A 144179-nucleotide genomic window follows, 5' to 3' on the forward strand; every position below is an offset into this window, starting at 1 on the left:
GCCTGCAGCTTATCAAGAATGCAGTGCCCCAAAAGCCAACTTCTTTGATAATAACAGAGCTTCTTACTTCAAAAATATCATACAGACGGTTTTCCCTACATAACTGCAAAATTTTTGCAAGAAAAAGAATTATTAGGAAAAATAAAAAGAAGAAGGGATAAAGACAGAGCTTATGGTGTCATGGTCTGTGGATGTGGCAGGAACTTGGTAAAGGCATCACCGTATGTCTATTCACACCACAGGATGCATTCACACCAACTCTGCCCCTTCCCCAGCAAACTGACATAAAGGAAATTAAACATGCCGAAGCTACACCACTACAAACATTTCGCTATTGGCTCCCACTTTCTACTGGGAGAAATGGACTTGAACATTTCAATATGCTATAGAGTGTTGCCTTCTGTATGATGCTTTGAACCTGTTGAAAGCAGAAAGAAAACCTATACACAAGGATTTCATACAATACTGCATCAACAAGGCTTTTAACCGATAGGTATAACACACCTTGGGATTCCTTTGCCTTACATCATTAAGCTGTCTAGGTAAACTGATATTCTGTTAGTTGTAGGAGTGGGCTGGCTAAACTTTACAGATTCTCTTCTGGATCCAACTACAGATGAATCCTGGCCCGTGGTGCACTCCCTTACAAGTAGGTTTTACTGTGAGTCCAGCTCTCCGCTTTAATGAGTCCTGTATTTCCTGGAGAGCCCTTGCTCCAATACCCCAACTCCCACCCACCCATCAGTCTCCTATATTTTCATACCCATTTGTACATCCTGGATCTAGCTTCCCCCATTCTCAGAAGAGTCATACAAAGGGTGTCATCACCGCGGAGGAGTGGCGTAGTCCTTGGATGGCTGCATAGGGCCCCTGCTGAAAGTAGTGATGGTACCGGGGCATGTGGAATGAAGGGAATGTGGGACCACTGCCCTGCATGGAGCTGGCAATGGCAGATGGGGTCAGCGGCATTCCCAGGCGGCTATATGGTGGCAGAGAACCCTGTATAGGGTGAGGAATGGGTGTCGCTATGGACGCTGTGCTGGTGCCAAGAGCAGTCAGGGTCTGTGGATGCTGAAATCCAGGGAAACTAGAAGACGATGACACCCAGGAACTGAGAGACAAATTGTCAGATGTTGTAAAGGCTGATCCTGGAAGAAAAGCATTAATTAGACTCAAGTAGCTACTTAATTATACTGATAAAAACTAAAGATCAGTTGATGTTCTTTGGTTGTTGTTTTGAGATAGGGTCCATACTACATAGCCCTGTTGGTCCTGGAACTCACTATATAGACCAGGCTGGCCTCAAATTCACTGAAATCTTACCTGCCTTTGCCTCCCAAGGGCTGGCATTTATGTCATGTGCCACTATGCCCAGCTGAAGATCAGTTTATTTAAAAAGAAAATTGCTAGCTCTCCACACCCAAGAGTAGTTGGGTGACACAACCGAGACTCCATTTTTGTTTTTAAAAAGAAGAGGTGGGAGAGTTGACTCAGAAGTTGAGAACACTGTCTTCCAGGGGACAGGTTCAATCCCAGCACCCACACAGCAGCTCACAACTTCTGTAACTCCAGTCCCATGGGAATCTGATGTCTTCCTCTGACCTCTGCAGGCACTGGGCATGTGCATGATACACATACAGGCAAAGCACTCATATAAAATAAAATAAATATAAAAAAGGAAGAGGAGAACTCAAAATTGGGTGGTTAAAGAGGTGAGGGTGGGTCTGGGAAGAGTTTGGAGAGGAGTGGTAAATATGATCAAAGTACACTATATGAAATTCTCAAAGAATTAATAAAATTATTAACATTTTAAAAACAGGGAAAATGCTAGATTGGCAATTCAAAAAGACAAGCTGACATGAGACTTATTAGAGGGCAGATCCAACTTTCTAGATAAGAGGACTCCATTGGCATCCTACACGGAAGAAGAATGAGCTAAACAGAAAAACACTCAACTGATTGCATGGCCTGAATATTCCACAGTGGCCAAGCAGTGATTCTTTGTCAGAGAGTATGTCCTCATTTCCTTACAGAGCTCCAAATAACTGTAGCACCTCTCTAAAGGAAGCTGGATACGTCTCAGCAAAGCCACCTTTTCCCAAAACCATCATGAGAACCTGAAGAATAAATTCTTCTACACCAGGAAAGCTGAATTTTCCAAATGAGTGATGGTTCATAGCTACCTTTCCCTGGGTTATAAGAAATGTCCTGTGTTTTCACTAATTGTGTTGCTTGGCATTTTAAAAACAGATGCACAAAAAAGATCGAGATGTTTTCCCCATGCAACCATCTTAGGTCCATGGTGGGGCATCACCGGCCTCTCTCTTCTGTCTTTCCCCTCGTTCACACTTCCTCTGTGCTCAGTCTTCTCTCTGAGCTTTCTGCTCAAGGAAACTGTTTGGTTCTTTTTTTGGTGTCACATCTGCAGTGTGCATTCAACATCCTCACGTGCCAATCCCCACCCCTTTTTTGAGATACAGTCGCTCACTTAGTAGTCCAGGCTGGAAGCCAGTAAGCCCAGGGATTTGCCTGTCTTTGTTTCCCTAACACAGGTAATTATAAGTGACCAAGCCATCTCTCCAGTCCTTTGTTTAGGTCTTGCTTCAACTATTAGGACCAGTCATGGCCCGTTGTCATGATAATCCTCTTTTAAAAGTGTTCACTTTGAACTTTGGTCCTAATGAAATATCCCTAACTTTCAAATAATAAAGCTGAGATTCAGAAACAGTAAGAAACTGTCCAGAAGTGTGATTGGGGGGCTCTTTGCCAGTAAGTCACAGACAAGCCCACCCCTACCCAGATTCAAAGGCTCTATTTTCTGTTACCAGAAAACTCACCATGGGTGGAGAGCCTACTCAAGCAAAATAATGAGGCATACGAGGATCAGCATTCGAGGCTGCTTTTCTGAAAAGGCTTGGAGGCACTTACTGACATATGTTCCAGAGGACCAGACATCCCATCATCAGCCCGCCTTCAACCCCTCTCAAGCGCTCTGGCCTCTAGCAGCTCCGCATCTCCACTTGGTGGATGGCCTTACCTCGATCTGGAGTTGTTTGGCTCTCCTCCCCCAGTACATCCTCTTCTCCATAGGTGCGGATAGGTGAGCGGGCATAGGAATGCTTCTGGATCAGGCTCTCCACACTCTCCCTGTGGAGCAGAGGGACAGACACATCACAGTTCACTTCAGAGAGGGGTTTAGGCGTAATTCACTAGTCTATTTTTTTTCCAGCCAAAGGGAAAGACAGCATTCAAAGCTTGTACATTTACCCATTGCATAGAGTCTTCTGGGACATGAGTTCAGATGCCTAAGTGCAAATAAATACAACTAGACAGAAATAGAAGGACACAGATCAATGAAAAATGGCCATAGGAGAATGGAATTTAATGAAGCAAAAACTAATGGATGAATTTACTATAGGATGGCAATGAATCTTCTTATTAACTTCAGCAGATAACGATTCAAAGGAGATATGAATTGATTGAAATGTACTGGCTCAGAATATGATAAAATACTGAGAAAAGTTCATAATATCAGTCATAAAATGACTAAATATTCACTAACGATGCAAATGCTCAGAGCACATGGCAACATCAAGAGTTTAGATACTGAACCTTGTAGATCTTTGTATGTTAAAACTGAAGATTACAGAAAAGCTGTGAAGAGAACATGAGCAGCCATTAAGAAATTGAGACCCTCAGAAACACTGCTACACTGTCTTTGAAGAGGGTCTCCCAAGAGTGCAAATAACTCTTTTGAAAAAAATTAGCTGTGACCTAAAGGCAACACCAAATTAACCGCCAAAGGGCCAAAAATGGGTATCTTTTTTTAATTGTGTGGAATGAGAAAGGAGAATCTGAACACCCAACTGCATACTGAAGAAATAAGAAAATGAATCAAATGTCACAATAACTATTCATTGTAACATTTGACATTTCACATAGATATATCCACACTTGTGAAAAATACTAACTAATTAACAGTGTGTTTGGAGTACTAAAAGTTTACACAATCATGACACTGTGAGGAGTCTTATTCCCAATAGATAATGAGGAATGCTCACTTCTGCTTTCCAATGTTATCTTGATCTCTGTTTGTGGATTGTCACAACAAAGCCACAATGTCCTAATTGCTGTTATTAAAATGAGTTTTCACCAGTACCCCTAACTTTATTTTTCTTTTTCAAAATTGTATTGGTTATTCTAGTTCCTTTACTTCCATATAAATTTAGTATTTGTTGATTTATTTTTAAGCTAACTAAATTTTAATCAGGATTGTGTCTGAGATGTACATCTACTTATAGAGAATTGACTATGTAATAGTGAGTCTTTTTCAGTCCGTGAACAGTATGTCTTTCCATTTAGTTATCACTAATGCAAAACAGATATAAATATGCAGGCCTGACACATCTGAGCCACATTTATCTCAAAACGTTTCATGTTCTAGTAAATGCTCTTTAATTTCAATTTCCAATTTTTCATTTATAGTAAATATAAATGCAAATTTCTTTTGCTCGTTGATCTTGTATTTAGTAGTTTTGCTAACACATATTTGTCCCAGCAGCTTTTTTAAAGATTTGCATTTTGTGTACAATCATGATAGTTATGATCATGATTTACATTCTTTGCTTCTGTTCATAATGAATTTTATTTTAATTTTCCTCGGTTTGCTACAACATCCATGATTACCTGCACAGCTCAGAATAGTAATTGTCAGCTCCACTTAGTGAGTTTTCACACCATGTGCACAACATGAGCCCCCAAGGCTTGGTGGGTGTCTGTCACTGGACTTGGTGTAATGAAATTCACAAAACTGGTCCCTTCTCATCCCATGTTGCTGAGAGGATTTTTATAAATAAGGAATAGATTTTGTATTTTGATTTTGTTTTTGTTCTCTTCTGTGTCTACTAAGATTCAAATGAGTTTTGTTTTTCAGTGGGTTAATCTGGTCAGTTATGTTAGGTGAACTTCTAGTGTTTAACTTTGTATTTCTGAGGAAAATTCTGGTTGATCATATTAATGTCCTTTTGTTGAACTCAGTCTCCCAGAATTATTTTAAGAATTTTCTCATGTATATTCACAAAGGACTACTGGACTCTAATTTTCTATTTTGTAATATCTTTCTTTAGTCTTAGTCTTAAGGTAACAATGTTCTGTAGCTTCATCTTCAAAGTATCCTTGGTTTCTTTTCCTGTTGCTATGGTAAAATACCCTACCAAAGAAACGGAAGGGGAAAGGATTTATTCCAGTTCACAGTTCACAGTCCACCATGACAGGAAAATAAAGACAGAATGATCCTGGGGTAGCAGGTCACACTGTGGTCACTGTGGAAAAGAAAGAGATGCATGCTGCTCCACTCACACAATCCAGGATCCTAGCCAGGGAATGGTGTCACCTCACCCACAGTAGATGGGTTTGCAGCTAGGGCAATCAAGATAGTCATGCATGCTCAGAGGCCTGTCTCCCAAGTGACTCTAGGTCCTGTCAAACTGTTTAGTTAAAGCTAACCATCACGCCGGGAGGTGGTGGCACACGCCTTTAATCCCAGCACTTGGGAGGCAGAGGCAGACAGATCTTTGCGAGTTCAAGGCCAGCCTGGTCTACAAAGTGAGATCCAGGAAAGGTGCAAAGCTACACAAAGGAACCCTGTCTCAAAAAACCAAAACTAACTAAATAAATTAATTAATAAAATAAAACTAACCATCACATATCCCTTCCGTTCAGTTTTCTAGAAGAGCTTGGCAAATTCTGCTATGGTACATTCTCTAAATACTCTGTATAAGTCACCAGAGGCATCTTAGTTTTTATGAAAATGTTAATTATAAACTCACAGCTATCAAATTATATTTCTTCTTAAATGACATTTGATGGTTTTTTTTTTTTTTTTTTTTTTTTTTTTGTCTTCAAAAAACTTATATGCCTCAGTGACTCACAGTTCTTCTGTCCAAGCCAGGTATGGTGGCCCATGCCTCTATCCTAGCACTGAAGGAGAAGGATCACAAGTTTGAGTCCAATTCTTCATAATTAGTTTCAGGTCAACTTAGTGAGAACATGTTCTGAAAACAAAATCTGAATGTGGCAGGTCACCTACATTGTGTTCAGAGACAACTCCCTTACAGCTATGGCTAACAAACGGTTCTGATGGACTTCATTCCTGGGAGCAGAACACAGAGCCTCACTGGTGAGTTACCACCCAGCCTCTGGTGAACATTGTGAACGCTTATTCATCTGCCCTAGTTAAGTTCTTGTTTCTGTGATTAAAGCACCACCAAAACACAGAGAGAGAGAGAGAGAGAGAGAGAGAGAGAGGGAGAGAGAGAGAGAGATGCCTCATTCAAGTTATTGGAATTGTAAGTATGCTGATTATTGTACTATATGATAATATTCCTTTATTACTCTTCATCTTAGCTTCTTATATTTTTGCTGTAATAAAATAATCTGACAAAAGCAACTTACAGGGGAAAGATCTTCCCATCTCAATTGATATAATCCAGATAATCCCCCACATGCGTACCATAGATCAGTGGTTCTTGACCTTCCCTTTAATACAGTTCCTCACATTGTGGTGACCCCAACCATAAAATTATTTTCATTGCCACTTCATAACTGTAATTTTTACTGTTATGAATTGTGATGTAAATATCTGTGTTTTCTGATGGTCTTAGGTGATCCCTATGAAAGGATCACTCAACCCCCAAAGGCTAGCAACCCACAAGTTGAGAATCACTATCATAGACCAACCTGTTCTGGACAATACTTTGTGTAGGTCTTATAGATTAGAGATTATGCAGACTCACCAGTGGTGTTATTCCCTTAATAATGCTTAATAATGGGGATTGTGTTTTCTTTCTGGTCAGTTTGACTGGAGGAACATCAATTTTATTAATCTCTGCATTAATGTTCCACTGTTTTTCTCCCCCTCTTTTCTTTTTTGTTCTCCACAAATAAGACTTTTTATTTGTCACTATCAAAAAAATCTGGATTTCAAACAGATTCTTGGACTGGTGGTTCACATCCATCAGCTCATTCATTTTCAGCACCTGTTTCACCACCAGTCATTTTTCCAGAACTACCACCTTCACCATGGAGTTCCATGAGTCTTCCCAATTCAAACTTGGGTTTCTTCAGCATTTTTACTTTTTAATGAAGACATCATGAAGAGGATAAATAGACTGGCAAACCTTTTCTATGTCTTTCCCAATGTTGTCTGGAATCAGTTTATTAACCACATCCTTCAAGTCATTTGTCTGCACTTCTTGGGTCATGATTTTTTCATCATCTTCTTCCAGATCTGTCGGATCTGCTGGTGCTGTGCAGAGGAGGTCTGGTGGACCTGGTTGTTGCAGCGGGGGAGGGGGGGTGTTTTTGTTTTTGTTTTTGTTTTTGTTTTTTTAGTGAAACTAACACAGAACAGACAGAGCAAATAATCATCAGTTGTCTTGGCATCAACATGAGCTTCAATCATGGTCTGCCCCTTTTTGACCATGGAACACATTTTGTCCCAGGTAAGATCCATGCCATGGAAGTTAGTCAGACAGCTTTTGCCCTGAACTGCCTCAGTAATTAGCTTGAATTTTCTTAATGCAACTTTGTCATTCTGTAGATAAACAAGGCTCGCTTCAAACACACGACCCTTGAGGCCATCAGATGCAATTTTGGTTCCTTGAGTCCTTGTGACTAGTGTTTTTCCAATGTTCCTAACATTGAACACAGCTGAAGCTTTCTCATCATAAGAATCTTTCTTTGAAAAATGGATCAACCACTTTCTTCTTGGCTCCCTTCTTGCTGCTGTTCATTCATGGGGCACTTGTTCACGCCAGCAACCATGGTGCTGCTGAGAGCTCTAACGTCTTTCCTACTTTGAAACTGATTTGTTTTCTTTTCCTAGTTTCTTTGATTGAAGATGTGGGTCATTGGTCTTAGACATCCCTCCATTTCTAATGAAGATTATACTACTCAGTAGTGTTTTAACAGCATCCCACGTTTCCCTTTTCCGCCAGTCCAAAATATTTTCTAACTCTCTTGATGTTTTCCTCATGTATACCTGTTATATAGTTACAGTCTTTAAGGACTTGTCAAGGTATCTTCATGTTAATGATTTCTCATACTATTCCTTTATTGTCAGAGGCAGATTTCACAAGACTCACATATCTTTTACTTTATTTGACCTCATTTTACAGTACAGATCTCAGTTACCATGGTAACTGTTCTGTCACTTATATGGAAGATGTATTCCACTACTGTAGAAGGGGGTGCTTTCTAAATGTAAACTGGGTCAGGCTGGTTAATAGAGTTGTTCAGTTACTCTGACCCCTCATTTTTTGCCTACTTACTCAGTCAACTCTTGGGAGAGGGGCATTGAAACTTCCAAGTCTGGTTGTTTGTTCATCTGTTTCCCTTGTAGTCCTGCTGGAGCCAGAGTTCTGATATTGGATGTATAAACAGGTATAATAGAGCATGCTTCTGAGAATGAGCTGACATTTCATCCCAGTCAAACCTACGCTGATGTTAATACAGCTACTCTAATTTTCTTCTTTTTCCTTATTCATTTTTTTCTTTTTGAGACAAGGTTTCGTGTAATTAACCAAGGATGTCCTAGAACTCCCAAACCACCTTCCTCTACTTCCTTCCTGCTGGAACTTGAGGCTTGAGCCATCTTGCCCAGCTAGCTTGGTCTTCTTTCAGTGTTAACCTGTTACACTTGTTTTCTATTATTTTACTTTCAACTCATCTCTTTATGACTTAACATATTTTTTGTGGGCATCACTCCAAAGTGAGAGCCTCTGCCTTTTGATGAGGGTGCTTAGCATGCATGCAGGAGATGCTTGTGGCTGGCCGATGGTGGCTTCTTTGGTCTGCTGCTTTGCTGTTTTTGTTTGGTTGGGTTTGTTTGCTTATTGTCTGTTGTCTGCTGCTCTTTTGCTCCTGTTTATTCTCAGCTGTTCTTTACCCTTTTCCTCTTTCCCTTAGTTACAGCTTCATAGTCCCTCTGATCTCCTTCGCTTGTTTAGCAGTTAAAGCTTCCTTCTGTTATTTTACTGACTGTTTACACATATGGTAAATATTTAATTTGTCACAATCTTTCTTGAAGTGAAGAGCAGAAGAATCTTACTAGTCCCCAGCACCTAAAAAACTTGCAGTTATGTATTTAATTTACCCCTTCTAGGTTTATCTCTGTCTTTTAAAAACTGTATGTTTTATAATTCCATTCTATACTTTATGTCATTTAAAGATTTAAATGATATGTAAACTTTTTGCCCATCTATGTCCTTTGATTTTCTGCCAGTCTCCGTTTCTTCCTGGAGATCCAGAATGGGACCTAGCACAATCACTTCAGCCTGAAAGACTTCCTTCCAAGCTTTATTTTCCTTTTGCTTTTAAGAAGTCCTTTTGGTGGCTGTTACAACTCTAGCTGACAGACATTTCCCCTCAGTTCTTCTAAGACAGTGCCTTACTCACAAGAAGTCACTCCTCGTCACCGTCCTTAGCTCTGTTCCTCTGATGTAATGTCTCTAATCCCCTCAGTGCTTCCACTGTTTCCTTTTGTCATTGATTTCCAGCCATTTGATTATGATGTAACTTTCACCCTTTCCTCATGCTGCTTGAGCTCAGCTTTGTTGGACCTTTTGGATTGTGTGTTTAATTGTTGTTAAATTTGGGAAAACTGCATTTATTTCCCCATCTTCCTGTGACCTTCCATGGTGTCTGGTTACACATATATGGTGCCTCTTGCAGGTCTTTTTGTTTTCCAAGTTGTCTGTTTGCTCTCTTCACTTGGGATAGTTTCTGTCACTCTATCCTCAGTTTCACACATCTTGTCGTTGGCAGTGTCTAATCTACCCTTAGTCCCACTCAGTCTGTATTTGACTTTGTAAATAGTCACTCTGACTCTCAGAATTTGATTAGATCTTTTCATCTTCTGCATGTCTAACTTTCTTCATATATGAAATATAGTCATGACAACGATCTGATTATCTTTGTTGATTATAATATCTACATGACTTTTGCATTATTTTCAGCTAATTTGTCCTAATGGTCAGGCATATTTTTTCATCTATTTACACACCAGGTCCCTTTCCTTCTGCACTGGTGTTTAGACTTGGCCTAGACACCAGGCATTGTGAACTGATCTTGCCAGGTATTGCATATCCTCATATTCCCATACATACTCTGAAACTTTGCTGTGGGATTTGGTTATATTAGTTGGAAATACTTTGCAATTTTTCTTCCAAGGCTGTATCAGGTAGGACTGTACCTAACGAAGGGCTGTTTTTCCCTCCACTCACGAAACAATCCTTCAGGAACTTTGCCTATTGTCCTATCAAGCAGAACTCCTCTCCGTGTGAATACTACTATTGCTCATCCCTTCTGCTTCCTCCCCATTTTGGAAATCCCTTCACATATTCATGCTTAGCAACTTTCCAAATGCCCGAGAAAAGACTCTTTCTAGATCTCTGAGTTTCTTTTCCTTAAACCTTCATGTCTCCCTCTCCCATTCCCTCAGATATCCTCTGAAGTCTCCTATCATAGGACTCTTCCGCTCTGATTTCTCAAGGAGTCCTCCCTTTTTCTCTCCCCGTGCCATGGTCTGAACACTCTAAAGAGCAATGCACTGGGCATCATTCCCTCTCTTTATTGCTTTATCTTCCATAACTATGCTGCCTTTTGTTGTTGCAGGCCCAGCATCATTTAAAAAATGTGTTCTGTGCTTTGTCTGTTTCCGGCCCTTGCTGCACACCTCTTCAGGGAGCAGTGTTCCTCAGGATGCCCTCCTAAGGATCTCAAAGCCCAGCAGGACTCTGAGATCAACTCAAGCACAGCTTCCCAGCTGCAGCACTGGCCTCAGCAACTGACAGAACTTCCCAGGGTAATTCCAACAAGAAGGCAAGATTAGGAATGCATGGGAAGGAGCTTTTCACCAAGCACTCTTCTCTAAGTGTTGAACTCTTGATGTATGTATTATTTACTCAAAAATAATTATAGGGAGGCAGAGGCAGCCGGAGCTCTGTGAGTTCGAGGCCAGCCTGGTCTACAGAGTGAGTTCCAGGAAAGGCGAAAAGCTACACAGAGAAACCCTGTCTCGAAAAACCAAAACAAACAAAAAAACAAAAAAAAAAAGAGCTTTTGCTGGGGGTGCTGGCCCACGCCTTTAATCCCAGCACTCAGGAGGCAGAGCCGGGTGGATCTCTGTGAATTTAAGGCCAGCGTGGTCTACAAAGCGAGTTCCAGGAAAGGCACAAAACTACACAGAGAAACCCTGTCTCGAAAAACCAATAATAATAATAATAATAATAACATCATGTGACTCAGCTTACCAATGGCAGCACAGAAAAGAACTGATGTCCAACACTAGCATTTCTGGGAGTTATTATAATGAATTAATCAAAATAATAATCATCATATCAGCTTTTATATCAACATAAAAGACATAGGAGGCTGCATGTTACATTGGAAATGCCATAAACTTAAATACCATTCATTTGGCTGGATGAATGAATCCATGAGGTGATGGCCTACCCACAACACTTTCTGTCCTTGCTTTACTACTTCCCTAACCTGTCTTTGTTTGTAAATTGGAGAACTAAATATTTGCCTCACAGGCTCAGTCATGTGTTCAAGCAAATAAACATACAAATGAGAGCACACACACACATATATGTGCATATATGCAGAATGTGGAGTTATTAGTAAATAAAATACAAAAAATATCTGCCTCTTGAAGGAGGATGATGAAAAGAGAGAAAGGAGGGAGTGGAGGGAAAGAGAGGAGAAGAGAGAAATGTGGTATATATATATTCATGATAGTATAGTATGCTGTCATGAGGGGAAATGACATCTGGTCTGTTTTCAGCAAATGGATGGAACTAGAGGACATGATGTTAAGTGACATCTCAGCTATGGAAACACAAGTGCTGTGAGCTCTTTCATGTGTGGTGGTAAACAGAAGAAGAAGGTTCTGAGGGAAGCTGGTAACGATTAGAGGTTGGGAAGTAGAAGCACAGGATGGTAAATAATAGAGAACTGGATTTAATCTCTCTCTTTCTGTGTGTGTGTGTGTGTGTGTGTGTGTGTGTGTGTGTGTGTGTGTGTTGTGTGTGTGTGTGTGTGTGTGTGATGCATGTATTTAAACACAACACTGAAGCCAGCTTAATATAGATAATTAGTACATGTTAATAGAAAATAATAAACAGTATGGTTTTAATCATTACAGACAGTACACTCTGGTAATGTTGAAGCTAGCAGCCTCCAGAGCTAATAACACTTATTAAGGCCTCAACACAATGTAATATCAGAATGGAACTCTTCTTAGGGTAAGATAGGTCACTAAGAAGAAAGTCCGAACAACCCCATCATGAAATGGCAATCAAAAAATACAACAAAATTGTCTTTTAAGTTTGTGTCATGAGTCATAATGTTCATATTTAAAATAAAAATTTAAAAGAATTGGGTCATTATTTGTACATAAGGGAAAGAACTTTCTTAAATAGCATAGACAAACACCTCCTTTTTAAATAATCATAAAGAAATACAGCATTATTTCTAAAGTATATTCTTTTTACCATGACTTTCATGTGTAAGCATTTAAATTCCAAAAATGTGTGCAGTGTTTGCCTTCTCAAAAGTGCCTTTATAGACCATCATTCAAGCATCTTTACATTCAACAAAAGAAAACTCATTTTCCAAATGACATGATGAATCACTGCCTTGTGAAACATTTTGCTTTTCTATAAAAAGTACATTACATTCATTGTGTCCTTGCTAGATTGCTGCTACCATTACTTATGCTATTCCCTGGGAGTGGGGAAAAAAGGGATTTTATCAGAGTGGTTTACTTGTGTCAGGCCTGGAAGTGAACTGAAAGCAATAGCAGTTCTTATAGAAAGGATGGTCTAATTGCATTACTGCCTTTTAAGTGATTGAACACAGCGGTGCATATCAGAGCCATCTCCTCAGAGATGCCGCAAAGGGTAGACAGCCCATGCTGTTTACTTCACAGCAACTCCCTGTTTGCAGCAGAAAGAAAGGGGCAAAGACTCCGTTTAGCCTGAGAAGCCATCAGAAGGGTTTCTAAGACACTGTCCCATGAAGAGTGTAGAGTTCAGCTAGTGGATGAATGATTCATATAGTATATACTTTGTGATGCTCAGTTCTGCTGCATCATAGTGTAAGAGACTGGCCTTGGAGTTCCCTGAGTACCGCTGTGGATGACCAGTGTTTCTAGGATCTAAGGGTAACCCTGTCTGAGCAGAGGATGACATCACTGCTATAGGTGGTTATTGGTAAAAGTTAAAACTTCGCTTTTTGAAAAAAAGAAAAGGAGAAGTGCTGTGGGATGTTCAAGTATGTCAAATATGTTGCTCTGATTGGTTAAAATAAATAAAGTGCTGATTGGCCAGTAGCCAGGCAGGAAGGATAGGGTAGGCGGGACAAGGAGGAGGTGAGTTGTGGGAAGTGGAAGGCTGGGTGGAGAGATACTGACAGCCGCCACCATGACAAGGAAGATGTAAGGTACTGGCAAGCCACAAGCCATGTGGCAAAGTATAGATTAATAGAAGAGTAAGAGCTAGACAATGGTAGGCCTGAGCTAACGGCCAAGCAATTTAAATAATATAAGTGTCTGTGTGTTTATTTTACAAGTGGGTTGTTGGACTAACAGGGCTTGGCGGGGGCTGGAGAGAAGTTCTCCAGCTACAGGTGGTCCTCAGTGGATTGCTTCTGACTGCTCTGTAACTGCCAGTTCTGGGACAGTTGTTAGAGACCCAGCAGACAGAAGACAGTAAAACAGAATGGATGGGGGCAGTGTTTCTGTCCTACCCGCACAGTGTTCATAAGACGGAAACCATTCCAAAGATTTCTTCAGAGTCTCAGCAGGCAAAGCCTGCACACTCTGCTGGAAGTGGAAACGGTTTCCTTTCTTCATTCTTGGAACTAAAATGTTTATGTTTCAATGCTCAAAACACCAAACCTTCCCCTCTGCTCACATTCTTCTTTGTGTACTGCCCTCTAAACACCTTTATTTTTAGATTTATTTATTTATTATGTGCACAGCATGTATGACTACAGGCCAGAAGAGGGCACCAGATCACAAAACAAATGGCTGTGAGCCACCATGTGGTTACTGGGAATTGAACTCAGGACCTCTGGAAGAATAGTCAGTGCTCTTAACCTCTGAGCCATCTCTCTAGCCCTCTAAACACCCTTTTTGTCAGTACCTGTCAACTTAAGGATCATTTGCGTGACCCTGCTGTCCTCAATTAGCTTACTGGAAAACAAGACAGAGGACGGTGGTGCCACCTTCTGGAGGCTTCAGTGTACAATGTTTCTAAGTCACTTGAACACTCCTCAAAACAGACTGTCAGCTCTGCCCTAGGGCTTCAGAGGTCTGGGGTGTGATCTAAGCATGTGGGATATTTCCGTGTGGTAAGATGTCAATGGCTGGAGGCCCCACATGGGGAACAACTCCCCTGGGCAGCCTACAGGAGTATGTTTGCCCCAGTGTGTTTGCTTAACCTGGGGCACAACTTGGCAACTTGTCCCTGTAGGGTTGATGACACATTATTTCACTATTCTACAGCTACATCTTAACACCACTAAAATGAAGACTTCAATGTGATCTCATTCTTAATGTCATTATTAGATTATGCAGATTAATACAATCTTCATTGGTACCTGACACAAGGGTGTTCAATAAATATGTATAGATTGAAAAACTAAGTTGGATTCCAAGACTGTGTTCTAATAAGCAAACTTATTTTAGATGAAACTGACACTCAGGTCCCTACAACTTTTCATGCCTTGCTTTTCCTATAATTCATAAGTCAGAAAGAAAACTAAGTAAAAATCAAATGTCATTTCAATTTCATTCTTTCTCTTTTAAAGTTAGGCCTGCCTCCTCTCCAAGAACAAACAACAACAAATCAAAAAACTTGTGTTTAGAAAGAAAATGTCAAACACATTAAAATCAATCTAATGTATAGGAAACAAAACATTAAAATTGTTCTTTTCCATTAATTTGTCCCTTATTTCATGTCTCATTATGTTTTTTATAAATAGCTTCTTGTAACAATATTTTACTAAAGATTATGCAGATATGTTGTAAATTATAATACATCAATATCTGTATATCCCATAAAGTATTTATAAATGAAAACTTTGGGATAATACAATTTGAGATATATTATAAACCATTAATTTTAATTTAAGAACTGAAATATATTATGTAATCCATTTTGGAAAAACAAATAACTCCAAATTCATTTTTTAAAAAGCTTTTAGACTTGATTTTTTTTTAATTTATTTGACTAAATCCTATTTGGTTTTATTTTTCTTAGTAATATTTATTTCTAGTTTTGTATTATCACTAACAACTGAAATAAGTAAAGAAACCACTGAAAAACACATAAGATGTGTTGTTTCAAAAAAAAAAAAAAAGAGAGAGAGAGATGTTGTTTCATTTCCTAAAACCTCTGGCTCTGACTAGAAATCTCTTAGGCAAAGTTCAAAGAACTCAATCTATAAATAAATCCTGGTAAACTGTGAGGTATCCTTTATTGCAGGCATTGCAGACATTTCACCATTTGTTTTGCAAAATATATTTGTAAATACAACCGAAATACAGAAGGAAGATTAAGGGACTTGGCAAACAAAGTTACAAGCCACAGAAATGTTATTTGCCAGGCTCGGGTTGCTTTTGCTTTCTCCCAGCCACTGTAGGTTCCCTCCGTTAAAACATGAAGTGGACCATAGTGCCTTGGCTCAAATTGGTTCCACTGGCTTTCTTTCAAGAGCTAAGGAAAGTAAGATAATTAATTCTACTTGATTGAATTAGTAAGCTCACAGCACGCATGGCCTCTTCAGGAGCCCTGAGTCCTCTCTTTCTCAGAGCTAGACAGCACTGGGGAGAAAGCACATGCATGCAACTGAGAAGGATGAAGCCAGAGATGAGCTCAGGGCACACAACGGTGCTACAGAAAGTCTCAACTGCAGGGAGAATGACTATAGGTCTAACACAAAATGACTGTGGTGTCTAAAGCATCAGGGCAGATGGGGATTGTTTTCAAGGACATGCCTCTAGTGCAGGACAGCCAGAGAGGCTTCTGAGTGCAGCATCCATTCAGTTCTCCCACTGAGCTCCCTTCAAATGGCTCACATGCCAGAGAATAGGATAAGCTCCATGAAGGGAAAGGATCTTCCTAATACTCACATTGTATATTCCCCATAACTGTCCTCCCACCTCTAAAGTTTTCAGCCACACTTTCAGCAACGCCAAGAAGAGAACTGGGAAATACACTAGAACTTAGTGTGGGGAGAGTCTTGGGCTGTCTTCAAAGGACGACTCATCCTAAGGAACCTAGTGTATGAAGGAGTGGCAAGAGGTTTAGACTGATGCTACCCCTCCCCATGATGCATCATCTAAGGGTAAAAGACACAGAGATGCAACAGGTGCAGAGTCCTGGTCTGAAAAATCCTGCCCACAGATCAGGGAGAAATGGCAGCAAAGGAAAAGGGGGATTTTCTAATTATTTAATGGTGTAGGAGTGTTTTTACATCTGCTTCCTTCCATACCAATTGGTATTTCTTCCATATCAAGTCTTCAAAGGCCTTTCAGGTTCCCCTACATGTCCTCCTCCATGGTGCTCTGCTAGACCAGAGTACTTGAGGCTGGGTTCTTCCCAAAGAAAAGATGTTAGTCTGTCTTGTGGTTTTAAAGTTAAATATCCAAGAAAGATCATGCTCACTTTTCTAGAGCCAAGATCAGATCCATCTGGTGAAAGCCTCGTGCTGTGTGTTAACTTGGCAGACAACATCAAGTGACAGTCTCGAGTGTCAGTGGCAAGGGTACACCCAAAGGTAAGAGAGGCCACAAGGCGGGAGAGAAAGCAAGAGGACACGCCAGGGAAGACAGGTTTGGTTTGGACCACTCACTCTTGAGGTAGGTAACCAAATCTTTCCTGAACAAGAACTCATACCCGAACGGGGAGAAAAGCACCAGTCCTTCTTGATGGCCTAGTACTCCATGACCTCTCAAAGACACCACTTCCCAACACAGCCACATTGGAGATAAAGTCACACAGCAAACCATATATAACCATAGCAAAGCTTTTTTCCAGTTATTCATAATAACTGAGGCACAAGACTGGAAAACAGGCAACAATAACACAGTTTTTCAAAATGTTTAAGAGGTCTTGCTGGTGCACACCTCTACATTATCACTTTCTCATTGTCATCCTCATCCCACCCTCATCACCTCCATCCCACCCTCGTCATCCTCATCCCGTCCTCGTCATCCTCATCCTGTCCTCGTCATCTTCTGGCCAAAGCCACAAGTGCTGAAACAAACCTAATACCATCTTCTCTGCAATGTGAAAACAAAAGAAGGGCGCCAAGAGATATCTGCAGCCATCACCACCTGGACATCAGAACATAGCAAGCCTTTTAACTTAACCCAGAAGACAGGGAAGTCGAGGCTGGAGTGATAGCACATGTCTGTATTGCCAGCATGCAGAAGATGGAGTTGAAGAATACTGTAATGTGATCCTGTCTCAAAAAGGGGGTGAAGAGAAAGGAGAAAAGGTCACCCGCAGGAAATACGATTTCTCGGTGGGCAGTCATTTTGCTCTCACCTCAGCCCCTTAAGACTATACCAGATAGCTAGTATGTTTTTCTGTGGGTCCTACGGTCTCCGCGCATGTACTCAACTCTGTGGCTGTAGCAGAGAAGAAGCTGCATTCAATGTGTACGCTAAAAACATGACTGTGTTCCAACAAAAATTACTGCACCTCACTGGGCTTGTGTCCAAACTTCGTATTCAGAAGTTTTATTCAATGTACGGAAGATTTTAAATGATTTTCTGAGGCTCTCAGTGTGGCTTTAAAAGAAACATGGTAATATAGGCTTATGTATTCAATTTCCTGCCCCACTTACATGACTAGAGGAACCCAGAAAATGAAGTAGAGTGCCAAGTATACACTTGTATACTTCAGTCACAAGTAAGAAAGGAAATGGAGAGGCACACCCATGTGCCACCCACAAGTGTGTAAAGAGGAATGCTACCTGAGAACTACAAGCCAGTTCATCTAAACCCCAGCTTGGACTAGTTGGTGGGAAGCAGGTTCCACACTCCTGAAGAGAGTAAGAGAAGACAGCAAGGAACTCTCAGGTCACAGTGCACTTGGTACCCTGAAGGGTGCCATCCCTGCCCCGGATCTTGACTATCTCTAGGGGAGGGTGCATGCTCACTTAGCTGGGAGTGATTGGAGCTTAGCCCAAATGAGCTCTGCTGCCAAGGCAGATGGGGGAGCTACATAAATGCAAAGGCTGCTCCCACCTATGGGATCCAGCTAACTACACCACACAGAATTAAAGTTCCCACATTACTGAGATGACAATGAACTAATTACCCTTCTTCAGCCTCAGTTTGAAGAGCTAACCACATGTCACATGATTTTACTCAGAATCCATCCTGATTTCTAATAGTAAGCAAACATTTTATCCTATAGATGTGTTTGAAAGGAGAACATTATAAAATATTGAACAATCAAGAGAAGGAAAGTTACTAATAAAATATAGCAAGATTACTTTTGAAATAGGTTTGCTACAAACAATAGAAAGACACAGTTTAAAATCTCTAGTTTGTACTTTGGAATTTTGACATTTAATAAAATTAGGTGAATAAAACAGGAGTCAGGATCTATAAAATGAGAACATTTTGAACTTGTTAAAATATTTGGAAATAATAAAATAGTAATTGTCAAATTTTATAGACACTCAGTAGAAACTGTCAACAGAATACTAGGTGCACCAGAAAGCAGAATCAACAAACTAGCAGACTGATAAATTCACCCAAGAGTCAGAACAAAGAGTTGAGGAGACAGAGGAATAGGGAGAAGACTCAGGGATGCTGTGGATGCCCAGCAGGAGTGTTAGAAGGTCTGACTGGAGCCATTAATGGGCAGGGATGAACAGCAGCAACAGTGGGGAGAAGTGAGAAAGCAAGGATAAACTTTTCCTGAGCTTAATTAAGATTTCTTATCAACACAAAACATTAATCTTATGATGGGTGATATCACTCTGTATGCTGTGAATATGTGTTGCTTTGATTGATTGATAAATAAAATGCTGATTGGCCAGTAACCAGGCAGGAAGTAGAGATGGGATAAGCAGACAAGGAGAATTCTAGGAAGAGGAAGGCTGAGTGACTAGACACCAGCCTGCCATCCAGGGAGCAGCATGTAATGGCCCATAAGTAAAGTCACAGAACATGTGGTGACATATAGATGAACAGAAATGGGCTGAGTTTAAGTGCAAAAGCTAGTCAGTGGTAGGCCCAAGCTAATGGCCAAGCAGTTTTAATTAATAAAAGCCTCTGCATGTTTACTTGTGTCTGAGTGACTGCAGACTGGGCAGGACACAGGAATACTTCTAGATACATATGGTGCCCAATGTGGGGAAAGAATTTCTATCCAAAACCTGAGATAGTTTTTAAAAGGGGGGGGGGGTTCTAAAATGGAGCCAAGAGCAGCTTTCTAGTTGTGTCTCTCAGGAAAGCTGTAGTGCAGAGATGCCACAGCCTGCAGGCTTGAGCTACAGTATGGCAGATTCACAGTACTGTGTGAGCTTGAGTGCAGCATGGCATATTTCTGCGACTACACAGTGGCATCTCCAAGCTGCACAGTGTACTGTGTCATGACAGATTTAGTTTTTGCTAGTACAGAAAACAAAAGAGACTTCTGGGCTACACACTGCTAGATGGAAACATACATCCACTGCTTCCCATAGTTGGTGGTGGTGCATGCCTTTAATCCCAGCACTCAGGAGGCAGAGCCAGGCAGGTCTCTGTGAGTTCAAGGCCATCCTGGTCTACAGAGTGAGATCCAGGGCAGACACCAAAACTACATGGAGAAACCCTATCTTAAAAACAAACAAACAAACAAACAAAAAAAAAATTTAGACTCACAAATACAGGATAAACAAATTTCTTTCTTTAATTTTACAAAATACAAATAGACTAGATATTGTAACTGTAATCCTTGCTTGATGACTGCTTTGTTATATGTAATTTTACTATGTTAAAGTTAGAACCTTCCTTTGGTTTAGAAAGGAAATGAGAAGTGATGGGAGAATGTCTTTCTGTATGCTGTGAAAATATGTTACTATGACTGGTTGACAAATAAAGCCGTTTGGCCTATGGCAAGGCAGCTTAGAGGCAGGCAGAAAATGCAAACATATAGAGAGGAAGGAGAAAGACAGAGCTGAGGACATGCCAGCAAGCCGCTCAGGAAGCAACATGTAATGGGAGGCAGGTAAAGCCATGGAACACGTGGCGATATATAGATTAATAGTTATGAGCTAATTTAAGATACACAGCTAGCTAGCTAAAAGCTTGAGCCATGGCCTCACAGTTATAATTAATGTAAGCCTATGTGTGTTTACTTGGGGGACACAAGTGGGAGAGATTTGTCCTGACCACTGGCAGGGACATAGGAAATCTTCCAGTTACAATCTTATTTAAATGCTAACAAAAAGTCTACAATGGACATATATATGGTAGTGTTTGAATTTTGAAGTTAAAGAAATAACTTCAGAAACATATTCTTTAGAAAGAAACAGGTAAGCTCTCTCTATTTAAAAAAAAAAAAAAAAAGTAAGTTTGGCATTAGCTTTTATCCCATTATCTATAAGCTAGATGACATGCTGTTGTGTAGCAATTTCCTCTGAGATAAAACATTTCATCCTGGAAGGAAGCTCATTAAGACACAAGATGCTCTAAATCATCCTGTCCTACAGGGAAGCTCCATAAAACCCAGGTAGTAAACAACTCAAACGCTTCAGGAAGTCCCTGAAGCTAACCAGATTCACCAAGATCCTCCCTCCCCATATAAGACTGTAAGGACTGCTGGGAGAGGCTCTCAGATAAACCAAGCAGATAAAAGGAGGCAGAGATTCAGCCCATGCTGAGGTGGGAATTTTATGATGCAGCTATCATTGAATAATTTCTGTTCCTATAAGTAACCCCTCATTCACTCCTGTAAGTAACCCCAATAAAATTGACTGGTTCAGCAAATTGGACTTTGCTTATATCCATATTTTATCATCAGTTCTCATCTGAGATGATCAGTCATTAGTTCATGTCTCCCCATGAACCGTCTCACACAGCACACATTTAAAGGGAAAATTGAAAGAGTTCTGAGGAAAAGACCATGGCCTTCATCAAGGTCAGGTTCATAATAACAACAGACATACTAGAACTCCTATTATGTCTTGGATTTTTAAATGGCCCCAAAGGCTGATGTAATAAAGGTTTGACCCCCCTAACTACTGTTGTTATTGGAAGTTTAATAGTTTATAAGGATCCTGTTCTCATAAATGGATAGTCCATTCAGGAGTTTCTAGCTGAATGGGTTACTATGGTGAGGCCTCACTGAAGGAAGTAGGTTACTAGGGCACTGCTTTTGAAAATTATACCTTGCCTTCCTCCTTCATGGAAACCAAGGGGCCATGGGGTGAAGAGCCTCCTCTGCCACAGATTCCCACAGCTATGACATCCTACTTCATCTGCGATCCAAAGTGACATAGCCTGACAACCATGGTCTGAAATTGTGAACTAAAAATTAATACCCATCCACGTAAGTGTTCTTGGATCATTGTCACAGAAACATGAATTAATAATACAATTCATGAAGAAGAGGATGTACATAGCCTTCCAGAACCATTCCCTGTATGTTTGCTAGCAACTGAGAGTCAAATGAATCCAATTCCAGTAGCCGGAAAGAGTGTGGAAGAAATAAGTATGAGAAGAGTTAAGACTGAAAAGATTGTGGTTAACGTGTTATAAAAGAAAGGAAGGCAAAAAATAAAAAGGCATAGGGATAAAAGTTTCTCACCTGGCATCTCATCTAACAGCCCTCACCTCACAGCCCTACCTGACATCTCCCCTAACATCTCTGCCCTTGAACATCCTGTGGCTGGGTTCAACAACTCTCATGTGACCACCTTCATGATGCCTCCAACTCTGCCTTCACTCTCATCAAGGTTCTCTTGAGTCCTGATACGATATTACCCCCTCCTTATCCACTCTCTCACTCCAGTATCATTGTGTGAAGTGTAATGTGTGATCTGAACGTCTGTGATATTGTTCATCGAGTTTAGAACAGAATAAAGAATTGGCACTTGTCCAATAAGTGAACTCAAGACTCTTTGGTGAGTTAAAGCCTAAGAAATGATGGAGCTTGTGAATTTCTTGGTGATAAGTCCTGACTATGGAAAGACAAACAGTCCATCAACATTGCTGGCATAGCTTGCTCAGGCAACCTTGGTTTCTGACAAACTAAATGGGCTTTATGATTAGCTGTCACAAGTCATGTGAATAATGACAGTATCAATCTCACTCAGCTTTACTTGTCACACCTATAAAATAGAGATAAGCTTCCTAGTAAGTGACTGTTTTGAAGAGTAATAGAAATTCAAATTGCCAGTATGTAACTTACTGCTTAGCACAAATGGAGTTATCCTGTTACAGTACGACCAAACTAACAAAGTAAAACAGTAACAAAAGTAACATAGCAACACAGAGTGAGGCAAACAGCTGTCTTACACAGGACACAGACTCAGCTCAGAGAAACACCATACATATTAGCTGTCACTGACTTACAGAGGTCTAACAAAGAGAAAGCAAAGACTCACACATTTTCCAGACATACTGAATATTTTTTAAGGACACTTCATCAACAGGACAACTTGACAGCAATACTTGAGTGTTAATAATACCAGGCTCTAAGTTCTGAAGACATTAGGAACACAATACAAAGGCTTACATCATTCAGACACGAGGGCACTAAGTACAATATTGGTAGAAAGAAGGGTGGAGGGTGTTAGCCTGGGCATGCTGGAGGGAAGACAAGAGACCAGAGTGTCTAGAGAAAATGGGCAAGAGAGGGACAGTGCACTCACTGGGAGACTGGGTAGAATTCTCTGGACCTTCAATGAGTAACTAGAGAACTGTGCACAGGGGTGAAGCAACCTAGCTTCCTGTCACTGATAAAGTCCTTCCAATTGCTCTATTGAAAACAGACAGAAGGACAGAAAGGGTTGAAGCAAACATATCAAATAGAATATTAATGTAATAATCTAGGAAAAGGAGGATCATGGCTCCATCTGTGTGATGGTAAGCAGAATGGAAGGTGGTTGGAGTTCTGCGGTGTATTCTGAATGATTAATTGATAAGAGTTATCAACTGTTTGAAGACAGAAAAATAGGAGTCAGGGTGACACCACCCCCCGAGTTGTTTGGCCAGAGCATGGGGAAGATTCAGTCATGGCTGAATCAGGAGCAGTAAGGGAGGGGAGAACAGTGTGCAGGCCGGTGGTAGTACATTCAGTTTTAAGTGTGTGAAATCTGAGGTGCTTTCAGCAGAAAAGGAAATGGGAAAGCAATAGCCAGTTAAATGTGTAAATCTGGAGGGAACCAACCAAGCCCTATAGAGTTGGCCTTGATCTGGGACAGACCTCCCGGGAAGCATGTGCCGTCTCAGAAGGAAAGATGGAATATCTAAAGTCTGTATCACATCGCTGCTACAGAGGAGACAATGAGGACGGAGCAGGAGGGAGGTAGAGAAAGAAGAGTCAACAGGTCTAATGAGAAACCAGAAGAGAGAGAGGTTGTGGAAGCCTGGGAAGGACATGGACAGATGTGCTGGATTTGCTGATAGGCAAGCAGGTTGAGGACTGGAAGTTGGGCAGGCAGTCGGTGGGTCACAGGCAACCAGGCAAAGGTCAACTGTGGGGTAGTAGGAGTGAACCTCCACAAGACAGGGCAGAAGAAATGGAAGGAAAGAATTGAAGAAAGTATATGCAATTCTAAGAAGTCATAAAAAGGAACAACAACAACAACAACAAAAAACTAGGCTATGAAATCAGGAGATGGTTATTTTTGTCTTAAAGAAATGTCAGGATGTTTGTATGTTAAAGAAAGAAAGAAGAGTGTGTTCCTACCATGACTTCTCCTAAAAATCAAAGGGCATCAGAAGGAAAGATTAAAAGAGGGTATGCACATGGCAAGAAGCAACTGAAGTCAAGCAAAGGCCCTAAATGAGACTAACTCCATCTGTGGTCAGCTATAACTTGTGGAACAAACTAAGAATTTTGATAAAGAAGTGATCCTCTCAAAAAATACTGCATCTGGTATTTGTGCCAGCCTGATAAACTATTCAGGTAAATGGTTATTTCTTTTCTACTTAAACTAAATCCAAAAGAAAAAAGAAAGGAGACATTATATTTCCAATGAGCAAATTGAATCTGATAGTGATAATGAAGAAAATCTGGAAGGGCCAGAGAAAGAGGAACAATGTCTTACCCCTTACAAATATTAACAAAAACTCTTAAATAAAATATAAATAAATAAGTCTGACAATATATTTCCAAAGAAACATAAAATCCAAATTGGAATTATTCCAGAATAAGGTGATGGTTCAACAGGTGATATGAGAATAATAAACCATATTATTATGTAAAAGTGGAAAAATAATTTTAATTCAACTCAACAGATTCTAAAAAGAATGCTGAATATAAACTCAATCAGTGTTGGCTGAACAGGATCTTATCACTGAGGCATTGGTGCTCACTGGGTTTGGGTAATAAAGAACACCCATCTGAAACACAGCCAACAGAAATTACACACAGTAAGACAAGAAGCACTATGAATGAAGGGAGGAAAGAAAAGAATACCAGGGATTTTATTTGTCAACAATATACTTTAGTCATTGTCATAAAGAAAGAGACTGATTTAAATGCATAGCTATCAAAGATAAAATTATTACTTCTTACAGACTATGCAGCAATCTAATTGGAAAACCAACAAACATTCAAATTCATTAAACTAACTTTTGTGTTCACTACAGTGTAAAAATACAAAAGATAGGAGGAATTTGATCATTTTTCATAAACAAGACCAGTCAGATTTCTAATTTAAAATTCTACTTGCCACAGCAAACCATATCTCATGAAAACCCTTTAGTATAGTACTTTCTAGTGGAATAAAATGCTATCCACATATGTAATTCCATAATAGTCTAGTGGCCACACAAATAAGCAATAAAATATATTTTATTTAATCCAATAACCCAAATTATTTTAATAGCTAATGAATATTGTGAATTACTAGCAAGATCTTTTCATTTTGTTTACTAAGGCTTTAAAGTGAAGTTCAGATGGATTGGGGGAGGGGTTCTTTTACTTTTGTTTCTAAATTCAGGATTGGGATAGCCTCCCTTCAACTTTTCACTAGCTACCCTGAACCAGTAGCTGTTACACTGAATGTTGCAGCTTCATAGAGCCAGGTATGTTTCTAAGAAAATGAATATGGGATTTGAAAACCTGAAAATGCCAAAATGTCTTCTAGTCTAAGAGGACATTTTGTTAAAAAGGTAAACATGAGTAGTCCTGAAAGGAACTTCTTATACTATAAACACATCAATTCTCTCTTGAAAACTTGTATATAAGTTCAACAGAAATAAAATCAAAATCCCTATGGCATTTTGGGGGGAAGACTAGCCAAATGATTCTGAAGATTGGATGCGGATGCATCAAAGAGCATCAAGAAAGTTTGACAAGAAGAAGAAAACATAGATTTGACATCTCAGACACTCAGTATTTACATATGTTATCAATTTATGCAAAGTACAAAAGCAACAACTTGAAAGACTGAAAGACCTAGTGTAGATAAGAATTAGGAAAACTGCTATCTTATACCTGTTAGAATGACTAAGATAAAAAATACTGATGACAGCTTATGTTGGAGAGGATATGGAGTAAGGGGAACACTCCTCCACTGTTGTTGGGAGTACAAACTTGTACAGCCACTTTGGAAATCAATATGCCAGTTTCTCAGAAAATTGGGAATCTACCTCAAGACCTAGCTATACCAATCTTGGGCATATAACCAAAAGATGCTCAATCATACCATAAGGACACATGCTCAACTTTGTCTGGACACTTGCTCAACTATGTCCATAGCAGTACTGTTTGTAATAACCAGAGACTGGAAACAACCTAGATGCCCCCCAACTGAAGAACTGATTAGGAAAATATGGTACATTTATACAATGGAGTATTATTACTCAGCTGTTAAAAAAAATGTGGGCAAATGGATGGAACTAGAAAAAAACATCCTGAGTGAGGTAACCTGGACCCAGAAAGACAAACATAATAAATGCTCACTCCTAAGTGGATATTAGGAGTAAAGTATAGGATAACCAAACTACTATCCACAGCCCCAGAGAAACTACAAGGAGGACCTAAATAGGGATACATGGATTTCCCTGGGAAGGGGAAATAGAAGAGAGCTCCTGGGTAAACTGGGGATGGGGAGGATGGGGGGTGGTGATGGGAACTTGAGGGAGTTGGTTGTGTGGGCTGGGTGCAGGAGGTGGGTTGGGGGCAGGATGGAAGGGGAGAGTAACGAAAGAGACAAAAGAGACATCTTGATGGGGGGCACATTTGGGGTTAGAGAGAAACCTGGTGCCAGGGAAGCTCCCAAGAATCCACAAAGACGACCCAGGTAAGACCCCTAACAATAGTAGAGAAGGTGCCTGAACTGGCCATCTACTGTAATTAGATTGGTGACTACCCTAATAGTCATCAGAGAGCTTTCATCCAGCGACTGATGGAAGAAGATGCAGAGATCCACAGCCAAGTACTGGGTCAAGCTCCCTGGGAGTCCTGCTGTAGAAAGGGAAGAGGGCAAGTACAAGGCAGGGGGGTCAAGGTCATGATGGGAAAATCAACAGAGACAACTGACCTGAGTTCATGGGTGCTTACGGACTCTGGACCTGAATTAGGGAGCCTGCCGAGAACCGACCTTGGCCCTCTGCATGTGTGTGACAGTTGTGTAGCTTAGTCTGTTTGTAAGGCTCCCAGCAGTGAGTTCAGCACCTGTCTCTGGCACTTAGCTTCCTTTCAAGAACCTGTTTCCCATGCTGAATTACCTCAGCCAGCCTTTATGATGTGTGTATGTGTGGGGGGAGGTTCCTACCTCAACTTACTATTCCATGCTTTGTTCAAGTCCATGGGAGGTCTGGCCCTTTCTGAAAGAAGACTGAGGAGGAGGAGATGGGGAGGGGAGTAGATGGGAGGGGGAGGAACCATGGTTGGTATGTAAATAAATGAAAAAGTGTTAATTAAATTTTAAAAAAGAATTATGTAAACAATCAAGGGAGACTCATAATTTAGTAAAAAATTGATGTATAGGTTGTATATGGTATAGAAAAAAATATAAAGTAATATGTCTTTTTTATATCATATCAAAACAAATATCTGAATGAGTCAAGAATTCAAATAGTTCTGAGGAACCGGGAGGCAGATTCCCCCCCAATATTATTTTTGTGGGGGAAGGGCTGTGAATAGTACCATACTCTGTAGAATCTATTTTACTGACTGACCTGTTTAAGCACATGTTACCCAAATAAAAGATGTTTCTATCAAAAAAATTTTTAAATAGTAAAGTATAAGAAAATGTGATGATTCATGCTGTCAACCTGGAGAATTGAGAATCTCATGGGAAAATGGTCTCTGATATGCATGTGGGGGACAAATGAGTTGATTGTATTAATTGAGGTGGGAATATCCACATCCCGTGGATGGCTCCATTCCCTGGCTGGGACCTTGGGCTGCATACATAGAGAAAGGAATTGAGCAGAAGCAAGCGTCCGTCAGTCTCTGCTTCCTGGAATTGGATATGATGTGACCAGCTGCCTCAATGTCCTGCTGCCTTGATTCCTACCTAAGACTGTGCCTTGAACAGTGGGCCAGAACAAACCCTTTCTTCCTTAAAGGGTATTTGTGACACATAAATGGTTTTCATGGATTGCTAAGAGATAGACAATGCAAAAAAAAAAAAAAAAAAATTGAGTTCAAGAAATAAATAGGCCAATTCCTAAAAGAAAATTTGTATTTACCCCATCATATTAGCAAAAATGAAATGATGACCACCATTTTTGAAATGGCCCAAATATATGGGCTTCAGTCAATCTTTCTTCTTTTTTCTTAATGTCAGATGATCTTTCTTGAAAAAACTTGACTGTGTTAGACATATTTGAGAACATGTACCTGGCCACTTACAAGAGATAATTAAGTCAGCAGATTCACACAGACAGAAACTAACATGGGGGCTACCAGGAGTTTGGGCCAAAAGGAGAAAGAAGAGGGAAAGGGGCTAAGCATACTATCTCTTTGTGATACTGAGAACATTCTGGAAAAGGATAGAGGTGATGGTTGCATGACATTATGAATCTACTTAATGTCACAGAATAGCACACTTAAAAATGATTAAAATGGTATTTTGAATTTTATATATTTTAACACTTTTCTAAATCATATGACTATAAAATTTATTAAATCATTTTTTATTATTGAACACTTAGGTTCTTTCCCCCCAAAATTGGCATTAAAAATAGCAATATATCAGAAAAATTAATAAAAATACATGCTTTCCCCTGGCATTTTTATCTGTGGTTACTTATCCTATGAACATAATCAAGAATACATGTAAAGAAATAACATTTTCTCCCTGGCATTGTTCATAATTGGAAAAAAATAAGAACCCTGAACAACTAAAAGAGTGGCAGGAAATGAAAAAATAAGATAATCATTAAAAAATTATAAGGTAGCTATATCTATAGGTAAAATGGTTAGAAATGGTATTTGGTGACTCCTGTCCTCAGAGCAAAGAACCCGGGAGAATGCACAGGTATAGAAGTCGGCTGTCCCTTTCGTGTGTCTTCCTGCCTTGGCAGCATTTTGTTTCTGTTTTTGTTTGTTTCTACAGTTGAGCAGTCACTTTTTGTCAAAGGAAAGAGGCTAACAAAAGCCCTTAATTTTGAAGAAAATATCCTAAATCTTTCCCTGTTATCTCCCCTTCCTCGGAAGCAACACTGAGCTTTTGTGTTTGTATGAAGCTACCCAAAAAGAGAGGAGGGTGGGGAACACCACCCACCGGGCTGGAGGCTGTCCTCGGCTACACAGAATCAGCAACAGTTCTTCCCTGGTCCAAATGGCTAGAAATTCATTCCTATGAAGCCATCCCCTCAGACTGTTGAGTGTGCTTCCTAACTGCCCGCCAGACATGTGCTTCTCTTCCTGATAAGGACATGAGTTTTCTTTTACAAATCAGGAGAACTCTGACCCTGCACAATGAGGCTGCACGTGAAGGGCGGATGGGACTCATCCAGCTAAGTAAAGCCTGCTAAACCCAGATCCAGGACAACCGTGATGTCTCATGAAGCACCCAGAGCTGACAGTTACAAGGCCAGGCTGAGGTCTAAGCACACAGAGTCCCATCCTGAAGGTATTTGGGGTTGGTTGTCCTACACAGTAAGTTATAAATCTAGAACAGGAAACTTGAAATCATTAAAGTCACATATTTGTTACACCATATTCAGTTAGGTTAGAAAAATGTAGTATCTTTCATCATGTCATAAAAAAATGTGTTTTCCTCTCAGATCTCTTATGAAGAAAAGCTCCCAGGATTGTTACAGATAGGGCTGTTTTCAATCAGTTACAGGGAACAATTCAATTACTCCATGGTTTAGTGCAGTAACTGACTCCAGACTAATTTAATTTCTTTAGGTCTCTAAAGATCAATTGATCTGATTTGTCCCATCCCCAAAGGCTATTTAGGAAAAATTCAGGCTTAAATACCTGGAAATGAAATCCAAAACCTTGGCCAGTTTCACACCACTTAGGTCATCTTGCAAACTTTCAGCTAGTCACATCAGAGTGCTCTCTTGGCCTTAGGACCATCGTAGGCCACTTAGCTTCACATACAAGTGAGTGCTCCCACATCAGAACGCTTATTTAATAAGTGGAAAATGTGGCCACATGCATTATCAAATCTGCTGTTCTAAAGGGCAGCCAGGCCGGGCTCCTATCTCATGAGCATGCGTGCAACTGCAGGGCTATTTTTACTCTAAGATCAGTTGACAGAGACCATTCAAAGTTATCCAGATAGGGTCTAAAGGGTTAGATGCAAGGCTAGTCTAAGATGAGAGACTCAGAAACATTTTTGCACTTTTATAAATGTTACTATCCACAATTCTTTAACCAACCTGTTCTCTGAAACTTAGACAATAGATGTCCATCCAGCAGCCTAAGGTTCATCCCTGGCTTCACCACCTCTGACCACTGGTCAGACTCTCCAGTAATTAGTCTTTTTTACTCAAACTCTCTGACTCCCTACACAGCCTCTACATCTATTCCCTCCAATTATACCACCATTCCATGCTCTGCCGCTTTGGCAGGTTTAAGAAGAATCAGTCAGAAGTTGATAAAAGCATGATTAACCTTTCATTTGAGTTGCCAAGACAGGTTGGCCAGAAGTGCCAAGGTCAGATGTACCCATGTGGTAGGCAATAAAAATGAAAGCAGATGTGGCATTTGACAGGAGAGTCACACAAAGATACTCAGAGACAATACACAAGGGGGCTGGTAGCTATAGGGTGTTCCACCCATCAGCAAACATATCAGACCTAGTATAGAGATGAAGGATAGAAATTTACCATGTATAAAGAGTATAAATAAACAATTGTGTCAAAATCCTCTTGAAAGAAATACATTTCAGCATTCATAATGGGCTGATAGCTATGGCTCTCAAGCACCCAATGGTCTCAAAGGACAATGAGCAACTATCATTGTGAATGGGCTAAGTTTCACAGACATGACTGTTTCTTGTCTGCTTACAGGTCCTCAGACTTGATATTTATTATTCCTATTAATGTTAGCAGTCCACTCCACAGATAAAACTGTGTGACATGAAATGACATCTCCTTATTTCAAGGTTCCAAACCGCCCCTCTATTCCTTGTGTTGACAAATGCATCCCTTCCTGACAGCAAAGGGCTATAAAGTGTCCACTTCCCTGCAGAGCGCCGCTAAGACAATGTTCAGTTATAACTAGGAGCCACTCTCTGGTCACAGCAAAACCCGATGTTTTTCAATGGCATATGTGTCCATATCAAACAGACCTCTTTGCTGGGGAACCAAGCATTTATGAGATTCAGCAGGAGCCACACTCAAGACTTAGGAGCTGTATAATGACAGGGATTTGGTTGGAAGGGAAGGTGTAGAGATGATGGAAACTACCGTACCGAAGACCACGCTTGATTGGCGTTAAAAGGCATGTGTTCTTACAACCCACTCTTGAATCTTATCTGGACAAAAGAGCAAGCAGAAAATTCTCATTACCTCTCAATGTCAGTGAGCCTGGAGGAGTCCCGGAATCCTTTGGCAAATGGATTGCTGTCTATTTTCAGCTTGGTTATCTGGGAAGGAATGAATGGGTACAAAACAATCTCATTTCCAAGGTCAAAGAAACAGTATCAGAAATATTTTTTTTTTCATTTCCCACAGATCCCAGTAATACAGTCAAGTCTGTAAGCATCATGAGAAGTGATTTGAGTGAGGGACAAGTTCACAGGGGTACTGGGTCTTGGCTGCAATAGCGAAGGTTTGGTGGCCTTTTTGGCAAAGGTGGACATGAAACTAGGCTGTGAAGTATTTGAAAGGCTAGGGTAAGGCTAGGACTCAACTGGGGAAAGAGAACTGTGTAGACTGGGGGTGGGGGTGACAAATGAAAGCAAAGATGCTGTCTTATGTATGGAAGCATCTCATAGCTTTTTGAGCAGTTAAATATATGCTGTAATAGACAAGAAGATTAAATGCCCAATAATAGCCCATGTTCAATACTGTACTGATACTGACGTTACTGCCACTATCCTTTCCCTCTGACTAAGTTAGAATCAAAACAGTCACTTTGTCAGACTTGGTTTAACATCACAGTGTGTAACTATGCTATGGAGAAACAATCACTTTCTGGTAAGAGTCAGTCTCCAACATCAAGTGTCTACACTTCAGAATTTATAAGTCTTACAGTATTACTATTAACACGTGAAGCCCCATTAGACCCTGTGTACCACACCTCCAAGGAAAAACACACCAGGCTGTGAAGCAAAACCAGAGGAAGAACCGATGAGAAGAGACTCAGAATAGTGATTCCTGTTAGCACCAAAAGGAACCTCCCAGATAAGCATGCCTATGCCCTCATCTGATGAACAGTCACAGTGAGCACAAGGACCCGATATATAGCCTGCTCCTAACTGAATTATTAACAAGGAAGCCTTCCAAGAGGGTCTGAGCTCGTAAGATCAAATTTAGAATACAAGTTCATCTTTGGAGGGAGACACACAAAATATTCTGAGCAGGGAAAAGGGAGTGTGAGATGTCCTCCTGTTTCACAATGAAGAGAAAACAATTAAAACACGTTTTATAAGATAACTATAAAATTTATAAAAATAACTGTATTTTTTATTTATAAAACAGTTTTATAACAAATACTACTTGGAAAAAAACTGATCAGGCGGTATGCAAAATTCAATGCCTCGGGTTTCTCTTTTACCGTAAAGAAAGTTGTCGTTTTCTTTTTAAAGTATTCTCAATGGGAACTGCATTTGCAAGGCTGCAAAGGAGCTTTTACCTCCCTTAACATGCCCTCCACCTCACAGATGGACATTCTTCTCTACCTCCAGCACTGGCAGGCCACAGAAGGAGCCTGTGACTATCGGGAGCCTTGAGGTAACTGCTCAGAACATCCACTGGAGAGCAGCGAAAGAATAGTGAAGTTTCCTTTTAGCAAAATCATGGGTACTGGAAAACAGGAGGGAAGTATGCTAGACAAGTAAAACCTGTTCACAATGAAAAGCAACAACTAAAATATGCACAGAGCTGAGTCCTCGGAGAGCTGAGGTGGGCTCCACAGCGCACACACCCAGCACTTCAGGAGAATCTCTTCTCACACATGGCTGCCCATCTGAAGATGTCTGTTCAGCCATTTGTTCAGACTTGAACTTGTATCTGAATGTCAGCTTTCAAGAAGAATGATACTGTTTATTCAATATAAGTTATAAAAATCTTTTAAAGCCCAGACAACAATTATGCTCTAAGATTCTAAGTCCCAGCAGGATTTCAAAATCTTCAAAGAGAAAAAATGCTCTTCTTTCTGCTCAGCAACTGTAATTTAAAATACTCTATAATGCCAAAATGTCATAAGGCTCCTAAAATGTTTGGGCAATCATTAGCAGGCACCTATGTAATGAGGATTGGTTGTTCTGCAGCAGGGTAACACTGGGAAGAGACCTGGGCAGTGACATGGGTCAGCGACAATAAAGGCAACTCCATCCCAAATGAAAATTATAAGTGTGCGACCAAACAACAAAGGCAAATCTTGCTCTAAATAGCACATTCTGAAATTGAAAAGTGGCTGGTTTTGCTGGTAGTTAAAACTGTCTGGACTTCATGGCAGATGGTGTGTCTAACATGGAGGCTAACATCAGAAATTCTTGAAGCCTTTTCTCTTCGATATGAACCATAGCAAGCTTTACTCATTTGCAAATAAGCTATGCAACAGAAAGAATTATCTATGTTATGATGGTTGCTTCATCCTGGAAAGGATTTTGAAAAATTTGTGCTTGGTTTTCATAGCTACAAAGGTTAAAGTTCAGTGGCTCTGGATGAGGTGAGTGTGGCTAAAATCCTCCAGTGCCCTGATGTAAGTGGAGAAATGTACGCCAATTAACGTGTCTGTGGTCTAACACTATTGCCATAACTTTCTGCCTGGAAACGAATTAAATACAGTATGAGTTTCCTTATTTCTTTAAATTATCTTTCATTACTATAACTATCTACTAGTACTTTTTGTAACTTTACTTTTTATAACCTTCACTGGTTGTCAATGATAGCCTTTTTTTCTCCACATCTTGATATAATTTCAACCTTTAGAAAACCTGTGAAAAAGCACAGTCCTCTGCATATCTAGACCTACTAACAAAGTGCAGTGACGATCCAATTTAGAACATTAATGAGAAAAGACTGCAAGACAATCACCTAATGTTTACTTTCTCTGTGTATGAGTTTGACTAAATCCAGAAAAAAAAAAATCACTGGTTTTGAGCATTAGAGGAAGAGGAAAGCTGGCTGGATCTGGAGTCGTGTTTGTTTTATCTCCAGTGAATACAGCAGCAGAGATTGTAGTTACACTTGGGAATCTACCTTATGCGGCTCAGCTCATCCAGACCCAGCAGACAACCACAGTAGTAACTTCACACGAGTCTGTTGAGCTTTATGTTAAGAACAAACCACCAAATTATCATTTAATGATTTTTACAGACTAGGTTAAATTGTATGTTGCTAAAAAAGCATTCTATTTTGTTTTCTTATTTCAAGATAAGACAATACACACACATATACATACATACATACATACATACATACATACATACATACATATGTGTATACATGCACTTGAGTGTGTGTGTGTGTGTGTGTGTTGTGTGTGTGTGTGTTTATTTTTTGAGACAGGATCTCTCGACATACTCCTTGCTGTCCTGGACCTCACTGTGTAGACCACACTGGCCTCAAACTCATAGAGATCAGCCTGCCTCTGCCTTCTGAGCATTGAAACTAAGGGTTTGTACCATCATACTCAGCTGTAAAATAATTTTAAATAATAAAATTTTTGCATTCTAAGTAACAACAGATCATAAAAAGGCCATACATTAGTATTTAACTTAAAAATATGGAAACTTGCTTCTGAAGGTGTAGTTTGACATCACTCTGTAAAACTGAAGATAATGGAAAGACTGGCTATGAGAATGGATGCAAGGAAGTGGGTAGGTGCAATGACCTTACCTGGACCTGTTCCATCAAACTCTGCCTAGGAAGTTTGCAGCCTGCAAAGCTGCTGCCCTGTGTTATTCTCCCAAAACCAGAGACACAGATTTTATTTTATTACTCAAAAACAATTTTGTTTGGATTTATTTTTATTATGTATATATGTGTATGCCTGTGTGAGTTAATGTTTACCGGGTAAGTGAGTGCCGGCAGTAGCCGGAAGAGGGCATCTGATCCTCTGAAACTGGAGTTAGAGGTGGTTGAAAATTTCCATATGTGAATTGTGGAAACCAAACCCCAGTCCTCGGCAAGAGTGGTACATGCTCTAGATCAAGGTGCAATCTCTCTGCTCCCCCAATCAGTCTTTAAAAGCAGCAATTGTTTTCACTTAGTGAAGAGAACATATTGACACATAAGAGCCGCACTGTATACCTAAGAAATCCCACCACCTGTATGTTTGTGTGCACTCAAAGACTTGTGTTTTTTACTATCAATGACACAGAACATGATGCATGTGCTAACCAGAGAAATCCATTCTTCTTGCCATTCCTGTCATCTGTAAGTGAATGCACGCACAATCAGAGGACAGATGTTTGATGCTGCAGGCGCATTGAAGGACAACTTTACAGTGGTGATTATTCCCATCTGCTGTCACAAGACTGGACTCTGAACCCAGCTGGGGTCCCAGCCGTAAGGTACAATTGGCCCTTGGAGACCATTTCTCCAATTATCAGGAAAAGATCTGACCAAAGGCATTTAGAAATGAAACCTGACCTACACTTCAACTCCACAGCAATGATCTGCCGGCTCAAAAACAATGCATGACCTTTAAATCTTAAATTATAAAATAGTTTGTTGAAAGTATAATGTATTTAGCGTTTATCTAATAATGTAAAGAAATACAATCATCCCCTTGCAAAAAGCAGAAGAAGAAATGGGTAAAAAGGTCCCATTTTCATTAATTCTGAACATAACTACCAGCCTCAATAAGTAAGAAGGTTTCACACACACACACACACACACACACACTCACGCACGCACGCACGCACGCACACACGCACGCACGCACACACACTTTGGGGAACTTTCATTTGAATTTATCAGATATAAAAATAACAGTCATATCAAAAGACAGAGGGAAATGGGTCCAAACGGAAACTTCTAAATCCTTCTCAATTCCCATCTCAGTTCTTCATGCATGGAAAACTTTTTGTTGATGCTGTACATAGTATGTATTTATTTCCTTTGTGTCGTTCTTATTTTACTGTGTTTATCATGGGTAAATTAATACACGCAGTGTAGCAATGAGAAGGCAGTTGACTACAGGAGGCCTGCAGGTAGGGTATGAAAAGACAGCATCCGACCTACTGACAGTGATAATTCCTGAACTAATTTGAGACCTGTATCAGTTTTGTTCCCTGAAGGAAATCTATCAGCCATTTGCAAAACTGCCCTGCCGTATTAAACCACACTTATGGATGGTTTTAAGCTAAGGATATCATTAAGGGTGGATTACAGAAATAAACTCAGGGATCTAGTGAGGAAGAGGCTTTTATTGTGAGCTCGTTCGTGGTGAAATGGGCTACTAATGTTATTATTCATCATACTTTATGATGCAGACCAAGATTGATGGGCTCTTGTGACTGAATTTTGAACCCACTTGTACTATCAATTAGAAAAATAAACATCAGTGAGGGGAGTGATGAGTGTTAAAATCTGCATTAGTTAGCATTTTAACTTATTTTAATATAGTAACATTTCAAATTCAGCTTTCAAGCTATGGAATTGAAAGTGATTACTTCATTGGCCTTGCAATCCTACCCAAAAGTAGGAGTTGGGAGACAGAAGGTCAAACCTTCTGACAGATCTGGCACTTATTAAATATGTAGCCAAGAGTGTGTGTCCTAACCACTTGGAATTTCAGTTTTATCATCTACAAAATGACACTCACAGGGCTTCCATTGGGGATTAATGTCAGAATTAAATAAGATTATTGAGGAAAATGTGAAAGGACTTTTCTGAATTAAAATAACCAGCCTAGACGGTGACTTTTAGTTGGAGCATAATACAGAGGAGAAGAAAGATCACAATGGTCATTATTGGTCAATACTAAAATGTAAATGAACTGCCAGAGTATGAAGGAATATTTCTAATTGATTTTCTGGGCTGTCATGAAGACAACACGGACAGGGCAGCAATATCCTTCCTGTGGGAGTGTGCTTGCTGGATGGAGTCGGCCTCAGTTGAGGAGACTAGCATCTTCGTTTGGAATGGCAGAACAGTACAGACAGAGTGAAGCCAGCTTGGTAGAAGTTCACTGGGAAATCTAAGTGAAGAGTCCATGGGGCTCATCTGACCATTTGTTTACAAGACTTTCTTTTTGACATAGAAGTTTTTCTGAGTAAACAGATTAGTGAAAAAATAATTCCATGAGACAATCACATCAACGCGCATGGTATCTACTGGCTAAAGTGAGCTTAGCTGACACTTGGCCCTCTTGTTGAGGAGAGCAACCCCCACATTATACTCGACAATAACTGTGAACAATACCACACAGCAGATAAACAGTGAGGACTTTGTGTGGGTGTATGTGGGGGGTGGATAATAATTTAAAACCCTCTGGGGAAAATGCCTGAGGGTCCATCAGGGCCAGAAGCTGAGAGAAAAGCATTCTGCCCCCTGAGAAGGGATGCTCATCTCAGAGGTCAAGGACTATAACTGCCTTGATTCAAATCCATGCTGGGCACAGCAAGCCACTGTCAGTGACTCGTTTAACTCATGCCTCAATTTCCCCAACTGTATATTGCATAAGAAAAGTACTATTTCTCTGATTTAATAATATTCCTGAGAAGATTAGATTAAAAATATATCCTTCAAGAGGCACTTTGTGCAATAGCAAGCTCCCGAATTCTAGCCATCCTTATGTAATTGACACACTACGGCAGTAGGCCTGCTGGTATTTTTTCAGGATGGCTCCCTTGCCTATCAAAACAAATTAAGGCATTGCACGTGGAATCTCCCCTCCATATTTGTTCTAACCCATTGCATTTCAGTCTTCGAAACAAAGTTGTAATTTACCTTTTCTCCCTTTGGCCCTCTTTAAAGGGAATTCTGAAAATGGCATTGAAGTTTCCATGGGACAACTTTTTATTTCATGCCAAAACATCTACAAAGTTTTTTTTAAAGGTTATACATCTAGTATTGCATCATATAATTACATATTCATTTAGTGTAAATAAGCTTAGTATTTCTCTGAACCTGTGAGACCCACTTCCCAAGTGCTTTCAAATACCAGTGCGACTGTGGCTTCAATCTTCAGGGCTTTAGGGTGCTGTGGACTTTGGTCTATTCACAAAGTTCTCCTTGGATATTTTCTGAAAGTCTCTCTTTTTGTGTTATCATTTTGGAGCACAAAAAAGATGACACTTTGTTTATATAATAAGGTAATTTACATAACAACTATGCATTGATTCATCTTAGCAAACATGCCAACAAATTCTTATTTTCACTTATTTAAGTGTGTGTGTGTGTGTGTGTGTGTGTGTGTGTGTGTGTGTATGTGTTTTCTAGGCATCTGACCTATTGAGCCATCTCTGTGGTACAATCACTGACATTTTCATGTCCAAGTGTGGACAAGCACAGTTGACATTCCTGAACAGTCCAACAACACAGTTCCCAAGGCATGTTTGTACACATCATCACATCTGAGTTTCACTGCAGTCTCCAAAAATGGGTCTGGTAGGGTCTTAGCCCCAGCTTACAAGTAAGGGAAATTGCAGTGATAGTTGTGAAATGAACCTCAACATGAGCCTTCTTCACCCTCTCTGGCCATTCTTAAATATGCCTTCTGTCTGGTTCCACTTTCTTCTTTTTTAAGATTTTATTTATTTATTTTATGTATATGAGTGCTCTATCTGCATGTATACCTTTATTCTGGAAGAGGGTATCAGATCTCACTATAGATGGTTATGCGCCACCATGTGGTTGCTGGGAATGGAATTCAGGACCTCTAGATAAGCAGCCAGTGCTCTGAACAACTGAGCCATCTCTCCACTTCCCCCAAACCCCCACTTCATTTCCACTTTCTTATTTGCACAGGACTAACTGTACTTCCAGCTTCTTCCTGCCTTTCCGGAGTCTCTGAATCCCCTCTGCCTACCATGTTGGATTCTCAGCCACTAGACAGCACCTGATTGTTATCCATTCAGAACTTGCAACACACCAACAGTGTATGAAGAGGAAGACAATCATCCTAGCTACTTAGAGCTAATCAAACAAAAGCCTAATTGTTAACTAAACTAAAGATGCAAATATCTCTTTCTAAGTACACTCAAAAGAATTCTTCTTCCTGCTTTTTTTGACTGCAGGAAAATTCCTCCCTCTGGCTTCCCCTCAGCTTCCTCACTGTTCAGCTTCAGTGTTGCTCCAAACATTCTGTTGACCAAGAAAGAGTAAAATGTTTGAGCAAGTGCCTAACAGCACTTGGCCTTAGTGGGCCATCTATAAATATTTACTAAGACTAAATCTTATGCATGAAAATAATGCTCAAGTTGGAAATATAGTGTATGGCAGAGAGTAGTAGAAGATATAACCTGCTGCTGTAAACTGGATGTCTTCGTGTCAATGAAATACCCGACTGACTGAAGCTTATTATTTAAAAAGACATTCACAGCCATTTTCCTTATCCTAAGCTGTGGCTAAGCTAGACTCACAAAGTATCTCAAGTGTGAGTAATTTAGGCAGCTGTGTACAAGTGTTTAAAAAAAAAAAAATTGGACATGCTTCTGCAAGAGGAGGAAAAGGTAGCAGGAGCTCCCTGCAGAAGGCACACTGGGGTGGATTCAGGTCAGGCATCAGCCAACAGACAGCATGCACTACAGAGCAAAGGTACTAGAAGATAAGCTGATGCAACATCTGATCCCTCCGTACATGTCGCTGCGATGTTGACATTCAATAGCTCTCTCCAAAGGAACTTCTACTTTGAGCACTGAAAACCCTTGTGCAGGAACAGAACTTCAAAGAGCCCACTCACCAGCTGGTTCTGGTAGGCCGTGACTGCTGTGAAGACTGTCTCTGGAAAGATGAATGTTCTGAATTCTTCTGACTTCAGATTGAGCAGGGAAGCCGTGTGGTCTTTCTTCTTTATGATGTGCACCCGCGGCTGGTACTTATGCATTGAATTCAAAATTATCTACAGTGAGGAGATGGGAAGTCCTGAGTTTCATATCCTTAACCCATCCAATCTGCAACTTCAGGTTCAATTCTAAGACTAGAACCAGCCCTTTCCCTTCCTCTGCCAAGTCATTTTCACACAATTACAGAGTCATCGAGGTGAATGACATTTTACCAAAACAACCGAAAATCCCAGAAGCCATCTTCTAAAACGGTGGAGGCAGGAGAGAAGTCATTTGTGGGGGGTGGTATTCTATGTATTATAGTGTGTGTGTGTGTGTGTGTGTGTGTGTGTGTGTGTGTAGTGTGTGCACACACATGTTTCTGCTGGTGTTCCTCTTTGTGTGGGCACATATGCTTATGCATGTGGAGGCCAGAGGCGAATGCTGGGTGTTTTCCTCAGTCTTTTTCTCTGGACAGAGTCTCTCATTGCACCTGAAACTCACTGACTAGATTGGCCACTGAGCTCCAGGATCCAACTGTCTCCACTCTACAGCGCCCCCTGCTGAAGCTTGGCTTTGATGTTGGGGGGGGGAGGGTCAGGGGGAGGGTGGTCCAAACTCTGATCCTTATGTGGCAGGCAATGTGACCAACTGAACCATCTTCTCAGACCAAGTTTTATTCATTTTTCAAAATCAAGTCTTGGGCCAGTGAGATGTCTCAGTGGGCAAAGAGGCTTGCCTCCAAGTCTGATGAGTTGGATTTCATTCCTGGGAGCTACATGATGGAAGGAGAGAATAGGCTTCTGTAAGTTTTCCTCTGAGCTCCATACATGCTCTGTGGCATGAATGTATGTGTGTGTGCGCAAGTTTCCTGCCTCCGCCTCTTGAGTGCTGGGATTATAGGCATGAGCTACCACATTTGACTGAACAAAACACATTTTTAGGTATAGTGTTTCCCACATGTCTCTACTGACAGACAGCTACTTAAATGTACAAAACCTGTCTGCCTTTTCTGAAAGTGGGGGTTCAGTTCTATCCTCTGCTCAAATACCTTGCAAATCCTCTGGTCTCAGGAAGCACCCCATAGACAGTTCATCGGGCCCACTAGGTGATGTTTACTATCTGACATGGTGACTGAAGGGCCCTTGCTTTCCTGACTTGTGTGGATGGGTATGGTGTAGGCAGGAGAGTTTCTGCTGAGTGCATTTACAAACTCTCCACTAGATACTGAGGGTAATTGATAAACGGTGGACATCTGCATCTTTGGGTGGTACCTCTGTAGATTTAAACCACCTTAAATAGGGCCAGGCATGATTGTGCATGCCTTTAATACCAGCACTGGGGAGGCAAACACAGAGATAGGTGGATATCTATGACTTTGAGTTCAAGACCACTCTGGTCTACATAGTGAGTTCTAGGACAACCAGGGTTACATAGAGGAAACCCTGTCTCAAAAAACCAAGAAATAAATCAAATAAAATAACAACTTTAGATAAAAAATATTGTGCCTACACTGAACATATATACTCTTTTCCTTGCCTTTATTCCCTAAACAATTCAGATTAATAACTATTCATATAACATTTACATTGCATTAGGTATTCCCAGTAGCCTATGTACTACTTAGGAGAAAATTATATGTAAATAGCTGTTCCAATTTATATAAGTGACTTGGGCCATGCCTTCATTATTTTCAGGACATCTTAGAACCAATATCCATAGAAATAAGAGAACAATCGACAACATAGTATCTCTCTGCCCTCTGACTTGTAAATCAACCTGAAGTCATTGATTGGGATTTAATTTTGTATCTGCCACTATTTCAGGTCTCAAACCAGAATAAGAGCAACTAAGGAAAAAGAATTCTTCAAATATATTGAAATTAAGTTTTGAAAGAGAAAATCATTTTTCTATATAATGTACTTCCTCCGAGGAGTCCAAGACAATGAGACTTAATCATAGATATGGAGTCCAGTAGAAGTAACAAAACCAAATATTTGTCTCCTAATAAAAATATTTTTCAGCATTTCCTTCTATGTTCAACTGAGAAGATAAGAACTATTAAATAACATTCCCAGTCACCCACATATCCACATACCAAAATGAGACCAAAAAACAAAAGCAAAAAACAGAAAAAAACCCAACCCTTCAAACCTTAGATGACATCCCTCCCACTCCTAAGCCTCCAGTCTGTTTTCTCTGGTAAGGGGTGCTGAACAGCCCAGACTCTGAGGCTGCTGACTCTGCTCCAGACCTGACAGAGCTAAGAACTACCAACAGAAAGGCAAAGTGTGCTTTGCTGAGTAAATACCTTCCTGGGAACAGTGGATGCTCCTGTCAGAGACTAAAAACTACATCTGTGATAAAAATGAGAATCTTCGGGGCTGGGGTTAAGAGCACAGGCTGCTCTTCCAGAGGACCTGGGTTTTGTTCCCATCATCCACATGGCAGCTCACACCTGTCTGTAACTCCAGTTCCAAGGGATTTGACACCCTCACACAGGCAAAACACCAGTGACATCAAATAAAAATAATTTTTAAAAGAGAAAGAGAGAGAACCTCCATCAAATTGATTCAAAGAAGCTGGTCAAATAATAGAGTACCTAAGAACCCTTCTTTCTCAGTTTCAGAGGATACTTATTCTAGTGACAAAGGGTAAAATTAAATCATACAAGTATTAAGGCTAAAGTCAACATAAGTGGCCCCCAACAACTGAACAATTTGACAAGATCCAATTGCCACACAATTGGGCTACATCTCAAAACTCCTAAAACCCAGCTACCCTTGGAGCTGATGCTAAAATAAAACATTTAAATTCTGGGTAAATAATCTACCGCTGAAGTCTAAAGTCTTTCTGGAGAATACCCAAGAATTCTAAAGCTTTCACATGTAGAAAATCAAAATAATTTTTTTTAAATTGTATTTTCTCTCTGCAAAGATTTCAGTTGGGACCTAATATACTTTAAAATGAACCACATTGAATGAGATTGGCCTACAAAGACTATCTCAGATACTTCATAAATCTCAAGCCAACAAAAGATCCACCAAGTGGGAGCAAATTAGGCCAACACTGAAAAGGTCTGTTATCTTTCCAACAGGAGTAACGACAGAAACTCCCACTTCTGTGTCTCTCCATGCTTCCCACAGCCACAAGACAGCCCGCTCACCCTGATGTGGTTGTCGTAAGCAAGGAAGGTCTCCTGGGGCACAAGGATAGAGACACCTACTCAAGTCAATTCTACTGTTTGAAATCATCTCTAGAACTCTCATTTATTGTCCATTTACATCCATTTTCCTCTGTATTCCACAGATCCAATAAAAAAAACTAAGCCTTAAAGTCACAAGAGCTTTATTTAGTTAAAAAATAAATAAGAGAGATTATATAATTATTATGAAGATATAATATTATCCAAGAAAGGAAACTATGAAAGAAACTGTGTTTTTTCCAACAATGAAGGCAAACACACAGACATAATCTGTTCAAAAGAAGCATGCAAGTCTGCCTTGAGTTTCTCACATAAAATCTAAATGAGAATTTTCCATATATTTCTATTTAAGAGCATTGAATCAGAGGGGCTTGAGAGGTATCCCAGTGAGTAAGAGTGCTTGTCCTGAAAGCAGAAGGTCCTAAGTTCAAATCCCCAGCATCCATGTAAGAACTCACACAGCGGTGTATTCCTGCAACCTGGCACTAGGGGACAGGGACTGAGAGGAGGATCCAAGGAGCTCACTTGCCAGCTCATCTGACCAGACAGCGAGCTTTGGTTGTGGGAGAGATTCCGCCTTAATATAACGAAGTGAAGACAGGTAAAGGAGACACCAGATGCCTGCCTCTGTCCTCAACATGCATGGCATGGGCACACACACTTACAGACATATGAGAACACACACACACACACACACACACACACACACACACACACACACACTGGCACGCATGTACAGGAACATGAACATTCAATCACATGCAAGACAGTGCCCTAACAAGGAACTTGACAATGGCAGGGCCCTTTTGCCCATGGTTATTTCCTCTCAGCTGCTGACAGCAGCTCCAAACTGTATCTTCTCTTTTTCCCACAGCTAATGACTCTTTTCCCAGATGAACTCTTTACTCACACAAAATGAAATGTGTTTTTGTTTGGCTTAGTTTGCTTTTTGAGACAGGGACATGGTTAGGACGAGTTATTTGGACCAGGTAAACCTCCTCCTGCTTCCACCTCCCCCGGAGAGATTGCAGGTGAGCACTGTGTCCTCTGCTTTGTTTATAATTGCCAATATTGTCTGTCTTAACACTTAGGCAGCCAGAACAGCAGAAACTGAAACTTGGAGTCCCGGAAGAGAAGAGGGATGACAGAGCCTGCAGGAAGACACGCAGACTCTCTAGGTTCCTTTTAGGGAGAAAAGAGGACAACTTTATTTTACGGTTGGATGTATTTGGGGCAGAGCAGGGTCAATGGCAGTGCCAGGCCACCTGAGAGCCTTAGTAGTCAAGGGCTCTGAGCTCCCTCCCAGACAGTCTTCCTCTGAGAGACACACCTGAAGGTGGTTTCCTCCTGGCTTTCACACGGCCTTGCTGTATTCCAGAGAGACATGTGAATGCCAAAGGGAAGATTAACTGAGTCAGAGTTTGCCCTGGACTTCAGGTTTGCCCTTTGTGAACTCTTTACAGACTTTTACCAGTCTATACAGCAACATACAATGTGAATCAACAGTTTTGCATGCTTGTTTGGAAGTAAGGCCCCTCAGCCTGCTACACCTCACTCACATCAGTGGTTCTGCAGAACACACAGAGCAGGCTTCCACAGGAGGTCTTAGTCCCAATATTTTATGCAATATTATTAATGTACATAAGATGCTTAACCCAAAAATATGTTTGCTGGCCTCCCCAAATGCACACTCCATTTGTTTTTTTTTTTTTTGGGGGGGGGGGGGAAATGTGGCCAAGTGTTTGCAAAACTGTTAGGAGACCCTTGGCACGGAAGATCCCAGACGCCCTTGCACGACAGTGCCACATGGCTTCCCCATGAATGGCTTAACAAAAGCAGTCAAGGTCCCCTGGAGAACACATGCATGTTCTCATACAGTGACTCAGAGATGGATAGCAGCATGTTCGGAAGATGTGGGTGAGGGAAAGGCAGAGGGAGGGGAGAAAGGATATTTCACATAACATGTCCCTTGCATCTAGAGAACCTGCAGGTCCAAGCTCTGTACTTACATGGCCATGTTGATCAAGTTCGTTGTTGGTGAGTTTCACCTTTTCAAAAGACACCATCTGTTTGAGGAGCTGCTCACCAGTAAAGGGGGAGTCTGGATGCACATAGAGCCTAGGAAGAGTATTGGAGAACTTTAATGAGGTGTGTGTTAAGAGTCTGTCTTGAATTAAGCATGTTGGCACACATATCTGTCATCTCAGCCCTCAGAAGGCTAAGGCAGGATTTAGAGTTTGAAACCAGCCTGGGCCACATATTGGGATCCTGGATCAAACACAAACATTCGGGCTTTATTCTAAATGTTTTGATTCTAAAGGACCCATAAACATCATATAATGAACACATTCAATTTGTCCCATGTACCTTGGATTTTTTAAAATAGCAATATTGAGATAACTCCAAAGCATTTAACATACTTCTTCATGTCCCAAAGAGCAAGCCATTTTTTTAAGGATGAGTTTGTTCATTCTCATCCTCTCTCTCTCTCTCTCTCTCTCTCTCTCTCTCTCTCTCTCCCTCCCTCCCTCCCTCCCTCTCCCCGTCTCTCCCTCTTTTTCCTTCTAGTCTACTGGTCTACATGTATCAAATACTTGACCTTACTATTAGAGACCTTTAAAAAAAACCTGTTACAGTAATGTCTACATTTCTAATATAGGCATTACTACCAAGCAATGAAAAGAAACAATTCAAATGAGGAAGTAACTTTAGAGAATCAACTCATTTAAACTTAAAAGTGACTCAGTTTACTAATACAAGTCTGGCTAATTTTCAATGCAGGACCCAGTGAATGTTTTCTAGTCTATGGATCTGAGCTGAGAGCTTCCTGTTCTGCCCATTCTAAACTCCAGCACACAGTTGCATCGCCACTGTTTATGTGCTGCTAAAGGAAGGTTTTAACAATCTAAGTGAACCTCTGGCTACTAAACTGATTCATTTATTTAAAAAAAAAAAAAAAAGCTTTGGCAAGAAAAATCTACTGTTTACTGATTAGCTGCAATGCGGAAGGAATGCACACTCACTGTAAAAGAAAGGCCAGCCATTCTGTAGCCCCTGCTGTAAGTGCAGCACTCACTAAATCTTTACCCCGCTGCCTTCCTCACAAAAATCTTTCAAAATCAAAGTGAGAAGAAGAATGAGAAGGAGGGCGAAATCCTCTTTTTCATAAGACAATTACATTTCCCCTTTCTTCTTTCTTTTTTTTTTCTTCCTTTTTCTGTTTTTCTTTTGTTTTTGTTTATGTGCTGGGAACTGACCTCTGGGCTTGATGCATGCTAAGCTCATGTTATATCAAGGAGCTTTATCAGCAGCCCTGACAAATTCCTTTACCCACATGTCAGCTTATTTATATATAAATTTTACATACCATCCTTATAGCTGGAATTCATAAATAGTTTTGTTGGGAAAAGCAGGAAAAGGGATCATAAAACAAACATTACTGGCAATATTTGGGTAAAGAATGAGCAATCTGTGCCACCGTCTATCATACAGAAAGACTAAGATCAGAAGAATCTGTACCGTTGCTGAAATGGGTGAAACAAGTTGGGAGTGAACCACCTCAAGGCTGACAGTACCAGAGAGTCCCACCCCACCTGCAGGGGAAATCTGCAGGCCTCAGAAGCTTGTTTCTCTCTATGTTTTCTGGAGGGTGCTCATAATTGTCTTGTAAATACAAGTATACTTTGATAGTTCGAATACAACACCATGCTAAGTTTTAGCTCTCCAAAAGTATAATTTTACAAATACTGTTATTTTATTGATCAGTATCACATCATCCTTCTCTCCTAGAATCCCAATTTACTAAAAGATCTAGAAATTGATGACATGCGCTCCTTTATCATATTCACTATATGCAATCACATTAGCATAGATATGAATTTATTTAAATATAAATTACAGTAGCGTAGGGAAATGTAGCATTACTTTGGTCATGAATAATGTGCCTGTTACAACTACCAAATAATATTATGAAGTATTGTGTTTCCTGATTACAAATCACTGACTTCGGTATGAGGGGGCAAGGCTTCTTAGATTCAGAAGTTTCTTAGACACTGCCTTTCTACCATCAGCTCGAGCTTTCTCATTTCCCAAGTACCTTCCTCTGTGGAAGTGGAAAATCTAGGAAACCATTTTCTGTAATAATAATACCAACCAGGGATTTCCATGAATTACCTGACATGTTTTCATGTCATGGTTTCATCTAATATCAGTTTAAATAAGCCAAACCAGGATACACGAAACAACATAGAGGACCCCCCTCCTCCCTCAGCCCCCTCCTCCAACCTAAAATTCCAGCAATAGCTTCCGCATGCTTCAGGGAAGATAGCACACTGGTAGGCACTTTTCCTCTAACCAGACCAGATTAGAAACATAAACAAGCATGTCGCATTTATGAAGTCCCGCTGGTTTGCAGCGTCTAGCCGTATTTCCAGAGAGGAAGAAAATAGGGATAAATAAGAGTAAAAGACCACAGAAAAAGAAAGGCCAAAGGAAGCCAAAACCAATGTGTGCTCGAAAAATGGTTAGGAATCCGATTAAGTTCATACCCTCTCCCCTTTCTCTTTGCTCTTTCAGATCCCTGATAAAAAGAAATTAGAAACTGAGCACTTGTGAGCCCTGTCATAAGCCCAGCTGTCTGGATGCTGCAGCAGGACCATAAGCTTGAGGACAGCCTGCCTGCATAATAAGACCCTGTCTCAAAAAAAAAAAAAAAAAATGTTTTTAACCAAATTGGCTTTTCAAAAGTAAATAATAGAAAACAGCAATTCTACAAATTTTAATATCAGTTACAAAGCATTGCTTTTTCTCTTGGCAGAACAAATTGCCATTTACAAGTATTTTTTTGTCCTAACTGTCTACTATGCTGACTTAGAAGGTTTGAGGGCAGCTTTTCTTGTCTGTTTTAAGAACAGAAAGCCAGAGTGCTGTTATCTGCTTCCTGGTGCCTTGAACAGGCTGGAAGACTATAATGTGATCTCTGCTGGTGCAGGTGGTGCTCCTCAGGACTGTCCACCATCCGCGGGCTGGCTGAGTCTGTGGCTGCAGACTAGATGCCTACAAAGAACCAGCCACACTTACAAGGATCTTAAGTCTGCACATCGAAGTAAATGTTCAGCTGGGATCTAACTTTCAATCAATTACCAAAAATTAGTCATGAAACAGGCAGTTTCCTATTCAAAACAATGGAATCAACACATGCTGTTTGCTTTATATTAACATCTGCAGACAGACTCCTATAACTTCAGCTCTTACCACATTCCTCCTAAATGCTCCTTTGAGTAAAACGCTCATGAGAAAGGTTCATAGAGGCATTTGAAAACATTATTAGCAAAGGTAACTAAGAATAAAAACTGCATTGTCTCCAATATATTAGTTGTGTTTAATGTAAAAGAATATTAACTTATTGAATTATGCTTATCCATCAAAATTGTGGAGGGGGAAGAAAAAATTGCTGTCCTTACCTAAAACGTGTGAGTCTTCTGTGTGTCAAAAACAACAGCTTTACTCAAATTATGCTAAGCTTATGCAGATATAATCACACCGATAACAAATGGCTAAAAATGTCATAAATATTTTATGCACATGAAGATTTTAGGGCAGTTATCAGCATATTTGTTTATTCTTACTCTAAGCACTCTATCAGAAATATTATACATATACATATATCTCAAAAAGGTTATGTTTCTAACAAATACTCAAATTGAAATTTCATGAATATCTGGGATTAATTTTGAGAGATAAAATTAAAGGCAATGTTTTCTCTATGCACAAACTTCACCTTTCTTAAAGACTAACGGACAGGTTTTGTTTTCAGTTCTACTGTGTCTGGGCTTGGAAGTCTCTCACACCAGAACCCGGTGGTTAAAAAAAATTGCTTAAAATTCACATGAATCAGAAGGGTTAATATCACTTTGATCTGCAAGAAGTCCAAAGTCACGAACCTGGCTGGCAACGGAGGGTCAGCCTTGCCGGCCACCAGCCATGAGGACCGGTGGTAGGCATAGCGATACCTCTTGTTGTCCACAGGGACGATGTCCATCAGGACTATGTACTTGGCCTCAGGATCCACTCCAGAAAATGACACGCGGATGGTCGGGAACATCCTCCTGGCAGAGAAAGAGAGGGAGAGGCGGGCTTCACTCTTTGTAGAGAGCTAACCCGAATTAGGGAGAAAGGAAGAAAGTCGGAACCACCCTCTATGGAGTCTCAATTTCCCCTTTGGTTGTTGGTTTTATTTGTTTCTTCTGTTTTACTTCGTTTATGAACCCTCAGAGATGTGCCTACAGAGACAGAACTTTCCCCAAAAACCGATTCTGTCTCTTTTTCAGGGGCCCCAACTGATAGGTAAAAAATATGAGCTTGTTTTGTTTTCTCCCAAATAACCAGAGGTGACTCAGTTGCGTAAAACAAACCCGGGCATTCCTGAGGGAGGAGATTCGTGGAGTTGGCTTCAGAGACTAGACAGGAATCGCCCGGGGTCTGGCTCTTCCGAGCAGCCCGGCTCACGCGCCCGGACCACCGCCAGGGCCTCCTCTCTGCCCCACTCCACATCTTCCTTTAAGGTTTTCAGCTGAGTTTTTATTGGTAGTAGGAGGCTTCGGCAGACTGAATATAACCGGGAGCCTCTCCCTCCCGTTCCTGCAGTCCCCAGCCGAGCTCCGGCCAACCCCGCCTTGCGTTGGCCTTGCTCGGAACCCAAGATACCTGGGTGGGAGCAAAGACCTGGCCGCGGGGCAGGGTCTCCTTCTCTGGGTGTGGGGTCTTGAAGCTAGACCCTGCGATTGCAAGACCCTCTTCCAGTTCCGCAACTATTTCTCTGGTGGGAAGCCGAGGCCTCTCAGCTCAGCCTCGGCTCTGACCCCCGCCCGAGCAGCTCCCACTCCAGCCCCCGGGAGCGCAGTGTGAACCCTTTGCTCAGTCCGCTCCCGTCCGTGCCAGCTACCTTCCCGACTTGGTGATGATCATCTCTGTGCCCAGTTCATGGAACTTGTCCCAGAGCTCCTTCGTTTCCAAGCTGCAGGCGATTTTAGCCATCTCCTCGCTGGGGATGATGGGGGTGGTGGGGATCAGTGGCTCTGTGCAGAGAGAGGATGAGGAAGGGCTGCCGCCCCCGCTGCCGAACTCCGCGTGAGCATCCAAGCTGGTGAGCTCACCCAGGGGCTGGGCGCAGGACGACTTCTCCACGAATTGTTCTGGAGGCAATGAGAAGAAAGATTGACTGCTGACACTAGTTAACAAGGAAGGAGCTGGGCAGAGTACCCAGAACAGGCCCTTGGGTCTGCTGCCACTAAACGTGGAAACTCAAGCAGAAAAGTGTGATCCATCACCGTGCAAAATGTACCTGGGACATGCCCGGTGCTGGACACTAACCAAATCTAATGAGCAGGGTCTGTCTGGAACCAGGGCCTATTACCGACGTGGCTGAAGCTACCTTAGGAACAAAATATGAGTGAAGAAAGGGAAAACTTGCGATCTTGAGGGATAGAATGTAAATATCACAACAATCATCCCAAATTTTAGGTTTTTCAGCTACAGAGGGCGGCACTAGAAAGATACCAGCATCCAGTTTGTTAAATCACAGCGGTGGGCTCTAACAGACTTGTGTGTGTGTGTGTGTGTGTGTGTGTGTGTGTGTGTGTGTGTGTGTGTCAGAGACAGATTACTGGAGAGGTATGCAACTGTTTTTCCTCCAAATAGTCAGGGAAGTGAGAGAAACAACTTCAATCCTAGTCTATTGAATTAAAAAGAGAAAAGGGTTTTGCTGTCTACCAGTGGGTTGAAAATATCACCCTATGAACCAGACATTCTCCTGTACAGCTGATAAAAGACCTCCACAGGAACTTTGGTGGAATACAGGGGGAGCTTTCAAAATCCAGCCAACTGGCTTTCATTTCTTAAAAAAGAAACGACCTGAATCTGCAGTATGGAGCTAACTGCCCACCAAACCAGTATGTTCTAACTGCTTCCAAGGAAAACCGAAGAGTTCTAGTTACCTGCATGCACATGTGTGGTATGAGCTTGAGTTTGTTAGGAAATGATTTTTTTTTTTTATTCCTCATGCTTCTTAATGTGAGACTAATGGAAAATAGGGGTTTGCCCTTTCTTCTCATAAAGTAATAATCCACCTCATGGAAATGTTTTAAATGAAGGATAATCAAATTAATTGTTGTGCAGGTTGTTTCCAAATCAGAGGAAATCAGACAGTACCGACATTTTATTTTCTGGAAACACCTTAGGAAGGGAATTCACACCTACATATTTACAGGGAATCAAAAAGGAACCTGAACTTCTCCATTTTCCAAGCACTGACAGGTGAGCTTTCCCAGCCCCACCTGGCCTGAGCATCACGGAAGTGGAGAAGGAAGACAAGAAAGAAGGCAGAATTGCTCACGTGGTTGTTTTGAGTAGAATGAGTATACTTGAGTGGTGGGGCGAGTGTGGGACACATTGGAAACCACCCTACACTGTCTTCTTTTTCAATGAAGACATCCCACTGCCTCTCAATGGGTCCCTTCATGCTTCTGCCTTCAAGTCTTCCATTTAGTCATTCCTTGTGTCTGTTGGGCTGGTGAGTGTGAGGGATGAGAAGGTCATAAACAAGAACTGTTCCCAAACAGGTGAACGGGGTAGCCGGGGAGGTTAGGGAGAGCTGGGACTGGCTTAGCATTTAGAATTTGTAATTTTGATTGAAAGGAGAGGTGCTTAGAAAAAAATTAAAGAAAAGACTAATGTAGATATGATAGTAGTGCAGTTGGCAAGCCTCCCAGCCCACTGCTCACACTTCTGTCAGGAATTTTAACCTGAGATATTTGTTTTCTACTGGGTACCAAAATGAGATGGAGGTGTTCATGAATTCTCTCCCCTAAGTAGGAAGGACAATGGTACTGATGATACATCTCAGCAGTCCAATTGTGAAATTAGTAGCCAATGATATGTCTGAAAATTGAGGATTTGGTGGCTAGCTCACTTGCTTTCCAAGATCTGGACTTAGATGGAAGTTGGTGAGAACCGGGCAGGCAGCTCAGAGCTCATGTTTTGACAGGGGTTTATAGGACCTTGCGTTTCCTTTAGTTTCAGGTTGTTTTGCCCTTCAGCTCTCTCCTGTCCCTGTGTAAGCTCCTTATTTTTCCAAGCCCTTTAAGGCTTCTTCTCAGCTGTTATCTTGGATGTGATATGCATTAGAGTCCGGGAAAGGATAGAAAAAAGAAAGAAAAATTAGTGCAAGTTTTTTAAAAAATGCCTTAAGTTAACTATTTGATTCCTGTCAATATTTTAAGAATAGCGGTGATTAGGTTGTGTGGTAATTATTTCCGAAGGCCCGAGAGGGTAGGACAACTCTCTCTAAGGGTTGTAAGGGGTTATCAGAACCCTTGTCCGGGGCATTTGTTTGCATATTTCATGCAACTCAAGTGTGCTCCTGAGAACCTCACCTCTCCTCCCTGCAATCTGATCCTAGTGTTTTCTATAAAGAAAACAGTTTTTGCAAAAAACACTGTAACTGAATGTGGAGGAATTTGGGGAGGCCTTTTGCTAATCTCGATTGAAAATGGCAAGTGTAAATGAGGGTTACTGATAAGCCCCGCGCTTCCTTGGAGAAAGCGGCTGCTGTATGGAAGACTGGCTTATTTTACAGCCCTTTGTAGAGATGGTAAGCCTGTTTACTGTGATGGAAAAATTAAACTGGTTTCTTGTGAAGTCGCTCAGTGTCTTCGATTCCAAGCGCATGCTCAGGTGTTATACACACTGTGGATCCTGCGCCTTAAAACAAAACAAAACAAAACAAAACAAAACAAAAACTTCTTATTTGTCCTTGAATTTGTTTTCATTCAAATTTGCACATCATGCATACTGTCTACTTGACCTCAGGATTCCAGGAAACTGGGAAGAGCGACTACAAACACAGCCTGGATTCCCACGACCTTTAGTTGATGGAGAAGCCCCAAAGAAAAGTTGGGCAGAACAGGAAAAAAAAAAAATCTCCCTCCCCGGACCTATATCTGGTCGATAGTCTGAGACTTAGAAGCTCATCTGGCCAGGAGAAAAGGCCACCCTTGCTGCCCACGGAGTAAACCGCTTGTAGCCCGGGGACGTAGAGAAACACGGCCCCTACGGACGACCTAGCACCCCGACTTACCCAGGGGTTTGATGGTGTTTTCGGCTGCCTCCTTCTCCTTGGGGCCGCCGCTGGACATGAGCGCGGCGATGGAGAAGGCATTGGCTCGAGAGGAGAGCTGGGGCTTGGGCGACGCCGTGAACTCCATGGTCCCGAGCGTGCGGTCCTGGTCAGGGACCGGGCCTGCCAAAGCGCAGTCCAGCTTCTCCCAAGGGAGACAAAGACCCGAAACGCAGCTCAAAGTTCCCGAGTGCAGTCAGAGCAGAACTGGGGACTCCCGAAGAATCCGTCCCCACGTCCCCAGAGCTCCACGCTGGCCTCTCCAGTCCGCGAGAGCAAAGCCTGGGAGCCGCAGAGACTTCGAACCAGCGGGAAAGCAGGGTGTGGACCCAGCGGCGAACTCAAAACTGTGTGTTAGGTGCCGGGCACGCCAAACATCAACTGCGCAAAATGCAGGGTGCTCAGCACCCACGTCGAATCCCCCTTCCCTCCCCTGCTGGGGACCGAAGAGTGGCCCAGGCCACCGAGAGGTGGTGACCCGCTGTGGGACTCTCGAGGATGAGGAAACCAGGGAGCCAGATCGCCGTGGTGCTGAGCGCAGCAAGGCGCGACCTACACTGAGCCTGGGCGCCCGCTGCCCCGCGCCTTAATTTGCTGGCGGTGGCCGTCCCCGCCCGCAGCAGCCAGTCAGTGTGGTCTCACGTCACCGCTTCCTGGCTGTGCGGCACGGGGCGGGGCCAAGCGGCGCCTGGAGCCAGCGCCTGGGGCGCGTCGCCCTCCTGCCTCTGCGCTCGGGGAGGAGAGCTGGGCACCCCTCACAGTGAACAGTGCCACCAACAGGGTGTCGCAGCTGCCTCTGCCACCTCTCAGACCCCGTGGCAGGGCGGCACGCGACGCCTGGAGCGGCACTTCCACTGCCGCCCAGGAGCAGGGATGCGCGCGTGGCGCAGGATCCGACGCCGCCCGAGGAAGCCCCACCGAGTTCTACTGTTTCCTCTTTGTCCTACTGGCGTTCAAAAGTTCCCAAATAGATGAGAAGAGTAGAGCCAATTCCGCATTGCTGAGCGGCACTAACCTCGCAATGCCGCACAGTCCCTAATGCTGGGTTCCCTACTTGAGCGTCCCCAAATTATATCTACTTTCACAGAGAGCTGGAGAGCTACATCCACGGATCCTGTAGAAGGATGCTTTTTGGCGAACCAGGGCTTCTGCTGCGCACTGGTTTCTTGTAGGCTGGGTTTTCTATTCCGAAGAGGGACTCTGAAAAGTAGGGCAGTGGTCCGAAGCAAAGACCGGGGCAGGGCACGGAGTCCTGCGGGGCCACGCGACAGTCACTGGGAAAGTGTGTCCTTTCCAGCCTTCTGGCTTTCGGGGACACGGAACCATCTGCCTTGCAGACCGCGCTAGGGCCAGGACTTCCCACGGCCTTGTGGAAGGAGTTCTGTTGGTCTTGCACAGTCTAAATAACTCAAATTCTCCAAATTCGCAGGGTAATCCGCTTCCCTTGCAGCCGTGTAAACTCTAAAGGACACACACACTCTCAAGCTATACTTGTAAATATTTGCTCTCCTTTCCAGCCAGTTGGTCTGGCGATTAGGAACCTCTTGGTAGGTCTTAAGGTGGGGGGAAAGAAAGAAAAGGAAAAAACAAAAACAACGAAAATACTCCGGTCTCCTACTGCATCTTCTTCACAGTTCCTGAAACAAAGTTATAAAGCAAACCAAAATAATAACTATTAAGACCATCCAGTGTAAACAAAACCTTGGCATCTGAGGAAGTTCTGATTTAGGCTGGCCTGGCCATCCTTTTAGTGTCTCTTAGTTTCAACATCTCTGTCCAAATAGTATCAATGTTGGGAAAATTCGAAATTAGTGGAACTGCAGACTTTTCATGCTAGGTGTTTGTTTACTCCTTGTCTGGGCCACCTCTCACTTTCAAACAGTCAAAGGTAACAATTGGTCGAGCAGTGCCTCTTCCCTCCAGGTCTCCTCCCAGCTAGACAGAGCCTGAAGCTCCAGGCTCACTCTCCAGTCCAGGTCCTGGTCAGACCCAGTCTCTGCAGCTGTGGCTGTGGAGGAGCTGCAAACAGGACTCAGGCCAGATGGCAGTGAGCTTAGAAGATATAGGCAGGGAGATATATATCCCTGTATACAACCTATTTTAATTTTTTAATTATTTACTTTGTGCTGTATGTGAGTGAGTACCACATGCGTACATGCAGGAGGAAGCCAGAACAGAGTATCAGATGCCCTGGAGCTGGGATTACAGGCTGCGGGTGCTGGGAGTGAATTCTTCCAGGTCCTCGGGAAGAGCAGCAAATGCTTTTAGCTGCTGAGCCATCTCTTCTGGCCTTGTAAACAATATCCTAATCAAGGTAACAGTTTCTTTTTATTGTAAGGTTCACACTGTCTTGCTTCGTGTTTTGAATTTTTAGGATTTGTCAAGGAAGATGGATTTCTCTCAAGAAGCGGGGGTTTTTATTTGGGAAAGAGAGAGAGAGAGAGAGAGAGAGAGAGAGAGAGAGAGAGAGAGAGAATAGGTAAATAGAGACTTTGATATAATGCTTCAACTAATGTTGCAGGTTTTGTTCGCTATATCTAGTTTTCAATGACTTGCTGTGTCATACCTCAATTGATAGAACTTCCTATTTCATCCGGTATAAGAGGGGTACTACTTTATTACCTTAACGACTTAGATTACAGTTGGAATGGCACCCTGGGAGATACATTTCCGAGAAACTGCTGGAGCACGGGAAAGCTGAATTGAGGAACTCACTGTCACATTCTTACAAGTGCCCCCTGAGCCCAGTTCTGGGACTTTTGTGGGCAGGAAATCACCCAAAGGCAGGAGAGGCTGAGCAAGTGGGAGGAGGGAGCAAACTAAAGGAATGGAAACGAACTCTTAAAGAAATCCAGGGGCCAGAGACCTGTCATCTGAGTGTCCCTAAGCGATGCATCTTGTTGGTGTCGAAACCATCAGCACTGTGAAGCTTTGCTGCAGGGTTACTGTCTTGGTAAACCATCTCCTCTTACTTCACTGCCTTTGCAAGTCAGCTGGTTGCTCTAGGAAGAGGCGCCAGTGCCGGCAGAGAGGTGTTGCTGCGTGGTAATTCAAACCTTCAGCCTTAGGACGCTAAGAGTAACTAGTTCTGAGGTCCCTTCAAAACCCCCAGGGAGCAAGGGTTAACACATAAAACCACCCATGGAGCTAGAACTAAGCAATCACATTCACACTTCCCTCGACCCTGCCCAGGCTGATGACAGGCTGTGTGTTCAGGCTGCTTTCAGATACTGGCAAAGGCATTGGACTTGAAGAAAGCTTTGAGTCTTGACTTTTAACATGGGTTAGCACTGGCGTTTTGCAGGCTTCCCAAACCTTTCAAAACTTCAGTTCCATCATCGACTTTAAAACGGGACTAATACATGTGGTAGATAGCTTTGTGAGTTAACAAAATCCGCAGTGTGTGTAAAACATCCAACCATAAGAAACACCGATTACTCTACATAAGCAAAACAATGCAGCATTTTAATTATTTGATTTTGAGCTGCATACTCTTAATCGCAGAGACATCAGATAGTTTGAGGATATATGCAGAAGATTGGGACCACGTAAAGGTGCTAGGACTACCACAGACAGTTAAACTTCAGAGTCGACAGAGCCATCTAAGGTTTTGATATTTGTCTAGAAGGACTGGACAATGATTCACCTGGTTCTAATATAAGACATGTATTTTAGAAAATTCTCTTTTGCAGCACCCAGAACCCAGGAGCTTCGTCAACCCCCAAAACTCCAGGGATTAATCCGCGACCCGCATTATGCCAAGGTCCCTGACTTAACGAATGCTGTCTGACCGCTTTGCGCGGAGCTGCTGGGACAGATACCGAGTAGGTCTAGCTGACAGTCCGCAGGCGCCGCGGGCAAGAGCTGAGCCCGGGCGTTGGGCCAGATACCAAGCAGAGGGCGCCACTAAGCAACTGGGGTTGGGAAGCAGAAGCCCAGGGCAATAGGGACATCCGCTTCTCAGCAAACAGGCAACTACTTCCGAAAATGGCCCGAAGTCTTGTCTGGATTCTCCTTCCGTTCTTCTGGGTAAACTCTGTAAAAGCGACAATAAAAGGTCACTGCGCCTTTGGATCAATAAATTTTGTTTAAAGAGGAGGAAAGACGCCCCAAGTAGTGGGAGGAGACAGGCGAACAGAGAGAGCCCTAAAACGCCTTAGAGGCGCGTTCCCTACGTTGCCGGTGCTGGGTAGGGAGTGCTGCAGCTGGCCTGGAGATCTCAGCCTGTGCACCCAGGGCCTGGATTGGTGCCCAAGCACACGGTCTGCCTTAGGTATTCTCGGACTCGTGCGGTTAGTGGGAAGTAAGAGCGTGACTCCCAGCCAAAACCGCAGGACGTGGCCCTGAACATTCAGATCAGACCTGCTGGGGATCCTGGTTGCCCTATGGCTCCGGCTCCAGAGGACTTCATCCAGTTCCCTTTCTAAGGCCAAAGCACAACCATGCTGTGCTGGGGAGCTGAGTGAGCGCGAGCGATTCACTTGGGATCTCACATTCCTGCTCAGCTTAGACTAGGAGGAGATGGACGCGGTACGAACGTTAGGCAATTGGCATCCATCTCCAGGGTCCACGTGATCTGGAGATAAGGGACCAGAGGCTGCAGTGCGGACTTTTATTTCCTCAGCTGCAAGCCAGTAGCTGAGGAGGACGCAGCCTCCCCGGCCTTGCATGTCCTTGTGGGTCCGGTTCTCTACTTGTCCTGAGTATCTACCTGGTCCCATCCCGCAGCGCCATCGGACCTGAGGCTACTCAGGCTCACATTCACTCCACACTGTGCCTCTTCATGTCTTCCTCTCCTTTTTCTACAAAGTACATCCCTCCGGCCCCAAACCACCCGGCTACTGAAGGCTGCTATTTAAAATTCAAGGATTTCAAACATTTCGACTTTTAAAATCACATCGAAGTATTTGCTTCATTGCTGATGTTTGGGATGCTTCTAAATTTGGGGGTCTCACCTGGTCCCAGGCTTGTCAGGAAGGTTAAGAATTTCATGGGCGGGGGGGTTAGCTCAGTGGTAGAGTGCTTGCCTAGCAAGCGCAAGGCCCTGGGTTCGATCCTCCGCTCCACATTAAAAAAAAAAAAAAATCCATGGGAATGATGCCGACTCAAGGCAAAGACATGCAGTTTGGAAGATTCGCCCCTGCAATTACAGCACTCACTCTTCGAGGCGCCCCCTTCAGCGGCTGGTATGGCCCCAGACACAAGCTGTCTGCACGGGCCCTCAGCAGTGAAGATCCTGTTGGACGAATTCTCTCCCGATGCGGGAAGATGGCCTATGTGGATGGCTGTCTGGACACCTGGCCAAAGGGTCTTTCCAGAGCTGCGGTTTCTTAGGCGTTTTAAACTAAACACGTTCTAAGTACATATAGAAGGGCAGCCACAGCTGCCTTATTGCACCCTTTCATAGTCGGCTAAGGCCAGTTTGGGAGGTGTAACCTCGTTAACTCAAGGCAGTATTGCGAGGTTCAGATGGTTCCTTTTGCCGCCACAGCTGCGCACTGCCCCTTCTGGTGACTGCAGGAGCGGCTCCCACGTTTTCTACTGCATTCGGCAGGAACTCAAACCTGCTGTTTAACGACAATATAGATCCACATCTTTATCGGGAGCTTTAGGATGTTAAGGTCTAGCCTCCAAGGTCTCTTCCACTAACCTTAGCAAGACATGTGAGAAGCCAATGATTGAAGGCCCCACCTCCCCCCCAGCAGCTGACAAAACCCCTCTATTAAGGTTTGGGTGCCAATTCCCAAATGTCTACTGGCTTCAGGCAGCCTGAAGCAAACACGAGGGAACAAATGCCTACGCATTTAGTAAACAAAAACGCATAGCATTTGTGCATTTGCCAGTATTACCTAGTGCTGACTTGGTTCTGGTTACTGTGCCAAGCTTAGCAATCAGAATCCCAAACGTCTTACTTCGAATCAACTCAATATAGGACACAGATAACAAGCACGCGGACACAGCATAGAAATTGGAGGGGATATTTAAGGAAATTAAGAGGGGACTTAGAGAATTCAGCCTGTTAGTGGCCACTCATTTATTCCCGGCCAGATGCTGGCTTGTGTGTCCATTTGCATATGCTCACTGCCTATACATTTGGAGACTTTTTTTTTTCTTGTTAAGGCATTCATACGGAAAATAGGGGTGGCATTTCCCTAGAAGTTTTGCTAAGAGAACTCCAGGGATATAGGGTGCAAACTTCTTAACTCTGAACACACAGCAGGACAAATAAACATCTTCCAAACCCTTGCAGAGGAAGCGAGTGGGGTCTGGCACTGGGCTTTGTTTCCACATCTGTAAATATGGAGACTGAAGAGATACCCACATCAGCTATTAACTGGAGCCGTGCCTCTCTGCATGAGAGCAAGGGTCTTCATAGGCATTCCCTACTGGCCAACGTGCCTTTTTAATTTAGAAATTACATAGTTATATTTTATCAATAAGCTGTGTTCAAAAGCCATAATTCCAACCATACATTTAAGGAGTTTGAGAAACAGCCTGCTCTCTGGCATCTGTGTGCCCGCTCTCTGGAACTTTGTAGGGAAGAGAAAGGCCTGAGTATGGAATGGAGGAGGGCAGCTTCCTGCAGAGCCAAGAAGCTGCTACTGTGGACATCTTGTTAGAATGTCTGGAGACCCACAGCCTCGTTGCTGGATTGTCACCCACTAGCTCACACTTTAGGGGTGTTCCGTACCGTTCACTTTTCCATGAATACCGAAAAGCATCTACTCCTTGCCCGCTTAGTATTGTCAGGCTCAGCAATGGCTGAGTAAGTCATTGGCCCAAGGCAAGGAGTTTAAAGGAGCAGTAGGTTGTGCTCCCCTGATCCGTGTGACCGATTTGTTGACTCCTCAGTGTTAACCTCCAGCCTACATCAATTTCGACTACTAGCTTTCCTGGGGCACTAAATAGTCTCAGAGCACAGAAGCACTTGGGCGAAGTCGTGGACCACCCGCCTCTACAGCTTTTGTGATTCGTTTCTGAAAGTTATTACCTAGTAATCCCCAGGTACTGCCCAAGCAGCGCAGGCTAGTTTGTCTGTTCATGCAGGGGACCCTCACAATCAAGTGCTTTGCCCGGGCGGGGCAGCCTTTCTTCAGCTTCCCAGAGTCTCCTCTACCCCTAAATTTGTGAGGCACACTGCCATGGTTGTCAGCTTGGTCCGTTTAGGTCGTGTGACCCTGGACCACTGAATTGCTCTAGGTCTTATTTTCCTTGGGGTTGAAGAAGGGGGGGCAGGTTTTGTTTAGCCCCGAGTTTATGGAAAGGCATCGCAGGTTCGAATGATCCTGCCTGGGCAGGACTCGAGCAGCTCTGGGCACCCGCTGGGCTGCGTCTGAGCTGGGCGGGAGGCGCTGGCTAGTTGGCGCTGTGATTGGCAGGCCGCACACGCCTGCTTTTTCTACACAGAGTACGACACCCGAAGCCACCTCTCGATTCTGGGTTGCCTTGGTCCCCTCCTCTCCTTCCCCGGTGTCTGCTCCTAGTCCAAAACCTAGATCACAAAGGGATCACTCATCCAGCCCACAGCCTAGGAGCTGGTGACACGGTGACGGAGCTCCAGGTGGTTCGATTCTCCGAGACGCCCCCCAGGCCAGCGCTTCGAGGATCTCTGCAACCCTCTCTTGGGGCTTGTGCCCGGGTCACTTCTGCCCCATGGCCTTTCCTCCAGGCCTAGAGGCCGGGGACTGTGCCTTTGGCTGCAGCTGCGGTGGCCCTTGGGCTAGGGAGGCAGACGCCGAGGCGGAGCCTCTGCCACCGCTGGTCCCTGCTCGGCCGGCGCGGGGACCTGGCCCTGGCGGCGGCGGGGCCTTCCCATGGCTGCTCCACCATTTAATCAGGGCTATTATCAGACTGGGCTCGCAGGATGGCGCCGGCCAGCTTTACCCCCATTAGCACAGGGCCGGGTGGGGGTTGGGCCCCGGCCGCAGCTGCAGCGTTTCTGGGGTATTGTAAGAAAGGGCCACAGATCCGTCTGGCGGGGTGGGCCGCCTCTACCCAGCCTTTTACAGGCCCACCTTTTATTAGAATTTGATGCCCTACATCTTCGTCTGACTTCCTAGTTTTATACGGTGGACACCCACAAACTATTCTGGATCTCAGTTTCCTCTTGTGAAAAATGGGTCTCGAGAGATGTTTCACCCCAGTTGTAAAGATGAAATTAAGATAGCACACCTGAGATGTTTAAGTGTCACGTGGAAGACCGGGTACACACAACTGGCGGCGTCGCTGCTGATACATTGGAATCGGACGGCTTAAAAATATTGTTTTTTGGAGACAGTCCTGGCCAGCCCGCAACTCAAGGCGACCCCCTTCTGCCTCAGCCTTCTAAATGCTGGAACTACAAGTTAAAAGCTCTGGGGGTAGGGTTGGGGGAGAACTTGGTTTTTTAACTCTCTCTCTCTCTCTCTCTCTCTCTCTCTCTCTCTCTCTCTCTCACACACACACACACACACACACACACACACACACACACACACACACATTTAAGAAGGACAGGGAACAGCGGTAAAGAAGTTGAGCGCTTGGGGGTTGCTGTTATTTCACTACTGACCAGGTTCAAGTTATAGCAGCCTCAGCCTCTCTGGGGACCTGTGTGACCCTGGCAGATCCCTTCATCTCTCAGTGCCTCGTTGGTCATGACTGTAAAGTGGATGGAGGTCTAGCACCCATGTCACATGATTATGATTAGAGTGTGGGCACATCAAATGTGCCAAAACCCTGGGAGGCTAAATGGAAAATACATCCAGGGCATTTACTGATGGCTATTAGCAAAATGGCTTTACAAGCCACAGACGGTTTTAAAAAGACCTTCCCACGCTTATACCAGCTAGTTCTCCCTTGATCCCAAGGGGTGTCTATGGGGAAAGGATCTGAGAACTGGCTTAGAGAGAGGGACCTTGAGTCACCCAACACTCTGGTCTCCAGTTTCTTCCCAGTTCATGCATGACACCTTATTGATGGTCCTAAAAACAACAGCCCAGCATAGAGATCAGTCAGCACAGACTGGCACTTAAAAGCCCTCCTGAGCACTCACTGCAAGCCTGGAATTATCAGCATTGTTTCTAATCAGTAAAGTGTAATTAGCAAAGCAGGGCTAATTAGTAAAGTGGCCTTCTAAGTAGTGAATGTTTGTGAATCGTTCTTAAGTGGGATGTGCTGGGCGCACAGCCCAATCCCACAGCCTGCAAGGGATTTCTTCCTCCCGAGCTAAGAGATTTGGTCTGTAGCGGCTCTTGCTCTCCAGTCTCCCCCACAGCCTTAATTCTAGCTATGGTTTTGAGCTGACTTCTCCCTTCTTCACGGAAAACAGCCATCTATAATAGTGGGGTTTCAAGTGCTTAAATGTACCAAGAAGCAACAGAAGCACCTCGCTGTGTTAGCTAATTTATTTCCCCCATTTAACTGGTGACAGAAGGGAGGTTCAGATAGGAAACCCCGTGTATTTCACTCAGCTAGTGGTGGTGAGGCACTGGCTTGAACTCAGATCTGCCTCAGCTCAAGCTCTCAGCCTCCAGCACTGCTAGCCCAGTCCTCCTGGATTCTAGAGAGGCCTTGAAGTGGGTGGTAATGATCACTGACAGGAGGGAACAACATGGGGGCTGGCTCTCTGCTGCTTCTTCCCTGGAATGCAATGGCAGAATCTTCCACGTGGCAGTAGGTTCTGAAGGCTTGTTTAGTGGGTGTGACCACCTCACCTGGCTGCTAGCCTTGGAGCTGCCATTCACTCCCTCCCACAGTGGGACTGCATGCTTCTCCCACCGTTCACTTGTCCTGTGGGCTAAGTGTCCTTTGCTGGGATCTGACATATGCTAAAGCCCATGTACAGGTGGTGTGTGTGTGTGTGTGTGTGTGTGTGTGTGTGTGTGTGTGTGTGTGTATACATGTGACATACATATAATTTCACTCTGAAATATTTAATAAATCTTAATCTGTTGTAAATATCATCTACTTTGCAGGGTTTTGGTTTTAACAGCTCAGATTGTTCAGAAATATTAAAAAAGAGTTTACTAGAAATTTTTTTTTTATTATTTATTTTAAGCTTTCTGAGGAAAAAAAAAGCCACTGTAGATTTCCCTATGCAATTGAAGGTCTTCAAGAATGTGAAGACTTCAGATCTTTTGTGTATTTCTTGGATCAACCCAGAGCTGTTGGACTCAGGGCCCTGAGGATACTGTTATTTCCCCCCTTATTCAGAAGGGATGGCTTTAAGACATGGCATACCTGTTGTTTGATTTGGAGAAGGGGGTTCCTGAAACTGCATAATGGCCTTTGTGTGACTCCAGCAAAAGAAAAGTTACCTTAGCACCCCACACACACTCACTCAGTGACTCACACACTCACACACTCACACACTCACTCACTCACTCACTCACTCACACACTCACTCACTCACTCACTCACTCACTCAGTCAGTCAGTCACTCATTCACTCAGTCAGTCAGTCAGTCACTCATTCACTCATTCACTCACTCACTCAGTCAGTCAGTCACTCACTCACTCACTCACTCACTCACTCAGTCACTCACTATTACCTGAAAGACTGTTGGAAATGACTATGTTTAGATCACTAAAGGGAAATGATTAGGAGAGTCTGGATGGAAGCCTCTACCTTCCCTTCTGTTCTACAGGAGGCTCATCTACAGGAATGGTCCAGGGACAGATTGAGGTGCACTTCGACCCAAGGGTCAAAGGATCTCTCCTTGCTGGCTGCTTGGTGCTGGTGCTATTTCTAGGCAAACTTTCCTCCAGGGTCATATAATGCCTTCAATAGGTCTTAGGACCACATCTTACATTTTTCATATCCGTTGGGAAAGTCTTCCTTCTTCGTGAGATCTGCAGAAAAAGGCATCCAGGGAATTTCTTCTTAGGGCTCATGGACTCTGATTTGGGGCCAAGTCAAAGCAGTGTTCCATCTCTGCAATGTAAGGAGAGGAAAGCTTCCAAACCCTGTGACGGAGACCGGGGTGGAGGCAGGCGAATTCAGGAAGCAGAAATGAGATTACTACTGATAAGGTAGAGGACAATAGTCATGAGGAGGCCATCACTGTCAGTCCACCAGAGTAAATCATTCACCCACACACGCAATTATTTTCTAGTTTTTGAAAAGAACGGAATTACAACTTATAAGCACATGCTAATCCATTTGAAAATCCCCACAATGATCCTACATGTTAGTCAGTGAAGACTGGCCACCAGAGGGTCCTGTCTCCAAAGCTTAGTCCCTAGGAACCCCTTAATGGGTCCTACACCTGTGGGCTGGGGTCAGGGAGGCTGACTGCAAATTTGATGGGAAGGTAGCAAGAGTATGAAACATCAGCCAGAAGCAGAGGCAGGCAGATCTTAGTGAGTTTGAAGCCAGCCTGGTCTACAGAATGAGTTCCAGGACAGCCAGGGCTGCACAGAGAAACCCTGTCCTGAAAAACCAACCAAACAAACCTAGGAATATGAAACATCTATGCTCAACAGGTGTCTTAAACCAGGCTTGGAGGTGCAAGCTTATAACCCAACGCTGGAGAAGCGGAGGCAGTGGGATTCCAAACTGGAGGCCAGCCTGGGTCACAAAGCAAGACTGTCTGAAAAGGAGTCAGGTGACATTCCACGTTTAGGGGAGACTCTGAAGATCACACCTATAAGCTATACTTGAGTTTGTGAAATCTAACTTGAAGTATTCCTTCTTCTTTTCTCTTTCTAGGAGACCTGCTCTGTTTTCCCAGTGATGTGTCGTAGAATACAGGCTGCTTCTGGTGTGGTCAGGCTTTGAATACTTGAGGAGTTAAAAACGGTTTAAAATGAAAAGAACATTCCATGACATGAAATTTACATAAAATGTAATTCTTGCTGTACCTAGATTTTTTTTTTTTTTAATTGTAGGGGCTTACCAGATTTTTCTGTAAAAAGCCAAATAGTTAACATTTAGATTTTGGGAGCCATGTGGTTTCTGTCACAATTATCCTGCTCTCCCTTATAGCACAAAAACAACCTCAGACAGTAAAAATAAATATAACTATTTCTAATAATTTTAATTGTAGCCAATGTAATTTAAATTTTGAAGCGTTTTCAAATTCAGATTTTAAAACTCATAAATGTGCTGGGCCATAGTGGCACATATCTTTAATCCCAGCTCTCAGGGTGGCAGAGGCAGGTGGATCTCTGTGAGTTCAAGGCCAGCCTGATCTGGAGAGTGAGTTCCAGGATAGCCAGAACTACACAGAGAAACCCTGTCTCAAAAAACAAAAACAAAACAAAATGAAAAATCATAAATGCCAAGCATGGTGACATGAGCCTTTATTCCCAGCACTTGGGAGGCAGAGGCAGGCAGATTTGTGTTCAACACAGGTATACCTGTGTTCAAGGACAGCCTGGTCTACATAAAGAGTTCCAGGGCAGCCAAGGCTACTAGGGAGACCCTGTCTCAAAGGACAAAACAAACAAAAATTTAAGAATGCAAAACCCAGTTCTGGCTAGATGACTAAGAAGATGAAGTGTTTGCTGAGCAAATGTGAGGATCATCTCCACAGCACTCACGTAAAAGTCAGGCACGGCAGCTCATATCTGTAGTACCGATATTAGAGACTCATTGGCCAACCCGTTAACCTATCTCAAATTCCAAGCCCTGGATGCAGGGAGAGACCCTATCTCAAAAACCAAGGTGGAGAGCAACAGAGAAAAACACCTGAGGCTGACCTCCAGCCTGGGCCTCCAGGAGCATATGCAGGGAATCCAGCCCAGGACTTCACAACATTTATTTTTTGGGAACCATTGATCTAGATGCTTTGACAGAGAATCAGTAGCAAGTCCTATGAGAAGTTCATATTGGCCAGACAGTTGACTTGGTGCTGATGGGGCTTCAGTGGCTTTTGTTCAACAAAAGATTAGTAGCATAATTTAGAACTAGAAATCATCTAGTTCTTAAGACAGAAGTACTTCTTATTGGACATTGAATCCCCAGGGAATAAATGCTTCTCATACCCCCTCATTTGACATGAAGGCACTCATTAGGCATGTTATTTTTTTTTCTCCAAATAGCCCTCCCCCCATCTTTTAGAATCACTCCACACACTTATAACCTGCCAGATCTATTAATGGACAAATGGTTTAAAGAAAAAGGCTAGGGTTTTATATTCTCTGTCTATCTCCGGTTCTTTAAATAAAGCTCCACTAAACTCCTGCATTGATCATTTCTGCTCCCCAGCATACACCTGGATGCCCATTGATCTCTAGTCTCTGTGTCTTAATTCTTTTTCCAGCATCACTAAACTTCTGATCAATCAACTTTCCAAGCACAGGAAACTTTGATATTATAGCTAAGAAAGATTAGAGGAATGGCATAGAATTTTGCTAGGCTTAGAATTCGGACTTGCAGAATGGGACTTAACTCTGGTTCACCTTCCAACCAAAAACAGACAACTTGGAAGCCAGGAAGAGCAGAAACCAACCAGCCGAGGAAACAGAATAATCTTGCCCCTCAATGAGAAGGACTGAACTGTGGTGTGTGCTGTTCAAGCCAGATTTATGATGCCTAACAAACATGAGTGGAAAAGTCTACTGTGCCTTGCTTGTTCTTTTTCCTGCATGCCAGTAACTCAAAGCTGGCTCATTTGCTCTTGGTCATACTTTCTTCTTTTCTTTTCTTTTCTTTTCTTTTCTTTTCTTTTCTTTTCTTTTCTTTTCTTTTCTTTCTTTCTTTCTTTCTTTTCTTTCCTTCCTTCCTTCCTTCCTTCCTTCCTTCCTTCCTTCCTTCCTTCCTTCCTTCCTTTCTTTCTTTCTTTCTTTCTTTTTTTAGACAAGGTTTCTCTGTGTGGCCCTGGCTGTCCTGGAACTTGCTTTGTAGACCAGGAAAGTCTCAAACACATTGAGATCTGCCTGCCTCTGCTTCCAAAGTGCTGGGATTAAGAGCCTGTGGTACAATTATTCTAACCCTGAGAGGGATGGCCCCTGCTGGCCACAAGCCACTCACTTATAGGCTACACATAAGGAATTACTAATTTCTTATCAATCAGAGCTCACATTGTTTCAGATTAGACCCTGGTGGTCATTTTTATTTTCATTTAAATTAGTAGACTTTCTTAGAGAAAGAAAATCAAGTTGTTGACATTTAACCATGATTTCTTGTTGATCTTTTGAAAAGAATCTTGAATATTCTTAAATTATTAAATGCTTATTTAACCAAGTTATAGTGATACAGAAAAAGCAACGTTCTAACACACACACACACACACACACACACACACACACACACACAGCTGATATGCTGAGGTGTGCTCTGTGAGCACAGAGAGCATCAGTCCCCTTCTTGACTTAGTGCTTACCATAATGCAGAGTATTAGCATCTCTGCTTAAAAGGCTGTAGAGTGAAAGAAACCTGAAAATGAAACCCTGCTAGACCTCTCAGAATAAATCGTGCTAAATCATGCGGCTGGCCTAAGAGGCTGGTCCTTAAAGGGAGATCACACATTTCAGCTATGGCCGTGCACGCAGCAGTTACTAGTTCCATTTTTCATTAGTGACCTTACACAGTGTAAAGGACAACCTTACATCCTCCAAGGAGAACTGTTCTGAGACGCGCCAGCCAGGTGAATGGGGCATGTGTTGACGTTTCAGTTTCAAAGACAATAAGCAAAGTGACAAGGGAACCACAGGGCTAGGGGTCTGAAACTCACCACCTCGACTCAGCCGAGCACATTCCCAGCCCAGTTCTTCCCATCTGTGAGAGGAAAAGGAACCGGTCAGGCCAGCTTCCCTGAGATATTCTTAAAATTTTCTCATGGTGCAGTTAACAGTATTTTTATGAGGTCCAAATAGAACCTTGAATTTAAAATTCCCCTTTAAATGAAAAATTCTCAAAAAGGTATTTGGAAGATTCAAAAGACTCAACTACACCTCCAGAAACTTTAATTAGCAACACTGACATGAATATTTTAGCAATAAATCATTTTCTTTTTTTCTTTCCCTTTTCTAGACCCAGATCTCTTGTTATAATTGTGTGTTATTGTGTGTGTGTGTGTGTTGTTGTATGTATGTACTGTGTGTTATGTGAATGTGTGGTATGTGTGTATTGTGTGTGTGTGTGTGATGTGTTGTATGTGTATGGTGTGTGTGTGAGTGTGTATGTTATGTGTGTATTGAGTGTATTGTGTGTATGTGTTATATGTGTGGTGTGTGTGTGTGTGTGTGTGTGTGATATGTGCTGTATTATGTTATATATAATGTAAGAAAGAATTGGAGGCTGACCTTTCCTTATGATGAGTAATCAGACTTTGAGTTCACAGCCTCCCTGTTTGAACCTGCTTCTAGATGTGACATCCTTATGCAGTTACCCACCTCCTTATATTGTGACAGGACAGGATTGGGCCAAGTGGCCAAAACAAGACAGTAGGGGAGATGTATCACTTTTAAGATGAAATTATAGAACACGCAGTTTCCACCCCTCCTCCTCCCTCCCACCCTCCATCTCCCTCCCTCTCTCCATTCCTCTCCGTCCTTCTCTATCTTCTCTTCTCTCTCTCTGGAGGAGGCAGTGTGCTATGTTATAAGCTGCTCTGTGAAGCTTATCTAGATACCAACTGAAGTTTCCTGCCAATGGCAAACAGTAGTCATTTTTGTTTCAAAAGGGAAAACTATAGAACTAAGCTTTCAAGAGAGTTCTCTAGCCAACTCAAGATTTTAGATATTTCAATCCTGCCAGTCAATTCAACTGTAACTTCATAAGAGATTTGAAACTAGAGTCACCAGGCAAACTGCCCTGAGAATCCTGACTCACGGCTACATCATGAAATAATAAATGCTTAGTATTAATTGCTAAAATTGTCATAATTTGTTATGTAGCAATAGACACCTCGCACAGTTTCTCATGGGGAAAGAAAGTTATCACACACGATAAATTGTGTTAGCTAGAAAGAACTTGATCTGTTGGCTACATACCCTCCCTCACTTATCAGCCTAGTTTTGGTAAGCATAGACAAATGTCGACGTACATTTGTTGAATCTAAAGGCATGTTCTGCTGCTGCTGTTGCTCTTAATGAAACACACAGATGAGAATCAGAATTTACCAAAGGCCCCATGGAATGCCAACATGACCAGGGACCTTAGTGCTCAATATTATGATGGCAAGCAGGGTAGCTGACAGCCCCAGATATACAGGAAATGTGTGCTTCTGCCACACCCACGTGAATGACAGGTTTGAGGGCTGACACAGAAGGAAAAGCATTTTCAAATCACCGTTACATAAAAATGCCAGGGATTTGTTTAATGTTTCCAGCTCCATCCAGAGATTTGCTGAGGCTGTACAATGCTTATCAACCCAGAACAATTATATTTAAGTCTGATTAGCAATTTTTAATAAATACTTGTAGCAATAAGATCTGCTTTCCTGCCAGTTCAAGGAGTCTAGTTTTGTCAAGTTGACAGCCATGTAGCCATGGCTGTCCTTGGCTAGAAGTGATTAAGAACCTTAGGCTGTCTGATAGCTGCTGTGCCTTGAATTGAGATTTAAATGACTGGTCCTGGAGGCTGAGAGACAGCTCAGCCAAGAAAGTGCTTGTTTTGCAAGGATGAGGACCTGAGTTTGGATCTCTGGGACTCAGAAGGTGTGGTGTGGTGTGCCTGAAGTCTCAGTACAGAGAATGCAGAGACAAGAGGCCCTGGCCTTGCTAGCAAGCCTGGCTGATTGAATGCATGAGCTCTCAGTTCAGTGGCAGACTTGTCTCCAAAGAATAACAACAATAGAACAATCAAGGAAGACTCCCTGTGTTGACCTCTGGATTCCACACACAAGCACACACACATAGGCACACAGACACAGGTACACACACACACACACAGGTACACACACAATATAGCACACACACAAAAACAGCTGATCTTAGAATTTCAGTTTTGTTAGCTTTTCAGCACCATTAGAAATCACTGACCCATTCCGGGGTGTTTGAAATCTTCATCCCTCCAGTAAAAGTTGGATGCAGCAGCTTTCAACTAGTGATTAACTCCACAATAGTTACAAGTTGGTTTTGTTTTTGTCTGTCTGTATGCCTTTCGAGACAGGGTTTCTCTGTGTAGCCCTGGTCATCCTGGAGCTTGCTCTATATGTCAGGCTAGCCCTGAACTCAGAGACCTGCCTGCCTCTGCCTCCCAAGTGCTGTAATTAAAGGTGTGCACCACCAGTGCCCGGCAGTTACAGGGATTTTAAAAATTAAAGTCATCTTGCTGCTATTAAATGCTGTATATCCTCAGGATTCCTTTTCCTGCTAGCAGTGAGTTTTAGACTGTTGTCAGCAGGTTTTACTTCATGCATGGTATAAGCCCCAGAAGACAGTATTATCGCAAATGCCACAAAACATGTAGTTTTCAAATATGCCTTTTTAGTGATCTTATCTCTGCCCTGAAGTTCTAGTCTCCCATCTCATATCAATAGCCTCATTTAGTACCTTTTGTGGTTAAGACCTGATAAGAAATATTTTCTCAGCTTTGCTTGAAAAGTCTCCCCTTGGTTTTTTTTTTTGGGGGGGGGGGGAATATAATTGTTTTTAGGTTTATAGAAAAATCACTATCATGGATTTTTCAAATGCATCATACTGTGGGCCCAAGAGGTGGCTCTGCGGTTATGAATGCTATGCTGGTTGTTTTTTGTCAACTTCCCGTGAGTTGGAATCCTCTAGGAAGATGAAACATCCATTGAGAAAATGCCTCTATCAGATTGGCCAGCAGGCAAGTCTGTAGGCATTTTTTTGATTAGTGATTGATGTGGAAGGGGTGGGCTCACTGTGGATAGTGATGACCCTGGGTTTTATAAAGCAAAACAAAGGACAAGAAAGCCTGAGTGAGCCATGGAGAACAAGCCAGTAAGCAGCCTTTCTCCTTGGCCCCTACTTCAGTTCCTACGGCTAGGTTCCTGTCTTGAGCTCCTGTCCTGACTTCCCTTCGTGATGTAAGCTGCAAACCGAAACAAACCCTTACAAGTTACTTTTGCTCGTGATGTTTTATCACAGCTATAGTGTGGTGGTTGAATGGTATTGGCCTCACAGGCTCATACATTTGTATGTTTGATCCCCACTGATGATGTGTTAAGGAAGGATCAGGAGGTGTGGCCTTTTTGGAGGAGGTGTATCACTGGGGTTGGCTTTGAGATTTCAAAAGCCCACACAAGATGTGATCTCTCCTTTTACCCCCAATTTCTCTCTCTTGCTCTTTTGTTTTCTCCCTGCTTGTGGGTTAGGACATAGCTCTCAGCTGCTTCTCCAACACCATGCCTGCCATGCTCCCTACCATGATGATAGCAGACTAACTCTCTGAAGCTGTAATTCAGCCCTCAATCAAATGGTTTCTTGTTGCCATGGTCACAGCATCTCTTCACAGCAATAGAACAGTGAGTAAGACACTAGAGAGCTGAAACAGAAATTGGTACCAGGTTTATAGGGCTTTGCTGTGACCTGACATGTTGTTTTGGGGAGAGTTATTAAAGTGTTTGGAACTCTGGGCTGGAAAAGTCATCTAATACTCAGAGATTAATGTGCTATTGTACTGACAGCAAAAGCAAAGCATTGAACAGACATCTATTAAATGTCTATATCAAACCGCTTAAACAACAACAACAACAACAGCAAAAGACCATTCTACTGCCTCCTCCTGACACTTGGAGAAGCCCTATTCTTACCTTACACATTTGGATAAGCACCTTGTGTATAAGATTCTATTTGAGATGAGTGTAATGATATTGGTGTACCAGGAGAAGTCCCTTTGGTCATATCAAGCAGCAGATTTGCTTTTTAACGTGTGTAGATAAATTCAGGGTGAGCAAAGCGGTAAACTAATGATCAGCTGATCAGTAGAAGAGTTCATGGGACTGGAGAAATGGTTCAACAGTTAAGAGAGCACTTGCTGCTCTTTCAGAGGTACTGAGTTCAATTCCCAGCAACCACAGGGTGGCTCACAACCATCTATAACAGGATCTAATGCCTTCTTCTGGCATGCAGTTATTCATGCAGATAGAGCATGTATATATATATATATATATATATATATATATATATATATATATATATATAAAGTTAATTTAAAAAAAAAAGAAGAAGAAGAAGAGTTCAGTATACCTCAATTCCTGCCAGGCAGCAGCAACCAAAGAATCTTTCTAGCTATCCATATCTTGTATGCCACTATTTTTAAGAATGATTTTAACAGCAATTATACAAAATAACACCCCCTTCATACAGGTTTAAATGACAATATAGAAGTGCATGTCACATATGTACATTCCATCCCTTTGTGCCCTGGGCGGGTGTGAATTCCTATGGAGTTCTTTAACTGCTAACATATCCCCCCCCCCCACACACACATATCACCCCACAGAAACGCAATCCCCAGGGACAAAAGCTGGAAACCACAGGGGCTGAACCTTCTAAGGGACAGGGACAACAGAGGAAGAGCAACTCAATGGAAAGAGACCATTTCAAACCTATAAATGGTGCCTGGCAGTGACAAACACTCAAGGAGTCATTCGATTTGGGGAGCAGGGAGGTAACAAGTGATTTTCCAGAGAATGTTTGATTAGAGTCTTTGGGGCTGACACCAGATTGCTGGAGAGCAGTGAGTCCCAGTGGCTGGCAGTCAAATGGGAGAGGCAGGTGTGAAGCTCATCCTTGAGACCTTCCATCCTAAGCATGGGTCACCTTCCCGGGCCAGAAGAAGGGGATCAGGGTTGAAATGCAGAGAGCCATGTTGATACCTCAGTCAAATGCTCTCACAACTGGATGACAGTTGGTCAGCACCTTTGGTAACAACCTCTCTGGTAGTCTCATGCAGCCCACACTAAATAATTGGCAGCGTTATGAACAAGCTTCCTGATATATGATTCTTGTTTTTTGTAACATAATTAGGATTTATCCCCCCCCCCTTTCTCCCTAACACAAATATAGAGTGAAAATCTCGAGTTGTCCCAGGCTACACAATTTGTACAACATAGACTTTGTCTTTGGGAGCCCATAGGTGAGGTGGGCATTAAAGGAAATGGTCCCAGCAAGACATCACATGTTACAGGAATGGCGAGGTACCATGGGCTTATTGTCCAAGAGAATGTCCTACAGATCCCGAAAAATGGTTAAGACCTTGCAGCACAGTTAACTAACCTGGGGCAAATGATGAAGTGAGTTTATTAGAAGGCTTTATCCAGCTAGTAAGTGAAGGGAGGCCAGAGGAAGCAATTTCTGGTTCTGCCTTTCATTTGCCAGGCCACAGGATGATGCATATATCTTTGCTTAATAGTTAAATGAGAAAAATAAAGTGTGCTTGTGGTTTCAATAAATACAGACATTTCATACAAGGTTGGCTCCAACTCCAAATTGGAAAATAAGAGACTAGAATTATACTAATGGTCATGTAGTCACAGTGTCCTTGGTTGGAGAATCACCTGCAGAAAGAAATATAACTTGTCTAAAAGCCAAATCTGAAAATGCACTTACATCAGTGGAAGGTGGAGCTATCCTGCTGTGAGAATCCAGGCAAGATATATACTGGTCCAAGGCCTTTCTTCCTCTAGACCTGGGTCTTAATGAACCCTCAAAAGTGGGGGGCACAGTGAAGGGAACTGTTTCTTCAGCACCCAGGGCTACCTGTTGTGGACTATTACTTTAGGTAGGCAAAGAAGTGTTACATTCGTTTATGCTATTATGTAAAGATATGTTGCCATTTCAACTTTCCTGCCTAAGGCTCCTGATTGGTCTAATAAAAATCTGCCCAGCCAATAACTAGGCAGAGGAGGGAAAGGCAGGGCTGGAAGACAGAGAGAATAAGTAGGGGAAGGAATCTAGGCTCAAAAGGAATAGAGAGAAGAGAGAATGAGGGAGCAAAAGAGGGAGACATCTGGGGACAGACAGACAGACACAGAGGAAGCAGTAGGACATACAGAATGAAAGAAAGGTAAAAAGCACCGAGACAAAACGTAGATGATGAGAAACAGGTGTGAATAAGTTTCAGAGCTAGTGGAACAAGCATAAGATAAGGCAGAGCATTCATAACTAACAGTAAGTCTCCATGTCATGACTTGGGGTCTGGCAGTCAAACAAAGCCTGCTACAGATGTCTTATCGAGGTGCGGTGCCAATGTCCTCCCTAATCTTTTCCGATGACAGGCCTGGTGACCTTTGGTGGCACTTGGACTTTTTAAGGGGACAAAAGGAATCATGAAGCACAGAAGCTAAACAATCCAGTCCCCAGGATTAGCAACCCATGTCTAGCCTTCATAATGAATTCTTCATCTTGCTCAGTTTCTCATTAACATGAGACAAAGTATAAAAGCCCAAGAGTCAGAGTGCAGGGGTTTCTTCTTGGTGCATTTCTGTAACATAATTAAAATGCTCATTTCTCAGCTCAAGTAGTCAAAAAGGAATCCAAGTGGAACTCTTAGAGGAACATTTCGTGAGTCAGCAAGGAAACTCATGGTATTAATATATACCTACCTGTTCCCAATTCCCCTTCAGTAACGTGTCAGGGAGCAAAGGTTCCCTATGAGATCTGACAAGCATGGGCTGTGGAGGAAGCGGAGGGGAAGCTCTCTGTTCATATGACTAATTAGACAGGCCTCATGCTGGCTTGCTCTTTTTTGATGCTGGTCCTAGTCTTAATTGTCAGTTTGTTCCCCGGAAAAGTATGGTTGAGTTCAAATGCCTATGGAGCCCGTTTTCTCTCAGCATTCTGGGCTGAAACTGATGCAAGTTGACAGCAAACAGAGGGAAGAGAGACTCATTGCACTCAGCAAAGCTTTTCAAGTTCCCCAAGCAAGCTTAGAACTAGAAGCAGCTCCAGGGGGCGGGATTTGCTGCTTGCTGCGCCTCATACCAGCCAGGAGCTTCATCCAGGAGATGGCAGGCCTCTGTGATGGGCATCCAAGAGTCCAGACACTCTGATTAGAGGTCCAGGTGGATGTGTGAGCTGAACATGGCCTATGTATCTGGGAGAATACTGAGAAACAGACTGTGATGCAAGAATGGTTGGACTTCCTTACCTGACCCTATCATTATGCCTTTTGCAATGTGGTCTTGCAGTTATTCCCAGTAAGGAGTGGATATGTGTCCTCAACCAAGTCTAGGTAGGTCTTTTGACTAGTATGAACTGGTAGAAAACACTGCACAGGATTTTATGTTCATTCCAAGCCAACAACATGAAAATCCAGAGAACATGGATTTCTCCTCAGAGAATACTGCATGCACAAACTTGAGGGCAGAGACTTTTATGTCTTCAAACTGGAGCTCCCTAGGTGAGCTCCTTCTGGGTGATTCTGTGAGAAGCTAAGCCACCATCTGACTGTGATCCCAGTCAATGCTTACTTAGCCTTTCTTGGATCAGAGGCTGAGTTCAAGTTTGTCTCCATCAACACACGAATACCTGTGAACAAAAAGAAATGCTTATTGATTGTAGCGATTGAACTTCAGACTGTGTGTTAATTCAGGTCTTCTAAGCAGAATATGAAACATGGAGTTAGGTAAGCAAGAGGCTGATTGCATGAAACAGCAGTACTGGGGTGAAGCAGAGATAGGGACAACCTCAGGCTGAGATGTAGGTTGGATTTTCATGGACTAAGGAGGGGGTATTTGGCAAGACAGCCTCAGACTACATCATGGTATTATGAAAGTTCTGGCTAATATGATGAGTCCATCTTGAGCCAATGGTACTGGAAAGGAGCCCTGCACTTTATAGAAGTGAGTTTGTACTAGTAACCTCTCTATGCTCAGTCATGGTCTGGAAGCAGCCTAGAGTAAATGGAGCTGCACTGTGAACTTGGAGATGGATTTAGAAGGTCATCAACAGGAGCCACTGGTCACCAAGCAAGAGATCTGTGCTGAGACTGTTTTGTCAAGCAGCTGTATTGGGAAGGTAGACCAGATAGCTCTGATACATGAGATAGATAGGATTCTAACTTCCAGAGATCTTCGCTGTGACCTGAGCTTGATATCTTTCACTTTACGTGTTGACTCTGATCAACACTAGAGAAGAAGATTTTCCTGGAATAACATCAAAGTTTCTCACTGTTCTTTGCTAACTTTGTCACCAAAGCCAGAAGTGTCCTGATAAAATGCAACAGAACTAGAATCCCACTCCTTAGAGGGCACAGGGCTGTGCATGTTATTTGTCACTTTGCCTAAAAGAAGTCACATGGTGCTCTCCACAGCAGGCCAAAAAGAGGCTTAACCAAGAGGTTTTCAATTACCTAGAGCTGAAATTGGCTTCAACCTGTGTGATAAAACATACAGAATATTGTCAGTGGCAAACTCTTTGTGCACCTGTATAGACTGGGTTAGGACACTTTACTTCTATTGTTTTTATAAAGCAATTTAATTATAAGCATTTATAATCAGTATTATTAATTAGTTTTCATGGACATCTAGGGAGAAGATACAACCTCAGATTCAATTAACATTTATGGAGCTCTGTTTATGTGCTAGGCAGCTTGCCAAGGATATATTTTATTGAATTTTCATCAAAACCATGGGAGGTCCTTATTATTATCTCTATTTGTTTCAAGGTTCACATTATTACATAGAATGCAAAGGCCCCTGACTTCATAAGCCATACACTCAACACACTTTCATTAAGCATACAGCAAATTCTATGAGCTGGGCTATTTGATAGTCATATCAATACAGTCCATGCTCTCTTAAATTCCTCACAGATTGGAAGGTAGAAAGATATCATGGTCAAATACTCTATGAGCTATGTGCCGCATCTGAGAACTGCAAGGCTACTGTGGGCATTGGAAAATGGCTGTGGGCTGGTTTCCCACCAATTTGTATGCTGAAGCCTTAACCTCAGTAACTCAGAATATGACTTTTTTGAAAGTAGGTCTTTCAGAGGGATGGTTAAGGTAAAAGGAGATCATATGGTTGGTTTCTAATCCAAATTGGCTGACGTCTTATTGACTAGAAGAGCAGGACATAGACATGTGTATCTACATAGGAGTGACCATTTGGGGATACAAAAGAAAGCCAAGGGAGAGGCCTCAGGAGGAAATGCCCCTGCTCGCACATTGCCTGGGAGATTCTGGCCGCGTGAGCTTAGAAGAAATAATGCCAAGAGCATTTCTGAGTGAGGTGGGTACTGCAGCTGAACAAGAACTCCATAAGCAGAGTCAGGCTGTGAGCTGCCTGTCAGTGGGTTCACCCAAGAGCCTTCAGCAAATCACCTTTTGTCGCTTATCTGTGAAATGAGGGATTATCCCAGAAGTGTTTTCCAAAGTATGTTTCAAGAACCATTGGTCCCCAGAGACACATCTCTAGAAAGGGAGTGGGGGAAGTTCTCCATGACCTGAAATATTTGGGAGCACTGTACACCAGATTCTCTCCTGAGTATTATGACTTGGAGCATTATGCCAAAGGTTATGAGGAGTCCTTGGGCAGAAAAACCTTGTTTTAAGTAGAATGCATCAACTTTATTTAGCCATTTAATGAATTTCTATAGTGCACTTAAAACTCATGTTGCAAAGGACTTGTGTTGGGAGACTCAGACCCAAGGGCCTGCTGTTTTTATAAGCCTTATAGTTGTATAAATTATATAGTTAGTAACATTAACATTTATACCTCAAGTCTGAGATCCGAGGCTGAAGGTGAATCCTATGATTTAATCATTAAGAACTACTCCTAGCATGGACAGATGAGATGGAGAAGAGGTTAAGATTTACTCCCAGGAGCTGGAGAGATGGCTCAGTGGTTAAGAACACTGACTGCTCTCCCAGAGGTCCTGAGTTCAATTCCCAGCAACCACATGGTGGCTCACACCCTTCTATAAAAATGAGATCTGGTGCTCTCTTCTAGCCTTCAGGCATACATACAGGCAGAACACTGCATACATAATAAATAAATAAATCTTAAAAAAAACGAAGAAAAAAAAAAAAACAAAAAAACAAACCTCCTCCTAGCATGGACAGAGGGAGAAGAGTCATTCGTTTGGCCTATGTTCTCTGGTTTAATATTTTATGTTTTGTTTTAGTACTTAAAATTTGTTCTTTCTTTTGCCTATTTCTTTGGCAAAAGTTACCTGTCAATGCTGAGTAATATTGGTAACAGTACTGATCTGGGCTTATTTTTGCCTTAAACATACCAAAGTGTTTCACCATCTACTTGATGGCAGCTGTTCCCCGAAAAACTATCTTTTATTGAGTTAATGAAAATTTCATTTCTTGTTTTAAAAGAGTTTTAACAGATGATTGTTGGTTTTTAACAAACCCCTTTTTGTCTTCTAAGGGGTGATATGACTTTTAGCCTTTGAATTAGTATAATAAATTAATTGATAACATGATTCTGATGTTACTAGGATAACAGTACCTGGGTATGATTTATTAGTGTGAATACATTAACTCATTTCAGAATTCCAATGTATTTACTGGCTTTCAACTAACTGTAACCAGAAGTATAGGTTTTTTAAATACTTAAACAAAACAGGTCTATGCTAATGAGAGTTTTACCAGTGTGCTTTACTTCTCATTAGGTGAGTAAGCTATCCAGGCCTAGCTCAAAGTGACATCAGTCAACACTTAATCTGTTTTAATAGCTAAGACTGAATGCGTAGAATTTAACAAAAACTGGCCAATCTCCACAGAGATAGCTAAAGAAAATTCTGTTGTACATGCCTCAGTTTATGAACATTAGTTGTAGCAACAACAAATATTGTTGAAAGAACTATCATTTTAAGTTAAATTAAAAATTAGACAACAAAAAGATTTTTTTAAAGTTGTGCCAGAGGCTGGAGAGATGGTTCAGTGATTAAGAGTTCCTGTTGCTCTTGCAGAGGACCCTGATTTGATTCTCAGCATCCACAACCAGATGTAACTCATGTTCCAGAGGAGCTGACACCCTCTTCAAGCCTCTGCTGGTATCAGACATACATGCGGTACACGTGTACACATGCAGGCAAAACATGCAGTACACATATGTTCTTTAGGTTTAATTTTAAAAGATATGTCAGCAATGTTCTGCAAGTTCCTGCTTCTGATTCCACAAAAATTGATGCATAAAGTCATTTTTCAATACACAGTTATAGTTTTGGCTGTTAAAATCACCACATCTAATATCTGCTAACAAATGTACCTATGAGTTCTTGTTTTAATGTAATTTTTTATTTTTGAGGATTTTATATATGATGACTATATTTTATCATTTCCACTCTTCCCCCTTCCTCTCCAGCTCCCTTTATGTGCTCTCAAAGTCATGACCTTGTATTCTGTAATTATTCTTGATACACACACCACCTACTGAGTCAGTTAGTGTTGCTCATGTGAACACATGTTTAGGCTGACCACTTGAGCTTTGATAACCTATCAGGGAGTTCGTCTCCAGAAAGAAAAAAAAGCTTGATTCTCCTTCTCTTAGCAGCCATCAATTACCTGTACTTCTTTGGCATTGTTACATAGACCCACAACTGGTTCAAAATTCAGAGAATCAATGACATCTACAGCACCAGCCAATTTCTTGTCACATGATGCTAGCTGAGAAAACATATCTTATCTCCATCCTTTCTCAGACTAACTAGACTATTTAAACAATACAGCTGGACTAATTATGATGATAAAATGGAAAGATCCCCAAGGCTGATATTTCATGTTTCTTTTCCTATTAATGTAAAACAAAGAAAGAACACGAGACAGCAGGGAAATTGCATTGGGCTGGTTGATTTGGCTTTTAACCAGTTTATTTTGCATTTATTATTGATTTAAATGCTTATTCAAATCTTGATAGGCATACTCAGATACACATCAGGGGAAGATTATTAATTTATATTCATCTCAGTAATGTTTCTCAGCTATAGAGATAATCAAGGTTTTGGGATCTTCAGAAAAACACACACTAAACAGTAACATCATTAACTCTGTAATTTCCTTACAACCAAAGCAATAACCACAGCCCTCAGCCCTTGTAACTGCTGTTGCTGAGTCTAAAACACTGATGTGGGTTTTCCAATCCCCAAATTCCTGAATCACTTCTCCACTAAATGAGAAGCAGGACTCAACAAATCATGGAGTCCCAAGGCTGGGAAGGAGCCCAGCTTCTCTGACTTCATCACCAGAACAGTTTATACTTCTGGTCTTGGATGATGAACCTCCATTTCCATGCGGTGATTTTTTTGAACATTAGTGAAATCTATGAAGAAAGATGCCATATCAAGAAGTTAAAGAAAGGTACTGGATAATGGGAAGTAACACCCCTCTTTCATTTTATTTTTTTTCAACCAAGTTAGAGATACCAATGCTCCTTGACTCATAATGTATTATATTCAAGTGAACCTAATGTAGGTTGAAAATACCTTCAATGCATCTACCTTTCCTAACAGCCTGGCTTAGCAACGTGGTGTTCTAAAGAATTGTCCTCACTGTCATGGATGACTAAGGAGTGCAGCTCATTGCTGCTGTGCAGTATCTGAAAACATCAGCCCATATATCCCTAGCCCACGGAAACATGCAACTTCACTATTGGAGATGCAGTTTCTGTTGGATATATATCACTTTTATACCACCTGAAAGCTGAAGAATGTTAAGTGCACTGTGAGGAAGGGACAATCTATGCTCCTTAGCAATCACAGAATGTCAGAACTGGCTGTAAAATGCTTCATTCCAGCAAGCTTTTTATAGTGTGAACCAAGTGCCAGAGTGCTTAAATAAAATGGTTTGGTTTTGTGTTCCATCGTTACATTTCTCTGGCCTGTGAAGACTGGATTTCCAAAATGTGGTGAGATCATCATTAGGTGCCTACCACTGGGAAACAGAAAAGCATTGTGTGGTGGCCATCCTGGGCATTGTGGGCCAACCTGGGCATTGTGGGCCAACCTGGGCATTGTGGGCCATCCTGGGCTTTGTGGGTCATCCTGGGCATTGTGGGTCATCCTGTACCTGGCCAGCCTCTTCTGTTATTCATGAATGGGAAGCAAAGAATCTTGTGGCATTCAGGGGTCAGGGAATCCTAAAAGGTGATAGTGCAGTGAGAGGGAGGCAGGTCAGTGGCTGCAGAGCATGCTTTCATAGTATTAGACTGATGACTGGATGTCGTGTGCCATAGCATTTAAGGGTCTTACCATGACACTTACGATCTTGTAGCAATGGAGCTGAAATCGAGACTCCCCACACCCTGTCTTTGTGTTGATTGCAGATCACCCTCTAGGCAGAACTGTTCATCTCCACAGACCTCCAGGGATATCTTTTTCCTCTAGAGAATGTTCTGTCTGTTAGAAAGCTGAAATAACAAGCAATGACTGGCTGTATTGGACTTCTCACAGCAGTGTGCGTGTTTATCCTCTCAGATAGAGCTGATGGCTTGGAAGGCAGAGAGGAACTAAACACTATTTAGGGACTTCTGGAAACTTCCCAGGGGTGTAGGGAAATGACTTAGTCTGCTGGGGAAGGTAGTTCACAGGATTTTAGTGAGTTCTTACTTTACCATTAGCTTGAAAAATGATTAAAGAAGTAGGTGGGGAATATTCCATGTGATACCCACACTGCCTTTCAAATACATATTGAGCTCATAACAAGCCCTGGATGGCCATCTCCAGGATTCATAACTGGACCCAGTAACCATCTCGTGCTCTTAGGGAGAATGGAGACAATGCTTGTTCCTTCTAAGCATTGGGGTTAGACTCACTCATTGATGTACTTCATTGTGCTGGAAACATTAAAATCTGTTTCTTGGTAGATTTTCTGTAGAATATTTTTTCTTCATTTTTTTTCTGGTAAGTATGGTCAATTTACAGGCTTTTGCTGTGAATCAAAATATGATATACTTTGAGTCTTTTGATATCATTTACTTTCTTGGGAAATTAAAACTTTTTGGAAAAAATAAAATTTCTGATACTTTTTTTTTTTTTAGTTGAACCATTGGTACACTGTTTGGGCTCTGGGCTGGTGAGTTGGGATGCTTTCCCAGAGACTGAGGAATGATTATCAGGGTGATGAGGAAGCAGTCTGATTCAAATCAAATCTGCTTCACAAGTTAGAAAAGGAAAACAAAAATGCATCCCAATAAAGTAAAAAGAAAGATAAAATGAAGATGAGAATATAGATTAAGACATATACAAGAGCTGGAGAGACGACTCAGCAGGTAAGAGCATGTACTTCTCTTACAGAGGACCTATGCTCAATTCCCAACACCCACATCAGGTATCTCACCACTTCCTGTAGCTCCATCACCCAGGAACACAATGCCCTCTTCTGGCTTCCTTGAGAACCTGCACTTCAATGCCCATACCCACATACATACAATTAAAAATAAAAATAAATCTTTTTTAAAAAGACACATACAGGCCAGGTAGTGGAGGCACATGCCTTTAAACCCAGTACTCAGGAGGTAGAAACAGGTGGGTTTTGGTGAGTTCCAGGACAGCCAGAGTTGTAACACAGAGAAACTCTATTTCAAAAAACCAAAAACCAAACACCAAAACCAACCAAACAAAAAAGACACATGCAGTAAAGTGGATCAACCAAACCAAACACTTGTTCTTTGAAAGGGCTGATGTGATATTGATTTGATAAAAACCAATGATTGATACATTTTCAAATGCCTATAACTTATAAAATACATATAAGTAACATGACATAAAACATAGGATTTATTTTTAAACACTCGAAAAAACTCTGCAAAGTATTAAGTGTACCAAGTGTGATGTGATAGTTGATGGGGAACCTGGGAGGTAGATGTGTTTGGAATAGATATGTCTAATATCAATTGACAAACTGAGAGAAACAGGGACCGCTTCTCTTGTTGACTAAAATATTATTTTAATGCTATAGTTTTCTCACTTGAAAACTTACTTGGTTATATCCCACATGCACTAGATGTAGTTTCTATTTTGTCAGCATTGTATTCATGATTAATTTCTTTTTAAACAATTCGTAAAGTTTATTTTCATTGTGTGTGTGTGCATGCACATAATTCATGTATGCGGACTCATACTCCATGGTGCATGTATGGAAGAGCTGGTTCTCTGTTTCCATTTCTATGTGTATTCTGGAGATCCAACTCAGGCTACCAAGTTTGCAGGGCAAGTGCCTTCCCTACTGAGCCACCTTACCAGCCCTAGGAAGCCCTCATACTGAAATTCTCAAGTACATTATGATTTCTTATTTGATGCACAGATTATTGAACATATTCCAAGTATATGAGTATCTACTAATTCCTCATGTGATTTCAAATTAAAACTTGATGAGACTTTATTACCCAGTTCATGTTGCTTTCTATTGTAAATATATCATATATGTGTGAAAGCTATGAATTTGGTAGTACTCTGCCTGCTTGGTGCTATAGCATTTCTGTCCCATGTTCTCCTTGATGTGTGTCAGAAAGGAGGCAAATTTCAGCATGGTCAAAAACAGCTGTCAGTTTCTGAGAGGGATGGCAGTAGAATTTTCTAGTTCTCTCTCTCTGTCTCGGGTGTGTGTGTGTGTGTGTGTGTGTGTGTGTGTGTGTGTGTGTGTGTGTGTGTACAGGTATGCACCTGGCTCCCAGCACAGAATAAATTCCTGGTCCAGCCTGTCTTAATGTTCAGAACACGAGGGGTGGTCTCTTTATCCTGTCTTTCTCAGAGACAGGTAAAATTACTGTATATTCTGAGCCCGGCTCTCTCACTGACAACTGGGTTTGCTAATTTGGCTAGAACAGGAAGCCAGCAAATGCCAGGGATCCTTCTGTCTCTCCCTCCCCAGCTCTAGGGTTAGTGATAGCTGTGTCTAACTTTTTAAGTAGTTCCTGGGATCTGTGCTCAGGTCCTCATCCTTGGAATACAAGCTTTTTACTGATCACCCCCCAGCCCCTTGGTTTTCCTCTTTATCAGATAGATCTCTGTCAATATTCTGAGGTAGTTTAGTTTGACTTAATAAAGTCCTTATTATTACACAGTATACTTTTAATCTCTAGAAACTTTTGTGCCCTAAAGTCTAATTTTTATAAGTAACTTGGTTGCATTCATTTGGATACTAATTTCATAGAAGTGTTGAATACTTACATATAATATTGCTATTGTACATAATTATGTTTTACTTTCTATATTTCCTTTTTCTTATGTTTTAGTGACATATCTTATCAACTTTTTTATCAATCATCTTTTTATACAAATAGGAGCATTTAAACAGTGAGGATTACTTGAATAGAACAATATAGTTGAGTTTGTTTTAAAAAGTTTTAGTCTCACGAAGTGGTGGTGGTGGTTCACACCTTTGATCTTAGCACTCCGGAGGCAGAGGTAGGTGGATTTCTATGAGTTCGAGGCCAGCCTGGTCTATAGAGTGAGTTCCAGGACAGCCGGGACTACACAGAGAAACCCTGTCTCAAAAAACCAAAACCAAAACTGTTTAGTCTCGCTTTAGCAGATTGACTTGCGGTTGTGGGTAGTTAAGATTTCAACCACTAGCTGGCAAAGGCCTCCTGTGTCTCTGGGTGATACCCCAAACAAGTCAGCTTTGTTTTGTTTTTCTTTTTATCTTTTTTTAGCAAGACCTATACTATCTGATGAAGTACATGCCCGGTCAGCACATCAGTCCCATCCACCCTACCTCCCTACACAGGATGAATGCCAGGGCCAGCTTGCCCTGATGTCCAGAGCACCCTGAGGGGTGTTCCGTTCTTTCTGTATCCTTAGGGGTGGGTGGCAAAGTGGCCATGTGCAGAATTTCAACCTTCTGTGTTTTGCTAGAGCTGTGATGGGTGAGATGGATGTTTCTACTTTTGGTGTTTATGAGGGGGAGGGTGAAATTTCCTTCTAAGGGATGATAACATGCTCCCCTTCTCGATTCTAGATTGAAAGTACAGTGACATAATTCCAGTGCACTGTTGCCAGATGATGCTTGGATGGGAAATCCCACATGTGCTTCTCGCCACACTATTTACATCCAGTTGTCCCTGTTGTCTATTCTTCCCAGTTCTAAGATTTCATCTAAGATGCTCTCTTCTGCTTGCCGGCATGTGGTAGGCATCTGATTCGGTGGCAGCAATGTGGAAACTGAGTAGCCTGTGAAAGAGCTGATTCACTGAAGAGCACTGAAAATGTTAAAGAAACTTAGTGAGGTGACAGGAAAGGTTTTCCCACACGACTGGATAGCCTTTCAGGAGTTATTTCTCTTTAGAGGAGGACAGGCTTAATCACTAGTGCATCTTTGGGTTTGAAGCATTCTCTTCCTTTTGATCCCAGTGTGTAATGAATGTCCTTATTCTTCTCAGTGTTCTTCCCAGCAGCTCTTGGGGGTTTTTTTTTCCCCTGAGAAGAGTTGAGGGTGGAGACTGCTGTCAAGCGGGACAGCTGCCTGGTATGAACTGATTAGAATCTAACCTTGTCAGTGACAGGCAAGTTCCATCGGAAGGAGTGTGACTAAGAACTCTGTGGTATCTAAGATATAGGTTCCTTTAAGGCAAGATCACCACATCTAAATAACACTTAAAGCTGTATAACAGTTGGCCTGCATTCCTGTGAACACGAGGCTCTGTATCTTCTCCCCAACTGTACACATTAGCAAGAGGGACTTATGGTCCTTTATTCTAGTTTGCTTTTCAGTGGCTATTGTAAAACCGTCTAACCAAAAGCAACTTAGGGAGGAAAAGATTTACTTGGCTTACATTTCTAGGTAACAGTTCATCACAGAAAAATCAAGGCAAGAACTCAAAACAGGAACTTGAAAGCAGAGACCTTGGAGGACTGCTGCTCACTGGCTCTCTCACCAGCTCATGATCAGCTGCAGCTTTTTTATACAGCCCAGGCCTGACTGCCTAGAGACATTGCCAACCACAGGAAGTTGGGCCCTCCCACATCAATAATTAATCAAATAATCTCTCACAGACACGACCATTGGCCAATCTGATCTGGGCAATTCCTCAACTTAATTTTCCTCTTCTTAGGTCAAGTTAACAATAAAAGCTAATTAGCACACTCTTCAACCAAAGCCACTACAAGATTTTCAAGGACCTGTCTCTGATGAAGACAGCTCTATGGCAGAGGAGGGAGGGCTGGTAGGAACCCACAGGCAAGAGAAAGCCTAAATGGTAAGCTCTGATGGTGGTGTGCTATTTTTGATGGTCATTTGGAATGTGATCTGAGCTTTAGGTGTAGAAAATGACTTAGTAGGGTCTGGAGAGATGGCTCAGTGGTTAAGAGTACTGGCTGTTCTTCCAGAGGTCCTAAGTTCAATTCCCAGCATCCTCATAGTGGCTCACAACAGTCTATAGAGGGATCTGATATCCTCTTCTGGTATAAAGGCATACATGCAGATAGAGAACTCAGATACATAAAATAAATAAATAAATCTCTAAAAAAGGAAAGAAAATAACTTGTTCTAGTTAATGGGATGTTAGTAGAGGAAGAAGATAAAGACCTAGTGGAATGTAGGCTGTACATTAAAAACAAAATAAATCTGATATATTCTTAGATGTTCTAAGACAAGACACAAAAGTCAAGACAAAAATACCGTATTTGTTTAAAGTTTGGCCAAGATCACAAGGCCTGTCACGGCTTTGAGGACATTTGAGACACACATCCCATCCCAAAGGTAGCCTTTGTCTGGAACTTCAAGGAAGGGAATTCACCTATGGATTGTAGAAGTAGAAGTAGATGGATTGATTTTGGGTACTGAGATAGGAGAGTTCACAAAGATGATACCAATAATTTTAGTGTCCATGAATGTAGCAAGGAAAAAAAATGGTCACAAGTCATCATGGTAGGGTGGACGAGGGTTCCTCACGTTTGTCCAATTGGTACTGCATTGGCATTATTGGGAAGATAACTCTCCCTGAGAGGATGTTTAGTTTTCCCAGTCAGTAGGCCAGTAGCATCCCCCAGACATTGTCCAGCAATCCGAGAAGTTCCCATACACTTCTAAAATCTCACTGGTGGGGTGTTAGCACCCTCTGTGGAGGGCCAATGGTAAATCTGAAGAATCCTGACTCTAAGTTGTTCTTTGCCAGCCTCTTAATGTGAGTCTCCAGACAATCATTTGTAGGTACGTAGACTTTTGTTTCCTCATAGAGGAAGTTAAAAGCATTGGAAGTTCTGTACGAATTCTTTTACCTTTTGTATCCCTGCAGTCTGTAATTTCTCTACTAGTAATGCTTCTGTTACTGTGAAAAAAATAGTGGAAATTATTAACGTATGAGGAAGGAGGGCTTATTTTGGTTAAAGGTTTTCAGAGGTTTCTGACTATGGTGAATTTGCTCTGGCTCTAGAACTCCCGCAGCCCAGTACATCATGGCAGAGGTACAAGGCAGAGGAAGCTGGTGAAGAGACAGGGATGTGGAGGCAGGCAAGTGGCTCCTGAAGACCTGATGGCACCCTTCTTCCTTTAACCACCCCAGAAAGGAGTAGCTTATGCTGGGCTTATTGAAGGGGATGGCGACAAACTCCAGCAAAAGAGGAGAGTAAAAAGTTTCATGATTTTCCCTGGGTTCAACTAGTTCAACAGACAGCTCTCTGCCATTGATTGCCTCCTGTTCGTTTCCATTTTAATTCTCTCCTCCTTCACCTTAGCCCTCCCTCCAAGAACCAGGCTTTTATCACCGAGGGCATTTGTTAAAAGTCCAATCTTGCTGTGTAAGATTGTAAAAAGGAACTATGTAGCCAGGAACATTCTCACCATTTCCAAGTATCAATTTTTGTCTCACTTGCTTGGTAGAAACGTTTCCCCTTGGGGTCTTCTTACTCACTGGAGTGCTTTAAGTCTACATTAATACACTTATTTCAACTAGACTTTTAATCAATATTTCATGGAATGTATTGAGGAGACACATTTAATCGCTTCTCATCTCGGCAGGTGTAGGATCGGTACAGCGCTGGCCCAGGAAGGCAGGCATCATTTACACACAGATGAAGATGTTCCTAGTGAGCAAAAGCTTGTTGGGATGGTCTCACTTACAATGAATCATTTATAGGAAGTGGACAAGGCATTTTATGTTTTACAGAATGGAAATTTTTGATCCATAAATACATATCTGAGACCCATTACTGAGAGAGTCAAGGACAACCACAGATAGACCTAGCAAGGAAAAATAGCAACAAAAATAAAAAGATTAGTTAGGCCACTTGGGATCACAGATGATTGCAATATTCATGATGTGATATATTTTAAAGAGATCTTGGGTTTCTGTTGTCCAAAGATAAGTAAGACTCGATGAATGAGAATGTTGAGTGGTCTTTGGAATGGTAATTCCATTTTGGTTCATGGTGGGAAATGGCCTGAGACTTTCCTTCTCTTGATATGACAATCACCATGACTGAAAGCTACTTGGGGAGGAAAGGGTTAATTTCACCTTGCAAGTGACAGTTCATCATGTAAAGAAGTCAGAAAAGGAACTCAAGTCAGGACCCTGAAGGCAGGAACTGATGCAGAGCCATGAAGGAGAGCTGCTCACTGGCTTGCTCCCACTGGCTTGCTCAGGTTGTTCTCTTATATCAGTCAGGACCATCTGCTCAGGGCTGTTGCTTCCCCCAGTGGGCTGAGCCTCCCCCACTCTCATCAATCATTAATCAAGAAAATGTGGTACTGACTTTCCCAGAGACGATCTGATGCAGGCATCTGCACAACCAAGGCTCCTCTTCCCAGATAACTCTAGCTTATGTCAAGTTGACAAAAGAAACCTGACCAGGACAGACTGAGTTTTGTATTGGGGAGGGGGTGGGGCAGCTGATATTCTGGCTCTCGCACTGATCATCTACATGTCTGTAAACGTTCTGCTTTACATCCCTCCGGAGTCAGGACCTAAACTGTGGCATCTTGGCTTAATAGCGAACACATGTTCAGCACTTGTGTGCAAGATGCTCCCCTAAGTCTTTAAGAGACATTACTTTTTACAATCCTAAAATTACCCTTCAGAGGAAACACTGTTGATGACTGGTAGCCATGCAGTCAGCCTACAAAGGGGGTTCCTCTCACTTCTTTGTCCTTCAATTTTCAAAATCCTGTTAGCACTGTTAGCCCCTTAGTAATTTCCTTACTATAAATTTTAGAATAATTTTGTTTAATTGTTTTACTAGGGTTTTACAAAGAAATCTGTTTGCTGGTCAGTGTGGGGAAAAGCATGGTTACTAGGTTGAGTTGTTTAGTGCATAAAACAGTCCATCTGCTCATTCAGATCTCTAGTTTTGTTGTTTGTTTGTTTGTTTTCATAAACTCCCTGGAATTCTCAACATGTAAAATCTTGTAAATGGTGTGCTACTTTTGAGTGTAACTACTGCATTTTTGGAGTGATCATAACTGGTGCCATGTTTTTAAAATTGCAGTCAGGCAGCTTTTACCTACTTCATACAGTTGGTTCTTTTTTGTTTGTTGTTCTCAAATTCTGCAACTTTGCTAAATTCACTTACTTTGGGATTTTTTTTCTGCAGAGAATACCAGGGATCTTCTATGCAGACAATCACTTTATTAGCAAACGGGGTTCTTTAGCTTATGAAGCATTGTACTCTGAGCTGAAGCCCACACATAAACCACCATGCGCAGGACACCAGTAAACTGAGCTTTTCCGTCCTTAGACACAGCCGAGGAAGTATGGTTCAAGTCTTTTCATTGCTGCCATGTCAACATTTCTGGAAGATTCCGACCAGCTGCAAAGTGCTTCATGGGAGGACTGAGCTTTGAAAGACTCCATAATAAGATCTGGGGAGCATTTACCAGCTGTGTGGGAGTGAAAGACCTAAGCTCCCAGAGCACCAGGGCCTTTACGTCTGTCATTGACTCTGCATGTGTTGGATAGAATGGTTGTCGAACCAAAGTTGTCACGCAAAGGTTTCCAGAGACCAGGTAACCACTGATAAAATGGATGACTGTGGCTTATAATAAGTTTTGGTTTTACTCAATTACTGGGCAAGCCTCAATCAAACATTTCACTATTAGGGTAAGAATTTATACTGTATCAAGCTGATAATAGAAAAATAAATTAATTAATCTAAAAAAGCACAAATACTATGGAGTTGTATTACATGAAATATATAGAATATACACATTCATAGAGACAGAAAGATTAGATGTGATCTCAAGATGGAAAAGAAAGGAATATAGAGCAATGATTTTGTAAGTACAGAGTTTCTGTTTTGCCCCACAAATGGACAGTAGTATCAGGATATAATATCATGAATGTAATTAACCAATACAATTAATGTAATTAATGAATATAATAAATATAGTTATTGAATGAATAATGCAAATATAATTAATATTATGAGTGTAATAAATGAATATCATGAGTATAATTAAAAAACAATAACAAAAAAATCAAAATATTGATCAACTCTGAAAAATAAATATTTGGTTTAAAATGTATGTAAAGATAAAAAAGAGATTAAAAAAAACAAAAACAGCAACAACAAAAAAACCCTTTATTGCTGGCATTAAAGAAAACACCAAAGAATCCTGCCTGCAAGGCTATCTTGAAGACAGGAGAATGGAAGTGACAGAAATTGTGACTGAATGAGGCCATGAGAGGACAAGGAGCTTTGCTTTTGTACCCTCTGTTGACGATGGCTCTGGACAACCTGGTTCTTCAGAAAGAGAAACTGAGTGGCACAGTATGAAGCAAGGACAGCCTGTGGACACAAAAGATGTCTCCTACTTCATCTGGGCATGGAGGTTGAAGTGGTTCTGGAAACTTTGGTAGTAGCCATGGAGGTGGCTTTGGTAACAATGACAATTTGGTGGTGAAGGGAACTTCAGTGGCCATGGTGGCCTTAGTGGCACTTGTAGTGGTGAGAAACGTGGCAGTGGGATGATGACAATGGATTTGGTAACAATGGAAGCACTTTTAAAGCACATCAAATTTTTGGAAATACAAAGGGAAGAGACTTTAGAGGCATAAGTCCTGGTCCTATGGTAGTGGAAGTCAGCACTTTGTCAAACACAGGAACAGTCTGGCTATGGTGGTTCCAGCAGCAACACCAGCAGCCATGGCATTGGCAGACGGTTTTTAAGGGGTGGGAGCAAAGCTTACTAGGAAAGGAGAGCCGGAGAAGCAGGAGGAATCGACAGGTTACTGTACAATCATGCACACTGCCATGCTTACAGGCCCAGCTGCAGCAAGAAGAAACCTGTTAGTGCTCATGTGTATGTGTGAGAAATTCAAGGACTGCATTTGTGACTAATTGGATAGCAAGTTTTTATACTTTCTGTTCCATGGAAAGTGAAACATTCCAACACAAAATTTTACTATAGACATATTTTCAATCATATTGTTGATGGTTAAATGTCATATTCTGGCTGTAATAAGTCTTTTTCTATCCTGCCAGTCAGCTCCCAAATAATGATATGGAGACTTATTATTAATTATGAAAGTTCAGCATATAGCTTAGGCTTGCTCCTAATTAGCTCTTATAACTTAAATTAACCCATTTATAATGATCCACATTCTATCATGTGGATTATCTCTCTTCCATATGCACCTCCTGTTTCCTTTCCATGTCTCCTCTCTTCTCCTCTATTTAATGCTCCTAGATTCCTCCTCCTACTTTCTCTTTCTGCCTGGAAGTCCCTCCTATACTCTCCTGCTTAGGTATTGGCTGTTTAGCTTTTTATTACATCAATCACAGCAATACACCATCACACAGTGTATAAATATCAAATATCCCACTACCTGACTATGATGATGCTGAATAGTGGCTTTTTTTTTTTTTTTGAGACAGAATTTCTGTGTAACCGCCCTGGTGGTCCTGGAACTCACCCTGTAGACCAGATTGGCCCTGAACTCACAGAGATCTGCCTGTCTCTGCCTCCCCAGTGCTGAGATTAAAGGAGTGGGCTGCTGCTACCACCACCCAGATAAATGTCTTTTTTCAAACAAAAGCATTTAATAAAAACATAGCCTTGCAGTTTAGCCTTGCCCTCCTTGACTGTGCTCAGGACACTTAACCTTCTGTGAGGACCACAGGAAGGGCTGAGTAAGTGAAGTGCACTGTGTGAATATGTTTTGTTTATATAGGCAAGGACCCCAAACCTCAGACTCATGGAGAAATGCCAATGTCTTCCTCTGGTCATATGTAAGTGTTGGTAGTGTGTGTAGAAAATGCCCACCATAAGTTCCCACTGTTGCCCACCTCTCTGCACTGCTCCCCACTGCTACCCCCAGAGACTACTCTGTAGCATGAATTCTAATAGGTCTTAATAATAAAAACCCAGTGCTGTGGGATGGTCTTCCTGTACGCTGTGAATATGTGTTGTTACCATTGGTTAATAAAGAAGCTGCTGTGGCCTATGGCAGGGCAGAATAGAGGTAAGTCGGGAATCCAAGGAGAGAGAAGAAAGGCGGAGTGGGGAGACCCTGAGCTCTGCCGGGGGAGCAAGATGTATTAGAATACAAATAAAACCACAAGACATGTGGTGGTACATAGATTAATAGAAATGGGTTAATTTAAGAAGTAATAGCAAGCTAGCAATATGCCTGAGCCATAGACCAAACAGCTTATAATTAATACTGGAGCCAGATATTGGGCTCTAGATCAGTAAAGGAGCCAGTCACTAGAGAGACTTTCTTACCTCTACTGAGTCCTCAGCCTGAAAAGACTGAGCACTGTTCTCCTCCCACCTTATATTCCTCTCTCTACCCAGCCATATCACTTCCTGTTCTCCACCTCCCTAGTGCTGGGATTAAAGGCATGAGATCCCAAGTGCTGGGGTCAAAGGTGTGAGCCACCACTGCCTGGCTCTTTCTCTTTGAGACTGGATCAATCTTGTGTAGCCCAGGATGACCTTGAACTCCTGATCTTCCTGCTTCCTTCTTCCAAGTGCTGGGATTAAAGGTGTGAGCCACCACTGCCTGGCCTTTATGCTTACTAGTGACTAGTTCCATGCTCTGATCTTCAGGCAAGCATTTTTTGTTAGAGCACAAATAAAATATCACCACACAGCTCCTATTGGGGTTAGCTAAACCTGTCCTCTTGGTCCAGCTGTATACCACAAACTCCGCCTCCTTGTTTATCTGAGTGTAATCACTAAGCCTCCTAGTTACTGGACACAGTAACCCTGCCTTCTGTTCAAGTCTGTGTAATAAACACTCTGAGCTTCCAGGGTGTTTCATCTTCTTGAGCAGAGCCCAGGCCACAGGATCCCAGCTTTCTGTCTGCCTATATATCTATCATTTCTTCATTCCCTATCATTTCTTCATTTTCTCATAGCTCACAGTCAGGTCCAGGTCTCTTGAGGCCATGGATGGACATGGCAGCCAAGATATGAGCAAAACCATCTAACATGAGGCCTATTTTGTAATAAAGCATTGCACATCTCACGTGTACCCAATGCTCACGGTTCACTGAGCAGTGCTGTGGGCTCCTGACACACTGGGGCAATGTAGCTTGCTTATCACTAGGGACCAAGAAGCCATACCACATCCCAGAACTATGAAAAGACTCAATTTCTACCAGATGCACACTGCTTCCACCCCATTGAAATTTTGAAAAGAAAGTGTAAATCTAACTACCACAAACTTGGAACTACCTGTAATTTTTTTCCCATTACGTTTTGAATGCCTTTCGACTTACAGTGTTGTGCTGAATGACATTTTGGAAAAAAAAAAAAAAGTCATCTTAATCCAAAAATATGTCATTCACCTCATAAATATTCATAAAACTTCTTTAAAAATTCTTCAAAAAGAACCCATTGGGCTGCTTCCACCTTGGACCACCCAGTCCAATGTCTCTTTGCTTACAGCTTTGCTAAAGTGAGTTCTGCTTCAATTGCCTCTCCCTATCTCCTAGTCAGCCCCTGTTTTCATTTTTTAAATTTATTTTAATACCTTATAGAACAACCATTTTCCTTATGGCATTTTCATATGTCCTTAATTTTGGTTGACTCTCTCTCTCCCTGGCTCTCTGCCACCCCATGTCCCTGCCTTTCTACCCCCTTCAATTTCTTAATAAGAATTTTAATTTTATTTTAGGTACATTGGTGTTTTGCCTACATGTATGTCTGTGTGAGGATGCTGGATTCCCTGGAACCAAAGTTATAAACTGCTGTGACCTGACACGTGGGTGCTGGGAATTGAACCCGAGTCCTTTGGAAGAGAAGCCAGCGTTCTTAACCTGTCATCCATCTCTCCAGTCCCTACATGGCCCTGCTTACTCCCTCCTTTAAAGCCTCTTTCACTCCTCACTTTATTGAATTGTTTCCTTCAAGAAGACAAGAACAGAAGGGTCCTCCTCACATTTGTGGACGTTGCCTACAAGTTAAGAAATCTCTTCTATTTCAGATTTACAGAGAACTTTTAAAAAAATTCAAAAGTGGATGTTGAGTATTGTACTGTGCTTTGTTTGTTTGTTTGTTTGTTTCATTGATATGATCACATGGGTTGTTTCTTTTCTTTTTTTTCTGGTTTTTTGAGACAGGGTTTCTCCATGGAGTCTTGGTGCCTGTCCTGGATCTCACTCTGTAGACCAGGCTGGCCTCGAACTCACAGAGATCCGCCTGGCTCTGCCTCTTGAGTGGTGGGAATAAAGGCGTGCACCACCACCACCTGGCTGGGTTGTTTCTTTTTTTCAGTCTACAAAGGTAGCAAACCACATTAGTTGGCTTTTAAATTTGAGCTGCCCTTGAGTTTCCTCCAGGAATCTATTTGCTTCCCCATGACTCTGGGTGTGTTTGTCCTTCTCTTCAGACGGCGGTTCCTCTCACTGTTCCCTGTAGTGCTTGTCTAGTGGCATCTATTTCTTTAATCTGTTTGTATCGTGGCAGATTTTAAAACTTGTCCTTCCATTTTAAAAGATAGTTTCTGTGGCTGTAACGATCCAGGTGGACACTTGTGGCCTCTCAGAATTTGGAGAGTTCCTTCCCGGCCTTTTCGGCTTGAACAGTTTCTGTCAAATGGTCAGACGTCTCGGGCCTACCTTCATAAACAACCTGACCTTTCTCTCTTGAAGCTTTCAGTGCCTTTCTTCAGTCTGTGTTTTTAATGCTTTTGCTATAAAATATCTTGGTGAGTTTCCTCTGGTCCTGCCCACTTGGTGTTCTGTAGGTCTTTTTTCGGGGGGGGGGGGGGTAAATTGGCATCTCCTTCCCTAGGTGTGGAATTTTTTCTTCTTGATTTTACTGAAAGTATATCCAATGCCTTTGATATGATATCTCATCTTTCAGTGCCCACAATTCAAAATTTACATATTTTCATGGTGTCCCAAAGCTCCCCCAACTTCTCTTGAAGGATTTTTGATAAATGTATCATTAACCCTGACTGAGTGACCCAGTTCCTCTACATTGCCTTCCAGGGCAGATACTCTGTTTTCTGCATGACCCATTCTGTTGGCGAAGTTTTCCACTGAGATTTTTATTTGGATTATTGAGTATTTCACTTCCAGGATCATTTTAGTTTGGCTTTTCTTCAGGATTTCTATCTCTTCCGTGAACTCAGTTATAATATCTTGTATTGACTTCCCTATTTTATAGGATAACTAGCCACTTTCTATCTTATTTGAGGCTTCCTCCATAGGAAAGAATTTCATACCTGCTACTGGAATACCAGTCAAAAGTCCTTGGCTGGTGAGGTCATAAGCCCTAGGATAGAACCTGTTATTGTTATTTTGCTAAGTGATCACATTGTCAATTTGCCTTCTAAGCCAATTTATGTTTAAAACCTGTAGTCCCAGGCTTCTCTCAACCTTGACCAAAGAAACTTCTTCCTACAGTGGGGAAGAGTGAATGGAGAGACTCATAACTGGTCAAAGTGATAAAATTCAGAGACTGAGTGGGACATCTATATTAACTCCCCTCTCCCCAAGACTCAGGGAATGTCACAGAAGAGGAAGCATGATGAAGATAAAGAGATCAAGAGGATGGGGAGGAGAGATGGGAAATACCATCTCTTGGACACAGCTTGGCTGTCATAACAGTGTATCCACAGCAGTCATGGTTACCCGAACAAGAGCTACACAAGAGCAGACCAGTCGAAATCCTGGCATAGATGATGTAGATGATTTCCAGGCTCTGCATTTTACTGAGGTCCTATTGGCAGTGGTCTTGGGGAAGGGAGAACCACTTTCTGTTAAGGATGTGGCCACTGGAAAGGTTTGCATGTTCCAGTGGATAGCCCTACACCCATGCACAAGTAGAAAGCATTGACTGGACTTAGTGAGTTGTCAGGAAAAAATAACCAAAAACATCCAGGCGAGAATTTGGGAGGGCCATGTTGGAGGGATGGGGAAGAGCTAGAAGGGCTAAATGGGGCATAGATGTGTTAATATTTCATACATAGAATGCTGTCAAAAGTAGAGAAAAATGGAAAGGAATCTAGTTGGCTGTACTATAATATATATTATATATACATAATTGGTTAATATTTGAGGATAATTTTTGCATCTATGTATATGGGAAATACTTTAATACTCTTTAACTTCCAGAAATTCTCTGAAATATATCCTTTCCTGTTTCCTAGACCATTACAGATTTATTCTAAGAGTATGTATGATGTGCCATTTTAAATAGCTTTGGGAAGGAAGGCTGTGCTAACAGGAAGGCTTCTCCTTGTGTTGATCCAGAGTTAAGTTTGTATAAAGCAAGTCAGGTGGCTGTGGTGCATGTGTTTAATCCCAGCACTTGGGAGGCAGAGCCAGGAGGATCTCTGTGAGTTCGAGGTCAGCCTGGTCTACAGAACGAGATCCAGAACAGGCACCAAAACTACACAGAGAAATGCTGTCTTGAAAAAACAAACCAAACCAAACAAAATTGTATAGGGCAGTCAACTAGAAGCTGTAAATATACCCTGAATTGTTGTTTGAATTATCTCTAGTTTCTAGATGAAATCTCTCTGCCAGGGGTTCTTATCCTAGGGTATAAAGGATGCTAACAATCCATTAACCCTATGTCCTTAAGTAATTTCCAATTCATACTTTAAAGGACTTTTAGGAAAATCATACTAGAATAAATCCTTTTCATCTCTTTTTCACAAATGGCTGTAGTCAACTGAGCTGGGGTGATAGCTCAGTGGTTAAGAGTACTTGCTGCTCTTACAGAGAACTTGGGTGCCATTGCCAGCATTTATTGTGGGAAGCTCACAATCATCTATAACTCCAGTTTTGGGAAATCTGATGGCCTATTCTGGCTTCCATGGACACCAGGCATGCATACATGTACACATATATACATATATACAAAACATTCACATGCATGAAATAAAAACAAATAACTTTTAAAACAACAGCAGTATCTGGTGGTGGTGGCACATCTTTAATCCTGGCACTTGGGAGGCAGAGTCAAGTGGATCTCTGTGGGTTCAAGGCCAGCCTGGTGCACAGAGTGAGTTGCAGGGCAACCAGAGCTGTATACACAGAGAAAACCTGTCTTGAAAAACCAAAACAAACAAACAGAAACAGCAGTAGATAATTTATAAAAGAATTCTACAATGGGATTTTCCCAACAGTATATTAGAAAGAACTTAATGAAGAACCAAAGAATCCCCATTTCAAGAATTGTACTGGTACTAGCGCCCCTAAATGATGTAACCTTATGGTCTTTACCTTTAAAACCTGAGCGTGCGGGCGTGCACCTCCTCCAGCCTCTACTGTGTTGGATGGCTTGAATGAGGACACTGCTGCAGCTTGAACTGCTTCAATCCATCTTGTTTTTGCATTTCGATGAGCTCATGTCTCTGGTGGTCTCTTCCAGGGTCTCGATCCCAGGGCACAACACTTAAAAATTACACAGAGGATAGTCATTGACTTATTTCAGTTTTACAATCTAACTAAAATATTTGCTTTATCCCATTTTTATCCATTCCTCTGTCTAGTTCTTTTCTTTTTGGTGCATTTCTAGGGAACAAACATTGGACTCTTTAGCAGGTATTTTTACATTTTCTTTTCTATCCCTTCGCCTCTCTTCCTTACCACCTTTGTTACCGAATTTTCACAGTGGGAAAAGGTGAGGCCCCTCAGAATCTCACACCTCTGCATGCCTGATTGGCTAACTGTGGAGGAGGGGCTAGAAGAGGAGATTGACTGCTTTAAGGGGCAGCTGAAAGGTTACCTCTTCTGCAAAGCCTTCTTTGACTGAACACATTGACAATCGCCTGTGATCTCCAAGCACTTGGACAGACCCCTGCTCAGCCATTTATCAGATAGACAATGCGGTTCCTCTGTTATGTGAATGTCTCTCACTGGGTTCTACTCATTTTTATGTCCAGTAACTAAATCAGTTTGTGGGACATACAAGGCAAATGAATCAGTAGGTGAACAATGCTTCCTTGCTTCAGATAGACAAAACAGTTTCAATCCATTTTTGCTGATCATGGCTTTTTCTTTTATTACTTTGGTAGGTCAAATTGGAATGGTTGCTTTGCTTAAGGATATTTATAATCTACACGGTTTTAGTGTAATGCTTAAGGAAGGTAAGGTAATGCCCTATTAAACTACAAACCACAATTCCAGGCTTGTATCTCAAAATCAAGGGTAGCTGTTACTGTGCAAAAACGGAGTGACTGTATCAAGCTCTGATCTCTGACTCACGGCACACATCACGCCATCTGTGTTATTCTTTTGGTAAAGTAGCCAGGACCCTTTCAGGTTCTCCACTGGATTAATAGAGTCCACACTACTCCGAAGACATTATTCCTGGTTTTCATTTTTCTCATCTTAAAAAATTTCCCATGACTAAAATTAGCAATGGCTCTAACAATACCCCCATCCACAGCTGCAGAGAAGCCCTGAGTCTTGATGGAGTGCCTCTCTTTGAGTGCCAGTGATGCAGCAGCCAGGCGCACAAGGGAGCCCAAGGCAGGTAGCAAGGAGGAGCCAAGGTTCAGGGAAAGTGTATGATGTGCTTTATTGATGTGCTAGGCTGTTTCCAAGAGTTGCTTCTGACTTACTTGCTCTCCCAGTGAAGGGAGACTGGACTAGCTGATACATATCACTGAGGCACGCTGTCTCCATGGCTCATCACTATTTTCTTACCAACTCACAGGGAAGGAAACATGTTTCTTTCTTAGTGTCTTCACTCTTTACAAGTGATGGTCAAGAGTACTGCTGGAGAGCAGAGACACTTAAGCAAGGCTACAGAGCAAAGTCCATTCAATATGGTGTTTGCTGTTGAATAAGGAAATGCATTAGCATATTGCCTTGGTACAGGACCAGGGGAAGAACTCTAGGCTTAGCTGTGGCTTTGTGATCAACCACCAATTCCTGATGACACCAGCTCCTCCCTGCTCTTTCTCCTCAGTGCCACAAGTAGCCTGCAGCCCCTTCCTTCTATTTTGTAGCTTGAGAGTTTATTGGATCAAACATAACAAATGTGAACCAGAAGGGAACAGTGGAAAGCAAATGTGTTTCACACTTACAGAAAAACGACTTAACTAGGGTCTTCTGGGCCCAGTTCACCTGGCTGAAGAGTCCCAGGAGCCTGCCCGAGCCTGGGGCTCCAACATGCTTCCTGTGACTGTCTTCCCTGCTCTGTAGCTTTGGGCAATCTGTGTTTGTGGGAGCAGATAAGAAATGAGTTTAGAGGGGCCCTTTATCAGCTGCCGTGTTCACAGAGGCCAGATGATCTTGAAGAAGTTCTTGGGCATTTAAAGCACTGATGTGAGAGGGATGCTTTGATTTCAATGCTCCAGCCATCCCCTTGAAGCCAGTGTTTACACAAACTTGAAAAAGCCTGCCACTACTGCTCATCACCCTCGTTTTTCAGTCTTAATGGTAATTGCATTCCAAGGACTAGGAGAGATTTAACCTTCCCTTCAAGTGCTGGACTGAAAACTCCCATTTACATGGCCTAGAAGCATTAGAGCCTGGTCCTAGAGGGCACTGCATGTATGCTGCTGGAGTCAGGGAAACTGCTACCCAAGAGTGTTGACATTGGTCCCTGGAAAACTTTGGTTTGTTTACATATTATTAATAAGTACACAAAGTTCTGACTTTTTAAGTTTAATGCACCAAAATATAACAAAATGTTGAGTAAAGCCAAAATTCAAGCGTTAAAAGTAAAAGCTTCCTTACTGCATCCAGTGGGGAATGCAAGCCCTTTCCAAGCCAGCAGCATCCTCCTTCTCTGCAACTCTTCCTTCTCAAACTCAAATTCCATCTTCTCCCTGGTCCTTTTTAATGACAGAAATGGACTCATGAAAGGGACAGACCTGTGACATCAGTTCAGAAGGCTAAATCAAGACAGTTTGTCTTTGCAGTAGTCCCTCACACTTCAATGGTGCCTTAGATATCTTTCCCATCCTATCTTTTTCTTCCGGAGTCTGGATTTATCCTTATTTTCAATCTTCAGAAGGAAAACAAAAAAGATTTTGGATGGATCATAGGATTATGTGTGAGGATAAAATTATGTTTTGCTTCTTCTTCATTGCCCTTTCCTAGTCAGGCTCTACAGGATAGAGGCAGGGGACTCAGGGTGATCAGATCCTGGGTCTTGAACATCCTCGATCCTCCAGGGATGCTCTCTCACATTTTGGCAAGCTGAGTGCCAACAAGCCCTCAGGCATAGTGCACTGATGGGCCCTGATTTCAGGCTGACCACTGGAATGGTGCCAAAGGCTCTGGGCACAGCCTCCCAGATGAAAGAATCTTGGGTCCTATTCCTGGAATCAAGAGCAAGCATGCTGATGGAGCCTTTTCTTCCTCCCAGAGGCTCAGCCTCTGGCAGGGTTTTGTTCTCCCTGTCCAGATAAGGCAGCTTTCAACAGCTGAGGTCTTAAGATGCATCATCACATTCTCCTAGGGCAGAGCTCTTGGCTTTTGCTTTTTTCAAACCACCCCAGCTTGCCTGGGAATATGAATTCCATAGATTTGGCATACAGATCTGATATTTTCCAACTTCCTTATCTTCAGAAAAAAAAATGCATAGGAAAATGTGAGGGTGTTTTTTTGTTTGTTTGCTTATTTGCATGTGATCATGTGTGTGTTTCTGTGCATTCCATGACACATGTATAGAAGTTACCGGGTAATGTGTGAACCTCAGTTTTCTCCTTCCACTATGTAGATCCTGGGGATGTAGCAGCTTAGGTCGCAGAAGATGCAGGTTTTGTATGGTCTGAAGTCTTATGAAATGCTAGAGGTCCACTTCAAGAAAATTACAAAGGTAAATTAAATGATATATGAGTTTGTTTTATCTTCACTATAGCAAAACACCTGGCAGAAAGGACTTAGAGGAAAGGTCTATATTGGTCATGGTGTCTGTCCATGGCGCTGCTCATCTTACAGTGGACCAGAAGCATGAAAGACAGTAAAGAGACAAAGCAGGATGCCCTTCAAAGACACACCCCCTGTGACCTCCTCCCGCTGGCTTCACATCCCAGTTTCCCTACCTCCATCTGAGTTCAAATTCCCAGTCCATCAATAGATTTAAACAATTGATTTTACCAGAATACTCATGATCTGATTGTTTCTGGAAATTCCCTCACACATTCCCCAGAAGTGTCTCTCAGTCCAACCAGGTTGACAATCAAGACTACCTAGCACAAGGACTCAGCCCGCTGGTGTGGAGAAGTGCACTGACAGCCTGGTCCCCTAATGTGGCTAGGAGTTGGTGGAAGCCTTGGGAAAGGGTGCCTAATGTGATGAGGCTGTATCACTGGGGATGTGCCCTGTCCTCTTCCTGCCTCTCACTCCTTTCCAGGTGCCACAAGGGAATGGCTCCTCCCCTCAAACCCCATCCATTCATCACTCTATACAAGCTCAACACAAGCCCAAAACAAATGAGTCAGCTGACCATAGCTGGAAACTTCTGTAATAGAGACCCAAATAAACCTTTACCCTCTTAAGTTTAATTACGATGGGTATTGTGATTAATAGCATCAAAATAAGGAAACTATGGCACATTCACCTTGGGGAGTTTTTTAAAAGGTTTTTTATTAATGAGCTATTCATTTTTATTTTATTTTATGTGCATTGGTATATTTCCTGCATGTACATACATAGGAGGGTGTTGGATCCCCTGGAATTTGAGTTATAGACAGTTGTGAGCTGCCATCTGGGTGCTGGGAATCGAACTTGGGTCCTCTGGGAGAGGAGCCAGTGATGTTAACCTCTGAGCCATTTCTCCAGCCCCATCTTATGGAGTTTTATTCCTTTAGTGTCAATAACTCTTTCTCTTTTAGATACAAGATCTTGCTATGTAGCTCAGGATGACCTCAAACACAGAACCCCCAAGAGCTGGAACTGTAAGTGTACACCAGTCAAGAATGTCAATGATTGAAAAACCAAAACCCAAAACACGAAATGCCTATGACAACTGGGGAACGCGAATATATGGATGTTATCTGAGAAGAGGGGAGGAAGAAAACTGGGTTGGCAGAGCGCTTGCCCACTGTGTATGAAGCCTTGGACTTGGTCTCCAGGACAACATAAAACTGGGGTGGTAATCAAGCGCTGCAGAGGCTTGAGGATCAGCAAGTATCAAGGTCACCCTCTGCTATGAGGAAAGTTTAAGGCCAGTCTGGCCTACTTGAGACCTTGCCCCTAAAATTTGTAAGAGAATAAAACAACAAATCTCACTAACAGAGAGAGAAGAAAAAGAGTTACAGAAAGCAAAAGCAAGACTAGATGGGATTTTTCTCCACAAGGAAGCCAGCAGTAGGTACACCAAGATGCTCGGCTGAGCCAAGTCCTGCCAAGGAAGCCGACTCCAGGGCTCAATCGAGGCAGGACTGTCCTGCTGCACACAGCGAACCCAGAGGGCCAGGTGGAGCTGGGCACGCTAAAGGGGTGTGGGTGTCTGTCATGGAGACACTTGCAACTCCCCATTTCTCCACCACCTATTATTGCTTGGATTGGCCTCATGTGGAAGAACTTAGCACAGCACCCTGATGGCAGCATTCTGAAGTCACCCTCTTCTCTCACCCTCGCCATCGCAGAGAGGAGCTACAGGCAGTCACAGGAAGTTTGTGGGAGAAACTCTTTTGTTATCCCAAGGGACTGAGAAAATGTAAACATAGTTGGGTGAGCCCTCCACATGACCACAGAAGCCCCACGCATAGACTGGGTGACCCCAAAGCTCCAGAGTCGGGCTGTCATTAGCAACCGCTGGAAGTCGGGCAGGGAAGTCTGAGGAACGCAGCCTCCAGCCTCAGAAACCCCGGGCTCGGCTCCCACCAGAGTACACACTTCACTTGTTGGAACTGTGGAGACCAGCAGCCCCTCCCCCTACTTGTGGCGCCTGATTGAAAAGAAAACACAAGCTGTGTTTGTCCAGCCGTGAAGAAACCCTGACTGAGATGAGCAAATACCACTTTCTATTTTTTTTTTTTTTTTCATTTTTCGGTATTAAGAAATTTTCTACTCATTCCACACGCTATCCACAGACCTACCCTTCCCCCTCCTCCCCCCCCTCAGCCCTCCTTCCCAAACCACCCGCATCCCCACATCCTCCAAATTGAGGTCTCCCATGGGGAGTCAGCAGAGCCCAGCACACTGACCCTAGGCAGGTCCAAGCACCTTCCCACTGCACCAAGTCTGTGCAAGGTGTCACACCACAGGCACCAGATTCCAGAAGCCTGCTCATAGACGAGGGACAGATCCGGTTCCCCCTGCCTGGGTGCCCCCCAAACAGTTCCAACCAAACAACCACAGCCACCAGTACACAGTTCATGGACTTCCACTAGTGTGGCCGGTCATCTCTGCACGTCTTCCCATCATGATCTCAACATCTCTCGAATGCAGTATCTCTCTTCTCTCTTATCAATTGGATTCCTGGAGCTCAGCCTGGTGCTCTATTTCATGTTATTAATTTTAAATTTTAATCCAAAAGTTTTGTACTTTCTACATATACTTCAGTGGGATTTTTGTTTGTTTGTTTGTTTGTTTTTTGTTTTTTTGTGGTTTTTTTTGAGCCAAGGATCGAACCCAGGGCCTTGTGCTTGCTAGGCAAGCGCTCTACCACTGAGCTAAATCCCCAACCCTGTTTTGTTTTTATTTGCTTGTTGTTTTTGGTTTTTATAAGACAGGGTCTTTCTGCGTAGTCCTGGCTTTCCTGAAACTCACTGTGTAGACCAGGCTGGCCTCTGGAGTGCTGGGATTAAAGGCTTGTGCCACCACTGCCCAGCTACTTCTGTATTTTATTGTTAGGTTCTTGTGTTTCAATTTGTATCAAAACTTCTGTATCTGTTTTTATTTTTTCTTTCTCTATACCTAATAACCAATAATCTCCCTATGACTTTCATACCTCTAACCACTATTCTTTTCTAATTCTTTTGTTGTTTGTTTGTTTTGTTTTGTTTTGTTCTTTTGAGAAAGGGTTTCTCTGTGTAGTCTACCCTTGGCTGTCCTGGAACTCACTCTGTAGATCAGGCTGGCCTCCAACTCATAAAGATCCGCCTGTTTCTGTCTCCAGAGTGCTGGGATGAAAGGTGGACACCACCACTGCCCAGCCCCTTCTAATTCTTATCCCATTTCCTTTTCATCCCATTCCCTTCTTACTTCCTTGATCACTTCAGTTCTAAAAAAAAAAAAAAAAATCTCTAAATTGTTTTCTCCACCCTGTACCCTAGGTCTGCCATCTCTGAACACTGAGGACAGAAGGGAGACACACGGTGTCTTTTCTTGCATCTTCTGCACTCACCTCCAGACTGCTGTCCAACCATCAGACATTTTTCCTGTACTTGGTTTTCTTCACCTCAAAAGTAAATCCGTGACAAGACTGTAAGGAGTCTTTCTCTGTCCTGTCAACCAGCTTCCAAATAACGAAACATAGACTTCTTATTAATTATGAAAGCTCAGTAAATACCCTCAGCTTGTTCCTAACTAGCTCTAATAACATAAATTAACCTATTATATTAATCTACATTTTGTCTCATGATTTTTTTTATCTTTCTTTCACATTCTGTGTGTCCGACAAGTCTCTTTGGCATTGGACAAATGCCTAGATTCACCTACCAATTTCTCTCTCTCTGCCCAGAAGTCCCGCCTATACATCCTGCCTAGCTATTGGCCATTCAGCTCTTTATTAAACCAATCATAGTAATATATCTTCACACAGTGTATAAATATCCCACAACACAAGACAATTTACCAGGAAGATTCACATACAACAATGCAAACAAAACAAATAGGAAACGGGGGGAAAATAAAACCGGAGGATATATTGATCGCAACATGTGTGCAAAGACAACAAATGAGCACGCACACCATGACACAGAAATCTACTGTGACTTCCGCAGCAGCTTGTAACTTCTCAATGCTGGACAACAACAAGGAGCTTGCTGTATTTATGTCAAAAGACCGTGACATCCTACTGTTGTTTTGTTTTACAGACAGGGTCTCATGAACTGCCTTGACCTCCGTGGGTAGTGAAAAGCATGGACTTCAGATCTTCCTGCCTCTGCCTTCCAAGTGCTGGAACTGTAGACATTTGTCATCATTACCAGTTTATTTGGTGTTGGAAATCAAACTCAAAGCTTCAAGGCTTCATGCATGCTAGACATGTACTATACCGACTGAAGGGACTCTGGCCAGCTCTAGAGAGGCAAGCATGGCTCTGGCAGGCCTTGCCCCTCTGCCCTATTCCCTCTGTCTTGCTAAAAGCCATTACATTACATTCCTAAAGGTAGTCACCTGAGAGCCTCCCCAGCACCCTGCCTCTTCCTATTCCCATGATGTCCTCATCTATCATGGTATCTTCCTCCCTGCCCTCCCACTCTGTCCCTGTTCCAGCTTGACCCTCCCATTTCCCTATGTTCTCATCCCCCACTCCTCACCCTCTGCCATCCCTCCCACCCAGTCCACCCATGTAGATCTCATCCACTTCTCCTTTACAGGGTCATCCATGTGTCCCTCCTAGGGTCTTTTCCTGTTAGCTAGCCTCTCTAGAGTTGTGGGTTGCAGTCTGGCCATCCCTTCCCTCACATTTAGTATCCACTTATGAATGAGTACACACTATGTTTGTCCTTCTGAGTCGGTGTTACCTCACTCAAGATGATATTTTCTAGATCCATCCATTTGCTTGCAAATTTCATGATATCATTGTTTTTTACTGCTGAGTGGTACTCCATTGTGTATATGTGCCATATTTTCTTCATCCATTCTTCAGTTAAGGGGCATCTAGGTTGTTTCCAGGTTCTTGCTATTATGAATAATGCTGATATGAACATAGCTGAGCATGTGTCCTTGTGGTAAGAATGAGCATTCCTTGGGTATATGCCCAAGAGTGGTATAACTGGGTCTTGACCCCACCTTTGTCTGCTGACAGTGGTCCAGAGGGTGCCTGGACCAGTCTATTCTGGTGTCTAGCCTAGCAAATTACCTAGCTGTCATCATAGAACCTTTGTCCAGTGACAGAGGCAGATACAGAGATCCACAGCCAGGTACCAGGCCAATTGATAAGAGAGAGGAGAGATACTGCATTCGAGAGACGTTGAGATCATGATGGGAAGACATGCAGAGATGACCGGCCACACTAGTGGAAGTCCATGAACTGTGGACTGGTGGCTGTGGAGCCCCCATGGGACTGAACTAGGTCCTCTGGATATGGAAGATGGTTGTTTGGTTGGAACTGTTTGGGGTGCACCCAGGCAGAGGGATCGGGATCTGTCCCTGGGCTATGAGCAGGCTTCTGGAATCTGGTGCCTGTGGTGTGACACCTTGCACAGCCTTGGTGCAATGGGAAGGTGCTTGGACCTGCCTAGGCTCAGTGTGCTGGGCTCTGCTGACTCCCCATGGGAGACCTCGATTTGGGGGATGTGGAGAGGCGGCATGGCTTGGGAAGGAGGGCTGGCGGTTGGGAGGAGGGAGGAAGGTGAGTCTGTGGATAGCATGTGGAATGAGTAGAAAATTTCTTAATAAAGAAAAATTTAAAAAAAAGAATTACAGTTACAATATTAAAGAAGATATCCTATCTATCCTTAAAAAAATAGTCACCAAGGTCTATTCCCTTATTTGGCCACTTCCTCCTCCTGAGACTGACTACCGAGGTCCAGCTTTCAAACTATTAAAGTCCAACAATCAAAAGCCCCTTTTGGTTCAACTAATTAATGTTCCCAATCAAAACATACCAACTCATCCTAGACCATTTTAACACAGATCTCCCTTTTTCTTTCCCTTAAAAATTACACCTGCAAGGGGCTGCTGTTTTTCTGCCTGAGTCAGAAAGCAGCCACTTTACCTTTTCTTCCCCGCTTAATAAATAATCTCTCCATGAAAACAGTTGGGTGTGGTTAGTGCCTAATCCAGGAGTCTAGGATAGAAGCCCCACTGTGCAGGGGGTCTCCTTCAACAACTGTGCTAAAATTTCAGCCAAAATCTGACTTTTAAAATGGATCAGTGTTGACATAGATTACTCAAATAAGCAGACAAATCTAGTAATGAAGTCAACTCAGGATCTAGACAAGAGTTATGAAAGTAGATGATGCAGTTGATCATGAACTTGGAAGGGAAAAGGATAAACACAGAGGAAAGACTTAGCAAGGAAATTGAGCTGCAGGACAATAACCAAGCATAGATTTTGGAAATGAAAGAATCAGTCAATCAAAGAAAAACACACCAACAGAGAAAAGTAGGTAGAGAATGAATTTCAGAGATTCAGGATAAAGTTGAGACAGTAATACTTCCTGACATATGAAGAAAAAAATAATGACCATGATCCAAGCTTCCAAGATCTCTGGGTTTTATTCAACAACCTCAATCTTGGAATACATGCATTAGAAGGAGGAGCTCATCTAATTCCTAAAGACTTAGGTCATTTATTCAATGAAATTGTAGATGATAATTTCTCAAATCTAGAGAGAAACAAAAAGACATCAAAACACAAGAGACCAGAAAATATGGGACTAAAGAATGACTGCTCTATGTCACATCATAGTCAAGATGTCAAAATTGCAAACAAAAGATGCTGAAAGCTGAATGGGGAAAAAAAGGCCAACATACACACAAAGGCAGAAACAGAACATCACATCTTTTAGCAACCTTAAAAAACAAAAGCAAATGAAAACAACCTATGGAGTGATATATTCAAAGACCTGAAAATAAGTAACTATCAACCAAGATTGTCATACTCAACAAGTTATTTTTGAAATAGCATATATTCATTTGTTTATTATGTGTGCATGTGTGTATCCTTGCAAGTGTGCATGTTTGCTTGTATGCCATAACACCTGTAGATGTCAAAAGACTACTACGTGTAGGAACAGTCCTCTCTTTCCACCATATGGGTCCCACGGATTGAACTCAGGTCATGAAGCTTGGCAGCAAGACCCCCTTCTCCACTGAACTCGCTTTCTGATACAGCAAGATCATCTCTAAAAATTGATAGATAAATAAGAACATTTCAAGACAAGCATGCCCAAAGCAGTTCCTTACAGTCAAGCCAACATTGCACACAGTTCTAAAGAATTGTATGTAATGCACAGAGGTAGGAAGAAGAGTCTCATCTATAAAAACACATGGCATGAGAAGAGCTGATGAACAGAGGGAATCCAGGAAGGAGTCAATTTCATCTAACACCACAAACCAGCAAACCCTTACTACCAACAAGATTGTAGGAAAATAAATACCAGCAGTCTAACTTTACCAGAACAGCTACCAACAAAAACCCCAGGAAATAGAAAACCTTTCTCAATAATAATCTTAAACACAAAGAGACTCAACTCACCAATTAAAAAAAACAAACAAACAAATTAAGAGCACAGACTGCTCTTGCTATTCACATCAGTTCAGTTCCCAGCAACTAAGTCTGGGAGCTCCCAGACAGCTGTAACTCCAATTCCAGGGGATCTAATGTCTTTGTCTAGACTCTTGGTATACCTGGACACACACACACACACACACACACACACACACACATACATACACACACACACACACACACACACACACACACACACACACACATATATATATATATATATATATATATATATATATATATATATATATATATATATTAAGGGGAAAAGGAGGAAAAAAAACCAGGATCCTATCTGTTGTCTCCAAGAAACAAATATATCTAGCAAAGACATTCCAAAGCTGAGAGTCAATGCCTGGGAATCAACCTACCAGGAAAGCTGAAGCTGTCAACAAGTTGGTGTAACAACTGTCACATCTGATAGAGTAGACTTCAAACTAAATCTAATCAGGATAAATAAAGAGGCTGTACATATTAATAATGGAAGCAATTCATCAAGAAGACACAACAATATTTATGTCCCGAATCTTGGGAATCTGAGTTCCATAAAATAAACACTGAAAGGCATAAGAGGTCATGTGGGTCCTGACATAGTGACAGTTGGAGACTTCATCACCTCCCTCTCACATCTAGACAGGCCTTTCAAACTAAAAACCAGCCAAGACTGCAAATCTACACCGTATATCATCTACATTTAATAAAGACCTACTGAGTATTCTACTCAAGAGATAAGCAAAGCATGCTCTTCCAAAGCATTCTCTAAAACTGATCATTTCTCAGGACACACAGCAAGCCTCAACAAATATAATAATAATAATAATAATAATAATAATAATAATAATAATAATAATAGAAGGAATCACTTTTATCTTATAAGCTAACAGTGGAAAAAAACTTGAACAGCAAGAGAACTCTCAGAAGCTACACAATTACTGAAGATGGAATAATACACTTGTAGAACGAACAGTAAGTCATTGAAGAAATCAAGGATAAAAGGTAAAATTCCTGGAATCAAAAGACAATGAGAGCACAGTTTAGCAGTCTTTAGTGTTTATAGCTACAGGTGCTCAATGAAATAAATTAGAGAGATCTCAAATACCTAACCAATGTTGCATGTCGAAGTTCAAGCAAACAAAAAGGTCAAGCCTAAACACAGTACACAGCAATTAATAAAAAAAATAGGGCATAACTTAACTAAAGATTAATATGCACATATACATATATATATGAACACATATATATTAAGTCAAACAAAGAGTTAGGTCTTTGAAAAGATTAGTCAAACAGAAAGAAAGAGAGAAGAATCAAAATTTAAATTAGAGATGGAAAGGGAAGTGTTACAACAGATGTCAGTGAAATTCAAAAGATCATTAGGAAACTTTCTCAAAATGTTTATTTCAAAAAGCTAAAAAAAATGTAGAAGAAATGGATGTTTCTAAACTTATCTAATTTACAAAATAAAATTCTGAAGACAGAATTTTAAGCATAACTAAACAAACAATGAAATTGAAGCCACAATGAAATATATCTCCACAGCTTGGACATGCCTCAACTGAATGTACCAGGCTCTGCTAACTGTCCATAGGAGGTGTTACCTTGTCAGAGGAGGGAATGGGGGTAGGTTGGGGAGGAGGCTGAGGGGGCAGGAGGAGGCACGAGTGGGGTATCTGTAGTTGGTATGTAAAATGAATAAAAAAAATTCTTAATAAAAAAATTATCCCCACAAAGCAAAGCCCAGATGGATTTACCACTGAATTCTAGCAGACATCCAAGGAAGATCTCCTAACTGCACTTCTTAAACTGTTCTTTAAGACAGAAGGGGACCAACATGACCACAGACTCATTAAATGAAGGCAGTATCACTTGATACTAAAACCAGATAAAAACATAATAACAATGAGAGAGAGAGAGAGAGAGAGAGAGAGAGAGAGAGAGAGAGAGAGCTGTAGGTCAATCTCCCTGATGACTATAGATGCAAAAACATTCTCAATAAAATACTTGGAAACTTTATTCCAGAACCCATTCTGACCATACCAATGGATAGATGTTATATCCAATGTTCACAAATAAGTAAATATAATATAACCTGTAAATAGACTTCAGGACAGAAATTACCGTCATCTTGATAGGTGCAGAAAAGGTATTTTACACAGGTCAGCATGCTTTCATGATGGAAGGAATTAGGATGCAACATACCTCAACACAATGAAGGCTTTATGTAGCAAACAGAACCAATTAGATTGTACTAAATGAGGGGGTAAAATGGATATCATATCCTCTGAAATTTTGAATGAGAGAAGGCTACCCATTCCCTTCACACTTAAAGGTTAGCTAGAGCTACAAGGTAAGGGAAGGATATAAAGGGAAACAAATAAGAAAGACACCAAATTAACCCTATTTGTAGACTACATCTTAATGAAAATTCTCTACTTAAAGACATGACAGCTTCCACCATGAAACTTACAGATTTGGCAAACACATTCAGCAAAGTAGTAGAATTCAAATCAACATACAAAATTTAGTAGCTTTTTAAATCTATAAACTTCCTGTAAAAGCAATCAGGAAAAATAGTGTATTAATAAGCACATTCGTAAGCTTCAAAGTGAAAGACCACTCTAATCAAAACTCTAAGATGCTGAAAGGAAACTGAAGATGATACTGGGTGTTGGAAAATCTCTTATGCTCCTGGACTAACAGAATTAATTGTGAAAATGGATGTATTACCAAAAGTAATCTACAAATTCAATGGACTCTTCATCCAAAATTCTGATGATATTTACACACAACTCAAAAAGCAATCAAAAAATTCATCTGGACATGGATGCAGTAGTGCACAGCTAAAGTGCAGTTAGCTTAAACAGGAGGAACACTGCTGAAGGTATCACAATGCCTGACCTACAGTTACGCTACAGAGTCATGCTCACAAAAACAGCATGGCACAAAACCAGACATGTATATCAAGAGAACATGATAGAGTCTTCCCAAATAAACCAACACAGCAATGACCACCCAGGTTTTCACAAAAGTGTGAGAAACACACACTGGACAAAAAGTAATTCAAAAATGCATCGAAGATTTTTAAGCTGAAATTGCTTGGGAAACATTTTAAGTTACAGACATAGACAAGAACTTTCTTTTTATTTATTAATTACGTGTGTGTGTGTGTGTGTGTGTGTGTGTGTGTGTGTGTGTGTGTGTGTCTCCATGAGTTTACATGCATCATGTGCAAGCAGGACCCTGTAGAGGCCAGAAGAGGGCATCAGATCCCCTGGAACCAGAGTTACAGGCAATTGTAACCTGCCATATGAGACTGAGAACTGAACTTCACTCTTTGCAACAGCAACAAAAGCTCTTAACATTTGAGCCAACTTTCCAGTACCAGATAAGAACTTTTTAGATCAGATTCCAATAGCAAAGACAATCACCCCAAGAACTAGGAGATGGGATTACATGAAATTAAAATGCTTCTACATGGCAAAGGGAACTATCAGAATATGTAGAGGAAAACCCTTGCCAATTGTACTACAGGCACAAAGTTAATCTCTAGAATGTATAATATCTGCAAAAAATTATACATTCAGACAAAAATAGATCTGCCAACCAGCAAATGAGCTGATACACCAAATAACTAGATCTTTAAGAAAAAAAAAAAACCTAGATGGTCAGTAAATGTTCTTTAAAGTGTTGAATACAGTTAGCCACCATGGAAGTGAAAATCAAAACTACTTTGAGATTCCATCTCATACATACCATTGAGAATGGCTGTCACTGTGAAAGCAAATGGCAGCAAATGCTGGTGAGAGTGTGAGTTGGTACAGTGAGATGATAGAAGTTAGTACGTACGATTGCTCAGAAAACTAAAAATAGAGCAAGCATATTACTCAGCTATACCACGTCTAGAAGTCTATGCATCCTATCCTAGATACCTGTCAATATTGCAACTACTCAAGTCGCAACAGCAAGGAAGGGAATGGAACCAGCCTAGATGTTTATCAATACGTAGAGTAATGAAAATGTGGTACAAATTTCCTTAGCCATAAAGAAACAATGAAAATGTCAGGAAAATAGGTGTATCTGGAAATTATTGAGGAAACCTGGATTCAGAAAAGGGGCCATGACAGAAAAGAGAGATTTTAGGAAAGGGGAGAGAGGGCGATAGGATGTGCATAACATGAAAGGGGACTTCCAGGTAGAGATCGACAAGGAGGACAACGGCATGGAGGGAATGGACTTGAAAGCAGGATCAACCAAAATCATGTGCGACAATGTCACAATGAAACTTGGTGTGCTTACTTAAAATAAGCGAATGAGGAAAATAATAACGGACAAAAATGATGTGTGCAGTGGGTTTAAGGAGCTGACTAACTGCTGTTACTATGGTGCCTGCTCCTTGGGAATGTTCTTGCCATTCACAGTCTCCTGTGGAGAAAAGAGGCAGGACCAAACTTTTAGGATCCTTGAAAGTTCCGAAGTTGAGAGTGAGCTCTCAGTCCACTAGAAGGATGTTTTCTTCTAAAATAACATCACATTTTTAAAAGATAATTTCTCATTATGGTCTGAGCCAATGGTGTCATTACATCCAAAGACTTCTTCAGGGATTAGATGGGAATTGGAGGACATAGAATGCGCAAGGGCTTTCTTTAATGAAAGGACTTAATTCAAGGATAAATAAATGAGTATTGGTAAGGACCCATAAGTAGGCATATTCTTAACACGGAGCTATAATTATACTTCTCTTCAGCAAACCCAGAGATGATGGCTTGTGATGATTAAATTATCAACTTTACAGACTCTTGAATTACCCAAGAGTTAAACCTGCAAGGAATTATCTAGGCAGGGTAATTGATGTGGGAAGTTCCATCTTAAATGTGAGCAGGAGCTTTCCCTGGGCAAGGATCCCAGACTGTATAAGACGGAAAGGAAAAGCAAAGAATTAGCATTTGTGGTTCTTCTTTTCTGATTGTAGATGTGATATGACCAGCTGCTTCAAGGTCCTGTTGCTGGATTCCCACCACAATGAACTGTACCCTTGAAGTATGATCCAGACAAACCCTGTCTCCTTTAAGTTGCTGACGTTGAGACATTTTTCTCACAGTGACAGAAAAAGAGACCAAGACATGACTTTAGTGCAGTAATCTTATTTACATTCACAATTATCTTTAGGTCCAAATAAGTATATAATAGTAATTAATCAAGATAGGAAAATTCAGGTATGTGCCTCAAGCTGCATCCCAGGTGTTCTAACCCTTAGCCCAGAGTTCTATACCACAGAGAAAAGGAATTATTATTTTAACATTCCAATCAGATAATGGAACAAAAGACGAAAAAAATCATACGATTACTTCAAGTATAGAAGGAATATTTCATAAGTTCACTATGGTTTCATGATCAATAACAGCAATGAGCCTTCTAGAAACTTTTTCCAGTCTACAAAACAGAAGCAAGTTTCCCTAAGCTAATAATTGGCATAGGTGAAAATAGTTAGAAAATGATATCCAATGGTGATTAGGAATTGATATTTCCCTCTTAAGTTTGGAAAATAGACACAAATACTACTATTCCCACCTATATTGAACATTTTTTGTAAGGTAGTAGAAAAGAAGAAGCTAAATGTTTTAAGATGGCTGCTGCTTACTCCTGCTGTCTTCTCTTGAGGAAACACAACAGACTCAGCGTGTAAACTCTGTGGATTCAACACTCTACTATGGAGGCAAACACAATATCTTTAATGCAAAATGAGCAGAATACAATTTTAGAAAATGAAAAATTTTTAAATGTTATTCAATGAGAGAATGAAATAACACAAAACTACCAGAATTATATGCAGTTCAGAGTCCTCATCTGTAAAACTGGCAGGTGTTATTGGCAGAATTTCAAGAAGGCTCACATAGGAGAAATATTATGCTCATGGATTTTACACTGAAATAAGACTAAGATATGAGTTCTTCATCCAATTGTCCTAGAGGATCCATGTAATCCCAAGCACAGTCCCACAAACCTTTTCTTTCTTTGTAGAAATTGGATAGTTACTTTCAGAATGTATAAAGATTTGCAGAAGATCTAAAGACAAGACAATCTTGAAGAAAGCAGAGATAGAGGAATTACTTTAATATGCAAACAGACAATGTGGAGTTATTTATACTCACTGGTTATATTAAAGTGGAAATGAGTCAGATGTCCATTTGTGGACTTGTAAATAGCCCACACATGTATGCAATGAAAAATCTGTATAGTAACAAAAGTGAAGGAGCCATTGCTGCACACAACACCATGATGTTCAGTGAAATAAGACAGATGTGAACATTTTATGTGTGGTGATTGCATTTCTGTTGAGTTAAAACTGGGTGATATTAACCTACTATGTCCGCAGTCAGGTTAAAAGAAAAGAGAGCAACGATTTGGGTGGGAACTGACAGGGCTTTGGGGCTGTAGACTATTCTTATTCCTTGACCAAGGAGGGCAGTTACAAAGGACTATCTGCTTTCAACATTCACAAACCACTGTATGTGACCTGCACCCTTCTCAGAATGCACTCTGGGCAATAACTGACAAGCATGTCTGCTTAGGATGCTCTAGGAGGTTTCTTTTACATGTCAATGGATTTATTTATTTATTTATTTATTTATTTATTTATTTATTTATTTATTTATTTATTTGTTTATATTTTATGCACACTGGTGTTTTGCCATGGGTGTCGGCTCTCCTGGAACTGGAATTACAGTCAGTTGTGAGCTGCCAAGTGGGTGCCGGGAATTGAACCCAGGTCCTCTGGAAGAGCAACCAGTGCTCTTAACCACTGAGCCATCTCTTCAGCTCCTATTTGTCAGATTTATGTGTGACTAAACTCCCCTTAAACTCTATTTTTTTAAGTGAACACTTATTTTTTATTATTTGTGTGTGTGATGGGGAGTTCATGAACACTAGTGCAAATGCCTATGGAGACCAGTCATAGTCCCCTAGAGCTGGATTTACAGGAAGTTGTGAGCAGCCTGATGTGGGTGCTGGGAACCGAGTGTGGTTCCTCTGCAAGCATAGTAGACATTCTTAATTGCTAAGACATCTGTCTAGCACCTAAATCTGTTTCTTTTTTCATCAACTTTGGCTATGATTTTTATTAAGGGAATGTGTTGTGTTTTTTATTTCTGCTGAAGGTGTACTACTGTAAATGGGTGCATATTTCAGAAGTTATAAAGTCATTTCAAGCCTTCTACATGAGGGTGAATGACTGCTTCAGACAATAATGTTTGGATGCAAGTCTGTGGCTGCCCATCCCCCATTGGCTTTTGTAGACCTTTCATGTCTGTCTTTAGCTGGCTGGAAGCTCTCCCTTTGATACCTGTCTCCCCTGTGCTTAATTGGCATCTGTGTTCCACACTTCTGTGTAGTCATAAGTATTTCTGTGTCATGTCTGGTCCACGGTGGGGACAAATCTCTCACCCACAGTCCCACAGGCTTTTATAAAATAATAACACAGAGGCTTAATATTAATTATAACTGCTTGGCCATTAGCTCAGGCTTATTACTGACCAGCTTTTACACTTAAATTAACCCATAATTATTATCTATGTTTAGCCATATGGCTTCACCTTTTCTCAGTTCTGCCTTCACATCTTCCTTCCTTTATGTCTGGCAGGCAACTCCTGACTCAGCCTTCCTCTTCCCAGCATTCCTTTAGTCTGCTCACCCTACCTATACTTCCTGCCTGGCTAATGGCCAATCAGTGTTTTATTAAACCAGTGTGCAAAAGCATTATCCCACATACTTCCGGTGATGGTGCAGGATCCCCCAGTTGTGTGCCTCTTGTTTTTGTTGCTCCAATTTTGTTTTCCTTCAGTACTTTGGGGAATATTCTAGACTCCTCACCCTACTTCTACTGTTGAACTCCATTTCAACAATCAGTCATCTCTTTAGCTCTTAAAACTGTCTTATATTCTGATTATTTCTTTGTTTTTAGTTTTTAAATCTCATAACCTGTGGTTTAAATCTTTGCAAATCTCATAGGACCTATATTCTCAGATGTTTTTTCAAATCACTGACCTTGAATTTTGTCAGGTCTTTCAAACTACTGTTGTTAGTGAAATGTCTGGAGAGTGTTTGGTGACAAGCATGTCAGGCCAGTCAGGGGTTCACTGTGGCTGATCACTAGCTTCATTAACTTGAGGTAATTTTTTATTGTAGCAGAAGAGAGGCTGACTGCCATGCCAAGGCCTCCAAACACTAGTGTAAGGACTGATATACTGAGGTACTCAAAGACACAAGCACCAGTAGGAGCTTCTTTAGTTCACATCAAGTATGTAGTACTGGTGAAATTATTAAGGCAACTCCACGTCATTAAAAGGGAGGTTTATTTTGTGGGGTAACTTACAAGGTCTGGGGAAGGTGTAGTGCAGTCCGGCGGTGTTCTCTGGAGAACTCTGCTTGGTCTACCTCTAGCGTCCAGGGTCAAGGAACCAAGTGAGCTGGCACTTCCGGATCTCCGGTCTTCAGGGTCCTCTCTCAGCCTTGCCTTGTAGGGGTGACAGCTACCGATGCCTCAGTGGGGGTTGGAACTTCCAGATCAAAGCTGGAATGGCTACCCCCTACAATGTAGGAGTATCCTTTTTCTAACAGAGGGATTGGGTTTAGTTACTCACACCTGCTAGGCAAGCACTTTGCCATGAACCACATCTTTACTTTTTTTCTTTGCTTTAAAATATTTTATTTTATTAGAATCTTTTGGATTAAAAATAGGCACTTGCACAATCACATGTCATGTAAATGTCCATTCTGTGTGCATGGTGGGGACGAAGTTTCCATTACATTGTCCAAATTGCTCTTGATCTCCACTTTCACTTTTTTAAGTTTTCAGACAGAGCCTCACAAAGTTGCCCAGGTCGACCTTGAACTTACTTTGTATCCCAGGTAGGCCTTGAACCTGTTGTCCTCCAACTCTTCTTCTTTCTTTCTTCTCTGTCTTTCTAGTCCCTGCTCTCCTCTCCTTCTCCAGTGCTCCATCTCTCCCCATTCTCACTGATGATGATTCTGGATCCATTTTGGATCCATCTTAGAAATATATCAAAAACACATGTCGATTGGTGGGGAATCTTCCTAGTCTCTTAGCTGTTGTGTTTATGTCTTCACTGCTTTATTCTCGTCATTGTCTTCAAATAGAAAACCATGTAGCAGGTTTTCTATCATGAGAACTAAGTCTATCATCTTCAAGTACATTTGTGCACTTAAGAGGAGTTGTCGCTTGTTTCCATAGATGTTTCATTTAAGGTGGGTTTGAGACAAAGAAGCAGAACTTGGACAGACACAGAAGACTGTAGAACACAGTGCAGACAGAGGGCACAATGCGGGGTAGGTATCAACATGCAAGTCTGAGAAAATAACAAACCTAGGTCAGCAGGGGCCCAGAGTCCCTGAGGGAGAGTCACAGGTACAGAGCTGAAAGAGCAATTTAGTTCAGAACTTATAGTTCCCACTGCGAATTTTTGGCTATGGGACTTTGAAGAGAGTGAAACAGCAATGAAATCAATATTTTAGAAAGATTCATTTGGCAGGATAAGAAAAAATGTTTTGAAGGGTACATAGAATTGAGGCAAAGGACCAGTTAGGAAACAGCCATCATTATCCATTTGTGAGATGGGGATGAAGACAGCAGGAGTGGAGGAGTAGGTGCTGATGTGGGCAAATTAAAATAAGCTGTCTCTGTACCAAGGGACTGGCTGGATTTGAAGGACTGATAAAGTTGAGACACTCATAGGCATGCATCATGTATCCATCTCTCCTCTCTTCAAGACTGCTTTGCCAAAGTAGAAATCTTTCATTTTTCCATTTGTATTTTTGTGGGTAGTGGAGTCAGGAAGGGTGGTGGCAGGGATGATGGTGACAGGGTAGTGATGGAGAGGATGGCATGAGCAGTGGGGACAGTGAGGTGATAATCATGGAAGGTGTGCTGGGGTCAATGGTACAGTGACTGATACTGATGTCTGCAATGGTGGCCAAGCTAAAGGTCACTGCTAGGTCCCAGGCAGTCCATAGATCTAGAAATGAGCCCAACCTGGACTATAGAAGGATTTCTGGGAGCTTAAAAAGCCAGCATTCTTGGGGAACTCTTGAAACTCATCCCCATCTGCTAAAGGGAGTCATTTCCCTTACCACTGACAGAAGAGATGAATGGTTTACCTATGGTACCTGTCAGCATATCAAAGCTCATGATGTCCATGTCCCATATGCTCTCTTGGTATCACAAGTACTTGATATACATTTCAACGTCCATTCTAGCATCCTGCCCTTCCCTCTCAGCAGCTACTGTTCTCCTTATAATACACAGTTTGTCTGCCTGCCCCCTCTCTATTTATCTTTGGCTATCCTCTTTCTCTCTTACTAGCTTCTCTCTCTCTCTCTCTCTCTCTCTCTCTCTCTCTCTCTCTCTCTCTCTCTCTCTGCTTCTATTTTCAGTCTCTTACTATGGCGCTATGTTCACTAGTCTCCCCTGCTTTCCACTCACCACCGCCCTAGCCCTGCTTTATTCTCTAGTCTCTTTCTCTTTCTCTCTGCTCTGAATTTTTCCAGATGCCTCTGGATATTTCATCTCTCTTATTTGGAATATGAATCATCTTCCCTTAACAATGGAGCAGTGTGTCAGCCATTTCCTTACTTCACCCCAAACAGTGACACTTGTAATGAAGGAGGGAGTGGCAATAGTGATGTTGAAGGTGGTTCAAGGAAAGGTGACTGTGGTAAAGAGAGAGCAGGAAATTTCTATTCCTGTGCTGGAGATTCTACTTCCTGGGAGCTGACCATGATTGGCTTCAATGGCCATAGATTTTTTTTTTCAAGAATCTAACATGTACACACAAAACACACACACACACACACACACACACACACACACACACACACACACACACACACCATTAGAGCTGAGAAGGACTCCCTCACTCTCAAAGAACCCTACAACGTTGGTCCAGAAGTCTGATTATGTGGGTCTCAATAAATCAGGTTTGGTAACTTGCCCCAACAACCAAATGGGAAAAGTGATGGGGAAGGAGGAAAGAGGAAGCCAATTGGATGGCTCAGGGCTAAGATCACTTGATCTCTTGCAGAGGACACAGACTCAGTTCCCAGAGACTTTGGGGGAGGTGTTCTATACGCTCCCACACTATACATACAGGGAAGTTGGTCCAAAAGCATGGTCAAGTGGTCTTGAAAAAGCTGTGACATGGTTCGCATTATCTCGAGATTGTTCAGGAGGAGGCTTGTCATAATAAGACACTCCTTGCTACACAGAGGAAATTTCAGCTCTTGTCACAAGATATTTATCCAGTCAGATCTGTTGTTCCCAGAATCCAAGATGACAGCAAGAGAGGCTGTCTCCAAAAGGACAAATCAGACGGCACAGATGTCAAGCTTTTCGTCTCCCACTTAGTTACCTATTGGGCACGTGTAGAGTCAGTAGTCTTTAAGCCCTTGTTGTAGAAGGGAAGAAACAAAATCAACTTGTTAAACACTATGGCTGTTTCCTTAAGTATACATTTTCTTCTCTCTCAGTGAACCTCAGTTTGCTTGGTATAGAAATAGATCTCCCTCAAAGGCTCAGCATTGCAGGCCTCTCGAGTAGAGGTGTGGCCATATAACAGCCAGTGTGATGAGAGCGAAGTGTGTAGGCTGGGCCTCTGGAGGGGCTGATTGAGTTTAAAACTGAAAGAGAGATGCTCTTCCCCTTGGCTCCTCCTTTCTATTCACAGCTCGAGTGGAACCAAACCAAATGCCCTGACTGTGAGGAAGGCCTGAAGACAGAACTCACCTTCTAGAACAGCAGAGATTGGGCATTGACACATGAGTTGTGGAGCACCTGTGCCGGACTCATTCCGTGGAATAGAGACAGACACCCATTTTCAGTTACTTAGATCTATAATAAGGGCTGATCACTTCTCATACATTAGACACTGTGCTAGTGCATTGGCAGGCTGCTCCTATTTCAGACAAAGATCCCAATTTTCAGGAGTCCATGGAATTAATTAAGGATTCTAAACCAACTTTATCACTCTAATTGAGTAAAACTCTAAATTTCCAAACATATATATATATTAAATGCCCCTGAGTTTATTGCCTACATTCAAATAATAGATTTTTTATGTTATTTATTTTTTCTAGAATTCCCTGTGTTGCTTTTCCATTAGAAATTCCTGCTCATCTGCATGTCTCCTGAAGATTCCCAAGTGGTGACTCTCCTCACCCCGCTGTGTTCCTGTTGCTCCATGCTGAGCTTTCTGTGGATATCATGGCATGGTGAGTCTTTACATGTCCATGCCCGTTGCAGATACTGAAATCCATCTTCTTTAGGAACAACACCCTCCCATCTCTGCTCTTAGCTTTAGTTGACCGCTCAGCCAGAAAAGGAGGAACGGAGTAATAGAAATGAAAAAAACTTATTGATTGACTGCCTGAATGGAAAAACCTGGCAATCCAGTTGAATAATTCTGCTACTCTTCGGAGGGTAACGTCAGCATACCCAGGCTTATCTCCTTGTCTGTCTCCTAAGCCACTTGAAACACGCTCGGGGACTATGGCACTGGTGGTCTACTTTCAAGAGAGACCTCTAAGAACTCAGGTCTCCATAGAGACCCTTGCTCACTCTGTGTGTCCACAGCCTCCACATCTGAAGACAACTGTGGCAAACTTCCAGTTCAAAATACCTTTTCACTGCAGCATGTGGCTGGAGAGATAATAGAGATGTGATTTTTGCTTTACTTCTTTCAAGAAACTGAATCAACTCTGATGCTATATCCCTTTTTCCAGATTTTAAACAAGACTCTTAAACAAGACTGTGATTGGCAAACCTGAGGGACCATTAGTGAACAGTTAAATACTAATTAGCCAAGCCCTTGCTAATCTCCAGCTGTCAAAGCAGAGATAGAGACAAAAGCTTCAATTAAACCTAAGTTGGTCCCAGAGGAGGGAGAGGTCAAAGGGGAATGTTCAGTCAACTGTGAGAGTGTGTGAACCAAGTCCCAGGGAATTATCATGAAGAAATAAAAAAAACCTCACATGTCCCTTTACTCATTTAAAAAGACATCATATTGAGCTGGAAAATCTCCTTTTGTCGCTGTCCTTCACACAGACTTTCCATCATTTAAATGGCTCCCACCATGTTTGGGACCAAGTTCAAAGCCTTTCCTCTAGAGCTGACCCAAGGAGATTTCCAGCTGTTTGCCACTTCCTCCTCTGGGGCTTCCCATCTGTCCTTGCTGTGCGCCTCCTCAGGTGCAGCTCACTCTGACAGAACCTGCTCCAGCCTGCCCTGTGCAGCCCAGAGTCAAGCCATTCAGCACAAATGTGCTTTAAAAACCCACGACATGAAAAAGTGACACCCGAACATAATATAATAAATTACAAATAAGACTAGGCATCAACCCTCATGTGGAGCTGGACGAGCTGACCCAATAGGAGGAAAAGGTTCCCGAGTGCAGGCAAAAGAGTCAGACACAACCCTCACTTCCGCTGTTAGGGGTCCCAAGGCCTGTTTTGTTTTGTTTTTGAAGGGAAATGGAGGAGGAGTGGATCTAGGGGAGAAGGTTGTTTTGTTGTGGGGACTGGGAGGAGTGGAGGTAGGGGAGGAATCTACAGTTGGAATGTATGTAAAGAATAAAAAAAATTTTAAAAAGCAATTGAGAAAGCAGGTTCACTCATGAAGTCACTTCCGATCTTCTCCGCAGCTTTAATGATTAGGGAAGGAGACCAGGAGGGATTGCATTGCATTGTTTAATGTCGCACAAGTCTGGATGAAGAACCCGGGGTTAGACTCTAGACCTGGCCTGCCAGGCCTGACCTTCCTGAACCACTATCAGCCACCCGGTCTGTACCAGTTTCAAGGACAAATACAAATATTAGGAATTCTTCACAAAGTTAAATTTGGTCAATTTAGTAGATATCCTTTTATTCTAAAACAACACCTTGGAGGTTAAAATGTACTTTCTTTTTATTAACTAGTCATGCATTTTTTAAAATAATAATAAGGATTTCTTTTTAATCCTTATTTGGGAAAATAAAAAGGTATTAAATTCAGACTTTTTTAAAGCATCAGTAGTTTAATAAATTCCAAAGTTTGGAGTGTATTAGGGTTGTATGTTTTTAGTAATACTTTCCCTGACTATACGTTTTTAAACTAAATCCCTGCCTTTTTGCTCTTCAAAAGTAATAAATTATTTGATATTAAAGCTAAGTATATATCACATTCATAAACCATTTAATTGCTATCATGAGAAATTCTCCCCCATGACTCCTTATTGGCTGAATTTACTTTTCCCTCTTTCAGTAACTCATGTGATACTGGCTCCAACTTTTATTTGGGCCATGCTCCTCAAATACAAACTGTGGGAATGTGAACCCAATAATCGAGCACCAGAGAACAGGTCTCTGTGGATGTCTGGTGACCTCCAGGGAAAGGAGCTACTCAATTTTCCATGTCTGCCTATAGCCCTTATGATAGCACCTGGTACTTATGGAGCATCTGCTGTGTGCATCCAGTTGATGACAGCACCTGGTACTTATGGAGCATCTGCTATGTGCTTCCAGTGGCTCTCGATGTTCTACGTGGATTGTCTCATTCAAGGTAGCATCCAGGAATCAGGTCATTACAGTTTCAAACCAGAGGCTGGTTTAGTCCCAGCATTTAGACTAATGGGGAATAAAAACTTTCACAAACTAGATCATGCTTACTTAGCCTTGTAGATATGTAGGGTGGGGACAATATAGAGTCAACTACACGGTGTAATTTAAAAAAATAGAAAACAGCGTGACTATGAAACCCTCTTTGCTCTTTCTAAATTCCACTATTGGAATTCAGCCCTTACCAACTCACTGGTTTTCCTCTAAGGACTTCATTCAAAGTGCAAATAATCTTGGAAAGGTTACTCTAAGATGTAAGAAAAGATGGAAACACTGTTGTTGTAAGAGGTAGCAGTGACGATGTGGAGAGCAATGGAGAGAAAAGGGGGAAAAAGCCTCACGTGGTCTATAGAAAGACTTTACCTCTGCCACTGGGAGTTAAATCTCTACAGTTCCCTTTTCTTCATTGTCTCATAATTGTTTAAAATTTTTGAGCAAATACAACTGAGCATTTTGATTTTGTCTAAGTCATGTCATGCTAACACCTTTCCTCTGAAGTGCTCATTGACTCATAAAAGGCTCTTTCACCCCCTCGTTGGTAAGCAGGTAAATTGGGGTGTCTCATAGCTTTCATATGTATCATGAGTGTTTTGGAGTTCCAAGGATTATGAAACATTAGCCTGGAGAGACTAAAAGAAAGGATTCAAGCCAGCTTTCTGAAATTATGGTCCGTGGAACACTGGTGTTAGGATCATTTTGGGCCTTGCTTTTGTTTTTAATACAGATTTGTGTAGCCAAAGCAGAACTATTGTCTTAAAAATGTGAACTGTTGTTTCTGGGTGTGACACAGCCAATGTATCATGATTCCATAGCAGCTATGGATGCTTGCAGTGGGCATGCATATGAGTGATTGGGTGGGTCGGTCATCACTCACAGGTCAGTAAGGGGTCCATAGGGCTTTACTGTTCCCAGGTGAACTATTGGCTTCTGATGGACTCTGGAAGAGGGACAGCAGCTATCTTCAGTGTTCTACTCACTAAGGAGTACATCAGGCTCCAATGGAGAACTCCAAACTCAGGGCCACACTGACCCCTGGCTAGACTCAATAGGACTCAAAGCAAAATGAGAATACAAGATGTGCGTGTTGGAAAGATAGTTACATGGAGAATGGAGGGGTAACAGGGGTAGTGTATTAGAGGGTGTGGGGGGGATGATAGGATAAAGGGGATCAAAGAAGGTGAGGGGTGAAATTAATAATCAAATTCATAATTTGTTTGTATGAAATTGACAAAGAACAAATTCAGTACAAGTTATTCTTTTAAACATCTGGTAGAACAACCCCAGAATCTTCATTTTAAATTCTATTAGAAAATGTACTTTAAAAATTGAGAACTACTTACTATAAGTTGATTCAGTTTCACTTCAGCTTGCTTAATAATTATCTATTTGCCTGAATCCTAATACTGAGGCAGTTAATTCCCAGGGCTTTTCTAAAAGATAATCATATCATGAAAAATAACTATAGCTTTCAGTTTTTTAAATTTTATGACTATTACTTCTTTTTATTATTTTATTGTATTGGCTATTCTGTAGAACAGGGCCTGGCAAGTCATGGACCAAGTCATTTTCACATCTGAAAATGTTTATGTAAGGACCCAAGTTATAGCCACCATGGTTCCACTTGCCTTGCAAATTCTAAATATTTATTATGCGAATATTTGCTTTAAAAGCATGACTCAGTAGTGTGCCGCCCAGAGCCTGGCTTTGAGGAAGGACAAGCCATGTATGTAACCTTTTCCAAGGCTGGCCTCAGCTGCAGACAACATGTTGTCTGACAGAAACTTTTCTAAGACAGCCTGCAGTGGACATAAAAGCAAAATGCACAGAAAGGCCTAAGCTGTTTCAACTCTGGGCAGGACACTCAGTGGACGGATTTGCTTCAGACCTGTCTGTCATAGGTTGGTCAAGCTCCTTGAGGCCAAGTCATAAATGGACTATAGTCTTTCCAAATTCCTGTTTCCCAATTGTCACCAGCATCATATTGACTGACTTTTCAAATATCTCATGTCCAAAGTGATGCTTCAACATGTGCTTTGAGAGATCCAATCTGTAGCAGGCTGGAATTTAGAGTACAATATTAATAACTGTAGTTAGAGTTTTCCTGCCTGGCCCACAGTCAGGACAAATCTCTTTCACCCGCCAGGCCCATAGACGCTCAGAACCAACCAAGTAAACACACAGAAACTTATATTGCTTACAAACTGTACGGCCGTGTGGCAGGCTTCTTGTTATCTAGTTCTTCTATCTTAAATTAACCCATTTCTGTTAGTCTATGCTTTGCCACATGGCTTGTGGCTTACCGGTGTCTTTACATGTTGCTTCTCATGGCAGCGGCTGGCAGTGCCCCCCCCCCCCCAGCCTTCCACTTCCCAGAATTCTCTTCTCTCTTGTCCCACCTATACTTCCTGCCTGGCCACTGGCCAAACAGCATTTTATTTATACAGAGTGATATCCACAGCAAATAATACTGGTAAAAATGAATGCTACATCTTATTCCTAACTTGGGGAGATACACCTGTTGTTTATTGCTACATAGAATGTTTGGTACCTATTACAAGTGGATATTCATTGTGTCTTTAGGAAGTCTATAGATATATAAAATAATCACATTTCTATTTATTATGACACTTATTAAAATTGATTTTAAGTTTTATCACATACATTTTTTAGCGCTTTTTAGGTTTTTTGTTAATGTGATAGATTAAATCTTAGAGATTTTATACTAGTCCAACATACTATATTATAAATTAAATTTATGTAATAATAGTCTTTAATTTATTTTCATAGCATCTAATTTTTTTTTTACTTTAACATTTAAAAAATAAAATGCTTTGAAAATGAACTCTTTGTCTTTAGTTAATATACTACCAACACCACATCAGGATATGGCACCATCATATCAGCTAATTTATTTTCAGCTCATATTAATTATTTGTTGTTAAACTCTTCTACAACCACTAACTCCTCCTAATCACTGATTTTTTTCTGCATTTCTGTGATGTTTGTCTTTGCATCCATACCCTATTGAATGCTTTGAGAACAGCTTCTTCAGTTTAGTGCATTCATTTATTTTCCCGGGCTGTTGCATGTATCTGCTCTTGGTTTCATTGATTAGTAGTTAAAATGTATGGATGCACCCATTATTTTCCCATCTGCCCATTGAAAAACATTCATTTACAGTTTGGGGCTCTTATGAATGCAGCTTCTCTATACATTCATAATTAAGTTTTTGGGTGCACAGAGTTTGCATTTCTGTAGGGTAAACAGTTAATAATGCAATTTCTGATGGCTTATATCCGAATCAGCACCCCCATTGGGTTTTCCAACCACTGACGAATGAAAAGGCTTGTTACTTCGAATTCCTTCAGGCATTTAGTTGTTTTTATTTAGCTTCAATTTACCAATTCTAACAGGTGTTTAGAAGTATCATTATGATTCTAATTTGTATTTTTCTAATGATTAATGATTTCAAATATTTCAGCAAATGCTTTTGTACCTATTCTTTGGAACACTTAAAAACATTAAACATGTGTTTCCCTACTGATGGATTTTGTGTATTTTTAAAGTACATATTCTAGAAATAAGTCTTTTGCCAGAAACATAATTTACAAGTATTAATTTTTAATTCTACCAATAGTCTTTTTGTACAGAGTACAAGTTTTTAACTAATTTCCCCCTGAGGGCTAGAGAGCTGGCTTAATGAAGGAACACTTGCTCCTTCAGAAGACCCAGGTCAGTTCCTTGAACTACATCAGGTGACTCACACACAACTGTAACTCCAGTTCCAGGAGAGCTAATGCCCTATGGCCTCAGCTGGCAACCGCACACACCCGTTGCACATACATACACTCCAGCACATGTGTGTACCCATAGAATAAAAAACTCTTTTCTGTATCATATTACTCACATAGCAAAAAAACTATTCCAACTCAAGATCACACAGATTTTTTTTTTCTGAGCTTGCTTCTTATTGACATGGCTTACCTTTGGGTCTATGATTGGTGGAACTGATGTTTGTATGATATGGAAAAATCTGTGGGTTGCTACTGTTTGATTTTCTTATGTGTGTTCAATTGTTTCAAAAACATTTGCTAAAAAGACTATTGAAAATTTGACCTATTTATGTGGGTTGGTGTCTTCCCCCCCCCTCTAAATTTTCTCTCCTTTTTGCAAGTTGGTTTTGCTATTCTCATTCATTACTCCCACAAGTCTTAGAGCCAGCCATCTGTGTTGACAAAAATCTCAGTGAGATTTCAATTACAACTGAGTTAAACCTATGGGTCAATTTAGTGAGAATGGAAATGCTGGTGGTGGATTGTTCAGCTCCTGAGCACCTTCCTAGCATCTTCCTTATTCAAACCCCAGAACATTTCATGCGATTTGTTGACACACAGGAAATCCTGCCAACATCTCATCAGCCTTCTTGCTAAGCATTTCTCCCTCCGGTTGAGCCACTAAAATGGCAAAGTCTTTTCCTTGCAGTTTCCAATAATTAATTGCTAATAAATAGAAACACAACTGATTTTTATGTGTTGGTTTGTGTCTCATGATCTTGGCAACTTATTTTTCAGGCCGTGAGCTCCACTGTGTTCAACTTCGCAAGTCCTCTTACTGTAGCAGCCAACTGTGATCCTGTGGTTTGTATTCTGAAGAAAGTAGAATGGATTGATTTTTAAAGCTAAACTTGGCTTGTATTTTGGACATAAACACACTTGTTGTATTTGTCCTTTTAGACATTTATTGAATTAATTTGATAGTGTTTGTTGAGACTTTTCATATCTCTTTTCTTGAGTAATCTATGGCCCTAGTATTCTCTTTTTGTACTATCTTTATCTGGCTTAAGATCTAGTTAATGCCAGCTGTTGTGGGAAATGATTTAGGAAGTGGCATTTTCTACCTTCTGTAAGAAATTATATAGACTTTCTATTTCATCCTTAAATGTTGGAATTTACAAGTGAAACCATGCGGACCTGGCATCATTTGAGGGCAAAATTTAAGTGATACATTCAATTTAGGATAACCAGATTATTTATTTGTGGATGGGTTCTGTAGCTGTGGTTTTCCAAAAATGTGACCATTTTGCTGATAAAAATGTCATCTCATTAATTAATTTATTCATTCATTCATTCATTCATTTTTATTTATTTATTTGTTTGTTTATCTACTTATTTATTTATTTATTTATTTATTTATTTATTTATTTATTTATTTATTTATTTGATGTGCCTGAGTGTTTTGCCTGCAAGTACATATATGCACTCCATGTATGTGGCTGATGCCCACAGAGACCAGCAAAGGGCATCAGATCCCCTGGAGCTGGTGTTACAGGTGGTTGGTTATGAACCACCATGTAGTTTCTGGGACTGGAACCCCAATTCTCTGCAAGAACAGCAAGTACTTTTAACTAGCAAGCCAGTCCAACCCAACTAGTTAGTTTTTTGATTCTGGTTATTCCATTATATCTCAGTACTTAACCACCTAATTTTTTCTCTCAACTCTTAAAAGGTCTTTAAACAATTATTCTTTCTACCAAATACACATGTAAGATTTTTTTTAAATCCTGTCTATCTGAAAACTTTTCTTTATTGGGCATACATGAAAAACAACTTAACTAAGTATAAAACTTCCATGTTTATAATATTTTCCCTTAAGAGATTTTGTAGATGTGACTTGAGTCTCATTTAGAATTTAGCATACAAAAATAATTACAGTCAGATCTGGATTTTGCTCCACAATAGGAAATTTATTTTTCACCCTAAAAGTGACTTTTTCCCACTTCTTTTTGTAAGTCAAAGCCTAAAATCATGTTTCCAAGCATGTGTCAATTTTCAATAATTTTTATCTGGAATCCAGTGAGTTTGTTTAATCTCTGAGTCATTCAGATGATGTCTCTGGCTGTCTTTAATCCTGGCCTCTTCCTTGTAAATACCATCATGCAGTGCTGGTTTCTCATTCCTGGATGGGCTTCAGGCCTCATCTTTTTCCTGTTGATTCTCTGCAATCTGTATTGCCGTCTTATTTTCATACCTTTCTATCTCATCTTAGACTGTTGAATTTAGATGTTTTGGCCCTTGTCTATCGAGTTCTTTGGTTGTTTTGTTTGTTTGTTTGTTTGTTTGTTTTGAGACAGGATCTCTCTGTATAACAGCTCTGGGTGTCCTGGGACTCTCTCTGTAGACCAGGCTGGCCTCAAACTCATAGAGATCCTCCTGCCTCTGCCTCCCAAGTGCTGGGATTAAAGGTGTGAGCTGACACCACCCAGCCTCAAGTTTGTTTGTTTGTTTTAATTTGAACTCTTCTGCATATGCCAACTAATTTGTGAAATTTTATCTTGACTTTTGCAGTAGATATTTATCTCCTAGGTTTATACATTCAGTCTGCCTTTGTTACATTGCTCTTTTTTCTTTGTTTTTCAATACTTAAAATTAACTTACATTGGTTTTCTTATCTCTACTTAGTACTGCCTGAAACAAGACCCAATGTACAATAACTTAATGGACACTTGTTTAGAGAATAACTGGTAAGGAGAGTTAAGTATTTTCAGCCATGCACAGGATGTGAGGTACTACTGAGTTTGCTTTTCTACTAATTATGCGATAGTCAAATCCTCCTTTCGGAGCTATAGCTGTAGGCTAATTTCACACACATAGTCGCCAATCAAATTGCTAGGCTTTCAGCTAATGCTGCTTTCATCTTAGGACCTCTTCTACCTTTCTGGTGTGTGAACAGATAGAGTTCATGGACGAGCAGAGCTCTCCTGGCTACAACTTTCTTCTGTTCTTGCTCAGCCTCAATGCTTTCCCATGGCACCTGGGGAGCCCATACACAACGAAATAACTGTGTGTCTTCACATGCTTCCTGTCCAGCTGACCACTGACATTAGCGCTTTGACTGTTGTCAAGATCAGAGAGGTTTGGGAGCAGATGTATGCAATCTATAAAGGGAAAGCAGATGCCTAATTTCCTGAGTGTTACTGACTGGACTTTCTGAGTATGTAGGGGCACAAAGGATAGCGCAATTTTACTTTTCATCTCTTCTTTTTGTGTGCTTATTTAATTTATTTGGTAGTTAGGAAATACGAAATACAGACCTATAAGCCAACATGAGTTTTGAACCAGAATTCTTCTTCTGGTGTTAGGATTTATTGGAAAATGCAGCCAGAACCAAGCCATTTATTCTGAATGCAGACACACTGCTGCTCTCTCTTGTCATGTTTAGCTCCTCCCACACAGTCTTATCCAGAAAGTCACCAAAATTAAGTGTTCACACTGCACAGCCACCCCAGCAAGATGATAAGGGATGTTTGAAATGGGTGACAAACGTTTATTTGGGCAAAATAATAGGAGCTTTTGCCAAAACTAGCATCCCACCTCAGATTATTCGCAGCTGGAGATCTCCAAAGTCATTTTATTATCAACTCATATTTTAGTTTTATTACAATGCTGACACGATATTCGTTCTCAAGTCAGTTCAGAGTTATCAACTTTCTCCCTCATGAATTCCCCATCCGATTAGCGGACTCTCATGTATTCGATTATGCTAGCTCTCACTGTCTTACTAAGGTCTATTTCTATAACCATCTGCTTTTAGTTTGCAGTTCTAATGCTAGGAAATTTTTATAGTACATCTTATTTGACCTTTAGATATTTTACTTTCCTTTAGCTAACTAAAGTGGATTTAATCACACCATTTTTACACACACATTCCTGTAGTCTGTTTACACACACCTTACTACCCTCGTTCACTACTATTGACTTCCTCTGACCAGATTCACCAAAGAATTTAATTCCAAACTAAAAATTGATAAACAAGTTGTAGAAAAATGTGTGTTTTCTTCTCAGGAGAGTTTTAACATGTAGGATCCCTATGGGTCTCTTCTGTGTCCTCTTGCAGATCTCCCCTTTCAGTTCAGAACACATGCCTAGATCATGTATCAGCTACAGAATCAACTGCTTTGAAATTCTCAGTGAAACCAATCATCAAAACTTCCAGGGCAGGAGGACATGGGCCGAACATATATGGAGGTGAATTTTTTATTTAAAACGTTTATGGCAGCAATTTTACTGATTAATTTTTACCATCCTCTAATGGCTTTTTAAAAATAAACAAACGAAAGCAGTTAACACAGTCCAAACGGCTGCATTCACTCTTCTCAGGTCTGATGTTTTTCTTCAAACAATGGCTGTAATCATGTTTTCTCAGGTCTCTCAGAAGTTAACACTACTAAGAAGTAGCAGGCAGTTTTGTCCCGTGCATTTCAAGAGTAGATTTCTCATATGGCAAGACAAGAAAGGGGAAACAAATCACTGAACATAAAATGAGGCCCTGTATCTGAGGCCCTTGTGAGGTCATGTCTGTGCAGCAGATCAGAGTCCTGTTCAAGCTTTTCTACTGTAGACATGAATGACTTGATGATTACAGAGGGACTCTGCTCTGGGACTGTCAAGTTTTAGTTAGATGACAAGTTCAAAAAAGCCAATCCCTCACACAACTTGCCAAGGGCAAAAGAGGAGTCGAAACCTCTCTAAATCCCTTCCATGATTTCTATCAATCGCCTTAAAAATAGGTATTGTTGTAAGTATTAGGAGTCTGTAGTTCTTCCCATCATAGTGGACAGAGTACAAAGTTTGCTTTGAAGTTCTTGTCAAGCCAAACCCGACTCTAACTGTACCTATAGTACCAGCAGCCAACTCATCCTTCAGCAGTATGCACACATAGACACTTGTGTGAGTATATGGGTAGACAACAAAAGGGGCGATTTCAAACTGGCAGACGGATTTGTCAGGGTACAGCCTGCCTTGTCTCGGCATAGCCACAGCCAGCTGTTCGGTGGAGATCCATAGCTCATGGGCTGAGAGAGGGCTGGTCGAGAAAGAGATGAGCAGATGAGTTTCAGGTGGGTTTCTAGAGAATTCCTCCAGTTCTGACTAGAGAAAAGTGGGTAGGGCAGAGTGAAGAAAGCTAAGCCAGGGAAGTGGTTGGAGGTTGACTCTGACATCCTCTAGAGTTCTCCACACCAAATGAAATGAAGATGTTTTTAATAATAGCATTGCTTAAAATCTAGTCTGAATTTATGTATTATGTGGTTGGTACTCTTTATTTGACAGAGTTGAGTCCTATAAAGTCCTATAAACTGCTGACTGAGCACTGCTCTGAGGAGCAGAGCAAGGCAGGTAAGTTCTCATGAGACCTTGGTCACAAATCTCATTAAATGCTAAGGGCAGCCTTGCTTCCTATTTTATTTAAGGATGCTTTGTTTAATACATATTGTCAGTTCATTAACACCGACCTCATGCCCTCAGCACTCACACTTCCATGCAGTTTAGGTAATGGACAGAATTTGGCTTAACTACTGTGGTTAGGGCTATTTGTTTGTTAATTACTCCTAAGGTTTCCCAGGCTGATCTTGAACTCACTGCATAGCCCATGCAGTCCTGGAGCTCAAGATCTTCCTGCCTTACCCCTTCTCCCAAGTGTACCGGGATTACAGGCATGAACTTGGTGTCTGGCTTGGTAGCCTTTTTAAATAAAAGAAACACGAACACGAAACATAGAATGTAGGATGAAATAACACTACCAGACACTAGAAAGGGAGTTTGTTTTACTCAAACTGGGCTTTTCCCAGCTGGGGGTATATGTGACAGGTGACTTGGGTATTTTTTTCTTTCTGTAAATATTCATAAAAACAAATAGAAAACAAATTTTTCGTGTAAGTATAGCAAAATCAACCTTGAGACATAGGAAAGCTAAAAATATATTTGTTTCTTTGACTTCAGATTTAATTGAGTGTCCTCTATTCACTTGATTACTGTATGATCTTTGGTATATCTAAGTCCCAAGATTATGTCTATAGATGTACTTATTTTATTTTATTATTTTACTTTGTGGGTATCAATACTATACCATGTAAGAACATGGTTGATATTTACGGGGACCTGAACTTATACAGGCAAGTGTACCATGTTTGTGTAAAGCCTGTGGAGGCCAGAAGTGGATACCATATCCCATGGAACTGGAATTACAGACAGTTGTGAAACACCAAGTGGGTTCTAGGTACCAAACCCAGGTTCTCTGGAGGAAGAGCAAGTGCTTATAACCCCTTAGCCATCTCCTCAGACCTCCAAAAGTATTTTTTTTGGTGGTGTATGAGTTCACATTCAATCAGAGGAGCAGAACCACAGAGATAAAAGATGAGAGCTAGGGCAGAGCGATTAGCCTCCACACAGTTCTGGGAAGCATTGGTTACATAAAAGCTCAAGACAGAAGTTGAAGGACGAGAGAATCACCAACTTGTCAATCTGAGAAGCCAAGTACTTCCACCCATGCAGTGAAGCACAGGCTCCAGGGAGGTTTATGGGCAAGAAGGGTGTTCACAGAACTGCTGCTTCTCAGGAGCTGCTGCTTAAGTGTCCATGGGCCTGATGATAGCCATGTCTTCCTACAATGACCTTCACAGAGCAGTGGCTACTGCCTCATTTCTACTCCCAAATGTTGTCTATTTTCACCTTTGGCTACTTTTAACCCAGGACAACATGGAAGAATGGTTTCTGGAGAACACAGTTCCAGCTTAACTGACTGGAAATGCTACAAGCAACCTTGCTTGGAAAATCATGGACTTACTAAGAAGTTATTGAAATCAGTACCAGCATCTAAAGATACTAGGGAAGCAAGCTAATATACTTCTTATTTATCAGCAATGGTGAGTTAGACAATATAATGGGGGTGGTTGGCAGGCTAAGATATGAAATACATAGGAGGAATAATGTGAATAAGAATTGAGGTGTGCCCGTGTGCAGTAAATGCTAACATGTTATGAAGAAACATAAAGCAAGACTGTATGAGTTCAGATCCCTGTAAATATCAACCATGTTCTTACATGGAACTGAGTACTGTAGAAAAGTCAGATCTTTTTTTAAATTTATTAATGTATGTGGTAGTTTTAATGAGAATGGTCCTGATAAGTTCATATGCTTGAATATTTGATTTCCAGTTTGTGGATCATTTAGGAAAGATTAAGGCCTACAGATGGGCTTTGAGGTTTCAAAAGACCACAGCCAGGCAGGCCTAGTCTCATTGGCCTTCTGCCTCTGACTTGTGGATCAGGTGTAAGCTCCAGAGCGGTGCCCACCTGTCTGCGGCTATGCTTCCCACCATGATGACCATGGGCTAGTACTCTGAAACTGTAAGCAATCCCCCAATTAAATGCTTTCTTTTATAAGTTGCCTTGGTCATAGTGTCTCCTCACAACAGTAGAGCAATAACTAAGAAAATGGGGTACAATTCCAATGGCATTGTTTTTTGAGATTCTCATGAAAATTATTGAAAAGTCATCAGGAAGTATCAGCAACAAAGAACAATTAGATCATGTAGAAAGGAATAATGAGAGAGGGCTGCCCACTAAGATACTGTGTAAAGTGACAATCAGTGAAACAGCATGATGCGTCAATCACTGGAATAGAATGTCAAGATACAAAGCACATATGCAAAAACTGATAAAAGTGACATTAAGAGCACCAGATCATAAATAGATTGTACAATAAATTATACTGAAGCAGATAGTAAATTCATTTAGAAGAATGAAACTATAATTGAAAGAAATCTACCAAAGTAACTTTCAGGTTAAACTGCTAGAAAATACAGAAGAAATAATTGAATGCAATTTTTAATATTAGGATTGCATCCTTCAGGCCACTGTCCCATTCTCTCCCACATACTTTTGTCAAGATTCAGAATAGAAAAATCAAGTTCACCTCAGACATGAAGGGAAGCCCGAGACTGAAGCTGAGGCTGAGGGGCTTCACTGGGAAAGAATGCCAAGTGTGGCACAGTGCCTTTCTGTTCGCTCAGGGAGGAGAAGGGTGTACATTTGGCTTTTCAAGATTCAACCCACAGCCAGAGCTTCTTTTGAGCCCCAATTCTGTCTATGCCCTGTTGCTTCCCAGCTCCCTGAGGCTGGCTCTTCCCATTTCCAATCCTTCCTGATTGGAAGTAACAAGAGTCTGGGTCCTCAGCCCAACACTCAAGCCCCTTCCATCTGGCTTCTGCCTTCCTGCTCCTCATGATTTCCAGCATACCTTTTAGTGAACAGACCTTTCAGTGAGCACACATAACTTGCCCAGTACACTTGCTTCAGGCTTCCCCTGGGGTTATCAATCTTGAGTTCTGTCCTAGCTCCTGTACTCCTGACATCACAGTTCTTAGCGCTTAAGCTGATCTTGTTCATGTCATCCACAGTGCACATTTGTTCTGCTGAACTCAGTGTACTAAGTAGCAATCAGCATAATTGTGCTTGCCACTCAACAGTCTAAACATTGTAAGATGCTTATACAATGGTCCCCTGTACACGAAGAGCTGGTCATTTTATCAGTTGCACATTCCTTGGGAAACCAATTTATCCAACACTCCACATAGTTGAGATGCAGAGTTGAGTAATGAAATCTGATTTCTTCTCAGTGCTGCCCTTTAAACGACATGGTTCCATTTAGGAGTGCCATAAGCCTTGGTATATAAGAGTTATAGCTTTCAAATCCATTGCCATTGTGAAAATGATGATAGGAGATTCTGGTTATTTTGAGCTTGACTAGATCAGACCTTTTTGTGATGGTTTTGGTTTGGCAAACCAGAGTTGCCAGCATCGGAGTTGCTCAGATGGCCAGCATACACGTGTGCCCTGAGCTTCCATTCCGTGTGAAGTGACTTCCATTGATCCTCTTTTCCCAGGTGGGGCATGGCCACCTGGACCCTGCTAACACTGTGGGCTTGCCTTGAGGCCATGGGCCCTGTGTATTTCCTACAGACACTTCTGGTGTTCAGGCCCGGAGTGAGCAAGAGGCAAGTGAGTCCGCAGGGCCTGCTTGTTCACAGCGGCCTTATCAGTTGTTGATGAGACCCTGTCTAGGCTCACAGACAGGCCGTTTCCTCCGGTCCCAAGCCCCAGCCTGCTGTGGAGCCAGAAGAAGGTGATAAGCCCCCGAGAAGATTTTTTAGGAGCCTTGCCTATCTTTCACACCAAGTCGCCAGTGTACATTTTCCATGGTCGCCATTTACAGATAGGGTGGCTGCTCTGGATAACGCTGGGGGTGGAGGTAGGCAGAGGTCATTAAAGGGAGCAAATGGCTTTCCAATTAGCTTCCCCTAGGAATTCTTCAGGACCCTGCAAGCTTTGTTAACAATTAACTATCTTTTCTTTCTTTCTTTCTTTCTTTTCTTTCTTTCTTTCTTTCTTTCTTTCTTTCTTTCTTTCTTTCTCTCTCTCTCTCTCTCTCTCTCTCTCTCTCTCTCTCTCTCTCTCTCTCACTTTCTTCCTTTCTTTCTTCCCTCCCAAGCCAGCCCAGGAACTCCACATTGACTCCAAAGCAAGCAAACAGGGCAGGCCTCCTGCTGAAGAAGTAAAGTCTTACTGGGTCTCAGCCATGGGGAACATTCTGTCTGAATCTGCTGGGCAGGAAGACTGTGGAACAGGACTGGCCTGTCTACCACAGGGAGCCCTAAGGAAAGGCCAGTGCTGGAGACCATGGGATTAGAGGAACTGGGTTTGTGGACCTAATTGCTGGCTTCTTAAAGTCTTCCAAAATGCATTTCAACAATACCCAAACCAGAGAGAGCTGGGCCAGAAGGTAGGCTTCTATTCCAGGGCCCTGAAAACACATCTCCTCTCCAGACTCGAGGCATTGGAAATGAACGATGGAGAGGATCCACTGCAGATGAACAGCACCCCAGGAAGTGGAATGAGGACCGCACATTGGGTTTAGAATGGGCATTATCATGGTTTCATGTTTGAACAAGGAAATATGTGTTCAAGAGTAACAGAGAGCAGAGTACTGAAAAACAGCAAATATAGAGATTGGATATTTACTGTCTCCATCACCAGGGAGACTGTGGACACTGTCTCACTGAACTGTTTCTGCTACTGTTTCCAGAGTTAAGCCACAGGCGTAGGTCACTCACCTCCCAGGGGGCAGAACTGTGTGTTCATTTGATCATCTCTTTCTTCTGGCTGTTCATTCTGTTTCAGGGTTTTTTCCACTGTTTGGGTTCACCTAGTGCTCCAGGGAGCAGATGCAGAATGCAACCTTCAGGGTGGTTTGAAGCTAAAGAAAGAGCTTGGGGGAGAGGACACTGGGGGCAGGACAGGGTGGTGTAAGTTTGGCAGGTCTGAGAAATAGATGAGGATAGTTTGTGTCTGTCATCTGAAAGATCACCCCCATTCTCGATGTGTGGTTTCCGGATAACACACCAAATGATGTCAATATGTGGAAGCACTCTGCCTGTTCTCACCCATATTGTAGTAGTGCCAGGTTTCTCAGATACCCCTGCACAGAAGGCAGTTTGCTTCTAGTTCATGTATTTGAGTGAGGTGATGCTTGCATTGCCAAGAGGCATGCAGAGAGTGGACAGTAAGTAGTAGCTATGGTGTTCACCACTCTCACTAAAGTCGTAGTTCATCACTATCATATAATCATGAGAACTCACGGAACCATTTACCACAGTGAGAAATACATCAGCAGAGTGGAAACAGACAGCAGAAAGGACAAGGCCTCATCTAAATCTCCCAGCCAGTCCTGAGAAGTGCTCTTCACCTGGGAGCATTCTGCAGTTGGAGACACAGCACTCCCATCCCCCGCCTTTGAAGAGTTGACACTTCTTCATGGATTTGATTTGATTTGATTTGATTTGATTTGTCCTCCTGGAGAGAGACTAACTACAATGCCACTCATTCCCCCTGGAAGAAAGGAAGAATTGGTGATCTGGAGAGTAGGCACCCAGCACTAATGTTTACCTTCCTATCTATCTTTGTTTGTTTCGGAACCTGATAACCCAAGACTTCCTCAGGCAAGACACCAGCTACTCCCCCTGCAGACAGAACTCCACACACTGCTGGCCTGTTTGGTTGACTCTTTTTTGTTAATGTTAATGAGTTGGTTTAATTAATTCAAAGTGATACAGAATTCAGAGTACAACAAAGATGAAACAGCTCTGGTAGGATTTCGGACTGAGTTTACTTTAAATTCACAGCTGAGGTAGGAATTGCTGAACACTAGAGACAATGAGCCATTATATTATTTATTATTATATTGTTTTGTTTTTACAAAAGTTTATTACAATGTACAACAGGCTCCAGGATAACACTTCATTCAAACTATAGGTGGCAAAGATGTTATAGTAGGGAATCCAGATGTTTAACAGGCTCCAGGGTAACACTTCATTCTAGCTGTAGGTAGCAAAGATGTTATGGCAGGGAATCCAGATGTTCAAATAGGAATGGAAGAGGGTCACCATCATCTCAAATATGAGGAACAGCTTACTTTTTGCCAGATTTCTTAATTCCACCTATAGCCAGAGGTCCCTTGCCCTCAACCTTGGCTTTTAGCTCCTCGAGTTTCTTCTGCTCCTCTTTTTGTTTCTGCTTGAAAGCCTTATCTTCCTCGTCCATCTCCTTGGCCTGCTTCTTGGGCTGTTTCAGGGGCTTCTTTTTACCACCTTGCTGCCTGACATGGCGCCTACAGACAGCCCCTTCACCAGACCTGGTTGACTCATAAGGTGGGAAATAGAAGGCCTGGCCTTGGCTCCAGATGTCAGCTCTGTTGCCCTTTGGACTCCCAAGGTCGTCTCAGGCAACATTTTTTTCTGTCGACAATTTGGGGCCCAGCTGAAATGCTCATCACATTACTTGGAGACCCCATGAACCCTTTCAAACTTTGAGGACAGACTGCCATAAAGAGTGACTCAAGAATCATTTTCTGACATCAGTAGTTTCACCTGACAGTACAGTGCTGATGGTGTTGTTAGTGACTTCTGTGTTGGTGAAAGATGCCGAGACCTTGGCAAATCTGAATTTTTTAGCCTAATCACCAGGCCTGGCTGGAGAACGTAGTGTGCATTAAGTACGCTTATGCTATGGCTGACGAAATAGAACAAAGGAAGGTTTACAGCACTCCAGGGAACTTAGTCCTAGCAGAGTGGCGACCACACTGCCATGGTTCCTCTGGCCGTGCATTCCCAGCTTTGTGCTCTGCTGTGTGTAATTTGCCTCATGGTGACAGTAAGACATTTAAGTGTTCTTAGGGACCACCTGCCTGTGACTCAGTGCTCTCCCCTGAGCACTGACACTGTCACCTGCTCTTCCTTATGGTGCAACACCATCCCCAGTTGTCTCTCTCACCGAGATGGAATGTAGCTGATGGCTCCCTGGGAAGATATGTTACCTTAGTTACTACGTGTCCTGCATTTACAAGCCTTCCTTTTCAAACATTTTTTTTTTACAATAAAACCAAGAAATAGAAATTATCCATTAAAAAATAACAAAATGCATAATTTTATTTTTCTTGAGATGGAAGATGACCTTCTATAATAGAGGCTCCTGTTGCCATCATTAAGTCAACTAGAAAGGGAGCTACCCAACATTTTCAAAATACACTGATTTTTGTAGTTTTTTAAAGTAAGATAAATAATAATAGTGTAAACAAGCTTTTATCAGAAAAGTCTTTCAAAGGTAGATTTCAGAGTTTGTAGCAGTAGGGCCAGTTATATACATCACTCACACCCAAACCAGGGGTCCCTGCAGCACATGTCCTGGAACCACCTAGGCCTGAGATCCCACCCAGGATCCAGATTTCAGAGTCAGACTTCCCAAAGCTTGCTTCAGAACTCTGCTGGGACCTCCAGGAGTGATCTGTCATTCACAAAATCACATCCGAGCCATGCAGCCTGAGTTAAGAGGCAAACAGAATTTTACCCTCAGACTCTGAGAACTATTTTGGTAGAAGTAACAATGGACTTTCAGCTTCCCTGGAGCTCTTGGTTTTCTTGTTCTGGAAGATCTGGGGGCTTTTTCAAATGTGAAAAAAGCAGGCGACTTGCTTTTGCTTTCCAGAGTTTGCCAAGTTGCTTTCAATGAGTGTCCAAGATGGGTTCATTTTTGTTTGATGCTCAGGTTCAGGCCTTAGAGAGTTTCCCTTCCTCTTGCTGAAGTAACTTCAGAAATCAAACATTTATCTTTAAAAATCCATGTAATCTTGGGCAAGTTAATGTGCACCTTTAATCTGAGCACTCAGAGGCAGAGGCAGGTAGATATTGTAGGTAAACCAAACAACTCAAATTTCAGCAATGACTAAATGCATACCCAAGATGTAGAAGGTGCATACAGTAGAATATTACTCAACCTTAAAGAAAGATGGAAGTTCCAACACATGGAGACACACAGATGAAGTTGGAGGACATTGTGCTAAGTGAAATAAGCCAGGCACAAAAGGACAAACATTGTGCGACTCCACTTAAGTGAGGTACTTAAAGTAGTCAAACTCATGGAATCAGGAAGTTGAATGATGGTTTCCAGGGTCTCTGGGGAGTGGGGAGGAGTGGGTGTTTAATATGTACAGAGTGTTCATTAGCATGAGAATGTTCTGGAGACAGATGGTGGCAATGGTTGCACAATGGTGGGAATGAACTCAATGCACCAAACTGAACACTTAAAATGATGCATGGCAAAATGTATATGTGTTACACTGTAACCACCTCTCTGTCATGTAGACACGTGCCAGCCCCTGACTACAGATCTTCAGCAGAAATACCAGCTCTCTCCTCAACACCAGAAGCAGTACCATAACTTTCAGGTCCTCTTAGCACCAAGGGCCAGGCGTGCTATGAGGCAGATGGCAGAGTTCAACAGTCTGCTGTCAGGATCCCTGATGTCCAAGAGACTCAGCAGAGGCTTTTTCCTGGCTTCATTTCTTGGCAAAGTGATAATGCTCATAATTAGCAGAGTGACCCATGTGCAGACATCCTGACAAGCCAGGCCCTCATGCTGGACTAGAGTGGGAGGCAGGATGAGAGCATCCAGCAGCCAGCCAGGGTAGGTCTTCACTCAGAAGAGCTCCTAAGACATGAAGGGCTGGAAGGAAGAGGGGCCCCAGACAGAGAGGGCATGATGACAAGGCTTTGCTGACAGAAAGGAGATTTGAGACCAACTTCTAAAGCCAGTGATGTCTTAATCTCATTAGTAGAGAGCAGCGAAGGGGATCAATTTAGAGACTTCTGCGTGTTTCCTGTCCAGGGAGCATCTCCCCTCTCCTTCCCTCCTGCTCCTTCTCCTCAACTGTTCTTCTTTCCCTTCCCTCTTCCCACAAATACCTTATCAAATGATTGAAAGCAAATAGGGAGAGCCTCATCTATAGCAATGTGGCATCCATTCCTTCCTCTTTCCAGGGACAGACCCTTTAATGGTGGAGGCTGTCACTAATGATAGCTATAATGCTGTGGTGGGTTCAGTGGTGGTTCCCCAAACACACACATATACCTAAACCTTATTTGCAAAAAGGGTCATGCAGAGGTGTTGAAAGATTTCAGGCCGAGATCATCGTGGATGCTCCAGGTAATCCCTAAATTCAGTTCCAGATGTCCACAGGTGGGAAGATGGAGGAAAGGCTCAGTGAGGATGGACACAGAAAGAAAGGATGCAGCCACATCCCCAGGAACTCCCAGAGCTGCCAGTAGCTAGGTGAGGTAATGAAGGACTCTGGGAAAAATCAATTCCTCCTGTTTAAAGTCACTTAAGTTTATAATCCACCTAACAACTAGAAGATGCAAATATAAATCCCACCCTCAGAACCGCTATGGCGGTCTCCTCCAGTGCTGAGTCCCAGCTGGGAGCCCCAGTCACTCCTCGTTAGGAAACTTCATGGCTGGACTGTGTTGAAGTAGGGCTTTAGGAACCATCCTGTGTACATGCACCACCTGCCTGGTTGCAGGGCAAGAAGTGTCATAGTCAGTCTCTACTTGGACAGAAGATTCTGCATTGCTGAAATACTTACTGCATGCCACACTCTGAGCCTGCAGTGTTAAATAGGATGTAGACTTTCCAACATTAGCACAAAGCATCAGAGTGTGAGGTGTATGGTACTGGGGTCTCCTAGCTAGGCGCCAGGCTCTGCCTAGGCCCCTTGTGCATGCTATCTACATTTTGTGGGTCTCATGACAGTGGTTGTCCTGCTGTGGCCAGTGTTTCACAGAATGTTACTGTCTGTTAACACCAAGGCAGGAAGACAGGCATAAACTTCACACAAATCTCTACGGTTCATCCTCCTCATCTGCTAAATGAGGGACCACGGCTGCCTAAGTTCCTTCCAGCTCACTCATTTTCTCTCTGTGTGGAATCATTTTCACATGACAGAAGGTCCTGTCGTCTGTTCCCGTTCCCATCTTGCACTTTCTGCTTAAGGCCCTTAGCCACATTTCCTCCACGCCAAGTACATACAATAAAATACTGAAAGTGATGTGGGACACCTTTACTACTGTTGCTGTGGTTTTTCTCACCAATAACGGCCCTGGTAAAGGGTGAGCTTCTTCTTAACATCCAACAGTCCTTTTTTAAAGTCAGGTCTGAGAATTAGACCCAAGGCCCTGAGCATGCCAAGTGCTGTGCCAATCTGCTGTGTGCCCGGTGCTGGGGATGGCTGATTCTCATGAAATACTTGTTGCTGAGTCTTTCTGGTCGGTTCCCTGTTCTCAAAGGAAGTGCATACCCCTGCTTCTGTGTGTACATGCATATCAAGCAGTTGACCTCACTGACCTTATCCCTGTGGTTCGTTCATGCTGAACTGGGTTCATTCAAACTTGGTGTCAAGACCAATGCAGACAGCTCCACTGTGCTCCGTCAGGACACCCGGAGGCTGTTACCCTGTGGGCATGAAGTGTCCACTGCCTTTATCAGAATGCCTCTCCCTTAGACACTGGTTTTTATGAAAAGCACCTTACTTTATGGGATGACACTGCAAGGTTTTGTGACTATGCTGGAGAGCGTCCTATAATCTCCCAGCCTGACAGCCATTGCAGAATAGCCACCTTCAAAAATAAAAAAAATGTGAGTTTGTCTGTTCTCTTACTGCCTTGCGACATTCACCAAAATAAGTATTCACAAGACTTAGTTTGAAAAACTGAAACAAAACAAAATACAACCCGCAGAGGCAGGAGCCGATGCTCAGGGCCCAGGTCCTGCTGCCCATAGCTGGGGGCCGCTCCTCACTCCCCCCGGAGCTGGCCTGGAAGAGTGCTACCAGAGACGGAATGATGAAAACCTGTCCTCAAATGTTAGACTGGAGGACGAGTCGTCACGTCCTCCTTCGCTTCCCTGGACTTCATTTCGCTTTTCCTCACTGCCTCCCTCACCGCCCCCCTCCCGACCCCGTCCCCCCCACTCTCTCGGTGAAATTTGTTTCCCAGCTATGGACACGGATGATGGGGATGCCCCGAGGACAGAGGCCCTTCTGTGTAAGATCTACATGCAGGTTTCAGCTTCTCCGTCACTCAAGTTTGTTCGGGCTCTTTCCAATCTCCTGACATTTGCCTTAGTTTAGCCCTCACTGCACAGTACCAAAAAGCTTTTCCTTGGGCCCTTGGAAGATTGCTAGCCTGTCTCTGATTGGTGTTCTCAGATCATGTGACCCTGGGGTTCTCTGTGCAGAGGATTGGTCAGAGCTGGCAATGATCTGCCTTCCAAGGCACACACCTTCCTCACGGTACTCTAGCCTTTTGCGTATAAAACCCAAGGGAATCTTCATTCAGGGGACTGTGGGTCCTGGACCACAGAGAACTATGTTGAGGATCAGCTCCTTTCCCAGTTTCAGTCTTCACAGGCGAGGAAGCGTGAGGCCAGAGTGAGGGACAATGGAAGCTGATTCCCTGGAAAACAAGGCCAAGTAAGTGTGTTCAGGAGCCAGACATGAGCTAGTGTCCTTGTAGGGCTCAGCCTAACATGTGCAAACATTGTCAAGAAGGGCAGGCTGCGCATTTGCTGGGAGGCGTGGGTGTGAAGGGGCAGGGGAAGTG

General features: G+C 42.0%; 1 protein-coding gene and 1 pseudogene across 1 annotated transcript; both read right to left on the minus strand.

The window, feature by feature from the left end:
• Window positions 1-807: 807 nt before the first annotated feature.
• Window positions 808-53780, minus strand: Tbx20 (T-box transcription factor 20). The gene is made up of 8 exons (XM_036193804.1): window positions 53163-53780; window positions 49971-50220; window positions 48970-49134; window positions 45037-45145; window positions 39741-39899; window positions 31229-31305; window positions 3038-3147; window positions 808-1148 (listed from the first exon to the last, which is right to left on the minus strand). Exons 1-8 carry the CDS (start codon window positions 53287-53289, stop codon window positions 808-810), a joined length of 1338 nt encoding a protein of 445 aa, XP_036049697.1. The 5' UTR covers window positions 53290-53780.
• LOC118586891 lies at window positions 6982-7793 on the minus strand (annotated as a pseudogene).
• Window positions 53781-144179: the final 90399 nt, after the last annotated feature.

The sequence above is a fragment of the Onychomys torridus genome, chromosome 7 (assembly GCF_903995425.1).
Source record: "Onychomys torridus chromosome 7, mOncTor1.1, whole genome shotgun sequence".
Taxonomy (NCBI): domain Eukaryota; kingdom Metazoa; phylum Chordata; class Mammalia; order Rodentia; family Cricetidae; genus Onychomys; species Onychomys torridus.

Coding starts and splice junctions, on each gene's coding strand:
- Tbx20 (XM_036193804.1), bottom strand. CDS start 53,289: ATGGAGTTCACGGCGTCGCCCAAGCCCCAGCTCTCCTCTCGAGCCAAT. Junction 50,221..53,162: donor AAACACCATCAAACCCCTGG/GTAAGTCGGGGT, acceptor CATTGCCTCCAG/AACAATTCGTGGAGAAGTCG. Junction 3,148..31,228: donor AGGCTCACTGACATTGAGAG/GTAATGAGAATT, acceptor TCTGCTCCACAG/GGAGAGTGTGGAGAGCCTGA.